Source organism: Lycorma delicatula, chromosome 4 (genome assembly GCF_047948215.1).
Source record: "Lycorma delicatula isolate Av1 chromosome 4, ASM4794821v1, whole genome shotgun sequence".
Lineage (NCBI taxonomy): Eukaryota > Metazoa > Arthropoda > Insecta > Hemiptera > Fulgoridae > Lycorma > Lycorma delicatula.
In genome coordinates, this window is record NC_134458.1 from 38,270,566 (window position 1) to 38,392,461 (window position 121,896).

Consider the following 121,896-nt stretch of genomic DNA (forward strand, 5'->3'; position numbering starts at 1 on the left):
GAATGTTATTTTACTAAATATTAAAAAAAACTTACTACATCAAGTTTCAGTTAAAGGGTAATGTGCACAGGAATTTGGTAGTGAAATACCATAGTTTATTATGTAGTGAGATTTTAGGTAGTAGATGTGAAATAATTGAACGGGTCGATTATAATATGTATTTGGGTTTCACTGTTGATGCAAATTTATTTTGGGAAAATCATATAAATAATCTTAAAAAAGAAATGTATAATAATGTTAGAAAATTCTATTACATGAAGGATTATTGAACTACCTAAGTTTTGAAAATGTTATTCTTAGTATTGACTGAGACCAGATTGAGATATTGACAATTGGAAAGGAGTTTATTTGAATAAAATTCATCTTATTATCACCAGTCAAAAACATTGGATTAATTGAGCATACACTTTAACATACATACATTTTAATATTTTTGGAATTTTAAGATTGCTGCTAGAATTTATTTTTTCTCACTTTTTTGTTAATTAAACTGTTGCCATTGTGATAATTTTATAAAGAACTATTTACCTTTTCCCTCAGGAATGTTAAAGAAGAACTCAATTATTCTATTGTACAAGGAGATGCCAGAAATTAAAAATATCTAAACTAAAGAAGGAGTATTTTCATTAGTATTATTTATATACTGCACCAAAGATTTTTAATTGCTTACTAAAAAATATGATAGGGTTATAATAATTTAATTTTGTTTAAAACATTTAAGGGATTGTTTATTTCTGTATAAAGAAGTAAAGAGGTTTTTTGAATGTTGTAGGATTTAGGTTTTGAAATGTGTTATACTCTTACTTGTTTGTTATTCTACAGAGCATAAAGACTCCATTTTGTATTAAATTTTAAGTAAATATTCTTTTTGTTAATACCTCTTTTGTTATTACTGAAATAGTAACAGTTTTTCTTATGTTTTTCTTTTGTATGAAATAGATATTCTGCAAGTGCTTTTTTTTTAATGATACTGTTTTATAATTACTTAGGTTTGTAACATAAATATTATTTACAGCCACAACCAGTAACTTACTATTCTTAATATTAAGATTGTTTTTTTACGCTTATGAAAGTAATCTCAAATACAGGTTCTTCTCAGGGGACTTATATTTTTCAGGATTTTGTTTAATAAATATAAATATTAAGCTTAGTTATAATATTGAATATTTATTATTATATATAAAAATTGTTGATGTTGGAAAATAAATTTATTATCATTATTATTATTTTTTTTTTTTTTTTTTTTTTTTTTTTTAACTGAATTTTTACGGGCATCGACTGCTAAGGTCATTAGCCCTCGTCACATTCTTTAAAAGAAATTATTATCTCCATCAGGATCGTCATATGTAAGGGTGTAAAGGGCCCTTACATTTTATTTAAAAACACAAACTTCACAATAAACATTAAAACATAAAAGACAAGGACAATCACAAACACTTACGGGGTGTAAAGGGCCCCAATATTAAAATTTGAGATAGGTTCTCAAAAGACCATGAAATTAAAATTAAAATTAATCTTATCAATACCATATCTTTCTTCTTTCTTCTACGAAGTCTCATTTATAGTTTGTTTAAGCACCCTCGGGGCGACCAGAACCGCCGTTGAGCAGTATATCAGTCGTGCCAGGGTGCCGTGACAGTTGAATCCTTCTTATATCAGGCCATAGGCATGCACGGCGTACACCCATAGCCTCGCGCCCTCAATCCACCCTTGAGGGTCCCCCATGCCATCATCGGACACACCCCGACTCACTGCTCTTGAATACAGGTGAGCCAAAATAGCCTAGGCAAGAGGGCTACCTCCCGTCACTATACGTGCCACGCTTCGAGACTCCCTTATATGTATATATAAAACTACCGCTTAGAGTATCTTTTACCACAGCTTTAAACTTCCATTTTATAGACTTTTAAGAAGTCCACTGGCGTGTAAAAATGCAACTATATTTTCTTCATTTCCATTATCCAGATCAGCACTAATATTATTTGTAAGACGGAACCTCTTTCTGAGGTCCTCATATATGGTACACTCTTCTATTAGATGCTTGATTGTCAGTGTTTTATTACAAACACCGCACATTGGTCTCACTTCGCCGGTTAACAAATATAAATTTGTTAATCGCGTGTTACCGATTCTAAGTCTGGTCACCGCTACTTGTTCACGGCGAGTCAACTTAAAGTCGCTTTTCCATTTATAAGGAGAAGTTTTAACTGAGTTTAATTTTGTATTTAAACTCCTCCATTCAGCGTTCCACTTGTTTTTTACTATGTTAGTTAGACGGTTTTTAACATCTGCCACTCTTACAGGAAATGCATCCAAATCATCGCAGACTGTTGCCTTTCTGGCAGCTTCGTCTGCGATTTCATTACCTGTAATACCAGCATGCCCCGGAGTCCATACAAAAACGCATCGCTGTCCTTGTTGTTTTAGTACGTATAAAATGGACAGGATGTTTGCAATTAGGACATCCTTAATGTTCTTGTTCCGAATTGCAACGAGTGCACTTAATGAATCGGAACATATTAGCACTCTCTCTTCGCAATAGTGTTCAGTGTAGCGAAGAGCTTGCTGAATTGCAGTGAGTTCTGCCGTGTAGACACTGGCCACATCTGGCAGTCTCCAAAAGTGGGCTTCTTCATTTACATATATCGAGCATCCAACACCATGTTCGGTTTTAGAACCGTCAGTATAAATTCTAATATGTTCTTCGTAACTACTGACGGTTGCTAAAAAGTCCTGCTGGATGATCACTGCTGGTTTCTTTTTTATTTCTCCTTGAGAGAGATCCAAACTTGTATTTACCGCTGGCAAGAGCCATGGCGGTATTTCTCTAGTAGAAATTGCTAGAGTCTCTGGTATAGCAATTTCATATTTTCTTCTTAATTCGTGGTACCTAATTCCGGCTGGTCTGGAATAGGTAGCACGACGTTCGTATAATGCAGCCATGGGATGAATCGTAAACAATTTATTATTTATATGAGCAGGGAAAGCCCATATATTTGCTGCATATCTTAACAAGAGGATCTCTCTTCTATAATGTAGTGGCATTATTCCGGCTTCAGACATCAGACTAGCCGCCGGACTTGTGCGGAAAGCACCTGTTGCATATCTTATTCCGCTATTATGAACTACGTCTAACTTTCTTAAGTGCGACTTTCTAGCGGATGAATATACGATACATCCGTAGTCTAGTTTAGATTGAACCAATGCTTTATATAGTCTCAATAATGTCTCTTTTTCTGAGCCCCAATTTAAGTTCGATAAACATTTTATAATATTTAGGGCTCTTTTGCATCTATCACTCAAGTCCTGTATATGTAATCCCCATGTAAGGGATTTATCCAATACTAGTCCTAAATACTTTACGCTGTCTTTATATTGTATTGGATTATCATCAATTGTCAACGCCGGACTTTGATGAGGAATTCTCTTCCTACAAAAGTGTACACAGCACGTTTTTTCTGGTGATAATTGGAATCCGTTATTCCTTGCAACTTCATTTAGAGCATTGATCGCTCGTTGCAATTTGTACCTCACCATAGCAGTCTTGTTGCTGGCATATACGATTGCCAGATCATCAACATAGACGCTTTTGCTGATTTCTACTGGAATGGCTAATATCAATTTATTAATGGCAATGGTAAACAAGGTACCGCTCAACGGCGAACCTTGCGGTATGCCATTTTCCAATATTCTTTCACATGAATATTCATTTTTGACGCGTACTTGGAAGGTACGGTCATTCATGTAGTTGCTGAGCAGTATAGGCAGATTGCCACGAATGCCCCATTCATGTAACTGGAGCATTATACCATGACGCCAGGTCATATCGAAAGCCTTCTGAAGATCAAAGAAGACTCCGACACAATGTTTCCTTGTAATAAAGCTGTTATATATAATGTCCTCTAAGCTGATCATTTGATCAGTGGTAGAATGGTATTGTCGAAAACCTGCTTGATACGGTGATATCAGGTTTTCTTTTTCCAAAACCCAGACGAGTCGATTATTAATCATTTTTTCCAATATTTTCCCCATAGCACACGTCAAAGAAATAGGACGGTAGCTATTGGGGTCTGTTAAATTTTTATTTTTCTTTGGTACTGGAACAACATGAGCTTTTTTCCACTGCTGCGGGTGCGTTCCATCCCGCCATATTTTATTATAAAGTTCTAATAATCTACACTTTGCAGTGGTATTCAGCTGCCTGATCATATTATAGTGGATTTCATCCGGACCAGCAGCTGTGTTACCTGCTTTTTCCAACGCTTTCGCGAATTCTTCGATTTTAAATGGTACATTATATGAGTAATTATACTCAGTTCTAAAATTTAGTAGACCTTCGAGTTCTTCTTTTTTGGTTCGAAAACCTTCCTCGTAGTTGGCCGTTTTGCTGGCCTTTTCGAAATGATTGGATAACAGCTCTGCAATTTCATATGGAGTATCTTTTATTTCATCTTCATCTTGAAGGCTAGTTATGGGAGCAAAATCATTACGCCCACAAATTGCCTTCACTTTCCTCCAAACATCTGATGCAGTAGTAGTTTTGTCGATGGATGACACGTATTGCTGCCAGGATCGTTTTTTCGAATCTATCATAAGACGTTTTGCATACGCCCTGTATTTCTTAAAGGCAACAAGATTTTCTATGCTAGGACGCTTCTTAAAGGCGTTATACGCCCTTTTCTTTCTTTTTATAGCTTCACTTATTTCATCGTTCCACCATGGAACGGGTTTCTTTGTAAGTTTCCCAGATGTTTTGGGAATATATCTCGATGCCGACTCAATTATTGCATTTGTTATGGCGTCGACATCGTCTCCGATAACTCCAGTTGTTTCCGGGTGTATCGTTCTAGCTGTGAAGCTCGTCCAGTCTGCCTTTTCAAATAACCATCTTTTAGGGATGGGATATATTGTTCTTGTAACATCAGTTACAATTTGCACCGGGAAATGATCGCTTCCATGCAGATCGTCTATAACATGGAAGCTGTACCTCGGTGCTATCGATCCGCTTATAATTGCAAGATCTATACAGGACGTCGATCCATCTCTGGCATTGAAAAAGGTTCCTGATCCGTCGTTTAAAATAATAAGTTCTGAATTCATCAGGAACCCTTCCAGTTCTCTTCCACGGGGATCTACTCGATCCGATCCCCAAAGAGAATTATGAGCGTTAAAGTCACCCACCAGTAAAACAGGTGGGGGAAGCTCGGAAATTAGTCTTTCTATGTCATCCTTATTCCAATCGTAATTCGGTAAGTATATGCTGCAGACAGTGACCTGTAGCGGACGCTTCATTCTAATGGCGACTGCTTGTAGGTTTGTGTTTAGAACAATCGCTTCGGTGGTAGCTCTAGTCGATGTTAATATAGCTACTCCAGCTCTAACTCTTATATTTGGCGGTTGATCTCGCCGAAATATATCGAATCCTTTTAATTTAAAATTTTCATTTCGGCGGAAATGCGTTTCTTGCAGACATATACAAATCGGGTCTACGTCATGTACCAAGCGTTGGAGCTCATGGATGTTTGAAAAACATCCATTGATGTTCCACTGTACTATCGACTCGCTAATTTTTAATTAAATTATTGTCTGGGTTTTCCTTTCGGCCATCATTTTTTTCGTTTCTTCTCCATGTTGCGAACAGCAGCATGCTCGCGGAGAAGGTCGTCGCCTGTAAGGCTTCCGGTCTCCGTGTCGGAGACCACCGAAGCCGCCGACGACGACGGACATGGATCGGCGCCGGTTTCAGGCGCCGATTGAGAGGCGGCAACCTGGCCACTCCCCGACACGGGGATAGCACCGGTCACCGCCTGTGGGAGGGGGGACACTCGCCCCCCCTGTGTGATTTTTTTTGGCCTCTGAGGCTTAGAGGCCACTTCAGTTGCAGGAGGCTTGGGAGCCTCCATAACAGTCTCTGTAGGTATCACCTTTTTCTTTTCATCAAGAATCTCGCTGAGACGGACTTGACATTCTGGTTTGGTATCCGTTTTCTTTTCTGGAGGAGCAACTTTCACTTTTATCGACTTATCTTCAGCAGGCTGTACCACTATCTTTGGCTTAACAAATTCTTTATTGCCAAAAGGTTTCATCTTGTTTTCGATGATCCTCTCAATCATGTTAGCCAAAGTAGGCGCAAGTTTATTTATAATTTGAGCCTCATCTACAGCAATCGGAGCAGGAGCAGGAACAGTAGCCGCAGCCTGGGCATAAGATGTTGTTGCTCTAGGTTTGCGGGCGTTAACAATCTTTTTGGCTTCGATGTAGCTGACTTTCTGCAGGGTTTTAACTTCCTGCACAGCTACTTCTTCTTTGTAGACAGGACAATTCCTGGATCTACATGAATGCTGTCCCTTGCAATTGATGCATGTAGGGGGCTCTTTACACGGCTCTCCCTCATGCACCTCTTCGCCGCACACGCATATTTGCGTTCTCTCACATTTGTTAGCGGTGTGGCCAAAACGTTCGCACTTGAAGCATCGCATAGGTTGCGGGATAAATGCCCGCACATCCAATCGATGTATCCCCGCTCTAATCTTCTCCGGCAAGATAGGCCGGTTAAATGTGAGAACATGAGAGGCTGAAGGTAGGACTTCGCCATTCCTCCTCATGTTCAATCGGCGACACTCAATTACTCCCTGTGATGACAACTCCTCAACAATTTCTTGCTCCGTGCAATTTAGAAGATCCCGACAGACGACCACACCTCTTGAGGTGTTGAGCGTACTGCGGGGATCGACATGTACAGCCAGTTCTCCAATCTTTTTAAGCCCCAAAATCTTTTGAGACTGGACTTCATTTACAGTCTCAACATGAAGTCCCATGAAGGTCTTCCTTATTTCTTTTACAGGTCCACCAGCGCATTTGGTTATCTCCCGAGCGATGAGAAAAGGACTCACCCTCGAGAAATTTCCATCCTCCTTTGTAATGACAAAATATTTTGGTTTCGGTGCATTATTGCTCTTGAAAAAAGCTTTTTGTAAGCTTTTTCTAGCCTCAATCTCAATCCTTTTAGTTTCCGCACTTTTTCTCCGTTTTGCTTCAGGCGAAACGGCCGGTTCTAAACGAGGGTGTTTGCGTGAACCCTCTGCCACGTTTAGTTGTTCAGTTTCCATGAACAAATAATCCCTTCTGTAGTAAGGCTAGCCGCCGGGGTACACCCCCACTCCAGGGCTACCAACCCTGGAGGTCCGTTCCGGTACTCCGGTGGAACCGGCATATGTCCTGGCGGAGAGCGGATGCGCAGTCTCTGCACTGACTCCAGGCCCCTACACACCGAAGCTTTCAGGGCTCCCATGCTCCGAACATGGGCACCTTAACTACATGCTTGACATCGCGGGGGGCATGTGGACGACGAAAGGTCTCCGTTACACCTGCAAATAACTTTGACCGTGGCCGCCACATCGCCAGCTCTAAGTTTGGTATATGTCCACATCCTAATCAACAAATTGTTCATATCCTGCAGGTAGCCGAAAAATCCAATCCATGAGGGGACCTGAAGGTGGAAACAAGTCAAAAGAAAAGCATATCCGAGGAATTTACTCGGAGCCCCGTTAGCCAGCTATATGTATTGTACATAAGTACGGCTGTTACCGCCCTGGACGTGGAACGTAGATGTTGTGTTCCGGACGTGGGGATTACCTACCTCAGGGCATTATTATTATTATTTTTATTATTATTATTATTATTATTATTATTATTATTATTATTATTATTATTATTATTATTATTATTATTATTATTATTATTATTATTATTATTATTATTATTATTATTATTATTATTATTATTATTATTATTAATATTATTATTGCCTGCAGTACTTGTGGTCGCCGGCGTCATACCCATTGCTACTTTAGCAAGGGAGCGCCAGGCGATCTACGGGAGGCGGAGGGCAGGCGGAGACCGGGTGACCATTGCCAACGAGGAATGCACTCGCACATTCTTCGCATGGCAAGAGACCTGGGACCACGAGACCAGAGGACGATGGACCGCAAGGCTTATTCCTCTGGTCAGACCGTGGACGGAGCGACGGCATGGAGAAGTGGAGTACTACATGACCCAATTTTTAACGGGTCACGGGTACTTCCGCGCTTACCTCCATGTCATAGGGAAAGCGCCGTCCCCCGACTGCCTGTATTGTCCCGGTGTACGGGACGACGCTGAGCACACCTTTTTCAAATGTGCTCGGTGGGCGGCAGATCGAGGGACATTAGAGGCGGATCACGGAGCACTGAGTCCCCACAACGTGGTTGCGATGATGCTCCGTGACCTGGGCAGCTGGGAAAGCGTAGCCCGATTCGTCGGCAACATACTCAGGGCCAAAAAGGTTGACCTGGACAGTCCTGAAAATTAGGTAGCACCTAACAGGCTAGTATAGGAGGACTCGACCGGAAGTAATGTGATAAACGGTTCCGGGTCGAGCCCTGGTAGAAAGGGGGGTGGTTTTAGTCGGTAGTCCGCTGATGGTGATTGGATAATACCATCAGCGGGAGCCCGACACTCCGTGCGTAAGTGCATTTCCACCTCCCTCCTCAAAAAAAAAATTATTATTATTATTATTATTATTATTTATGAGCTGAGCGTAATTCTGTGGCAGTTTATAGTGAGCAAATAAAAAACTGTGGAATTTCTATTTATGAGTTGTGATATTCAATGTGATATTTGTTTATTTATTTATATTTATGCATTTTTCTCTTTTTTTTTGCTTTGACAAAACATTATATTAAAAAATAAAATACGATATACCAAATTAAACATTGTTGATCAGCCTGGCTTTTCTGTTACCTATTATATGTTATAACTTAATGTAGACTTTTAAAGTTAGATCTGTAATGATTAAAATAAGGATGTATTAATAATATTTATACCTGGTGTTGTTTATTTTGAGGAGAATTGTCCTTTTCTATCACATTTCTTTTTGTTTTATCTGTTACTTTATTAGGATTAGTGAGTTTCTCAGTAGAAATCTTTCTAATTTTTATGTCAAGGAAATAATATTTTTGGTATTTATTATTATTATGATAAAAATAATAATTATTATCATAAGTACATAATAAGTATTACATACAAATGTGTCTGGGTTGAAATATGATTGTATTGCAGGGTCAATCTTTTGTAGCCCTGATACTAGGCCTGAGATTATGTCCAATTATTTTGATTGCCTGGGTAGTAAATTGATATTAGTGCGTATTATGTTATTATTTTTGGAGACTTCAGTACCCCAAATATTGAGTGGGAAAATAGAAGTGTTAGTAACAGTGCTCACTTTTATTCCAAAAGAGGGAAATTTAGTTTATGGATGACCTAAATTCACATCAGTATAATTCTCATTTACCTTATTGGTGGCTCATCCATTCTAGATCTTGTTTTTCAGTGGTGTTGTTGATGTTAATCTTGTCCTTGTTGAGGCTGACCATCTTGTCCTTCCTGACATGCTGCATGATACACTTTCTATTAATGTCCCTGTCCCTAATGTAGTGTTCTGTAATGTTATTACTGAATTCTTAAATTATAGTAAAGGTAATTTAAGGACTATCTTGGTTTATATCAGTCTATAGATGGGATTGACTGGAAAGATGTTTATCAATCACCTAATGTTGACATGATTGTCTATGTTTTTGACAACATTCTTTCTTCATCTATACATAAGCATATTTCTTTATGTAAACCAAGAGCTAAAACTTTTCTGAGTTGGTTTTCTGCTGGTTTCATTAAGTGTCTGAAGTGAAAGATTACTGTGCACATGATATCTAAGAGGATTGGTTTGACTGTATTTTATGAAGAGTTCACTTTGCTCAGAGGAAGAGTGAAGAGCCTTTTGAGGACAGACAGGTTAAACAGAGCAAAAAGGGTGGATGATGAGCTGGAGTTCAAACCTGGGAATCTGTTTAAGTACATAAATTCCTTTATGATGGAATCTAAGGGAGTTCATCCTATTAATATCCAGAACCGAATTGTTACGGATCCATCAGAACTGACTGAGGTCTTTGGATACTATTTTCAAGGTGTTTATCAACCATCAATAAACAACAGGCAAAATATTATCGATAATAATGATAATTATGTCATGGACGTGATAGATGCTCTGGTTGTGAAGGTGAACAATGTTCTGAGAGTCATCCGTGATCTGAGACCCCATACAGCTGCTGAAATTGATGATATTCCGCCATTTTTTATTTAGGATGTGGCAGAATTGGTTGCTCTGGTCCTCACATGGTTGTATAATTTTAGCTTAAAAACTGCTGTTTCCTGGTAAATTGGAAATGGGCTGTGGTATGGCCAATTCCAAAGAGACCTTCAGGAAATTGCCAATTACAGACCTGTCTGTATAATAAATGTGGTGGCAAAAATTGTTGAAAAGGTTAATCAGCATTTGTATTCCTCTTTGAGCAAATATATTGATTCTAGGCAGTACAGGTTTATGACCAAAAGATCCACAGTCACTAACCTTGTTGATATGATGAACATTTTAGCACCTGATATTGAAAGTAGGAAGCAGGTTGACATGATCTACTTTGATTTTAGTAAGGTGTTTGATTCAGTGCCACATAATGTCATTCTTAGTAAGATTAAACATTATAGAGTAACAGGTAATATGTTGAAATGGCTGTAATCCTATTTGACAGATAAGACCTTTCAAGTTTAAGTGTCAGGTGTTTTGTCCAGTCAATATAAAGTAACTTCTGGTGTTCCTCAAGGTTCCAACTTGCGACCATTGGTGTTTATATTGTTTATCAGTGATATTGGCAAGAGTATAAGGTACAAATTGATAGCGTTTGCTGATGATGTCAAGCTGTGAGCAAAAGTGAATTGCTTTGATGATTATTTGACACTTCAGTGAGATATTGATGAAGTACAGAAATGGACAACAGACAATAGAATGAAATGGTTGTTGTGACATTTTCTAGAAAAAAACTATGATTGTGAAATACAACTATACAATATATGATAAGGTGATTGGTCGTGCTGGTAGTGCTTGTGATCTGGGTATTATCCAACTTGATTTGGGTGTTCAACTCGAAGTTATATTTCTCAAAACACAGGGATAACATCACTTCTAAGGCTCAAAGGAATCTAGGATTACTTCTCTGGATGGCTAGAACTTCAAGTGAGTGTTAAGACCATATTGCCTCTATGTAAAGCACTGGTTAGACCAATTTTGCAGTATTGCTTGGTGGTGTGGAATAGCGATAAGGACCATTTGTGTAAACAGGTAGAGACTGTAAAAAAAGATTCCTATTTAATTTGCATTTCCGTGGACAAGCCTTGCATCATGACTCATATGTTGATGATTGTAGGCATCTTGAGATTGTGTCTTTGAACAAGAGAAGGAAGATTCAGGACATTGAGTTCTTGTTTAAGGCAATCAGTGGTTATGTAGAGGTGGATTTGATTCTGCTGAATTACAGAGTACCGTACGTTGCCAGTAGACAACATAACCTATTGAAACATACACTATGTTGCAGTTTTCGCTGTCACCAATATAAAGTTGTTTAGATGACCTTAATTTATATAATGAGAGGTCTGAAGTAAATGTTTTTAGTGGGAAGTTACATGCTTTCAAGAATTTTTTTCTGTTCATTCTTAAATGAATAGAGTGTGTTGGGTTTAACTGCTGTATGTGGGGGACAGCTGTGTTCTGGCTGGCCATTGAACTGAGTAGGTGGTTAGTATAGGAGCGATAGAATCCCCTGTGCTGGCGGGTTTTAAGTTAAATATGTCGATAGCATGTAGTAAGATACTTCATGACCTTCTGGTTATGTCGACGTTGTTTTAAAAGTATATGTAAGCAATTAACTCTTACAACTAAACATATACTTACAGCTAAAGAGTATGGTTGGATGGTGGATGTGTTTCATGTTAAATCAATAGGTTCAATCAATGTAGGATTTTGCAGTTTCTTTATCCATTGCAATTATCACCTGTCTGGCCTAAACTGTACAAGTGTAATTATTTTTAAGAAATAAAAATTGCTTCATAATATTACTTTGTTTACAGAATACTCAAAGTAATAAAAATAGTATGTACTCAACTAAAACCAATTTTTATTGAAAATAAGTTTATTATTTTATTATATTTTTTGGTGTAAAAAATGCATAAGAGAGCAGAAAAATGTTTTTATTTATAATAAAAAAAAATTAAATTATTAAACTTTCAGATATTTCTTTCAAACATAAGAAGTGCAAGAAAGATTCAGTTTTCAAAAATTATGAGATGAGTGTTTTTACATTCAAATAGAAACATGTTTCATCACGTAGACCTATAATTATATTTATATATCATACACTTATAAACGTATGATTTCTTATTTATTTATTTATTTATTGAACCCATAAAATATATGTGTTTACAACACATTACAAAAGAAAAAACATATATGTATGCAAAACAATAGAAATAAATAAATATATATTTTTCGACAGGAGTTTTGTCACACACTTTTTGAAATTAACAATATTTAGTGATTTAATGCTTTTAGGGAGTTTTCTGTACTATTGTATAGCCATTGAAGTAATTTTTTTCTGCCGATGTTCTTTGGACTAGGCAAAATATAAAGGTAATATCACAGTTTCGTTTCATTGCAATATCAGCATCTATTAGATTATTCAGAATTTTGTGAATTAATCTTACACTGTCCAATCTATATATATATCATATATCTATATATATCATATATATATCATGGATTGACAGGAACTTAAGCTCTCTATAAAGTTTATGAGTCCCATAAAGTTTGCGTTTATAAACTAACATCTTTAGCAGTCTGTTCTCTGTCACTTCATATCATTAATGTTCTTCATAGAAGTTTATCCCCAAAAGGCTGCAAGATAATTCAACACAGAGTGAATATAAGCGTAATAAATCTTGACTTCGGTTTCTCTATTCAGTAGATGTGAGGCATGATACAAGGGTTGATTAAATTTGTTAATTTTGCTGCATATGGCTTCTATGTGTTTATCAAATTTCAAGCCTCTACACAGTGTCATTCCCAGTAGCCTTATTAACTTTTTTAATAGTAGTCTTGTTAATATGAAAGCTGTGAGCTGTATTGAATTTTTTGTTAAATATTATGTAGTTCCATTTATCTTTGTTAAGCCTAATGTTGCTATCTTTGGTCCATTCAACTATAATATACAGATCCAGTGGAGCATCTGTATAGATAGTATCAATTGATCTAAAATAAAAGATAACAATGTCATCAGCAAAAAGGATCAAATTTCCATATTATCTCATTGCTGTTTGCTGGTTAATATATATTAAAAATAAAATAGAGCCCAGAACAATACTCTCTGAGATGCCACTAATTGTCACTCCATGACCATTTATAGTATTTTTACTACCACAGATTGAGTTCTGAGATTTAGGTAATTTTTAGTAAGATCTAGTGGTATACCAATAATACCAATACCACTCAGTCTTTCAATCAATATTCCATGATCAACACATCAAAAACTTTCTGAATATCCAAAAAACAGGCAATAACTGAGTTTCCACTGTCAACCTCTCTGTAAATAAATTCCATAAGAGTCAACAGTAGTTTTTATATTTCTCCTGTTTAAAAAAAAAAAATTGTCTTGTGTTTAAGAACTGAATATCCCCTAAATTAAACAAAGTAATCTCGTCTTTATAACCATTTCAAATATATTAATCAGATTCTATTATCAATAGAACTGATATTGGTCTATAGTTACTGGCTTTAAGTCTTGAAGCAGATTTGTAAATGACAGAAACTTTGGCATTCTTTAAACAATTTGGAAATGTGCCCTCCTGAAACATTTATTTATTAAATTTGAAATAATGTGTACAATTATGTTGTTAATTTTCTTCATAACGATTGGGTCATCATCTCCAGCAGAACTATTGTTTTTTTATTTATTTATAATTTTATTAATTTCACTGGTGTTGTTTTTGGCAGATACAAAGATGTTGAGCAGGAGTTTATAAGACCAGAGCTAGAATTAATTTGAACACATTTTAGGATTTTGAAATATTAACAAAATAACTTTAAAATTTTCTGCAATATTCCTATTATCAGTTAATTCCTAGTTACTGTCTGCATAAATTTTTTTAATTATTTGCCTATTTTCTTTTGATAGAGTAAAACTAATATGAAATTGTCAATTGTCCATTAATAGTAAAAGTTCACTAATATTTTAGATAAAATTTTTATGATAATAAATAAATAATAAATTAAATTCAGTTATCATCATCTGATTGCAAGAAATCCATAGTGCTGTCAGCGTTAACAGATGTAACGAGAGACCCAATTTTGTTTTATATTATGATATCCAATTCCCAATAATTTGTTTCAGTAGTATCCGTTACATGTTTTATATATTTTTTCCTTTCCTGCTTGCCCATTTTATCAATGGTTTTTAAGTATAAATTTTTAACATTAGATATTAAAGTAGTAATTTCTGACGCTACACAACTTGATTTGTCCCCAAATTAACTGAATTGGATTGAGTTCACTACGATAGGGAGGTATTCAAAGCATGGGCTTATCACTGGATATTGCTAAATCATCAATTTTATACACATTAAAATTACTTTTAATACGCGAAAACCATTGCGATGATTGGACCTTAAGTTCATCCTCTTCAAAAATCACTCCTTTTAAACTAGGCTACATTTTGATATTCTTTTCCAAGACACGGCTGGAATTTTTTCCTATTTACATGAATGATAAGGGGCGTTGTCTAAGACAATAAATGAATTATCTTCCAGAAGAAGTAACATGTCGCTAAGAGGGGCATGTTGCGACTGTGTGCAGGAGACTACCATCTCATTATGATAGTCTCCTCTAGATTTAGATTCAAAATCCCAGAGACTACCTTATTGACAAACACACTATCACTGCCGATTTGTGTAATTATGAGACGCTACCTTTGCCCAATGGAGGGTACTTATTACCAGTTGATAAGCCACACAGAAATGCTTCTTTGATGAATTCACAGCTTTATCTTTCCAAACGAAACATTTGTGTGGCCTTTGTTGACCCAAGTTTCATCCATACAATACATTTTATCGCCTTCTTTTCTCATTTTCTTTATTTCTGTGAAGTAATGTCTTCATCATATAATGATATCATCCCCATCAATTAAAGAAATTTCCTGGTCCCAGTTTTCGTATTTAAAATTCATATTTTTTAAGATTTATAAAACGTGTTGAGCTGCCAGTTGTAAGATAAGATTAATCTGTTTCCAGCTTTCATATCAAAAAAACTTACTTACAAGAATTTCTCATAAGTCTTTTCACAGTATTGATATTGAAAAACCAAGCTAAGTTTCTGTCTACATTGTGACAGAACATTCAGGTGGATGTTTGGTAAAAAATGCAAGTTTTGTTTTCTTTATGAAAATTGAGCATGCAGGCAAAAAGTTCTTTCTGCATCATTTTGTAAATTTACTTGATGAAAACTGTGTTTAGCTATATTTAAGAGACCGTATCAGTTAAACCTTTTTTACATTACGATTAAAATACTCATTGAATCAGGAGTCTTCTGAATCTATGGGATTTTCAGTCTTCTTTTATCATGTGCTGTCACTAAACATCACAGAATGGTATATTTTGAATGTATATTCAGTCATTGATAATAGTGTACAAGTCAACAAGGAGAAGTTCATATTTGTGGAAGACCGCAGCACTGTTGTTTTGTTTGGCTGTAGACATAGATGGATGTATAACACAACAGTACAGTCTGAGCTAGTCCTACTGAACAAAGTGATATGCTTGTCAATCCATTCTAAACAAGAAATGTTGTCCATCTAAAATAGGTTACTGTATTTTTTAGAACCTGTCATTTCTTTCTGATTACGGTAATAACACAATTAAAAATATAATTTACGTTACTGTATTCATAAATGAAATAAATTTAACCTGCAATTTATTACAATAATTTAATTAAGTAATTGTTTTCACTTAAAACATTTAATTAAAACGGTATCATAGTTCACAGCATTATATTCAAAGCTGTCATAGGGCAGCAATGAAGGTCATACAAGTGAGAATATGGGTAGGCTGGGTTTACTGTAGGATGCAGATTAGACCTGACACACATTGTTTTAGGTGCTGGGAGAGCAGACATACCTCCTCCCAGTGCAACGGACCGGATAGAAATGGCAAGTGTTATAATTGTGGTAGTTTGGGCCACAAAAAGAGGAGAAGCAGCAGGAGGCATACCGTACTGCAAGGAACGCACTTAAATCTGCGATCAAGGCTGCTCAGGCCAAGGCTTGGGATGAGTTAATTTCTGGTCTGGACGACGACCCATTGGGGGGGGGGGGTGCGTATAAAATAGTGATGGATAGGTTCGGACGACCAGTTTTCCCGTCTCCAGCGAGGATGCGCTACGAGCAGTTACAGAATTATTTTCGTTAACTGAAACTGACTGGCATGAGATTCAGATAGAGATTCAGACAATACAAGGTTTTCGATTGACGAACTTATGAGTGCCATTACTAGGCTGCATCCCGATAAAAGCCTAGGCCCGGATCAGGTTCCTGGTGCGATAGTAAGGATGCTGGTGGCTAGGCAACCATAAATAGTAATGGATGCATTTAATCAGGCTCTGGAGGGCTTGAGATTTCCAGATTGCTGGAAGGAGTCAAGGATAGTTCTCATCCCTAAAAAGAGTGAAATTCAGCAGGACAGAGTCGCTTACCAGTCTGTCTATCTCCTTAACACGGTAAGAAAGCTATTTGAGAGATTGCCTGCAGACAGATTATGGGAAGAAATAGAGATGAAGGGTGGACTCTCCCCCAAACAATATGGATTCGTGAGGGGGAGATCCACTGTCGACGCCCTGAGACATGTCCTCGACTGGGCTGGAGATAGAGCCGGTGGATCCTGGCGTCAAGGGAGGACCCCACTTACGGTTCTCTTAGACGACAGGGACGCTTTTGGAAGTGTTTCTTGGTCAACGATCAACGAGGTGCTTTCTAGAAGAATGTTAGCGGCTACCTGAGGGGTATTGTGAATGACTATCTGCACAGGAGGAGGGCCAGTATACGAACCGAGGATGGAGATATCGAGATAGACATATTCGGAGGGGTTCCACAGGGATCGGTTCTAGGACCACTCCTGTGGAACCTAGCATTCAACGGTATGCTAAGGCTAGAATTTGTGGGCGACGTCGAATTAGTAACTTATGCTGATAATCTGGCTCTCCTTGTCGCCGGTAAAACAGAACACGATGTTGATAAAATGGCTGCCGCGGCGATCGACGAAATACAGGGTTGGATGGAGGATAGAGGCTTGTATCTGGTGCCTAACAAGACGACTGAAATCACTCTCACTGGAAGAAGGCGAATCAGAGATATCAAATTTCGCATAGATGATAACAACATCCCCACCTCTAGGTATGTAAAATACCTCGGCGTGTGGTTAGAGACCAGTAGAAGGTTTAATGTAGGGGCAGGAATGGGAAGGGTAGCTCATCTTGGGAGTGGCTATGGCTATGCGGCATCCAGAAGCGGAGGTCGTGTAGCTTCAATGAGCCAGCTGAGACCCCGACGGGAAAATCCAGTGGATGGAAATGCTGCAGGGTGGTGGATAGTCATCGCCGCCTCACATCAGGTCAATCGAGGCAACGTTTATCGGCGGTTACTGGTTGCCCTGGTGTGGTTAAAAAAGGATAGAAAAAAAAGAAGGTTTAATGTACATTTTAACAAAGTCAGTGATCGAGCGGAAGTTACGATGAACAGGCTAGGTAGGTTAATGAGTAATCATAGAGGGCCGCGCTCATCAAGAAGAAGGCTTATACTATCGGTTGTAACATCCATCATATATTATGTGGTATCAGCGTGAGCAGAGGTCTTTGAAACAAAGAGGAACGAGGCCAGGGTCTCGGCGTTACAACGAAGAGCCGCTATCAGTATAGTATCATCTTGCAAAACGGTTTCAAGAAACGCAATAGAGGTTATATCAGGCGTGCCTCCTGTCAATCTCCGGGCACAAATGTTGAAGAGGATTTATAATGGAATGCTCAAGAACGAGGCTAGAAGACTTTTAATAGCTGATTGGCAAACCTCGTGGGAGACCTCAAGAACAGGCAGTTGGACAAGGAGAATTATACCGGATGATAGCGTATGGGTGCGGAGGGGATTTGACGTGTAGACTTCTATCTTTCCCAGCTGTTGACGGGGCAAGAAGGGTTCGAGGCCTACCTACACCGGTTTGGTAAACGTGAATCCCCAACATGCAGATATTGCAAGGCGTTTGATTCGGTTGAACGTACGATTTAATCATGTAATACATGGGACAAAGTCAGACAAAATCTGGGCCTAGCTAGGCTAACTCCGAAAGAGACGGTAAGGTCATGATGACAAGGAGGCGTAATTGAGAATTAGTGGTAAACATGGTAACTAAAATGATCGCTACTAAAGAAAGGGAGACCAGAGAATAGGACGGTGAGTAGGAATTGTTAGGTAGGGATTTCCGAGGGAAGCCCTGGTCAGGAGATTGCGGCTCGCGGAGGTGGGCCGCTTTTGATGAATGACCAGGGACTCCTCATTCTCGGGGAAAACAAAAAACCATGTTTCGGCCGGAGCTCAACCTCACGGTAGGGTAATGGGTAGTGGCCTGGAAACAACAAAGGACCGAGTCCCGGCTGACCGGGGGATCTCCGTGGGGCACGGCATAGCCGGATCCTGTGGAGTCACCGGGAGGCTTGAGGCAAGGCACCCGCTGAGGTTGTGCAATCCTAGAAAGCAGGACCAACCTCAGCGGTAAGGGGTGGTGAGACAAGAGTTTTAATCGGTAGGGTGCGGGCAGACATAGGCTCTTAACAACATCTAGCCGAACCCGTACGAGTCCGACACTCCCCCACTTGTGGTGGGTGTGTAAATGGTATTTCTCCGACTCATCGAGAACAAAAACAAAAATTATATTCAAAGCTGATAGTAATACTCTGGATATATAGGCCTACAAAATCACAACAAGTTGGATGTAACTATGGAATAAGAAATAAAATAAATTTTTATATTAATTTACTAAATTACAAACGATCAATACTATCTTAATACAGTCCTTAACCGGTTTCGTCAGCAGTTTCCGTAGAATATCATCTGTGAACAACCCTCGATATCTGAGCTTGATTCAGTTTCACTCTACCGGAATAAATTTTCAATTCGTCTTCACTACCTGATTTCTCATCATCGACTATTTATATGAATAATTATCTATGTTTATAATTATGCTTTCAATGGCATCTTCCATTAACGCATCTGTTTTCCAGTAAGAATCCATTATCTCCTGAACTTTCAAAACTAATTTTTTCCAGTCTTCTACAGTAATTGACGAAATTGCATCTAATGTAACGGTTCTCAGTTCTGTTAATAACATGTGGGACATACTGTGGTCTCGAATTTTTTTTTCAAACTAGATTCCAAATAAATTCAATTGGGTTGAAGTTTGGGTGGTAAAGCATTGTAATTCTTTTGTTATTTAGTATTTCGTCTAATTCATATTGTGGTTCTGGGCAGTGAAGTTTGACAATTTCTAAAAGTTTTTTTTTTGTTAGATCTGAGTCGTAGTTAATTTTATTTCTTTGTAGCCATTCTTGAATATCTTTTTTCAATGAATTTGATGACGGAGGTTTATTTTTTGTTTATTATGATAAGGTGCGTTATTTATGACTAAAGTACAATTTGTCGGTAGCCCTGGGATAACTTGATTTTCAATATATTTCAAAAAATTCTCATTGCTCATCTCTTTATGATAATCTTCTGTTTTACTCTTGGAATCGTACATTAAAAAAACCCCATTTATGAATCCTATGTCCCCACCCACATGTGCCGCAATTAAACGGTCACTGGCACTACTATTAAAAAAAAAACACCAGGTAATTAAAATACCTCGTACATCGTCACTTTGCCAGCACGTTTTTACCATATAATGTGTGTGCACCCAAGTTCCATCTAAGTATACAACCGGTCTCTTTTGTTCAGAAGTTGTATTTTTCTCAGATACCTAAGAATTTGAAATGCACATTTCGCGATTACATCATCTCGTTCCCCCAAAATCAGTCTATTATTTTTACACTTCCTAAATTAAAAACCCATAGATTTTATGATTTTTCTCAGTGTTTCCCTACTAGCTGTAAAATTCAGTTCCTCGCGATAAAAATTGGTAATTTTCGTATAGTAGGTATTTCTTTATAGAAGTCGAAATATTTAAGAAATTCTCTTCTAATAACACACCTGTCGAAATCATCTATTTCATAATTATTGTGAGGCGTAATTTTTTTTTTCTTTGCCGTTTGAATTTGAGAAACACCAGCCTCTGCTTCGTATCCGATTTTCCTGTTGTCAATTACTGTAATCAGATTAAGTTTAGCATTCTACAAGCACATTCCGTAGATTTTACAAGAGGCACCAATAATCTATTTTTTTCTTTGTCTATGAACTTAACGTTAAACGCAAGACGACGCGCTTGACTGCGGAGAGGTTTCCCGCGTTCACTTGACATCTTAACACGATTACTTTTAAATATGTTTCAATATCCCGTGCAAAGAATAGAGAACGTTTGTTTTTATTAGTAATAACACGTCTACAAATTACGTAATACTTATAAGTACACGTCTATTTTCAGCTTTTAACCCATAATTCTATGACTCACGCGTCTTTGTTCGTCATAATATCATTAATTAAACCAAAACAATTGATGTAAGAAATTTATACTATATTTACTTTTATATACATTTTTTAGTACGATGTATTTTCAAATTGCTTCTGTTTTAAAGTACATTGACTAGGAAAACAATTGTTTTTTTACAAAATAACAGGTCAAAAGATAAAATTCATTATTTATACAAAAATTACCGTAACTAAACAGAAGACTTACTTTTATTTACAACATTGAAATTAAAATTACATCAATTAATTCATTAATATGAAGTTAATATAAATAAGCCTAATAAATAATATAAAGTTATATAGCATTATATTATTAACACTATCATGATGTGCGTCTGAGTCCGTACATACGAACAATACTTACGAACAATACGTAATGTTTAAAACAGAAATCTAATCTCATGGCAGAAGTCGCAATTACTTCATTAGTACGTCTGGAACGTGACTGTGCACAGCAGTAGTTAGTAAACTCAACGAATATGCACCTCGGCTTTTCGACTCGTATACTGTTTTTATCAAGCTGTTTGGTGAGTTTTTTAAACAGTAATTATTTTCTCAGCAGTATCTGTCAGTCACAATTCTCATCCTTCAAATGCGTTTAGCTGAGTCAGTTAAAGTTTTGATGTCATGTAAATAATAATTATCAACAAAACTCAACTTATTTCTTCAATTTATGTTTCTAATTTTCATTACCGGAAACGTGAGTGAGCTGTAACTTATCTTATAATGAAAGCTTGGTGGTCATAAATCAAACAATAATCTGAGGACATAAATTTGTAGGGATTTTTTTAATTTAGTCAATACAGTGAGCAAGAATTGTTATCTTAAAATTTTACTCCATACAAGAAAATATGATAAAATGCAGGGAGGAATACATCATATAAGTAGAAAAGTATTCCTTTCAGCCAAACATATTTAAACAGTTTTGTATTGAAATGCTGCATACATAAGTCATCTGGATTAAAATTAAAATTAGAGTTAACTTACTCACAAATTGTATTGACTAAGGTTGTTTTGTTGATAAGGAAGCAGTGCAAACCAGAATAATATTAACCCAAAGTGTATATACAAAACAATTATTTTCTATACAACCAAAAATTTCTTAATAAGTTTGATGTGTTTAAGAATGCAGGTGAAGCCATCAGAATGATAACTTGACTCCCACTTTCAAATAAAAAAATAAATAGATTTAGTTCTCTATCACTATTTTTATCAACACTACATCATATTATTTTATAAGGCAAATTTGGTTCACAGACTGTATATATATTTCTCTACCGCTTATTATTAGGTTTTGATAATATTCATGTTTTAGTTACACACGTTCTCAGTAATTCATTTAACCATTGTTTATTCTTTTAAATTTACTATTGTTATCAAGGAGAATGATATAAACAATTTTAGAATTTTAGCCAAAGAAACATGATTGGAGGTAAATCTAGAAACATTTGTAATATCAAGACACATTTTTAAATAAAATCTATCACTACTGTAACATATGTTTTTTATTGAAAAGGGTACCCTTAAGTAGCAATTATAAAAGTAAATCAATGAGCTGGATTAGCAGGGGTGTAATAATTTTTTGCAAAAGTTAAAGACAAAAGAAACACAAAATTTTTTTTAAAAATCTTACTGTATATTATGGTAGAAATTACTAATGTAATATATGAGACTAAAAGAATGTATGATAATTTCCTCATAAATAAAACCATCTCATATTTATGAAGGTATCAGAATATTCATCCATAATGGAAATAATAAATCCAAAGAGTAGATGAGAAAGATAGACGATTAATTAAAGAATTTTTACTAAATTAGAAAACAACTATGAGAATAAAGGATGCATAAACTCAGTGGTTTGACTAAGGAATTGGAAGGTAAGGATGCTGCCTGCCACCAAACACGTTTAATATGTATGTTTAAAGGTGTGATCAAAATGCCCTAGAAGAAAATGAAGGACTTAACATAGGAGAACAAAATATAAATTGTACAATATGTGATGTCTTTAGGAAATGAAGCACAAGATTTTCAACTAATGATTTGAAAGAAAGAAATCATTATGACAGAATTCAACATGAAATTATTAGGAAAAGAGCAGAGAGGATAGGAGACAATAATCTGATGAATTACTATTAAAAAGAAGTAAAGATTGAACGACGCTACATGTGTCAGGTCTATGTTAACAGAAGAAATTAAATAAAAGCCAGAATAGTGTTGGCTAAAGAAACAGTTTTGCAGTAAGATGTAAGACTTGAAGTGTCATCTGAATAAGTATGTTTAGAGGGTGCACGAATGTGAAATATGGACAAATAGAAAAAAGGGAAGAAGAAAAGCTGGAGGAATCTGAAGTGTAAGCACAGAGGAGTAAGGAGAAGGTTAAATGGACAGAAGAAATATAAAGAATTACAGCAATCAAGAATAAAAGCTTAATCAGAGCAATTCACAAAAGGTAACAATCTGGAATTTATCATTAGAGAAGAAACATAGAGTGAAACAGTGTATTAGAAGGATTAGTAAAAGGTGCAAAAAAGAGAGGCCTAAAAAGAAAAATATAATTATAGACTATCTAAATGGAAAGTTTCAATTTAGTGGAGCTAAATGGAAAGGAAATTATCAGGAAATTTCAGAAGAAAACTAGGAGAATGGAGACAGATGTGGTACAGGGGATCTGCCTCAGGACAGATAAGTCCTGATTTAGTTCTGATAGTTTGAGATGAATAAAGTTAACAATAGATGAAAGTAATTCCTTAATGTCGCTCAAGTTGGATAATAGGTAAGTATTGTCCATTGATTATGGTAAATCAAAATTATCTGCTATTGGCATTACTGAACCACAGAAGAGACTAAAATTTATTATCCTGTTTGAATATGGCTAAACCTGAAAAATAACAACAACAAAAAATTAAAATTAGCTTTTTGAAATACTTTTATAAATTATTTTAGGGTAAGTATACTAGGATGATTTTAAAATCATGACTTTTTAAAAAGAAAAAGAATGTAAAAGTAAAAGAATGACTTTTTAAAAGTTATAAGAATCAAAAAAGAAGAAAGAAAAATTATAAATTTTAAATAATTTATTTATAAATAAATTACTTCAACTTTGAAGTACTGGCTCATCCTTTGTATGGTCCTGATCTTGCCTCTTCTGACTACCACTTGTTTGGTCCACTCAAAGAGGCATTAAGATTCAATTTACCTCGGACGAAACAGTGAAATAAACTGTGCATTCCTGGCTCGCAGCACAACCGAAAACCTTCTTTTATAAAGGCATCAGGATGCTTGTGGAATGATGGACCAGGTGCGTTGAAATGCAAGGGGACTATGTTAAAAAATGATGTACATGTAAGTTTCCTATTTGTATTGCAATAAAATTATAACTAGATTGTGGATAATAATTGACTTACCCTCGTATGTATATGTATATACATTTTCTGCACCTGTTTTGTTACTTCATTCATCATAATTATTGCCACTCCATTTTATCTTTCTCTCTTCAAGATTAGAATAAGGTAAGTTTTCCACTCTTCATTTCACTCAGTCCTTCCCACCTTACTTCACTCAGTCCTAATACATCCATTTTATTCATCTTTATTTCCTTTTTTAGATTCTCTAATTTTTCACTCTGAAACAGAGTCCTGACATTCCAAGTTTCTACATGAAACTGGTCCATTAACTTCTTTTGTTGCTTCTCCAGAGATCCAGATAAGCTATTTTAACTCTGGAACATTTAACAGAAGAAGGCAATATTATAGTACAGTGCAAGGATTTATCAATAGGATATTTAATACAGTGGTTTTCCATTGCCTTTTATATTCTAATACTGTAGAATTCCTTAAGAAATTCCTGTGCTTTTGAGGGCAGTTTCCCATCCCCCAGGGCAATAGAGTACTCTGTACCCCCCACTGCTCATCTATCCTCTGAGGAGGCCAATGGCACTTGTAATGGGGGAACTCCTTATACCAGGAGTAACTCGGTGCTTTCATTTGTTAGCCACTTCTTTATACTAGCAATTGTTAATATATGCAGTTGTCAATTCTCTACTATGGGGAGGTGAATATCATTTTTCCTTCACCTAATCTCAGACCTTAAAAGCATTTCCTAGATTTGCTTGTACTTTTAGAGAAAAATAAACTTCACTTTTTTAGCTTTTTCCTGTGTGGCAAGGCTAAAATTATCTTGTATAAAAGATGTTTGGTTCATGTTTATTACAGAACTAACACTAGAACAATTTTTTTTGGAAGTAAACAAATGCAGTAAAGCCAATCTGTTACTTGTTGCACCACTTGATGAACGTTTTATGAACTCTTGTTCATTCTCATTTTCAAAACTGAAGGATGGAAGTAATGATTGTCTGACATAATTTTTGAGATATGTGATATGTGTTCTTTAGATCTTCCTCTTCAGCACCTCACTTGGTCAGATTACTATATATTAAACTGGCTATCATCTCTGAAAGCCTAGTCTTCCTTCTGATATTAAACTGAAGCTCACTTCTTGTATTCCATCAACAGTAAGGAATTTCTTACAATTTTGAATGCACTCTTCACTCTACTAGTATTGTTTATACCAGCCGTGAAAATAGCATAACCCAATTCAGCTCGTAGACTTCATGCTTTCACTCACCGATATACATTTAATTACCATTTAAAATAATTTTTTTATGTTTTTTCTTAAAATTTAAGCTTTCAGACTTAAACAAGATATTACATGATCAGTTAAGTTTTAGCTTTGACTGCTGGAATAATTTCACTTAGGTTGTTAAGAATGAGGTACGATTAGGTCATTATTACTTTTTACATGTATAAAATTAGATCTATAAATCATTATAAAATGTAATCCTAGTAGGTTATTTAAATCTTTAGTTGCAAAGATGTCCTTATTTGATTGTATCTCATTAAATTTACCTGTAATTTACAATTGGATAAATTTTCCATGAGCAGACATTTAAGTACTTATCAATATTATTTCTTAGAATTGTTACATAACTCCAGCCACAAGTACAATATACTCAAGAGTATTATGTGGTCGATATTGTTCCTGTTGTAAGATGGATGATTTGAAATCAAGAATTTTGATAACAAATAAGATGAAATGTTGTTAACTAACTCGTCAGTATGTACTCTATTACAACCGGTAAGAAAGTACAATGATAAAATTTGTTTTGATTACTGTAATATACCACTAGTCTCCACTGCTTAACTGAATCAATCAAAGATTCATTAAAATCATTTATTTGTAATAAAAAAAAGAAATCAAATTATATTGCACTGGTTTAGGACATTCTAACTTCCTGATGTAAATTTTCACATCTTTGGATAAATTGTGAAAATTAATTAGTAAATTATCTGCAATGTTGGAAAGTTTTCAACAACTCCTTGTGAATAACATGTTAAAATCAACAAAAATATGTCACTATCCTAAACTGAGCAGTTAATTTCAGTGATGACTAATTAATTATTTAATGTATTTATATTTATAATATGGCAATATCATTATCAGACGGATATTGTCTTACTTTGTAAGGATACGATCTATTACTAGCGCTTTTGTTAAAATCTTTAATATGCAGCTTAAAATGATTAAAAGAATGGAAAAGAGCGTGGAAAAAAAACAAAAATATTAAAATCTCAAAAACTTTACAGAATCAAATTAAAAACATAAACGATTCCAAAATTAAGAATCAAAATTTTTATAGAATCATTTTTTTTTTTTTGGAATCATATAAAATTAAAAATCTTATTGTTTTAAAGTTATTTATTTATGAAGAATTCCAAACAGGTATAAAATAAATATATTCTGTATTTTAAATGGACTCAGAAGATCGCGGGTTCTAATCCCAGTCAGGCACGGCATTTTTTCATACACTACAAAATGTTCACTCCATATTCTCACGCCCAAGCTTCGATCATATCCGGTGAATTAATCACCGACCAAATAAATAAATGAAATGAACCTGAAAATCATATCCTAAAAGAAAAGGAAATGATTAGACATAATGAAATGGTTTTAGCTATTAAAGCCTTGGACCATCGTGAAGCTTCTGTATCACGGGAAAGAAGTCGAAGAAATTTCTAATTCTGTAAAAAATGGTTATTTACTTTTAAGAATTAAAAAATTTTGATTAAAGCATGTATTGTTTTTAAATCAAGTTTAAATTCCAGTTTTATTTATTTTCCTTTTACATAATTTGAAGATAAAGCATATTCAAATTCACTAAAACTAATTTGATTATAGGTTTGAAAGTAAATCATATTATATATTGCAAGTTCATAAAAAAATAGATTATGAATAATAATACAAAAGATGAGCTAAAAAATTTACGAAGGATATTTTCTTAAAACAACTGATGTTTTAAACACTTAATTTGACAGACTTTGTGAAGCTCAAACTATAATCAACATTGCTCAATAAAATTAGTGATTTCTCTCCTCCCGTATCAAATAATTATTACCACTCAAAGAAAATAGCAGCAGATAAATATGACAACTACTCTTCTATCGGTCCAATGCGTCGATCATTGAGAATACTCGCTACAATAGGATAGTTTACAGATAAACAGAATGTGTGGTGAAAAGGTGTACTGGATGATGACCGATTTAGTTTCAGGAAGTGAGAATCTGACCCTCAGAAGAATAAAGCGACTCAGTTGGCATTTGTAGATCTGGAGAAGCATTTGATAATGTAGTGCAGAATAAATTTTATTATTTTAAGAAAAGTTGTACTTAAATATAGGGGGGGAGCTTTCTTTGAAATTATTACAAGAATCAGGTGGAATAAGAGGTGGAATCAGAGTTAAAGGTGAAGAAATGCAAGTGCAGATTTCGGAGAGGAACTCGCCGGGTTGGTCTAGCGGTGAACTAGTCTTCCCAAACCAGCTGATTTGGAAGTCGAGAGTTCCAGCGTTCAAATCCCAACAAAGTCAGTTATTTTTAGACGGATTTGAATACTAGATCGTGGATACCGGTGTTTTTTGGCGGTTGGGTTCCAATTAACCACACATCTCAGGAACGGTCGAACTGAGACTGTACCAAGACTACACTTCATTTACAATCATACATACCATCCTCATTCATCCTCTATCTGAAAGGTAATTAGCGAAGGTTATACAAGAAAAAAGAAAAGAAAGATTTCAGAGAGGACCGAACAAATATGTAATCTGTTCCCATTGCTTTTGAACTTTTACATAGAACAAGAAATATACGAATCGAATAAAAAAAAATTGAGAGCGATGTAACTATCCAAGGAGAAAAAAAGATATTAGGATTCACCGATGACATCGTTGTTTTGACAGAGACTCAAAACTAATAGATTCAGTATTGAATGGAATGAATTTATTGCTAGGAGAAAAATTCAGTTTGAGTATAAATAAGACTGAAAAAAGAAGTAACGAAATGCGACAGAAAGGAGGATAATCAGGAATGAAATATTAAAATAGAGGAACATAATATACCAAAAGTAGGAAAATTTTCTTGTTTACGTAGTAAAATTACAAAGGTCGGGTGCATTATGCATTTATCAAAAGTTAACCGGAACAAATAAGAGCTTCCGTAATAGTAGAGGTCTGTTGTAGTCAAATGTTGATCTAAGAAATAGTTGTTTGAAGTGTAGTGCTTTACAGTAATGAGATATGTAATAATAGAAACAAAAAAGGAAAAATATAGAGGTCATCGTAAAACGGTATTACAAGAGGATGCCGAGGATTTGGTGGTTGATGAAGTTCAAAATTAAGCAGTCTTTAAACAGATATAAGAGGAAAGAATTTTACGGCACAACCTTGCAAAAAGATGAACTAGGTCGGAGAATCTAGGTCAGATATCTGAGATTACTTAATTTTAATATAGAGAGTTGTTAGAGGCTCAGACTGTAGAGTATATGAGATGATATCTTCTGAGAGTAGCGGTCGCAGTAATTACGGTAAGGTTAAAACATCGGCGAGAACAAAAAGGAACGGAGACTAGGATGAAACTATTCAAATAACCGTTACAAAAATACACACATATATTATTTTTTAAATACATTATTATGATTATTATTTGCATAGATTATATTACATGGACGAACAGTGAAAAAGCGAATGAAACCCCTCTTAGGGTCTGGTTTAAGTACTGAAAAATACCTGTCATAATTACTTTACTTTTGACTAGTAATAAGAACACCTAGAGAGGAGATATCCGAAACCGACTTTATGCAACGACACAGACACGAGTATGTAAATAAAATTTGTAGCCTTAAGCAGAATGAAGATGTACACGATCCCTAATAAATATTGAAGAACATTAAAATTAATATTTAAATTGAAGAACGTTTAAACGGAAGTCGTTTTTTTAAAATAGCTCCGTCAAACATCGATGTGAATACAAAAACTTAAAAGAAAAAATAAAAGATTGCGAAGATGAAAAATCACTAAGACATATTTAATTAATAATGCACATTAATCAACTGATACAGCCCTTTCCTCATAAAATAAAGCTTACTGTATTAGATTACATTAATTAGTAATGTATTATATGATGGCTGCAATAGAAGGACTGATCGTGTAACTACATTTTTGTAGCGATGTATATTTATTGTAGTAGGATTATTCGCAGAAATTTAATTTTTTTACCGCTTATTATTTTTTTCTTTTCTTCTTTATTTGGTTCTTTTACAGAGATCTCAGCTTCATCAGAATGCATGTGTATGCATGGAAATTTAAGATTAAAACATTCAGAATGTGTAGACTGAACGGTATGTTTACCGTTTTGGTCTTTTATATATTAGCGACTTAGTGTAATATATGATTAACAGAGGCATTAACTACATAGAAAATAATGTCGAGTTAAATAAAAAATTTAATTTAATAAAATATACAGCATCTGAAAAAAGTTACCGTATAATATAAAATGTATTAATCGAAAAATAAATCTAAATGTAAGTCAATAATAAAAATAAGTAAATTTACGACATTAAGAGACATAAATATCCCATTTTATTATAATATAAACACTACAAAAATGTTTAAAAGAAACCATTTAAGAGTAAAATTCGTTGTAAAATAAACAATAAAAAGGTTAGGTATAACAGATCAGGGGTAGTTGTAAAATAGAATGTGGAGAGCAAGTTATACAAAATTTTGCACAGGAATGACAAAAAATAAAATGAAAAAAGACCGCTTTCAGCAGAATTTACAAGCATATAAACATAAAAAAAAAAAACAGAAATCTAATTATGCTGATCACATTAGATACAAACATATATTTTTAAGTACAGACGACAATCAAATATTTCAAATAAATAACAATTAACGTAAATGTGTTACTCTTAAGAAAATACGACAAAAAACAGCACCGAAGACATAATTAATGAATGATTAAAGTCTGGGCACGATGATCGTATAGAGAAATAGTACATTTAATTTAAATTATTAAATTTAGATTTAAAAATGTATATATTCAAATTACGGTACCGATAATTATTAGTTTTACTATTATCGCCTTAGACTATATTAGCAACAGAAGGGTAAACGCATTTCTCTTATATTTTTAGCGTTTTAATTATGTTTTTCAACTAAATTTTAATATATACTTTCTTACGAAACAGAGATCTCTGTTTTAAAAGAAAAACATGAGAATAAGCGAAAAATGTAATTTTTATAAATAATTTTATTCTGTTGCTGCTAGGGTATAATTTGCTATATTGTTTATTAATATAGTAATTACGAACGATAGCTGTGAGCTTTGTAGACTCTTTCGATGCATCTTGATGCCCGTAGGATTTGCTTTACATAAAAACTTATCGCGGCTTAGGTTCGTTAAAACCAAGACACGGATTTATTTTATTAGAACGCGCTTCATTCAAGACTCTCCCGCTTACTTCGTATAAACAAAAGGCTAGAATAAAATCTCTGACTACGAATGGATTTACGTCATACGGACACGATTCAAATCGAAGTACAGGATAGTATTCTTAATTTGTACTTCATCGACTTTCTCTGAATCGGTCTGTAGAGACTTATCGTTATCAAACGTTTGTGTCTTTGGAAGCTTTACAGAAAATTATCCTTTCTTTAGCAAACTTTTTAAATATCAGTGGTTGCTAATCGCGTTCAAAATTTAAAAACCGCTTACTTGGATAGCCTTTAACGATCACTGCTGTTCTTTTTACGTGATTTTTTATGTGATTCCGGCAAAAATTGCAATCTCCGACAACCATTGCCATTGGGATTTTCAAAGAGAAACCTATAACGCCACCGGATCGCCGGCTATCGGATAACGGCTAAAACTGTTTTAATGTAAGAGCTCTACTAAAGTTAACGATTTGATTAGGTTCATCTTTAAGTGTCATTTTGTGCTACTGCTGCTTACCGGTGCCCTTGCTGTAAGCACTGGCCCTTCCCTTTACACTGCGAGGAAGAACCCGTAAAATTACTTAGCGAATGATTTTTCCAAAATGTTACTGTTTTTGCGACTTAAGGAGTTTTTCAAAATGTTGGAAATCGTACTTTTGTGTCGGGCCAAGCGTTGACCATCGTTGATAATGAAATGTTTCAAATGAGTTTACAAAGTTTTTATTTATAATTTTTTTCATTAAAATTAAATGAAAAATAAACGATAAATTAAGAACGTAAATAAATAAAATTCTAAATCTTGGACCGCTGAAATTTTAATTCTATATTTTAAATATTGTGAAATATTAAGCGTTAAAATATAAATGTTTCGGTGGATCTTTGCGTCGGAAATTTTGTTGTACAAGTAAAAGAAAAAATAATGAATAATGTCATATAGCAAGAAAGTAAGGCTTGAAATACGAGTACAATCTATTTGTAAATTACCTGAATTTTAACGGTGCAGTATCCATTATAACAGGTTACAGTTAATTAGAGAGAAAAAACGATAAATAAAGCTGTGAATTATAACACACCAAGTTAAACCGAAAAATAATAATTAAAACAAGGCTAGTCGCCAGCAAAATTGTACGGAACATTATTCTTACACTAACGAGAGGGAATCGAGAAGGGCTGCCGTTTCACATCGTTTCCACCGATGACTGAAGGCAGTTAATTAATCTAGTTGGATTTATCGCGGCTAAAATAAAGAAAACATATCGTGCGGTAAAGTATTTCCGACATACTTATTAATATAGAATTAATCTACTTAAGGATTACAAGAAAATCTGAGATGAAAGTGCAATAAAATTTATTACGAAGTTAAATATTTCTAATAAAATAAACTTGAACATAAGTAACTGAGAACTAACATACGATAACATGTAACATATACGATATCCATTGTATTTTTTTATATAGATTTAAAAATTTTTTAAATACAGTCGATCAAAGATTACAAGATAAAAATTAGATTTGGGTATGGAAAATCTATTCTGTCACAAACTTTTCTCAGTATCTATAAAAACATTAATGACTCTATCGGGATTAATGATTTCTTTTCTTGCATACAGAATTACTAAATCCAGTTAAATATTATCTCTGTCAATTTTTCACAACAAAACACTAATAAAATCGAAAGAAACTTTCTTTATACTACTTTTACGAAACGAAACGAAAATACTATTTTTACAGAGAGCCAAATAAAAAGACTTTATTACAGTTTTATAACAACTAGACCTACTTTAAGGTCGATAAAATTATGTTTATTATTTTTGTGGAGGGCGACTTATTTTATCGGAATTAGATTATTTTTTTATTAGTTTATTAGCGTTTAAATACTTTACAATGCTATATAAAATAATTTGTAACAACTTTCAATTTTACATTTTTATACAATGCGTGAAACTGGTGTATATGCGCTCGCGCTTTTGCGTACTCCCAATTTTTACAAATAATCTGAAATTTTTGAGTAAAATATGCCTAAAGTCTTATTTCTGAATAAAGGCAAATAACGAATGCAGAGTTAAAAAAGATTCTGTTTCGATCAGCATTATGTGTAAGCAGAGACAAATAAACCAGAAATAATTTTATATGGTATCTTAATTTTCTCTCTCTAAAACCTAATATTTTTCATCGAACAGCATAACAAAGCGTGTTATCACTTAAAAAATACTAAATATTAAACAAAAATATCTTATCAAATAACAGAATTGATTCGTGCGGTCGTCTACTTAATAAAAAAGGTTTTTTTTAAATTCATTATATAAAATTTCCTTTTGTTGAGAAATGGAAAGTGAGATCTTTGTTTTTATATGCTATATGTAAAATTTGCATATTTTTGGTTAATAACTTCGTATTTCTATGATGAAAATTGCAAAAGTTGTGTGTATGTATTTCTATTGTGTGTATTACTTGCGTCTGTGGGTGAAGAGTTTTTAAATAATTTCAAAAATGAAAATAAATACCCCGTTATGCGAATCTCCCTCGTTTAGTTAAACCCCCCCCCCCCCCCAAGAACAAATTAAATTCAATGCTTTCCTGAAAACCAACTGCCTCTAGAATATTATAAGTTTTTTCAGCGTCACTTTTCCTTTTCATTGGATTATTTTTTAAATATAGTTTTTATGTACTGTTATGCTAATATAAGTATTATCCTTTATATTTCTAATAAATCATTACTTTTCTGACACGATATTGAAACCGGTTTAATAGTGACTTCACATTTTAAAAGCTATATATAAATTGTCACAGAGTGATGTTTTGAACAGTTCTACAAATATTCTGTTTAATTTATTTTTCAGTTTTTTTTTTCTGAATCGAAAACTACAGGATTTTCTTCTGTGTTTTTTCTTTTATGTCATCTAAACAATAACTTCCTAAAAAAACTAAAGAATTATCCATCAAAATTAGATTAAACCTACCTTCTTAATTCTGTTATTATTAGGAAGTAAGTTTTCCAGTCACGACCACAGGAGTGGCTGCTTATGAACTTGGAATCACCGATAATGTTCAATTAAAGAAATACATAAATAGAGAAAAGAACAATTTAAGGTGATCCGAAACCTACCTTGGATACTTTACGGACAATCCGATTGTGTGTCTGCACCTATTAAAGCAATAATTGCTTTTGATTGATTTTTATTTCGTTTTTGTTTTCTTTAAATGTTTTATTTAAATAAATTGATAGAATACTAAATCTATCTGACTAGTATTTTGTTGAAATGGCAGCCGGTTACAGGCAAAAATACATTTTAAAAATATTTAGCGAAAATAGTCTGCATGTGCTTAAAAAAATGCTGTAAAACTGTAATATTTCGCGTAAAAATAAACAAAAATTTTATCGAAATAAGCCATTTTTTAAAATTAATTGTAATTTTTTAAGAAATTAAAAAATAAATATTGAAAGTATATTACAATAATTTATTTTTAATCGCTTGTAGGAGTTAAATTTATGTGCAAGATTATTTTATTATACGTAAAAAAACCTCAAACAAATTTCATTAAGATCGTTCCAAATTCTTTTAAAAGCTTAGCTTTGAAACTTTAAAAACATTTGTATCACTATGTATGTGGGTTTTGTAGGTAATTTCATAAACCGTAACACGCATATCCAATTAAAAGTTTAATCGTTAAATTTTAAAGGAAAATTTGAGGACTGTTAATAAATAAAAGCCAACGTTGAGAAGGAATTCTATCGTTTGAAATAAAATAAAATGTTGAAGATATTTAGGGTAAATGATGTGAAAGAATTAACATATGTGGAATAACATTAAAAAATAAGGGAATCCAAATCGCAATAGAAAATGAATGAGAAAAATTAATAATCTATTCCGATTGTTTTTCTACAAATTGCTAGAAGGTAGATCGTAAAAGAGAGATCAGATTTGAAGATATGTAGGAGAAAAAGAAATGAAATGTGATAAAAAAGAAAACAATAACAATTTTAAAGAAAAGAATAAGTGTTTAGATCAGTGATTCTCAACTTTTTAGCTCCACGAACCCGAAACAGTAAAAAAAATATATATAATGAATATTTCGCCATCTCCCAACCCCAACTCAGTGAAACCTACTTAAAACTATTTAGCTGCATTGACGGCGCCGAGTGTGAACATGCATGTATGAAGTGTACAAACATGGGAAATTTACAGGTTCCGACTTGATGTGTAAGTGTTTCTTATAATTTGGTCTACTTGCCACAGATTCACTGTAAAAGCGTCATGTTCGAACATACACGTGATACTTACGTTTGCATAAGTCGTACTCTCAGCTGTTTAAAAGAGGCGTAAGAGATTGCAGAAAAGTCAGTTTAGTTTCGAATGCGAAGCGTGAGTCTGGTTCCTTAATTTAAGTTTTTAAGAACGTAGTTTCAGTGAAATAATAATAATTAAGTTTTCAGTTTTTTAGTGTGCAGTCAAACGGTGTAACTGATTTTTTTTTCAGTTAGATTCTTATGCAGAATTGACAAATTTGTGAGAAAATGAAATAAGCCATCTACATCCAGTGAATCGATTAGTAAAAAGAAAAGATTGTACAATGACAGTCACTTAAATTATGGTTTTACCTCGTTGGATGGAAAGCCATAATCCGTTGTTGGCTTTCAAATTCTCTTCGAAGACAGCATGAAGCCATCAAAATTAATTCCGACACTTGGAAATTTAACTTCCGGATCATAAAAGCAAACCGTTGGAATTTTTCGAAAGAAAATGACACTTTGAGAAATCAACGAGTCTATTTGTAAATCAAGCCGTACTGATAAAATTACACTTGAAGCATCTTATCTCGTAGGATTAAGAGTAACTGAGATGTCCAAACCTCGTACAACCATAGAAAATCTTATGTTGACTGCTGCAATTTACATGGCACTGATTTAATAGGCGTGGAAGAAGCAAAAAGATTGGAAAATATTCCGCTTTCTAACGACACAGTAACAAGGGGAATCGACGACATGGCTGCCAGTGTTTGCGATCAGATAATTCAGCAAGTGAGTTCAAATAAGCGTTTTAGTATTCAATTTGACGAATCGACAAATGTGGCAAATATTTCTCAGTTTTTATGTCTGTGAGATATGAATGCGATAGGGACAGATCGATCAAACAAAATATTCTGTTTTGCAATTCAATACTAGTCTTGCAACAGGACAATGTCTTTTTGATGTTTTTTTATGAAGTTACTAAAAACTACAAAGATTTACAAAAGATTGGACAAAATGTATCGCAGTATGTAGTGCTGGTGCAAAGGCGATAACGGAAAGAACAATGGATTTCTGAAAAATATCTAAAGATCGTCTTTTATCGAGGGCGGAATTGACGCACTGCTTCCTTCACAGACATGCTCTTGCCACAAAAAATACGCCGGAAAATCTCAAACAAATTCTTTGTAAAGCTACAAAAATGGTTAGTTTTATTAAAAGTCGACTGTTACAGAATATGCTGTTTGCAAAATTATGCGATGAAACGGGAAGAAAAAATTTCTTCTTTACCATACAGAAATCAGATGGTTGTCGCGGGGTAAGTGTTAACTCGGTTATTGAAATCACGAGATGAATTTATAATATTTTTCCATAATAAATGTTTTTGTGTTAAAAAAAAAATAAAGTGTTGTTTGTTTTTATAGAATAATGAGTATATGATGTGTTGGCTTACTTAGGTGATGTATTTTCGTATTTATACGACTTGAATGTGAATTTATAAGGACGTGATAAAACATTTTATTAATGACAGACAAAGTTCGCACTTTCATTAGGATGCTTGATATCTTAATTATTTACCTTCAAAGCAAACGTTTAGATATGTTTCCGCTCACTTCAGATTATAATGAGAAAAATTTGGATGAAGAAGACACCATTATTACCACAGTTTGCATAGCATGAAGGTGCATTTGCGTGAGTTAAAAATTCAGTCGGCGGAGTATTTCCCGGAAGATAAAAATAATTTTTCGAAGAGTGACGAGTAGTGAATCTACTTGTTACAGCGTGTAAACGTTGTTACAGCTGCTAAGTTACCGGTTGAGATTCACGACCGGTTCATCGAAATACGTTACAACTGCAATTCACATCTGAAGATTTAGATACGTTTTGGCTCGCTCGTCGAAGTGAATACGGAAATTTAGTCGCAGAAGCATTGAAACTATTAATCTCTTTCGCCACGTCTTACCTCTGCAAAAAGGGGTTTTCGTCTACGGTTGCGCTAAAACTAAATATAGAAACCGTCTATTATCGCTTGAAAACGATTTGCTTTTGTATGTTTCTAACATAGATCAACGTATGGAGAAACGTTTAAATGAAAACAAACGCAACATCTCATTAATTTATTTTCTTTACATGTGTGTTTATAACTGTAAGTAAAATGTTTATAATAAATGATTTTTTTCTCATAAAATGATTTTATTATTGTTTACGTGTAAAGTTGTAGGCTGATATCGTGACCCCAGTTTGAGAAACGTTGGTTTAGATAGAGAAACAAAGAATGCGAGAAGTCAACGAATTTTACAAGTATGACTTCAAAAACGGCTCGTACTAGTAAAGAGAGCTTTCGTGCAGAAATCAACTAGACGGATATCAAATGTAGATTAAGGAAATTCTTCAAAATATACTAACAGAGAGTTGTGTACACTTGAATGAAATGAAGAGAATTCAGGTTTTTAAAAATCTTTTAATTAGTATTATTTAAAATTTCATCGACAGAATAATATTCTTTCTGTAAAAGAAAATCTTTAAATTTTAAACAAACCGCAGGAAAAACTTTTTAAACGGCTTGATAATTTATGAAAAATGATAATAATAAAGTGATTTGTGTTTTATTTTCTATACCGGAAGAATTAACTGATGGGACTTTATGGTGCAATAATTAATTAAAAAAAAAAAAAAAAAATTAAATCTATCATTAGAATAGCTGTAAAAGAATAAACGATGGTATAACGGATTAACTAAAAGTTTTTTTTTATCTTTAAATGCAATTAGTAAAAATGTAGTTTTTGTGTCTAAAATCTAATTTTTTTCGTTTATATAAAAAATAAAATAAAATAAAATATAAAAAATAAAATTGCATTATTTCATAGCAAGTGAAAGAGCAAATTGTAAAAATTACGTGGAAAGAGAACATGGGCGGTTGAAAATGTACAAGATGTGATTCTTAATTTATGTTAAAATTAAGAAATTACCAAAGATGAAGTAATTTAAAAAAAAATTAAAACCATTTTTTTTTTAATTGAAAAAATATTTTGTTAAATTGTTTACTACAAGAACCTGACGTTTGTGCTTGGAATACGGTATTGGAAATTTAAAGCGTGAGACGGATTCGAAGTCAGAACATTTCGGAAAAAAGGCAGAAAAAAGATATCACTCGGTTTTACAAAGAAGTGTTGTCATATTTTCATTATTTTATTAAAAATTAACTTTGTATGATAAATTTCTACTAGTACTTATAGAATCATTTCTCGTAAAGAAAACTTTTATATAAAATGATTGAATCATTTTTAAAGTATATTTATTAGTATATTTCTAAAACAAATAAGACTGATATTTTTTATACATTTGCAATTTTTTTGATGGTAGTCACAACGATTATTTTTACATAATTTATTAGGCTAATAATTAAATTCTGTTTATCTGAAATTTCATATACTTATCGACATAATAGAAACCTTTTAGTCTTTACAGTAGTTGAGAAATGAGCTAGCCGTCCGTCCGTATGATGTTTTATTTTAAACGAGTAACATATTGTGTAGTTAACGAAAAATTATTACTCAGATTTATGAAAAAAAAATTAATTATTAAGTTTAACAATATATCGTGAGAAACGCATCAGTGTTTAAATTTAAAATAAAATTACTGTCTATTTTAATTATATTCAAATTATTTATTATTATTATTATTATTTATTATAGCGAATATATTTTAACATTGTTGTATCTTTTCACTTTTAATATTTTAAATAAATTTAAATATTAGTTATATTTGACATATTCTTTCCTCCAGTAAAATTATGTATAAAATGTAAGATTATTTAAAGTTATGTACCTTACACGTTAAGTAGAGATATAGCATACGGAGTGTTTAAGTTTGCGGACATTGAATGAATTTGTTTTTCCATGATTCTTAACAAACTATAAACAGAATTGTCTTTGTCGGAAGTATAATCGGTTATATCATCGTCTTATAAAAGATATTTACTTAAACCTAGCTTATTCCATAATAATTTGTATCATCAATTAAAAATTTTAGAAAATAAACTGAAAAAATGAAATATATATACACACACACACGCGCGCGCGAACTATTTATATATATATGCATTTAAAAACAATCGGCCGTAATCGCTCTTTTTATTTCTTATAAAGTTTTATCCAAATTTTCAAAATTAAACTTGATATTGAATGCGTACTACTTACGTACATGTATATATATATATATATATATATGTTTTTTACGACTGTCGGAAGATAAAAATATTAAAATTAACAACGAAATTTTAGATATAAATTAATTTAAAACTATAATACTTAGAGTAGATATACGTCGTACACGGTATAAAAGACCAGAACCCGTTTCGGACGAGCGGTAAAATATTTTGGGGGTCATTAAAGACACGCCCGTAAGGGGGAGAAAGACCAATCGAATATCAGTATTATGGAGCATGCGCATAGCGGAAAACCTACTCCGACTCCATTCAAAAGACGACCGAAGCTAAAAAAAGTTTTTTAAACTTTTCACACCTTGTAGACCAGCAGCTTCGTCTCGGTGACAGACCGATAGTAGTGATAAGTGAACAACGTGAGGTGTGAAAAACCCTGACTGATTTCTGTTCATCTCAACCGCTTTGTGTGAGTGCCTGTTTGTGTTAATGTGTACACGTGGGACGGTTTTTATCCATTATATGTTTTACACAAGAGTACTAAAACTGTAATGTCTTTTCACTTTTCACCTTCGTAGAAAATAGTAATAACATAATTATTTTAAATCGTTTTTATATCGTCTATATCTTACATATTATGTACAGTCGAATGTAGGACTTTTATTTATAGTTAAAACACACACACATATATAAATATTACATGTGTGTGTGTGTATATATATATATATATATATATATATATATATATCAGTTAAATAGCTTTAAATGTATTTTAAAGAAAAAATATATAGGTAAATTTAAATAAAGACAGAATTTAAAAAAATAGATAATTAAGTAAACTAAACTTGTAATTTAACTAAAAAAATTACGATGTCACATTTAAAAATTATCAGGTAAAAATAGTAACAAAATCGCGTAGAAGTTAAAAAAAAATTACCGCTAAATTAAATCGAAGTATTTAAATATTAAGAATAAACTTAAACTTCTGAAACGTAAATATTTTCAACATCGAACGTTTCTATTACATTATTATATATTTATAATAATATGATAATGTATGTATTATATAATATATGTATTATTATATATTATAATTATATTATTGAAATAATTGTAATTAATCAATAAAATTATGATTAATGTGATTGTACATTTAAATTTATGTTAGGTACAGATAATAATAATAATAATAATAATAATAAAAATAAAAATAATAATAATGGTAATGATAATTTATATATTATATAATATATGCAGTATTATATAGTTATAATTATATTATTGCAATAATTGTAATTAATCAATAAAATTATGATTAATGTGATTGTAAATTTAAATTTATGTTAGGTACACATAATAATAATAGTTGTAATTTTGATAAATTTCGAACTATTTAACGCAGGTATTTAAAAAAAAAAATGAATATATTTGTATTTGTATGATTATAAGGAAGTAATTCCTCGTATATTTAAAATAAAGAATGAGGAATAAAAATTGAATTAATCTGCACGTACGATTGAGTTCATAGATTTTCTGGGTAAATTTTATTAATATAATACATATTTTCTATTAAATACTCTTAATTTAGTATTATAAAAAACGCTTTGTATCTATTTTATTTGAAAAATTCAAGAACCGCAGGATCGATTTTAGTAGGCCTATATTTCATCAAATATTTCATAATTCTTTTTATTTTGACCCTGTTCTAGGTAAATATGCTTAAGAATAGTTCTGAAACCAAAAAATCAAATAAACACAGAAAAGTCTAAAGCTTTTGAAAAAATTAATTTAATTACACATTTTTAGCGATGACGTCATCATACAAAAATTTACAGAAATTATTTAAAATACCGTTTGAATTAATTTTCCAGATTTTTTGAGTGACCTTTCATGATTGTAACAGATTTTTCGAGTTTCATATTCAACTTAGTGATAATCAACTATTAACTGAAAAAGTAAACAAAATTTTATATTTTTAATGAATTAACATAATATTTTAAACTCTCTCAACCTTAGTCTTCTGATCGATTAAGTTATTATTTCGGTATAGAATTATTTACTTGTCCTGATCCGCCCCGTTATTTGTACGTTTGAAAATACAACAATTTTTTAAGCGATTTTTATAAAGTTGACAAATAATTTATTGGAATGCAAGTTTATAAATTTATATCATTTCATAAGTAATTTTGTTTCAAAAGAATAAAACTGAAAAATATCAAACGAAATAAATCATTAGTAAAATATTTCCTTCGTAATTATATTATTTTTTTCCGCTTTCAAATATTGGTTATACATGTTATTTATACGGTGTAGCTGTATAAAATTCCAATAGCCGACCTAAATTTTGGTGTTATCTGGACGGCAGTCCTACAACAATGTATTGTGCGGTTTTAAGTTTAGATGCGAAATGTATGAGATAGAAATCCCCGTAAAATAATTTTCAACATAAAAAGTGAATTTATTTACGTTGCTCTTTTTATGATAAATTTTAGATACGGAATCGCTGTAGTGATAGTTTCTATCGATGATTTTACGGTACTATTTAATTTCTAAATCAACAATATAAATGAATATCTTTACTGGATGATTTTTGCTGAAAATCAACTTGAACGTTTAATTTAAAGAACTATAAACATATTTTCTTATGAGGAATACATTTTTTGATATTAAGATATCACGCGAGATACTGTCAGTCGTTAGAGTTGTGGCGTAGGAAATATTTATCATTATCTAAACATAACTTTGACAGAACGCTATTTCTATATATGACGGTACAAATTTTAGCGTAAATTTTATATTCAAAAAACAAAAAAAACGAAAACTACTCCTCGGTGTTATTATCGTCCACTCGTATATTCTGATGAAACAAAACAAACAGCGTAAATAAGCAACCAAATATGAAAACAATTGAATTTTTATTTTAATCCGTTCCATAAAGATAAAAATAAATGATGCAACCAAAAATAAAAAAATAAGAAAATCAGACTTTTTTAGCATATTATTGCAGAATATTTTTATTTTAATAAATTTTAAGATTTTCAGTGATTATAATATAGTTTAATTTCAGATTTTAACCTCGTATAATCTCAAAATCAATTTTTATTTATATCTGAAATTACTCTTAATTGTAAAGGATTTAAAACTCATAATCCGGTAGACCAGAGTTCTACTTCGGTTAACAACATAACCAGATTGTTATAAAATTAAAGAATTTTCAACTGAATATTTCGATATTTTGAAAAAATCTATAAATGAATATATTAAAAGACAGTTCATCAGAAAAGTTCTAATCTAGCTAGTTTTTAATTTTAGCTTATTAAAAAACATCCTTATTTACTATTACGTTTTATTTTAAATACTGAAAAATAAAAGATCAAATTTAATTGAATAAAAAAAATATTGATACTAGATTAAATTAATATTACGTATTAAATTGATTGATACTAGATGCAAAAAAAAAAGAATAGTTAATGTTTCATCTGCAGCTTTTGGCTGTCGAGTAGATAAATCAAAATTAATAAAAGGAAAAGCAGAGAAAAAATTAAACGGGTGTAAAAAAGTCGATTCTTTTTAATTTTTTTTTTTAATGGAAAGCAAAAAACTGCATTCCAGGATTTATTATTTTTGAAAACAATTTTTAAAAAAGACAGCAAAATCTTTTAATAGAATGAAAGATTAGAAGAGGTTTTTTTTACATAAAACAGTTGCTTTTAAACAACTCTCTTTAGTGAATATCTATTAAATGCGATCTTAAAGAATTTACAATTTTTTAAAACCCTATTTTGAGAAAAAGTATTTTTTGTTTTCGAATTCATTCGGATCAAAACCGTGTACGTGAAAGATTAATACTTTGTTTTATAACGGAAAGTGCCTTTTTTGACGAAAACCAAGGTCAACGAAACGAGAAATTTTATTAGGCGTAACATAACTTAAATTTCTGGTACGTTTTAAAAATAAAATACAAGCATTAAATCCGTTGGATATTAAAACGTAATTTATACGCGCAAAATAGCTGTGTTACAACATATAATTAGCGCGTAATACAGATTCATCCATTCATTACTCGTTTTATTGTTTAAATAAATCCAAACCCCCCTAAATCAATTTTAATGAAAGATAATAATACAAAATCTTGTTATTACTCAATTTAAATAGAGTTCTATTCCCCTGGGGCATCCAATAGAGGATTACGACCTAAACCGATTTTCATTATTTGGCCTAAAAACTATTAGACTCAATATCCTGAGTAACAAAGGTTGTAAGATTATTAAAAAAATAGTAAATTATTAAATAATATCAGGAGGAGGTTATGCGTTGCTTTCTAGTAATATGTTGTACACCTACAGCACAACCGACTTTCATAAAATATGAATTACGGAAAATGATGAAGTACCTGAAAAGTGGATTTTAAAAATCGATACTTATTTCTCTAAAATTTGAACCCCGAATAGAATATATTATAGAGCTCCTTAATATTATTATTAATATTATTAATAATAATAATAATAATAACGTTGTGCTTTGAGAACAGCCTTTTTTATTACAAGAAAAATTAAAATAACAAAAAATTAAATATTTAAAAACCATTTAATGAACTAATAAAATTGAGATTATTATGATTAGAGAATCAAAAACGAATCGGTGTGAATTCTTTAGGAAAATAGTTCGCATTTGATAAAAGAATATTTACAAATAAAAAGACCACATTAAAAAACATTAAATTAGTAATCTTAAGACACGTTTCCAGGCAAGAAAATCCCATTATAATAAAAAATTATATGGTTTTCTTCCTCACTTTTTTCTATATAGTTAAAATTATTTATTCTTACGGTAAAAGGGAAAAGTCTGTGTGGTTTTTTTTTTTACCTTACTCGTTAAGTAACTTTTTGATACTTCCCAAAACTTAGGTCTAATGCGATCGTAATAATAATAATAATAGTTTCGTATACTCATGTTAACTTATAGAAATTTCTTTTCTGCATCGTATGAAAATCGATACAAATAAACTTATATATTGATCTTGTTGCGACGAACGAAACAGTTATATTGAAGCTACTCAAAATTATTATCTGTAAGAAATAATTTCTTTGAAACTAATATTAAAAATGTGAACGAAAAATTCAACAAAATCTCTGATGGACGTTGAATTAACCGATTTATTCAAAACAGAAACTTTCTAAACCGCTAATCCCATCTCGGGTTATAATGAAATTCACTGTTCTACCTTTTACCGACTAAGAAATGTTCTGCCGATAAATAAATAATAAATAATTTAATCGCCCAGAATATAGCTATATATTAATACTCGTACATAGATCACAAAAGAAATAGCTGGTAAGAATGTTGCTCCAAACAAGAACTGCTTTGAGATTTCCCTGGAATGATGATGAAGGAAACGGTGGGAAACCTTGATAAGAGCGTCAGGTATGACAAAGAAAAAGAAGAAGAAAAACTAAAAACAGAAAGTGTTTATAGTCGGCATCGATATGTAAAAAATAATTATATAGAATAATAGCGTTGAAAATTATTAAAGATAACAAATAATTAAAATCAGTATGAATAAAATAACAGTTTTGACAGTGTTAATTGATAAATGTTTTAGTACGTATTTAAATACGCACGTGCGCGCGCGCGTGTGTGTGTGTGTATATATATATATATATATATATATATATATATATATATATATATACACACACACGAGTATAGAATATAGGAGTATATTCATCTCGCTCATCGAAAGAGTGAGAAAGTAAAATTTGTAAAAGGAAAGAAAGTTTTATATTTAAATACGAAATTTTGACTAATATACTATAAGATCACTTATGTTACCCGCTCGTATAAAATAACATAAAGATAAAATAATTAATGCTTTCTTAAACGTTGACATCTCATAACGATTTCGTAAACTTTTTTCGAACGGATTACATGGACTTTGTTCAAAATAATGTTTATTAAAAAAAATATTCTTAAAAAAACAGAACCGGGCTTCAAATAAATTTTAAAAAATTAAATTAAATTTAAACATTTCTTCGCTATTAATATGTTTTTTTTACAATTTTCAAATTAGCTCAAAACAACAAATCTATTTAAAGTTTTCCCCGAAACAAAAAGTGCACAAAATCAAATCAAATGATCGTTTTCTTTTATTTCCTTGAAAATTGATTATATTTACTGATAGGATTTGAATCCGGTTCTATTATACAATTAAATTATCATTTCCTACCTTTGACAGCGGGATAACAAATAAATTAACACATTTTAAGATATTTAATATTTTTAGATACTTAACACATTTAACATTTCAAGATAACGAGTAAAAATAAATTTTTTTTATTGAGTACTTTTATCTATTTTTCTTAACTTCGTCTTACTAAATTACAGGTTGACATGTTTCGGATGTATTCCATATAAAATTATGACAATCTTAGCAGAAAATACGTATATTTTAATAAGTAGAGGAACTAGTAGTAAAAATAGCAAAAAAATGACAAAAATTTAGTGAGACGATTAATTCAGTAAGGTAACTTTTTCCAGTGACGTTACAAGTCAAATTTTGTCGCTAAAAAACAGGGAATTATAATTTATATATATATATATGTATATGTGTGTGTGTGTGTGTGTTATGTTAACGTGAGGAGGGCCTTGTTTCCTGGCCACCACGGTGGCTCAAACCGACCTCTTTCCGGCCTTCTCTGGAAGTAATAATATTTTATTTAATAACAATAGTTTGCTCATCTCCATGGTAGAATATTTTCTCTGGCTTTCATCAGCAGGGTTCTGGGTTCGAATTCCAGTCGGGATTGGCATTTTTCACACGCGACAGAATTCATCTCATCTATCCTAAAAAAAATATATGGCTACATAAAATGTAATCGAGCGTGAACCACAAGAAAATAAATAATCTTTAGGTAAAATAACACTTTATTTGAATAAAATATTTCAACAAAAAAAATTAATTATATTTTTACAATTTGAATTTTCATTCCTTCCGTCCATTTATTCTTTTCTCTCTTGCGTTGGGTCTGTACCTCTGAAAAAATCGAATGTAAAGTTTCAGTCTGTTTTAGAACAAACAGAATAGCGTAATAAAGATATTTCATGGTTTTCTAAGCAAGCGATGAAAAATTTATCTACTAGGTGTCAAATTTAATTTTTTCATTGAAATATCTGTTAACTTGAAACTGTTTTGTTCGATTCTATGATTCACAAACTAGAAAAAATTAGAAATTTCATTAATGTAGTTTATATTTATCTTTTACCGAATATTCCTTTGTTAAATTATTTAAAATAGCACGCGATAAAAACAATCTTTTATTTAAATTGAGGTTTTTGTAACAATTATACGACAAAATAATTTTAAAAATTTGTTAGGTTAAGTAAAATAAATTTAAAAAGCATTATGATTATTACAGGTCAAATGAGTAAGAATACGAAATGATAAATACAATTTAAAGGAAGAAGGAATTCTTTCTTTTTATTTTCTAATAGCTTAGCATCAGGATTTCTAATTAATATTTTATTTTGTTATATTTTTACAATTAAAAAAAAATTCAAGAATAGTATTTTGAATTTCATATTATGATCTGACGCTCATAAGTATGAAATTACGCACGATTTCTATGTTATTGCATCAGAAAATACTTTATTTCTTACTAATGCCTATATTAATAATAGAACTGGAAAGTTGATAGAAAGAATTCATGCTGATTTAAGAAAGTCATTGCCTCTTGTTAAGAACTATTCTTTGCGTTTTTTAATAGAATTACAATATTAAATCGTAATATATAGTACAAATATAATGTAATATCGTAGAAATGTAGATTAAAACGTAATTTATTTCAATTTATTTATTCCTTTAATATGATTCTATCACGTGTTGAGATTAACATTGACACTCTCGTAATTTTTTCTTGTAAATTGCTCTCGTTTTATAAACTGCTAAAAGTCTTTAAATTCTTCCGAATGTTTTAAATCATCTTGCAGCATTTGCAAATAAAAACGCAATTCAAGCACAACAAAACCAAATATATAAGCAGTCGTCTTATTAATGAATTCAGAAATAGAAAATCAATAGAATCACATAAATAAATGCAAATTTAATAAATAATAAATAAAATAATACACATAAAAAAAAATGTAACAAAAAGTAAAAGCCGGATGAAATCTACCAAGTAATGAAAAATTCTGAAACTACATTAAGAGTACTTTTCACCACATCTCTATCTACAGGTAAGAAAAGCCTTCTATTCTTAGGGCTACCGAAAATAAAACGTCATTGAAAATAGTAAATTAAAAAAGTAAAAATAATAATACATAAAATAATAAAGTTAATGGTGATCCGGAATCTCTTTCCGCAACTCTTTGGATTCAACACGCATATAGCAGCAATCTTTTCGTAGATTTTGATTTGTTTTTCGATTTGAAAAGATTAAAATTTTTTCAATCTGATTGTCCCTGAATTCTACCGAGCATGAATTTTTATTTACTACTTGGAAGGAAACCGTCGGTTAAAATTCGGAAATAACTTCAGGAATTATTTAAATATTATTTGCCCTAGTGCCTGTCCGCTGAAAGCTTTTGTTGAAATGCAATATAAATGTTTATATTATTATAATTTTATATATATATATAAAAGTGTTTCCCGTGCCGAAGGAATAGAATTAAAAAAATTATTTTCCTTCAAGGACAGAACGGATCCCCGTTTGGATAGTTTAATTTAAGAAAGCTTAAATTTATTTCAGGGATAATGTAGGATCATCCATAAAGCTTCATTAAAATTGTTCGATTATTTGTGCCGGGTGCCTGTACCTACAGATAAACAGACTAAAACCGTTTTAAGACATCGGGAATAAGTTATTCTAAGAGATGATAATTTTTAGATTTTATCAACAAAAAATTCTTGCAGGTATACATTTATTCTCGTATTTTTAAAATTTGAAGGTAAATTAGAAATAAAATTCTAAACTTGTAAAATTCCAAATTCGTTTATATTTGCAGCACCGATGTGTATTTTTCCACGATATAATCGAGTAAGGAATTTTATTTTAAAAAAATATTTAGAGAACATAGAATACAGATTTAAAATAATATAATATTCCTTAACATTAACCTTATTTCTTGTTGAAATGTTTTCATATTTAATAAATATAATTACGATATTGTAATAAACCGTTTTATTGAAATGTTGTCTCGAGGAAAACTAGGTGTTTGAGTAAAGTCTATTAAAAAGTTTAGCAAGAATGCATTTAATTTTTCAACGGATGAAAATCATAATTATTATAATCATAAAAATACAAAAATCACTTAATTATATTCGAAATCGATAAAAAAAGTTTGATGAAATAAAAGTTAATAATTTAATTTTAACTAAGAATATTAATTTTCTGTTTATTCATTTAGGAGTCGTTAAAATATTGAGTCGTGCAGGACTGTAAAACAACATTCGGTGATAACTGTGTGCATCGGCTTTAAAATGGACGAAATAATTTTTTTAATAAGTCGATAAGACATTTGTTTATCCGAAATAAAATGCGTCTAAAAACTGTGAGAAAAACAAAGAAAATTGTTTTACAATAATCGGCAAAAACACTACTCGTTTCTTCATATAGGATTAAAATATTTAAAGAAATCGCCTGGCTTCAGAAGTGATCATCTCAAACTGGACAAAGGAAGGATATGGAGGGTAAGTTTTACGCATACGTATGTAAAGTACATATAAATATTTATAGATGTATCAATCATTATCTAATTTTTTAACAAACAGTAATATAGGAGGTGCGGTAAGATAGACGTCTAAAGGATTCACAAATTATTTTTCTTCAGTAGAACTGCTTTAATTTGTGGAAATTATGTGAAACGCTAAAATATTTGGTAAATAAGATACAATGCAATCGGAGTCGATGAAAACAATTTCCCATTGTAAAAACTTAAGAGACGAAAGTAAAACCCCTAAAATTCACATCTTTCACTCGGCAAAATATTATCGCATAGTTTTTGATTAATTTTTGAAACGAAATATAAAAAACCCACAAATTATTTTAGAGGGCCAACTTAAAAAAAAATAATTAAACGTATTTTTTTAATTTAGTTAACGAAGGTATCATTCACTCTGATATAACTAAATGATCTTATAAGCAGTTATTGTTAATTATTCATCTATTTTTGTTGTACTTTTTCTGCTTACAAAAGTTTTTGTGATTATTTTTGTGTTCATAAAAATAGATAAGTTTTACGATAGCATTAGCCTGTAAAACTTCATCTCCCATTATACAAATTTTTTCTGTATATATCAAATCTTTTCTCTAACACTGTGATGTTCAGGGAAAAAACCTCTTTTTAAACGGTGAAGTTTAAACGTAATAAAGTAAGACTTATTTTAAATAAGAGAATTAATTGGAAGTGTTCTTAATCGGAAGTAATCAGCGCAAAGTACGGACAAAGTTGTAATAATCTATCTGTTGCGCTTATCGATATTCGACTAGATAACATACGGTACTGATGGTTTGATGTAATTTTCTGTTGGAAATTTTAACAAATAAGTTGCACAAAACGAATTTAAAAATATAATCTTGATTCTACCCTTACTGCAAATAATTTATAAATTTCTCTTTTGTTTGGCGGTATAAATTGTTTCCCGACAGAAAGCGGTACATTTTTTGTTGTACACTACCTGCTTCGCTCTTTTATATGATTGTGATGCTTGTAGAGTATCTGAACCGCTATCGGTCAGGACTGATTTCTCTGAGTATAATAGTTTCACCGTACTGCCGTACTGATTTTAAACAGACTGAAGAGGTCGCTCTTAGTGTTGAATATCATATGCCTTTCAAGATGTCCGGCATGATACGCGGCTGTATATTCGGTTCGATGAAGAAAGCAACGCGACACCGGTTCGCTTCTTACTTATCACGATAAGCCGCGAAGGGGACGCTTGTTATTCTTGAACAGCTATGCGGTTTTCTGCAGCAACAGGTTTTAAATTATATTTTTCGACGCTAAGAATTTACATCGTAATGGCCTTCGAAACATATCGATTTAATCTGCTTTATAAACATAGAGACATAGTCTACAGTATGTCCTACTTTATAAATAAATCGTGAAAATATTTCTCACACAGTAAACTACCTTTTCCTGGGGTTTCAAGTTATCTTACCCTCTTATACGTAAGAAATATTTTTTTCATACTGATTTTGTGCACGGCACTAGCTTTTAGGCGGTCTAATTTTTCTTCGATTTCAAGAGACTTTTTCACACGATAAACATAAAAAAATTTGTTTTCCTAAACTTCGTTCACAAAACATCACATACATATGAATTTTAAGAAGTTTGCTGTTTCGAGTATTTTTCCCTATTTTAGAGCATAGAAGAATCAAATTTAGAAGCGTTCGATAATAGTATTATTTTTTTTATAACCGATATCGTGTAAATTTCCCGATGTGATACGTTTTTACTAGAGAACAATCGATTTTACATTACCGAATCGATTATCTCAGTTTTCGTTTCAATAATCTATATAAATAAAAATGTAAATGTTCGTTTGTTCAAAATCTTAAATCTCCGATACTTCTTCACCGATTGCTTTGAAACTTTGACATAATGTTGCATTCGAACACGCGTGTTTTTATATACCTACTATTTATATACTTAAGATGTCAAAACATGCTTTTTTTGAAAGCAGGTGTTTTTTTATGACAAAACAGGTGCTTTTGATTTAAAACAGCGCTATATGTTGGATGTAAAAGCAACCCACGCTATACTAAATATTTTACGATTCCATTTCAACGTTTCCGATATGTATGTCCGCTATAGACTAAAAAATTGCTGGACCGATTTACGCGCAGGGAGAAAGGGAAAATCGGAAAAGGTAAAAGGAAAGAAGGGGAAAAGGGAAAAAACGGGAAAAGTAAATGGGTAGGGAAAAGATAACAGGGAGAATGAAAGGGTAGGGAGGAGTAAATAGGGGAAATGGGGAAAGGGGAAATGAAAATGGAGGAAATGAATATGTCAAAATGAAAATGGGGAAAGGTAATGGGAAATGGGGAAAGGAAATGAGGAAAAGGAAAGGGAGAAAGGGTAAAAGGGAAAGGTTAAATATTGTGAAGTTCCGTAGTGTTCATTTTGTTAATGTTTTATCAATCTTTCAATTTTGTTCATTTAATGTATATATATACTCAAATCTAGCAATTGGGAAGCACTGCCGGGTCCGCTAGTAACAAAATAAAACACAACTCATCGTACTGTTTGTGTTTTCTTTAGTAGTCCGTAAGCGTAACGAAATTATTAAGATATAAATGACGATGACATCAAAGTGAAAAAAAAGTCTGCAATAATTTTCACAGCAATTTAATGAGATATTGTTGTTTATTTTCGTAATGTAAGGATATTATACAGTTCGTTACTTTATACGAGAAGTTATCTCTAAAGTAAAGACAGTTTCATTGTAAAAAACTTTATTCTGAAAACTTTATAAATATTTTTTTATTTCTCTTAGACTATATAGACATATATCGTAAACTATATAAGGCATTTATCGTAGCGATACTCCAGCTTCAACATACCCTCGTTGTATTCTTCTACCGCCAGTCCTTTTAGCCACTGATTAACAGCATTTTTAAGTTCGTCGTCAACCGCGAAGCGCTTACCACTCAAAAATTCTTGCAATTTCCCAAACGAATGGTAATCAGAAGGAGCTAAGTCCGGACTATATGGTGGGTGATCGTAAATTTACCATCCAAATGTTCTTAGTAAATGATGTGTCGGACCCCCAACTTGTGACGTGCATTATCGTCTAGCAGGACGACGCCGTCGGTCAGCCGCCACGTCACCGATTTTGAATGGAACGCCGTAACTTACGTAAAGTTTCGCAGTAGGCTTCTGTATTTATAGTCATTCCACGTGGCATGAAATCAATCACCAGTATCCGAAACCGATCCCAAAAGACTGTGGCCATCAGTTTGCATCCAAATGACTGTGGCTTGACCTTTGTCGGTCTGGTTGGTGATTGAGGATGACGCCATTCACTTGACTGCCGTTTTCTTTCTGGCGTGTAATACGAAATCCACGTTTCATCGCCGGTAACAGTTGAATTAAGGGAGTCATCACGTTCTTCTGTGTAGCGCATCGAAAATTCCAAAGCAGAGATCCCATTCGGATTTTTTGTGAAGTTCCGTTAAGACGTGCGGCACCCAACGAGCACAAACCTTTCTGAAGCCTAAATTTTCATGAACAATGCGACCGATAACAGCTCTTGAAACATCAGGAAAAAGAAGGGCCAGGTCGGAAATCGTTGAGCGACGATCTTTTCTGATTTCATCATCGACGCGTTTCAACAAGTCCTCGGTGATTATCGAGGACCTCCCCGAACGTTCTTCATCGGGCACATTAATTCTGTTATTTCTAGACCTTTCACACCATTTTCGGACGTTTCTTTCATTCATTACATTATCACTGTACACAGCAACCAACTGCCTATGAATTTCAGCCGGCTTAACGTTTTGATGGTTTAAAAAACGTGTGACTCCACGTATTTCACAGTCGGCGGCAACATCGATTTTCCTATTCATTTTATAACGTAATAACTCACATGTATGCAAAGGTACTACAACGCGACAACTTACAGACAACAATGCAGCGTGTACGTTACTAGTGTGGTCATGAACGACACAGGTTCGCCAACCTTAAGGAAAGAAATTTCCCAGCGGTCTTTACTTTAGAGATATCCCTCGTAAATTCAAACCATAATTTTTTTACATTTTTACTCGGAAAGGCTTTTTTTTGTAATAAAAAATATTATAAGGTTCTTTTTATCGACCGTCCGATTAATGAAATCCCACAATCGTTATTGTTTTTATTGTATGTTATTCGACAATTATAGAAAGTTTAATAATTATAAAATTACATATAAATCTTTTTTTAATTTTCAAAATTAACCTATCGGTACTACTTTCTAACCGATTGGTAGTTTAACTTCTTATTTATATAGGAATCGATTAAATTTTTTATTTAACTTTATTCTTTTATACAATAAGATTAACAATCATATTCACGGTTGTCTAACGATAAAAAATTGTCGGCTGATTTTTCGGCTGTTTTCAGTGTTAGCGATTCTGTTCCAGGTAATGTATGTAGCGATACATTAATATCATTTAAGTATTATATAAAAACATTATTTTAGAAATTAACTCCGGTTTAATCGAGTAAGTTTGTATAAATCTGACTTTTACTTTTATAATGAAAAAATGCACAGAAACGTACACTATTGTAAATAGATATTACTCGAAACAAATTTCAAAAAAATAAAAATATTACCTAATTTATGAATTCAGAAAAAATGTATTTAAAATGCTTAATCTAAACAAAGATTATTGTTGTTTATTTTAAATACTACTCTCTTTAAATTAGAAAGATTTGTTAAATGGTTTTGTCCTCTTGCCGCAACAGTAGAATAATTCTGCTAAGTTTTTCTTTGTTTTTGAGGCGATGACTTTTTATGTTTAATTTTATTCCTTTCGTTATCATTATCAATTTACTTAATCCGTTCATATTGCGTATGGATTGTTTTATAACGTTTATAAATTATTTTTTTACTAATCTATTTATTAAGATTGTAATCTATTTATTACATTCTCGACTTGTAAATACAGAGGGAAATTATTGCTAACTTGGAAAACTTGAAATATTTTGTTGAAAAATGAAGTTAAAAGTTCTGCATCCGTGCATGTGTAGGCATATGTGGGCTTCTATTGGGCCTAGAACACGATTTTTTTTCACTACTGTGTGTGTGTGTGTCTTTTTTTAACTTAAATTAAAGTCCAAATGTTTCTGTGTTGTTTTAGCGTACTTAACTTCAGTGGTAGATTTAAGTGAAAAAAAAAATAAAACAATAAATACGAGAGTACTCATATATATATATATATATATATATATATATATATATATATATATATATATATATATATATACAGTAAATATCGTTTATAGTCATCTCCAAGGAACCGACGACGATTTTAGGTCATTATAACCGATAGTCGCAATACCCGAAGTTTAGGTAGCTTAGTGGTAATATTTTAATATGCTATCTACACGGGTATTGCAATACAATAAAATAATTTATTTCCGTAAAAAATAATATAAAAAAACAAAAACATACTATAATAAATAACAAACACAATAGAGTAAAAGAAGATAGAGAAAAATTGTAAAAATTACTTTTTCTACAAAAAGTCGGTTATTTTGCTTTGTTTGCTTTGTTTTTGAAAGTTCTTTTGTAAATCAAAACAAACACTCTTTGATTCTCCATTAGCAATTTCTGTAAAACTGAAAAACCGACAAACGGTTTTTATTGCCGCTAAAACTTCTGGAAGATTTGGCGGGTTGATGTCTTCATCGTTACCTTCGTTGTCATTATCTACGTCCCCATCTATTTCTGCTAGTACCGAAGCCGCTACATCATCATCTGCTACAGTTTCACGCGTTTCTAAATCTTTCTCAACCTCTTGATAACCTTCAAACAATGCATTTGACATCGATTGGTTTTGCAGACTATTGCCCCATTCAGTTAAAGATTCTTCTTCGCATGAGACGTCAGTAATTTCGCCAGCCTGTAGTAAAAATTCTGCATGTCGAAAGCGATTTTTTACAGTCAGTGGAGAAACTCATTTCATGATCTTTCTAATATATTTAATGCATCCAGAATAGTTATTTGTTTCCTTTTTTTGATCAAATCTTGTATCGTTTGTAAAATTAGGTGTTTTTTGTAGTGAACTTTTACCGACTTGATTTAAGGGCTGTAAGACTGCTGTTGTTTTGGTGGTAGGAACAATAACTTTATACTCCAAAGATTTTCACGTGTGGATGAGCCCGACAGTTGTCATTGAGCAGCAATATTTTGTCATTTTCAATCTTTAATTCACGGTCCCATTTTCGTAGCCAAGACGTAAAGATATCACTTGTCATCCAAGCTTTCTTGTTACTTTCGTACCTAACAGGAAGCGATTTCAAATTTTTAAAACGTCGGGGTTTAGCACTTTTCCCTATAACCAGAAGTTTTTTTGTCAGTTCCAGTCATATTTGTAGCAATTAGTACTGTTAGTCTTTCTTTTGATAATTTTTCCTCCGAACACGTTTCACCTTTAAACCGAAAGGTTCTTTGTGGCGTCAGCTTAAAAAAGGATCGGATTTATCAGAATTATAGATTTTTTGCGTCCGAATAGCCCTCTTTTAATTTTGGCCAAATGGTTTCTGCCATTTTTCTGACACACCGGTTGGAGCTGCTGCGACCTCGCCGCTTATTCTTCCAGACACAATATCGTGACGCTGACGGAGCCGTTGTATCCAAGCTGAAGTTATTTCCCGTGGTTTACCGAATTTTTTAGAAAAATCGTTCGCCTTAATTTGCAATATAGGGCCGCTATTAGGGATATCACTAGCCCTCTCGTATTTAAACCATTTTAACAGCGCTTGTTCTACATTATTATGTTGATTAGACCGTAATTTTTTCAATTTTTTTCTTAATTTTTTCACGGTTCTTCCTTATCACCGATGTTGTCCAATGACCTACGCAAAATTCTTGGGCGATGTCCTTATTAGTTTCAACAATCTCTAACCACCAGATAATGTGCTCATTTTCCTCTATGGTGAATGTTTTTCGCGAAGTCATAGTTAAAACACTATTAAATGAATTACACAGGATACGCAAAATAGAATACTGTACCGGCACGATATAATACGCTCACAGCAAAAGATTCATAACAACTGAATGTGACTGCTTTAGTTTGCAATAATCTGGTACATGAGGAAGATAATAAAAACAAGAACTATAGTACATATGCAGGTAAAAGGGAAAAGGTTACTCATTTTAACCGTCAAAATATTTCTGTAGCTATAATGTAGATATACTTCGTTACTGACGAGTCACTTCCGTCCATCATTATAAGCGATAAAATGTTGCATTGCAGTAGAAAAAATAAGTCATAATAACCGATAACCGATAACCGATGTAATTATAAACAATATGCGTATTGTATTTATGTACTAACAGCATACCGAACCAACCAAGAGACAAATATTTTGTCACTATATCCGATATGTCGTTATATCCCATGTCACTTATTAATCATATTCTTGTATATGATTTCTAAACTCGAAGATTAAACAAAGTTATTGATGCAACGAAATGTATATATAAATATATTCCCTTTTTATTTTTCCTATGTTAATACGAGAAATTTGTATTGTTTTACTTCTTTTTTTTGTAACTATTCGTGAAAAAATATTTGATTAATGTTCTATAAACCTGCGTTTAGAGCTATCATTTAAATTTAATTAATTTTTTAAGAATAACTTTATTTCACTGTTTTATTTATATATTTTTTTTTTTCAAGTTTAATCTTATTTGTAAATACACTTATTGAGTCGCTACAGATTAAGAACATTTCATGTCGAAACATAAGCTTAGCCTATGCGGCATAATTACTTCATGTAAACGCATTGTGAAATATTACAAGTAAACGAAATGTAGGCACCATTTCTTACAAAAAAGGGGGCAATAATTTGTGATTATACATTTTCTGTCCCGGTCTTCTATATAGCTGTAAACGATGAAAACACCCCTGAGGTACAAGAAGAACCAGTCAAAGTTACATTTCTGAAAGTAACCGCTTGTGCCGGTCGCGGCTTTTGACTTTACCCTATTTCGATTGTCTTGTGATTTCATTACCTTCGTAACAAAATTTTGTGACTTCTTGTTTATTATGTTCATCTATCTTAATGTTTAGTACCCGATTATCTTTCTTTTTCTCTCATTTCATTATCTTTGTTTTACAATGATTTTCACTCCGCTCTCAAATTCATTCTTCAGTTAGCTTCTTCTACATGCTGCTTTGAATGTGGCGAGGACAGTTTACATCCTTGTCTCACTCCCTGACTCAGCCATTGCCGTAATTCATTTCCTAGTATTGTAACCGCTACAAGATTCCCGATCAGATTATACGAGTTATATATTGGTTAACTGGCATTTCTCCCGCCACCACCCCATTAGGTCGCCCTAGAGCATAGACCAAATGTCAGTGCCAAGATACGGCTACTGTGCCTCTAAAACATTGTAGCGACCTCGTTCCTAAAAGCTCCTAGTGAGCTACCTATCAGCGTGAGCGGATTAAGCAGGGTGCTATTCACCACCCACTTATGTGTCCCAACCGCTCACTTGTCAAACTAATCTAAATCGGGGAGGCGCACCCCTTGTTACTAATTACTAAGTCAAATAAACTAAAATAAAAGTTAATAAAAGACAACAATTTAAGCTGTCAAGCCTTGGTCGCTGTATGCCAGCTAGTGCCTGTCCACCATTTAAAGCGCTTGGAGCTTGTATCTGGCTGGTGGCCAGCCATCATCTCAGAAAAAACTTTTCGCAGCGGCGCTGTAGGAATCAGTAATAACCCAGATTGATTAAAAAAAAACTCTAGTGATGACGGTTGAACATCGCAACCTCATCGAGGAACTCCCACACGATCCGACAATGCGGCTCTCGCCACACTGACGCCGTTTATGAGCGGCCAGTTTTCCCCCAATCTTCCCTTAGTCGTGGTGTGCCATTCAAGCTGCCATGCCTCCATCGCGAGTCTCCATAGCCTCTTCCGCAGGCGGGAAATGGGCAACTGAACGAAATTTAGATCCGGTGCATTGTGATTGCCGTTCCGCTCTGGTTCTAGCCCGGCTCGAAACCGCATCCCAAATGCCTCGGCTTCCCGACCTCTTCGCAGCTTCCATATGGCTGCCCGAACTTTCACCACTAAATCGATTGGGAGAGCCTTTCCCAATACGGTGGTAGCCTCGTAGAAGGTTGTTTTAAAAACACCAGTGCATACTATCAAGGCTCTGCGCTGGGCACTCCTTAAATTTTGAAGCAGTGATCTATTTCTATCCAACCTATGCGCCCAAATTGGCGCCGCGTATGCGATCATGCTCTCGAAGACACCTCGGTACACCAAGTCCATTTGACGGCCCGGCAGTCCGTAATCCTTCCGAGCATCCTTCTAAGTTTGTGCATCACAGAGACGGCGTCCGCCGCAACTTGCTTAATGTGGTTACTAAAAAGCAACTTGTCATGAAACAAAATACCTAGGTACTTATGAACCCTTACTCGACTGATTACACAGCCTTTATACTTAATGTGAGGGTTACGACTTCTTGATAATTTGTCTGTACCCTTCAGAAGCACAAACTTCGTCTTGGGCACAGAAATCTTTAAATTTTGCATGTCCATCCAGCCCTCGGCGGTTGATAAAGCAGCCTGCGCCCTATTCACTAGCTGCGGTCGTGAATTACCACGAACTAAAAGGAGACAGTCATCGGCGAAAGCCTAGGCCGTGACCCCTTCTGGGAATGTCAAGCCCGGAAATCCATCAAACACCAGGTTCCACAGCAGGGGACCGAGAACGGAACCCTGAGGGCTTCCCCTGGTGACAGATTTTTCCACAACTACGTGCACATCCTTAAACAGAGCCGTGCGGTTAGACAAATAGTCTCTTACCACGGCCTGCAGGGCTTCGGGAGCATTGCGGCGTTCCAATTCATAGAGAACAGAACTCCAACACAAGGAAGGAATTGCTGCCCCTATGTCAATAAATATTGCCAAAATGTATTTGCAGTCGGCGCTTTCCACCTCAGCAAGAGCATTTAAGATGCATTCCTCGGTGCCAACTCCTTTCATGAAGCCATATTGGCCTCGATTTAGAAAACAGTTCATATCGATGTTTTCCCAGAGCCGTTCCACAACCAGCCTTTCCAGCAACTTTCCGAGGACCGGCAAGAGGCTGATGGGCCGATAACTGCTGACCTCACCAGGATCCTTTCCAGGTTTTAAGAGCAGCCTCACCAAAGCCACCTTCCAGCAAGCTGGAAAGCAGCCCCAGCTAAGTCACCCCGAGAACAGTCTGCCAAGCGGCTCTCTTATGACAGGCAGCAGATGGTAAAAAATATCCGGGTCAAGTTGGTCAATCCCCGGTGCTTTCTTCAATGTCATTTGAGAAACCACTCGGTCTATATCTTCGGGTTCCACGGCCCGAACGCCAGGGAATGGTGTTTCGCCCGCCCTAACGCCGATTTCCGCTTCACCCTCCGGAGTATCTGGAAACAGAGTATCCAGGAACGCCTGGTAGGTCGCCACAGATGTTAATGTATGGTCACGACCACAAAACCCGCACCGAACACTGGATAACACGTGCAATGGCTTCGGCTTGTAACAAGTCTTTGCGAGCTGCCAGGGATCGCGTTGCAACTCGCGCATGGAGTCTTTCTAAAACTTGAGTTTGGCTTCCTTGATGGCGTGAACGTATTCATCACGGGCACGCCGGTAGATCTGAAGCACGTGGTTGACGATGGTCCCCGTTAGGGGGCAGCGCTGGTACCTTATCCTCGCGGACCTCACTCTTGCGCGCAGCACGCTAAGGTCAGAGGACCACTATTTCTTACCGGGCCTCCGTCTGCGTTCCACAGACGCCTCCCCGGAAGAAGGGGTCATGACGGCTCCAGGCACGCTAAGATCAGCGGACTGGCTGTTTATGATGGGTCCATCCATTGGCTTAGGCCGCCGTAGGACCACATCACAGCTAGTCTTGATGACCCGGCCGATTTGCTCCGCCATTAATTCCACCTCCTCACTACTCTCCATGCGCCACTGCAATCCCTGTAAGGCAGCATCGCATACACTCCTCAGCCTGTGTCGGTCCAGGCCCCTTAGGTTATAGCGACCTGAATCTGGTGCTCTTAGACCGCCTCCGTAAGCAATATCATAGGTTATAAGCCTATGATCGCTCATGATACGAGTTATATAAGCATTCTTTCCCTAAATTACGGTCTAATAAAAATATTCGATGGTAAACAAATTTTTAATTTGAAAAACAATGTTATTCCATGCCGCATTATCTAATGTTTTTTTCAGACCTACGAATGTCATGTAAGAGGCTTTAATCTTCTTCAAGCTACCTTCCAAAATTAACCCTGGTGGTCAGGAATGGCCTTTCTTATAACCGTGACATTCCAAAACCGAACCGGTCCACCACGGATTCTACTCCCTTAGTAAATTATAGTAGCGTGTACGTTCGATTCACGCGTTAGTATCGCACTTATCTGCTCTTAATTTTATTTTTAAGGTAAAAATTACACTTTCCTTTAATCTGTTAGTATCTCTTTAAAGTAGGATTTATTTGCCCAAAGTTTTCCCTGCTTTACGATAAACTATCTTTCCAGTAATCGTACTTTTCTCTACGTATCGAAAAAATGTTTCTGTTAAAAAACTACGACCGAATTACCTACTTCGGATTCATAGTGACGACTGCAGTTATATTTATTAAATCTTGCAGCGTTATCGACTAGGACAGTGATTCCCAAACTGTCCTCTTCACAGGGGCGCCGCGAAATATTATAAGAGCTTCATAATTAATTGAACCAACACATTTATAATTATTAATTTAATGTTAATAAAGTAAAAAAAAAATTAAGATACATGAGTTTTATTTATTTTTATCTCTTACTTACGACTAGTCATACTTTTACTTAGGGTAGGGCGCCAAGGAAAAAATTTAAATTGAAAAAGGGAGCCTCAACTCGGAAAGGGCGCCGCGACTTGGAAAAATTTGGGAACCACTGGATTAGGGCATTAATATTTACATTACCGGTAATGAACTAAAAATAATGATATCCTTATTTTCTTTTACTTCTAATTTTTATAAAACTTATTTACGAAGCTGATCTCTAGAAATCGGAGAATTCAGATTGAATTTAATATTCTCATCTACATAAATTCAGTATTTCTAGACTTATATTTTTTTTATGAATTTAAAAGCACACGCGCGCTCGCCCAAAAAAAAATATATATATATAAATGTAAATGTTCGTTTGTTCAAAATCTTGAATCACCGAAAGTTCTTCACCGATTTCTTTGAAATTGACACAACGTTGCATTCGAATACGCGCAAGTTTTTATATACCTAAGATGTCACACCTGTGACAGGTAAAAACATACAGTTTTTGAAAAGCAGCATCTGTTGGACGTAAAAGCAACACACGACATAGTAAATATTTTACGATTCCATTTCAGGGTTTCCGATATGTGTATCCGCTACAGAATAAAAAACTGCTGGACCGATTTAAACGCGGGGGGAGGGGGAAAGGAGAGCGGGAAAAATCGGAAAGGGGAAAAATTGAAAAAGATAAAAGGTAAGAAGGGGAAAATGAAAAAACTAATAAAGAGAAAAGAGAAAAACGGGGAAAAGGAAATATGAAGGGAAAGGAGAAAGAAGAAAAGGGGAAATGAGAAAAGAGGGGGAAATGGAGTAGGGGAAAGATAATGGGGAATGAAAGGGAAGGGGGAAATGGAGAAAGGGAAAGGGTGTGGTGAAAATGAACATGGGGAAAAGGAAAGAGGGAAATAGAAAAGGGGAAAGGGAGAAAGGGTAAAAGGGAAAGGTTAAATGTTCATTTTTTAATGTTTTATAAAACTTTCAATTGTGTTCATTTAATCCATATACAGAGTGTCCCATATAAAACGCAACCCAACCATATATTGGTAGATATTAAAATAATAAAAAGGCATGTGTAAATGTAAATGTAATTTTTATTATTACCATCCATACCTTACATTTAGAGTAAATGTTGGAAGTGGCCGCCATCTTCTTGAATACAAGCTTTACTTCTTATTACAGTGTTTCTTGCAACTTTTTTCAAAGTTTGTGGCTGGATATTTAATACAGCTTATTCAATATTGACTTTCAATCTTCAAGTGTTCGTGGTTTGTTGCTGTAGGCTTTTTCTTTCAGGTTAACCCCGTAGAAAAATATCCGCCGCAGTCAAATCTGTAGATCTTGGTGGCCACAAGCTTCGACCGATAACACGATTACCAAAGAATTCCTCAACGAAATCAGAAGTCGAACCTGCGTAGTGCGATGTCGCACTGTCATGTTGTAGCCAGCAGTGTCTGTCTTCCTCTTCCAAGAGCGCGATGAACTGAAATAAAATATCCTGATATCGTTCTGCATTAATGGTGTACTCGAAATAAATAGGACCGATTATTTTCTTCCACGATATCGCGCACCACACGCCCGACTTCTGCGGGTGTAATTGTTTTTCGTGATAAACGTGGGGATTTTCAGCACTCCAAATTCTACTGATTTGGCTGTTTACGTAGCCATCCAAATGAAACCGCGCTTCATCTGTGAAAAATAACGAATCCATAATATTAATTCCCTCACGCAGAAATCGACGGAACCGTTGACAATATTGTAGCCGTTTTTCTTTCTCGGGCTCAAGAAGTTGATGAATCGTTTGAATGCGATAAGGTCGTAATTGTAATTGTTTGTTCGCCCGATGAACAGTCGATTTAGACAAATTAATTTCAGCACACAAACGTCTGATCGATTTATTTGGCGAGGCGAGTAATCGGTCTTTAATTTCAGTGACTGTACCTGTATTCAACACTGACGCAAATCTTTTGTGTTCCTTGTTATTAACAGAACCGGTCTCTCAAAATTTTTCAACTAACCTTAATACTGATGTTTTGTTAGGAGCCGGTTTATCTGGGTACTTATGGCGAAACAAATCTTGCACTGCAACCACTGATTTCGTACCGAAGTACGACTCAACAATGAAAACACGTTTATCTAGCGAAAACACCATCTTGTCTCTAGCAATACACTGAACGTTATGATTGCATTGTTGTTACTATCGGTAGTGTTCTACTGCGTCGCCGCGATGTCCAGATGTTGGACTAGTCCATTTCAGTAACGAGTAATGGAGTAAGCCTGACTTTTGAAATTTCATGGATGAGTGATTGATGGGTTGCGTTTTATATGGGACACTCTGTATATATATATATATATATATATACTCAATTCTAGTAATAGCGAAGCATTGCCGGGTCTGCTATTTATATATATATATATATATATATATATATATATATATATATACACACAATGTTTGTTCCATAGTACTAATTATTTAATTAAATGTGTAATCGATGTTTCACCAGTTATTCTCAATTAATAAATAACTTCTTTTATTAAATCGATTAATCATAAAGCTTGTTCAAATAGTAATTTTTAAAGTAAAAATTTATTTAAAAAATTACCTTAAAATTGTATCATTTTTTTTAACCGGATCTATTTCAATCTACTGCGCAAATTTTTAATTACTTAAGTTTTATGTTTACACAAATTACATGTTTTTTTTGTCTCTAAGTATCAAATATTAGTTAAAAGCCGATCGATTTGTCTTTCAGCCGTTAAAAACAAATAAAATGTTAATATGTGTTGGAAAACACGGCAAGCACGAACACTGTTCATGGTATTCTGGGTTTTTAAAAGTAGGTAAATTTACACATTTATTTAGTAAAAGACAATCGTTTATAGTAGATGTTGAAATCGATTATAGGAAACGATATTAACACAGCAGGTAGTGTACAAAATCGATCATAATTTTAATATATATACGTACATATTTCAGAAGTTCGCGTCTGAAATAGATCCGTCGACTTGGAGTAAGTGTTAGGCAGTATGAAATTATATTGTTAAAAGTATAAATAATCTACATTTGTACATTATTTATAATTTTAAACAAACAAATACATTAATATTTGAACAGTTCTAATGTTCGAGTACGCTGATTAAAAACGATTCATTAGGGCGGACCTGACCTCACCGGTGAGAAATAGAGAGGTTTCAAAGATTTAACGTTAGAAATCTGAACACGATCTTATTACGAGTATCTGTATGTGTAGACATAGCACATTTCACAGCCAATTTTATGCATTTGTTGAAATCGAGTCACGAATCTAGAAGAGTTTGAAATAAAAATTTAATGAGGTCCATGGAATATTCTCCCTGTACGATTCAAGTTAAGCGATTGGTTTTCACCATTTTGATTTATTTCTTTTTTAAAACGATCGTACCAAACTTAAATTTATAAAAAACGGTTTCAAGGAATCGTTTGAAATTTTAATCGACGATTACCATGGGAAATGTTACAGCATTTTTTATATTCTAAGCGACTACTTGCAATTTTTATCTATTAAAAATTTACTACAAATTCTAGTAAAATCGAGGTGGTGGTCCTTTTTGATTTTATTCTCTTAGAGAGATATTTTTTCTCTGCGGTGTAAAAATTTTGTATTAAGTAATGTCGCTAGAATTAAAGATTGTTTAGTTTATCTTAAAAAAATAATCGTTAAAAATCGATCGAATAATTTTGTTAAACGATCAAATGTAATTATTTTTATCGATCGAGTTTTATCATTTAAAGCCGTTGAAATAGCATTTAATTTCTCGGAAACGCTCCCGCCGATTAAAATAAAATCTTTATCGTCATAGAAAATACTAAAGTTTGTCGTCTGTTTTAAACGTCTTTAGACGATCTTAAGAAAATTATTGCGAAAAAAGGCTCTTTTCTGTGTTAAGCACCCCCCATTGCCGCTGTCATTTTGAAAGTATTCCAGTGACCGGGAGTGTTGCATAAATCGAGGATTTCAAGTTTGTATTATTAAAGTAAGTTATAAAATTTTATGAAAACCGATTTAACAGAAGTCGGTCTATCGAATACTCCAAGAGTAAAATACTAATACTCATTCGTAAAACGTACAAAGAGTACGTTTTCAATCGATTTTAAAAACGCTTTCAGTAATATTCATTAAAAGATCTTATTTCGCTTATAAAATTATAATGAACTATTTTATTTAGGTTAAAATCTCTATACAAGTTTTAATAAATCAACGAGAAATTTTAAAAACTCTTTTGCTTTTAACGCTTTTTAAATTTATCGCATACGAACTGCTGATGGCTCGCGATATTATTTTTGAACAGTAAGTATTTTCGACGAACTATTTGTCTATTAAGAAGCAATATTTCAAGATATCAGTCGGCGAACCCGAATAATCTTTGTTTCACTCCGTTATAATTTATGCTATTTTAAAAAGACGGCAATTATCTTTTTATAATAACATTAATTATTATTTTTCTGTTTGAGTATATTACTCGCATATACAGTGATACCGAGATTTTTTCAATAATTTTTATATATTTTTTTTCACTTTTTCTTTAACATATCGTTTATTTTAGCGGGCTTAATTGCAAATAGAGTGAAAAAAGAACGCACGCAGTTCATAATGAATATTTAATAATCAGAACAGTAATCGTGTTTAAACGTTAACGTGTAAGCTGCGGTGGCAGTGCTTAGTCTTAACCGTATAAGTATGTACCGTATATTACAGTGTTTACTAACACGTGTAGACTTCTCGCAGTTTTACGGTTTTCTCTAATACCGTAGACCCTGTTATCCTGTTATTACCCGCCTAATTTTCTCTATGGGATTTAAGATCGGATTCGGCGATAAAAAAGTAAAATCGTACAACCTGCACAAGGAACCGCATAAAATTCATTTAAACGTACGATAAAAAAAAATTCACCGCAACCGAAATCGTTCAAATTACTTTCACTCACCTCTAACTTACATCCTTTAATTTTTTTTATTGTGTTTTGTAAAAGGTTTTATAGGTTTGTTTACTTTTCACCGAAAAATTACAAATTGTTTCTGTTTATTTTTGTCTTATTAGAGGTTAGGTTATTGCGTATAAATAGTTATTTTAGCTTTTTCCTAGACACGAATACAATTTTAACACAGCTGATTTACTTTCTGATGAAAATTTTAATATCATATTAGCAAACCTAAGTCGAATAAAATAGCATTATAGGTAGATCTACGGTTTTACAAAATTTCGCAGTAACCTTTCTCAAAAACGGTTCGTACGTTCGCGATAATTTAGTATATTAATCTATAGAAACCGTATCAAATTTTATAGTAGAGATGTACACGATACATTATTTTTGTACATAATTTTTAGCATCTGGGAAAAATTTTCGCAAGATTATTTAAAAAGTTTATTTCTTAATTTTGCCTTTTAAGACAGCTAAATCTCATAACTGGACTTTTGTAAAAAAAAAAATAAAATTTAATGCAATCCAAAAACCCGTTTATTTTCGCTCAAAATATTGTATTTTTGCACAGATTTTAAATGCCTGCTTGCGATTTTCATAATTTTTTTTTTTATAAAAATCGCATATAACCTGAAAAACGCACCGTATTTTTTCAAAATCGTTTTTGTATAAATTTGAATACACACAAAGTGGTATATTTACATATTTCAGAATTTTAAGACGCTAATAAATAAAAGTTTTGTGTTCGCTTGTTTTCAGAAAGGTTTTTTTTTTAATGAATAAAACAAATAAACCCTGACATTGAAAAATAGTTGAATTTTAGATTATAATGGTACAATAATCCGATGAATTTTCAACTTTTTATGATTAGTAATTTCTTGAGTTATATTGTTTTATCTTAATATATATATATATATATATATGTGTGCATAGTTCGAAAATTAATAAATTAAATTTTATCTACGTTGTATTTCTGATTTTATCAAAAACGATCTTGGTCAGAGAGTTTGTAATTCTATTTTATATAAACTATTATATACTATTATAACTTTTATATAAAATAATTTTATATAATGATATATGTCTATTGTTATATAAACTACAAAAGTTTTACAAACTTTTTTAGCTTCTTTAACCAATTTTTAAAAAAATATAGAAAATTAAGACTTTTTCAGTGTAAAGCGGCTGTGGTTTTTAATAAAATTTAGGAAACCAAAATTGATAGTTTTATTTTTATGAATTATCGGGAATAATCCCGATAAGAGAGATTTTATGAAGAAAATAAATTATTTAGGTAAATTTTATTTTAAAATACTCTCAAAATCAAATATAGATTTTAAAGTTAGAATGAATTTTTTTAATTTATAGACTGCGTAGTGTTACGTAATCAGAAAACAAAAACGGAAAAACGATAGAGATCGAAACCGAATAACAGGAGGATGAAAGTCTTTTGACATATCTACAGAAGGGAGAATTTCGCTGCTATCAAATGTTTCAAGAAAAACTAGGTCGAACGGCCAAATTTTGAAATCCATAAAACATTACTGAGCTTTTTTGAATTTTTCATTCGTATTGAAAGGAAGCGTACAAGGTAAAAATTGTAAGAAAAGACATATATACTCGCATTAAAATATAATAGATTAAAGGACGTAGCTGATGTTTAATTAGAATCGATTATAACAGAGAAAAAACGATTGGAGTAGACCATCAAACCAGATTACAGAAATCAACCGACGGATTAGCAATGGGCACCCATTATGTAGCTTCTACGACTACGTAAAAAATGAATTTAAGTTTCCATTTGTAATAAAGTAGTTGTTGATCACTTTTCCTGGCAAAAGAATTTTCTAAACTGTGATTTCAGAAGCGGGAGAAATAAGTTATACTAGTACATGAATAATAGTTTTAATTATTCTTATATACAACGTAAGTGGAATACTACAAATTTAAAAGTTTTTGTATTTTTTAACATTTTTTTCGTTTTAATAAATAATTTTTTTTTTGGAGTAGATTAATAAGTTTTTAGGCAACTATTAAATACAAATAAGATAAGTGCTTATAATTTTGAGATCATCAAAAATTGAACTTACTTGAAAATAATCAGAAAAAAGAACGTCGAGTGATAAAGATTCTACAAACAGTTTTCGGCGTGTGACAATTTACATGTGTAACACGATGTATATCCGCTGGTGAACTGATAACTTTTGGCAGGTTTGAACATTGTTTTTTGGATTGCTGTAATAAAAATTCAAAATTACGTCACTAATGTAAAGAACTTTAAAAAGAGAAAATAATATTACTTTTAAACTTAAAGAAACCCTCAAAAGCACTCATATCACGTGGAAAAATTGTTTATAAAAGTTTAGAATTTTAATAAAAATTGACAACTGATTTTTTGGATTATTGATTTTGATATTTAGCATTTTTACGAAGTATATTGAAAATCTGTAGCATTCGAATTCAAATTTTGAATGGACTTTTTTCCGAGAATTGTATATTGCGTAAATATGACATTTCTCCGACCAGTATTTACATAATTGTAGGCGATAATTTAAAGAGGTTTCACCAGAAAATTGTGAAATTTTCAATAATTTTTTCTAAAACTGCGTGGTTATGGAACGTCAAAAGTGTACTATCTGAAAAACAGCGTGCGTTTTTAATTCTTTAAACTTTAAAAAATCAGTAATACAGAATAGAAAAAGGTAATGAAAACAAAAAAAAGATTTAAAAAATATGCTAAATGAACACATGAAATGAAGAAATTACGATTTAAAACTTAATATTTTCATCAAATTTACAAATAATTATTTTATGATTTAATTGTAGTTAAGAATTGTTAGTGTTTGAGAGAAATCGAGAGTCTGGCCTGAGGTAGTGATTTGAAAAGAAATTAAAAAAACACTAGACTCTGTTAAATTAAATTAAAACTCAGTTATTAGGTTACGTAGTCAAATGTAGACAAAAAGAAAAATTATTTAATATATATATGTTAGATAACAATATAAATTCAATGAAAGCAATTACAAAAAAATATATACACTTGAAAAGAGCTAAAGTCATTTTGAAAACGCAAAAAAATATAAGTCTTGAATTAAGTTCTTTTTACTAATAACCAAATAAACAAAACTGAGAATGTGTCCATGTTTCACAACACTTCTTTTTTTTTACTTGAAAGTAGACGATAAAGAATGTCTTCAAACGTGACTAAATATCGTTGTTGTAGAAATTTGTTTAATATATGTGAACATTTCATATTTCATACTTAAAGCAGAAACTACTATTTTACACATGACTGAGATCAGGTGAGAGTTAATTTACATGCAGTTACGACATGAGTTACCGAGTGGTTTACATGAAACAATATTTGTATTTTAGAACACTATTAAATTAAAGATGGCTGCGACCCCGACCAAAAACCGAACAGTTAGTTATTCCATTATTAAATTACCATTAATTTAAACTATTCTAATTAGATTTTAAACGGATTTTCACCTAATATAAAAACGATTGTTTATCGAAAGAATTTTCAAGAATTCGATTGTACCTATAATTCTAAACGGCTGGAAATTACCGTTCCTAACTGAAACGATTAATTAATTTACTAATGATTTTAAAAAATGGAATTTTTGTACGTTTTACTGGAGAAAATATAGCTGAAAAAATGTTCAGATATTTTCTCCTTTTAATTTTAAATAAAAATAAATAACTGAACATTTCCTTCTCTAATTAAATGTTTTATTAGCTTTAATTTTGAAGCACTTTTTTAACAAATAAATAAATAATTACGATGACAGTGTTTTACGTAAAAAAATTATAGAAATATTTTTTGAAATTTTGCCAGGACTTCTTTCATCGGTTTCTTCCATTTGTATCTTTTTAAATAGCCAGAGCTAAAATAACAATTCTTCGTAGTTAATTGTGTATTCTTTTCTAATCTAGTCTATCTTATTTTCTGTTCTTACAGCTAGCATTATCGATAAGAATTTTATTTAAAAGAGAAAAGGAAAAACCTTAATCGAATTTCTACAGGCTATTTGATATTAATAAATATTCTTTTAAAATGTCCAACTTTAGCTGTACGATACGGTAAACCAGATTTAAGGCGACCGGATCACGTTTAATAGATACGAACAGTTGTTTAAGTTTTCGGTAGAATTTCGAATGCGTTTCCTCGGGGTAAGACTATTTTTAATTTAATACAAACATTATTGTTCGTACCCTGTAAGGGTTAAAGATATACAGCAGTATATTTTATTATATAATGTATATTTAAGATTTGTAATTTTATATTAATAAAAAAAATACCTTCCCAAAATGCCGTCGTATGAATTCGTTGATGCACATTAAAATGACGCATTTCGATACATACCATTGGATTATCATGGAGGCTTTTAAATATATTAACAATATGTAATTTTACATTAAAAAGCACATAAACCTTAGGTTTTTTCTTAAACACGGTTACAGAACTTTGTTATTTTTTTAAATCATTAGATACTATTTTAAGAAAATTAAGAATGATAAATATGTTATTGTTTGGAAAAATATGCCAAGGAATTTTTGAAAAACAATTAATGAAAAATAATCTGCTATTTTATCTTAAATCCCTTGATGTTTCTTAAAACGTCTATTTCATAGGAAGAAAAATTTAAACGCAAGACATAATTCGTTCGTTAATTTTAATACACTGTATAACCAACCTATTTAAAAACAAAAATTTAATAGATGTTTAACTTATATCGATTATTTAATATACAAATTTTGAAATGTGTTACAATTTAGTCTTAATGAATCGGGTCAAATCCGAGATCCATAACCTTTAAAACTTATCGAACCCCACGATGACATTCAAAACCTATTCAACCTAAGATATACGTTAGGGAGAAAGAGTAGTGAGGCTGGAAGGATGGAAAAGGAGGTAAAGAGCTCTATTCAAGAATAATTTTGGTAAACCAAAATATCTGGTCGTTAGTAGAGAGGATGGGAATTTTTCGAGGATAAGTCTATTCCTTATCGCTCGAGAGATAAATAATTGTGCTGGAGGCCCAGAAAAGGAAATCCCTAAAACATACAACGGACTTTACATATAGACGACAAATTACAACCAGTCGCAGAAGACTCTTGGACTAATGAAGATAGGTGAGTTTGCTGTACGAGTTGATCCACACAGCACCCTCAATACCTCAAAGGGTGTTGGGGTGTACGGAGCCGGAGATTGTAGAAGAGTTGACACCTCAGGAAGTTATTGAATGCCAAAGGCTGAACATGAGGAGGAACGGCAAAGTTCTTCCATCTGCATCTCATGTCCGTACTTTCAATAAACCAAGCCTCCCGGAGAAAGTGCGGGCAGGAATACACCGTCAGGACGTGCGGGCTTTTGTGCCGCAACCCATGAGATGTTTCAGGTGTCAACGTTTTGGCCACACCGTTGTTTGGTGTGAAAGGCCACAAATATGCATGTGTGGTGAGGAAATTCACGAAGGAGAACCATGCAAGGATCCTCCTTCAGATGTAAACTGCAAAGGACAGCATTCCTGTAGATCAAGAAACTGTCCTATTTACAAAGACGAGGTGGCTATGCAGGAAGTCGAAACCCTGCAGAAGGTCAGCTACTTCGAAGCAAAGAAGATTGTAAGCGCACGCAAGCCTAGAGAAACAACAACTTATGTCCAGGCTGCGGCTGCGGTTCCTGCTCCAACTGATGTTGATACAGACCAGCTTCTCGGCAAACTTGGCCCCACGTTGGCTACCATGATTGAGAGAATAGTAGATAATAGAATGAAATCTCTCACTCACAAGGAATTTAAAAAGCCTTTGATAAAAGTACAGCCTCCACAGGCTACGTCGACTATGAATAAAAGCGAATCTGACAAGACACCTACTAAACCAGAGGTAAAAGTAAGTTTGCGTGACATATTGGATGATGGTGCAAGGAGAGTGACTGCTTCGCAGACTTCTACGGAGGCTCCCAAGCCTCCTACAACCGAGATGGACTCTAAACCACGGAGGCCACAAAAACTACACAGGGGAAACCTGTTTCCTCCCTGATTGAGGCAGTGACTAGTGCAACTCCTAATGCGGGGGTCTCTGAGGTTGCCGCCTCTCAATCGGCGCCTGAACTAGGCGCCGATCCATGTTCATCGTCGTCCGCGGCTTCGATGGTGTCCGATTCGGAGGGCGGGAGCTATGCCAGCGATGACTTCCTTATCGAACACGAAGCTGTTTGACAAATGGAAAAGAAGAGGAAGAAAGGATAGCCGAAAGGTAAACCAGGAAATTAATAATTTAAAAAATTAGCGAGTCGATAATTCAATGGAACATTAATGAATGTTTGTCAAACATCCATGAGCTCCAACGCTTGGTGTATGATATAGACCCATTTGTGTATGCCTGCAAGAAACACATTTCTGCCGAAATAAAAATTTCCAATTAAGAAGATACAATATATTTAGGCGAGATCAAACGCCAAATATAAGAGTTAGAGGTCGAGTAGCCATATTAACATCGACTAGAGCTACCACTGAAGCTGTTGATCTAAACGCAAATCTACAAGCGTCCGCTTCAGATCACTATCTGTTGCATATACTTGCCGAATTTTGATTGGAAGGAGGATGATATAGCACGATTAATTGCTTAGCTTCCGCCCCCCATATTAATGGTTGGTGACTTCAATGCACATAATTCTCTTTGGGGGTCCGATCGAGTAGATCCCTAGATCCCCCTGGAAGAGAATTGGAAAAGTTCCAGCCGAATTCTGATTTCATTATCTTAGATGGTTCAGGAACGTTTTTTAATGCCAGAAATGGATCGACGTTCTGTAAAGATCTAGCACTTATAAGTGGATTGATAGCACCGAGTTACACTTTCCATGTTTTAGAGAATCTACATGGAAGCGATAATTTTCCGGTGCAAATTGTAACTGACGTTACAAGAAAAATATATCCCATCTCTAAAAGAGGGCTGTTTGATAAGGCAGATTGGACGAGCTTCACAGCTAGGACGATACTCCCGGAAACAACTAGAGTTATTGAAGCCGATGTCGACGCTATAACTAATACCATACTTGACTCAGCATAAAGATATATTCCCAGAACATCTGGGAAACTCAAGAAGCGACGCGTTCCGTGGTGGAACAATGAAATAAGTGAAGCTATTAAAAGAAAGAAAAAAGTGTATAACGCTTTTAAGAAACGTCCAACATTAGAAAACCTAATTGCCTTTAAAAAATACAGGGCGTATGCAAAAATACGTATGACAAATGCTAAACAACGATCCTGGCAGCAATACGTGTCATCCATTAACAGAAATACGACTGCATCAGACGTTTGGAAGAAAGTGAGAACTATTTGTGGGCGTACAAACTTTACTCCCTTAACTTGCCTTCAATATGAGGTTAGAGATACTCCAAACGAAATTGCAGAGTTACTAGCCAATCGTTTTAAACAAGCAAGCAAAACGGCTAATTACGATGAATATTTCAGAACACAAAAAACAGAACTTGAAGGTCTGCTAAATTTTACAAATGAAATCAATTATTCATATAATGTACCATTCAAAATAGAAGAATTTATGAAAGCGTTGCAGAAAGCCGGCAACACAGCTGCTGGTCCGGATGAAATAAATTATGTCATGATCAGACAGCTGAATACCACTGCAAAACGTTGATTGTTAGAACTATATAATCAGATATGGCGGGATGGAATGTACCCGCAGCAGTGGAAAAAAGCACATATTATTCTAGTTCCAAAGAAAGATAAAAATCTAACAGATCCCAATAGTTGCCGTCCTATTTCTTTGACGTGCGCTATGAGAAAAGGTTTTGAAAAAATGGTAAATAATCGACTCGTTTGGATTTTAGAAAAAGAAAATCTGTTATCCTCACATCAAGCAGGTATCAGACAATACCACTCAACTAGTGATCAAATGATTAACTTAGAGAACAAAATATAATACAGGTTTATCACAAGAAAACATTGTGTCCGAGTCTTCTTTGATCTTCAGAAGGCATTCGATATGACCTGGCGACATGGAATAATGCTTCAAATACATGAATGGAGCATTCGTGGTAATATGCCAGTTTTACTCAGCAACTATATGAACGACCGTACTTTCCAAGTACTCGTCAACAACGAATATTCATCAGAAAAAAGATTGGAAAATGGCATACCACAAGGCCCGCCGTTGAGCGGTACCTTGTTCACGATCGCCATCAATAAACTAATATTAGCCATTCCAGCAGAAATCAGCAAAAGTGTTTATGTCGATGAACTGGCAATTGTGTATGCCTGTATGCATGCAAAACTACAACTTTGGTGAAGTACAAATTGCAACGAGTGATAAACGCCCTCAACGAAGTTGCGAGGAATAATGATTTCAAATTTTCACCAGAGAAAATTTTCTCTGATGAGAAAGAAGTGGTGGTAAGAAGTGTCTACACTTCTATAGGAAGAGAATTCCTCACCGAAGTCCTGTTTTGACCATCGACGACTAGCGGCCTTGTCAACGGCGGAGGGCTGGATGGACATTCAAAATTTAAAGATTTCTGTGCCCAAGACGAATTTTATGCTTCTCTAGGGTGCAAACAAATTATCGTACAGTCGAAACCCCCACATTAAGTATAAAGGCTGTGTAATAAGCCGAGTGAGAGTTCATAAGTTTTGTTTGATGAGAAGTTGCTGTTTAGCAACTATATTAGCCAAGTAGCGGCGGACGCCGTCTCAGTGATGCACAAACTTAGGAGGATTGCTCGGAAGGACTATGGATTGTCTGTCCGTCAAATGTACTTGGTTTACCGAGGTGTCTTCGAAAGATCTCTTACGCGGCGCCCGTTTGGGCACATAGGATAGATATGAATAGAACACTTGTTCAAAATTTAAGGAGTTCCCAGCGCAGAGCCTTAATTGTACGCACTGGTGTTTTTAAAACAACCTCCTACGAGGCTACCACAGTATTGGGAAAGGCTCTCCCAATCGATTTAGTGGTGAAAGTTCGGGCAGCCTTGTGGAGATTGCGAAGAGATAGGGAGGCCGAGATATTTGGGATGCGGTTTCGGGCCGGGCCAGTACCGGAACGGAACGGTGTTCACAATGCACCGGATCTAAATTTCATTCAGTCGCCCATCTCCCGCCTGCGGAAGAGGCTGCAGAGTCTCGCAATGGAAGCACGGCAGCTGGAATGGGACACTACGACTAAGAGAATATTCCTGTTCAAGTTTATACGGGATCTGGGGAGATGATATGCCTCGAGTTCGTTTTTAAGGGCAACGAGTGCCCAGGTGCTCACCAATCATGTTAATTTGAACCAATATCTGTTTCGGTTCCTTCTGGCAGCTGATGAGCTGTGCCTCTGCGAGGAGGTCCAATCAAATGAACACCTGATGTTGGACTGCTCTGCTCTTGGTGGGGGGGGGGGCAGAGACCGGGCCACCCTAGAACTTAGAGTCAAGGGGAAAATTGGCAACTCACAAGCGGCGAGTCAATGTGGCGAGAGCCGCATTGTCGGACCGTGTGGGAGTTCCTTGATGCGGTTGCTATGTTCAACCGACATCAGTAGGTTACTTAAGGGAAAGACTCCTAACGCACTGCTGTGGGAAGCTAACCTTTAGATATATGGCTGACCACCAGCCAATTAGGGCTCCAAGCGCTTTAATATGGTGGACAGGTACTTGCTGGTATCCAGCGACCTAGGCGTGGTAGCGAATTGCTGTCTAGACAAAGTAAATTTTAATTTACGGATGTCATAAATATTTTTAGTAGTTGACGGGGTGCGCCTACCCATCTTAGTTAATATAAGACAAGTGAGCAGTTGGGACACGTAAGCCGGTGGTGTATGGCACCGCGATTAGTCCGCTCACGCTGTTGGGTAAGCTCTAGGAGCTATTTAGGACACTGGTCGCTAAACTGTTTCGTGGCTCAGTAGCCATTTGTGGCACAGACATTCGGTCTTATGCTTTAGGGCGACCGAATGAGGCTGTGGCGGAAAAATGCCAAGCAAAATGCATATAACCATCGATAGTCGTCGATGGTTATATGACCACCGACGACTATCCAATAAAATACAATTGCGAGTTTTAGGTCTGTTACTGGATAAATCCCTTACATATATAGGACTTGATTGATAGGTGCAAAACAGCCATAAAAATTATTAAATCTTTATCCAACATCAATTGGGGCTTAGATAAAGATAAGATAGAGTTTGACCACGGATGTATTGCATATTCATCCGCTAGAAAGTCGCATTTACGAAAGTTAGACGTAATTCATAATAGCGGAATAAGATATGCCACAGACGCATTCCGAACAAGTCCGGCGAGTAGTCAAATGTCGGAAACCGGAATAATGCCACTATATTATAGAAGAGACATCTTATTGCCAAGATATGCGACAAATATATGGGACTTTCCTACCCATATAAATAATAAAACTTTCAACAATCATCCTTTGGTTGCATTATATGAACATCGTGCTACCTATTCCAGACCAGCCGGAATAAGGTATCACGAATTGACAAGAAAATATGAAATTGCTTTACCAGAGACATTAGCAATTTTTACAGGAGAAATACCGCCATGATTTTTGCCATGGCGGTATTTCATGGCGGTAGCCTTGTATTTACCACTGGTAAAAACCAGTGGTAAATACAAGACTAGATCTCTCTCGTAGAAAAAACAAAAGAGAAGCGAGCAGTAATCATCCAACAGGAATTTTTGTCAACTGTCAGTAATTATGAAGAATACATTAAAATTTATACTGACGGTTCTAAAACCGAATATGGTATTGGATGCTCCATATAATGGAAAAGCCCATTTTTTAAAATTGTCAGATATGGCAACTATTTATACGGCAGAACTTATTGCTATACAGCAATCTACTCGCTACTCGGAACACTTCTGCGAAGAGAGAGTGCTAATTTGTTCCGACTCTATAAATGTACTTACTGCAATTCGGAACAAGAACATTAAGGATGTTCTTATTGAAAACATTTTGTTTATTTTGTCCGTTTTAAATAAACGAGGACTGCGATGTGTATTTGTATGGACTCCAGGGCATGCTACTATTGCAGGGAATAAAAATGCAGACGAAGCTGCCAGAAAGGCGACAGTCTGTGATAACCTGGATATAATTCCTGTTCAAGTGGTAAATGTTAAAAATTGTCTAACCAATTCAATAAGAAACCGGTTAAGTAATGATTAGAAAAGATTAAATACAATGCTACACTCAGTTAAAACTTATCCATATAAATGGAAGAGCGACGTGAAGCTCTTGTTCTCACCGAGAACAAGTGGTGGTGACCAGACTTAAAATCGGTCACACGCGAATAACAAATTCATATTTGTTAACCGGCGAAGAAAGACCAATCTGCGGTGTTTGTAATAAAGCACTTACAGGAAGCATCTAATGGAAGAGTGTACCACATATGAGGACCTCAGAAAGAGGTTCGGTCAAAGAAATCGTATTGCTACTGATTTGAGAAATGGAAATGAAGAAAATATAGTTGCGGATCTGCACGCCAGTGGACTATTAACAAATCTATAAGGAAAGTCAACCTGTGTTAAGAAATCTCTAAACGAAGTAATTTAATTTTATATGTATGTATTTTAATTTTTATATGTATAAAAAAAATGGGGAGTCTTGAAGCGTGGCAGTTATATGCCGGGAGGTAGCCCTCTTGCCTAGGGCGCCCGGGCTCGCCTTCACGCAAGAGTGGGGGAGTCAGGGCGTATCCGATGATGGCATGGGAAACCTTCGAGGGTGGACAGATGGCGTGGGGCAAAGGGTATGCGCAAGGCATGCATGGAGCTAGCTAGGTCAGGACCGGGAAGGGCAGCCTCCCCGCCAGGGGTTCTTTGGCCCTCTTGAATAGGTGGTCGAAATGCTCCTATGACGCGAGGGTGACCCTGATGGGTAACGTCCTACGGGACAATTTATAGGGGGGAGTCAACTGCCACGGCATCCTAGGGCGACTGATGTGCTGCTTAATGGCGGTTCCGGTTGCCCCGGAGGTGCTTAAATAAAACAAGGGATATAAAAATGAAATGTTGGTATTGACAAGCCGTTCTTTTTCATTTATATCTTCGTGTTTTATTTATTATTTTTAATTTTAATATCGGGGCCCTTTACACCCTTAAGTGTTTTTAGTGTTTGTTTAAATGTTCTGTCTTGTCTATTTTGGTGTTTTTTAAATAAAATGTAAGGGCCCTTTACACCCTTACATATGACGAATCTGATTGCGATTTATACCCTATTTTAAAGAATGTGATGAGGGCTAATGACCGGTGAAGTCGATGCCCATATAACAAAAAAAAAAAATAATAATAATAATGAAATATGTCAGAAAATAACAAAAACCTGTAACCAAACAGTCGATGGAGAGATTTGCTTTGTAAGTCTGCTTGGAATTGGTTGAAAAGTTCCTTAACATTTGTGTCTGCATCCGTAAAGCATCACTTTACTAAACTTATTCTTCTTTCAACGAAGTAACAATATGCACTGAACCCATTTAAGTTTTTTATCGTTAATGTTAGGTTGGATAATTTATTGTAACTATGATATTCCGGTTTTGAAAACATTAGAAAGATTGCTGTCGGACAGATTTACCCATACACATATTAATTGTTTTATATGTAACGTATTCCGTTTTAAATACATATAAAACGAGTGATAAATTGTTCGAAAAAGAATTTAAAATTGAATATTGTTTAAACGCGTGCAATAAATGAAGGTTAGGAATTTTTAAAGTTTATCTTAAAATAACTCGGACGATTTATTTTTTAGTACATCGATGAAATTTACACTGCTGTACGACAGTAAAAATCTCCCGTAAATAAGTAGTTAAATTTTCACGAATTACGCCATCCACCGGTCAAACCGAATTATTTGCACTGTTCAATCGTATTTTAAAAAAATGTAGAAACTATTTCTTGATCTTTTCAGTTTTACTTTATATAAGCCGACTTTCAACTTATAAAAATATGAAATAGAGTATTCGCGGCCTGTATGCAGAATTAGTTTTTCAGTTCCGCTTAAAAATTGTTTAATATTTCTATATGTTCCCATTCGGCTCAAAATAACGGTTATGAAAATGTATTTAGCACGTTTTCTAGTACATTTTTTAAACGTAATCTTTTTTCATTCTGTAAATTATTTTTTTGACAAGAAATTTGTATATGATGAAAAGGTTCAGCGAAACTTTTAAATAATTTTTAGGCGAGTGGTGGATGCAAAAACGACAAATAATTCATAATTTTCCCATCGATTAAGTAATCGTAGAAAAACATTATAGATAAAGGGTGTGATTATTTCAACATTTTTTTAGATCTAATGCCGGAGAAAAAATTATACAATACGCGAGATCAACCGTAAAGGGTTTTGGATGGATCAAAAACAAAACATGTGTGTTAATAACAAATTTCTACCCCCTTCCTTTTTTAATTATTATTTTATTTTATTAATGAGAGGAAGCGGAAGGGGCCTATTTTTACAATTTTGGGTTACCATGTGGAAGACTTACGAAGGAACTAAGTTTTTTAATGAATTTTTGGTTTTATGATCCGAAAATTGCAAATAGATGTTTGACGTGTGATTTATTAATATTAACGTAAACTAAGATCCTTCATTTAATAGCGATTTAAATCTAAAAACACATATCTGTTCAGAAAACATCTAAATTGTTCATAGGTTTTGAAAACGTGAAATTTTTAAGTTGCAATTCCTTTTATGTACACGTAAAGTAGTCGGACTTACAAATCAGACTTCAGACTTTTAGGTTCTGCGTTTCTGCTAAAATTTCTGCTGACATTCTATGCGGGTTATTCCAATTTTCTCTGTAAGGGTTTCAATAAATCCTAAAAAATATACTTTATACCATTCTCTAGAAAGAAAATTAAATAATTAAACTACAATTAAAAATAGGTAAGTTTTCTCAGTAATTTTTCTGAAATATCACTAACTAGTAAATAGAAAATAATAAAAACATTTATCTTTTTATTTTTTTTAACCGTACATAAATATAAAACACAAAAAAGCCATTAAAAAAGACGTTGAAAATCTGGGGTTTTATTTTAATTGTGATTAAACATTTTAGGGTATATTATAAGACTTACGAAAATCCTTTATTCCTTGTTAAATTGTCTTACTTAAGATGATTTAAAAAATTTTAAGACGGTCTTTACTACCGTAAATTATTCGTAATACGATCCAGATAAAACCATTTTGAAGCCAAAGGTTATAAAAAGATCTAAAATCAGTGACTAATTGAGCTAAGGGTCAACAGATTTGATCCCTAATAACAAAAGCGCTTCTCTCGACCGTTCTTTTCTTTCCTGTCAACACTGCAAATAAGATATATCGATCTATATTTATCAAAACTACGTTAGAAAAATCTAGCTATACACGTCAGCAATATTTTACTGATGAATAGGGAATAAAAAATTATAACTACCGTGCGAAATTTCTCAATTATTTTTTATTGTTGTAAAGATTTTTTTATAATTCTCGGAACATTTTTTCAGCACTTTCTACTAAAATAATCCACCCAGATAAAATATTCTGATTATCAAAATCTTAGAAACTGTATTTCTAAAAGAAATAATTTATTATATTAAAATTTTAATTTTCTCGCATTAGAGATACATTTTTTAATAGCGTTAAAGATTCTAATCCAATTTTCGTTTTCAGTTAAAGATTTAATCCAAATTTCGTAGTTCGTCAGATGCAGATATCGTTATACGAACTAGGGTGCGTGTACAGCTATTTTTCAAGATGGATTTTAACCGATTCGGGGATCATAAAAACGTAAGATCACAGAAAATCGATGTCGATCTTTTCCCTGATTTTTCATTTTCGTTAGATTCCCTTATCGGAAATTAAAATAATTACTTTTCTTATATTGAGAAATATAAACCCCTCTACTATAAGATTACTTCAAAAATGGTTATGTTAACTTATTAGAGGCTTATTTTCAAAAAAAAAAAAAGTATTACGTCAATTTTTAAAATAATCATCTATTACCTTTGAACGCGTTAAATATTTCCCAAGTTGTACAATGTTTTAGTTATCTATAAGACCCAAATTCGAGTAGTTGAAGTAGTTGAAACTATAAAAAATATCTTAGCATGTTTTAATTAACGGCCTAAACATTTTTAGAAAGTCTAAAATCAGATCTATTTCTACTTTGAAAGTCCTAAATCTTTAATTTTATTTTATTTCGTTATTTAAAAAAATTCTTTGTTGATATATTATAAATAATGCATCTCGAAATCGGATCAAATTGATTCTATTAGTCAATTAAAAATACTTATAAAGCAAATAATAAAATAAAATAGTAATAAAACTTCTTTTTATAAAGCTCGTACGAACTTTATTTCATTTAATTTGTTTTAATTAATTTTTTTTTACTTTATCGTCGGGAAAACTACTGTGGCATAATTCTTTCTTTTATTTCGACTTTCTTTAAAGCTGTTTTTCCGTTGATTATTTAACTATAAATATAGTGAAAGAGATAATTAGTGTCTGTACTCCATTAAAAAGGTAAATCTTCTTCTTTATGAATTCAAGGAAATACAATACCGTGGTATCGAAAACGTTAAAATTATTTGTATTTATTTTTTTGTATAAATTATTGTATTATTTGGTACGAATATAACTGTGTATATAATATAATCTTACCAGAAAAACATGTACTCTTCTACAGAGAATTAAAAAATAATTTACAGCATTTATTTATAGTTTTTATATTCTATAACAGTTTTCATTTAGATAATCACAGAGTTAAGAATAATGAAAAAAGACTAACAATAAAATAAAAAAATGATGCCAAACATTAATTTTAAAATTAATAACAATATAAAAATATTCTGTGCATCATAAAAATTTTTAAATAATATTTTACGATTTAATTTGATGGGGCTAAACTATTCTGATCGATTTTATCAGTAGAACAGAATAAACTGCAGTTTTTAACAATTAAGTGACTTAAACTACGGTCTATGGCCCCCTAACTTCTGTGAACATTGCGGTACATTGTGACTTTGTCCGGATGTATGAATAATTTTGGTAGAAAGGTTTTAAATAACACAGTTTAACGCGACAAAAGCGCAGGGAGCCCTTTTATAAATTGAAATTATCTTTCACTTTCATAATGTTTACCGTGAACTAAGATAAATCGCTAAAAACTGTAATCGGTAAAAGAGAAAGGCCAAGATTTTTTGGTACGTATGTTAACTTCTCCACCAAAAACTTCCTTTCTTCTGAGATTGAAGAAAAAATTTTAACATTCTCCTTAAGTCAGTTCTTATGATAAAATGGAATCATCGGAAAGAAACGAACCGAAATACATAGATGTCTAAAATGATAGAGACTGAATATAAATTGAGTAGATTGAATACTATTAGAAGTGATGTAATTATATATTACATTGGAAATACGAAAATAGTAATTTATGTTTATTATTATCTGATTTATTTTTTCTTTGTTAGTCATTTCAGCGGTTATATGCACTTTTACTTGTTTTTGTTCTGCACCGATCTCTAAATCCGTATTTGTTACATTCTATCTGTTTTACGAGTGGGTTTATATTCTAATCTTCGATTACCGTTACAATCTCTAACCCTGGATATCTTTATCTTTAAATACGGCCCACCGACTTGTTTAGTCAATTTTTTTTTTCATTTTTGATTAATTAAAAAAATCTCTTTATCTGTTTCCAACATTCTCTTGTGCAACAGCGTATTTTAAAAATTTCTTTCTGGTTTTCTTACGTCGTTTATTATTATAAAAAACTATACATAAGTACATCTCACCGTACGGAGATATACTATGCGATTTGGTTTTTGTTCAGACAAAATCCTTTAAATAATTCCTAATTCTGTGTTTAAAAATAGTAGATGATTTCTGCAAAAAAGCTCGGCAGTCTTGTGCAAGTACGTCTCCTGTTTCTCCTGTTTGTGCTTCTAACTACCCTCCTTACTTTATACGTTCTTCGCAGTCTTCAAAGTTGCATATAAGCGATAAGTCCCGTCGACCACCGACGTATTTTATTCTGTTAACTTTAATGTTTAATTCATTAGCTTCCTTTCTGTCGCATTTATTATTATTTTTATTCTTATAATGACAACGTATAAACCGGTTTGAAAATTACGAACAAGATTATTCTATGCGATTACTAAAATTTATTAACCGGTGTATTCAAATAAAAATAATTTTTTTATGTTACAGGAGGTGACAACAACCTACAATCCTGCGGTGAAACATCGGTTAGTATCAGTTATTCTCCGGAGCATCAACACCCAGTATTAACTAATGCCAACGCGACACTAGAAATGAAACAGTTATGGGAAAAGTTCAACGAGTTGGGCACGGAAATGATAGTTACAAAAGCCGGAAGGTAAAATTAAAAAAATATATAATTGTTTATTTTAGCATACGATTTTTAAGTTCTGAAGTTACAGAAACGAGTCGCCCGATTACTGTTTAGTATCGGTGAACACGAATACGTGCATAAACAATTAATAAACTGGAAATCCTCAAATTTACGTTTTATTTATAAATTCGGCGTATTTAAAAAAAAAAAATTAAAAAGTAACAATTTTCATTACTGTCGAACCAAACGACCGAACTATTTTCCAGTTACACAGCATGTTAAATTCGACCTAGATCAAATTATTCTTTCGTTGCAAACTCTTGTTAAGTATCCAGACCGCTTAAGAGATTTACAAAAAACAAAAAAAAATTATTTAAAATTTAATTTAAGGATTTCCTTTCTGTAAAAACAATATTACTTTTAATCGGTGATTTTTAAATAGAAATAGTTAACTATACCTGAATTTACTGCATTTACTTTAATTTGTAGTGTTTTCGTTTAACAGCGAACTGTTTTAAAAATTGTTGTTTTATTTTTCGGATTTTATTTATTTAATACCTTCATAAATTTGCTTTTGTATTATTATTATATATAATTGTTAATTTTAAGTAATAATATGGGTTATAACCGCTTTTCTTATTATTAACGAATTTTATGTTTTTCGATGGTGCTGTAATAGAAATTTTTGGTGGTTTTCCTCTCTTGATCCGGGCAAACGGACAGTTACAATTTGCTACAATCCTTTGCTATAGTTTAGAGTAGCAAAGAATTTTGATCACGGACATAGTTCATCCGATCGAATAACATTTTGAAATTTCTGAAGGTTATTCTACGTGTTCGTTTAAAATTAGGAAAGCATACATTTTTTTTCATAAATACAAAATATCAACAAAAATTCGCTATCGGAAGCAGGCATGAGAAGCTTACTTTCATTTAAATGTTTTTACTTTCATTTAAATGTCCTTCTACAAAGTCACTGTATTTTGCATTGTAAGTTTATTTTTGTTTGTACGCAATACATTTTAAATGTTTCAGGAGGATGTTTCCAACATTCCAAGTTCGATTATCCGGCCTAGATCCCAACGCTGAATATATGTTAATGATGGATTTTGTCCCAGTAGATGAGAAACGTTACCGATATGCGTTCCACAGGTAATATAAATTACGGTCTCAGTCCTTTTCTCATGATTTTTATGTTTGTTTATCTATGTATATTTATGATGTATATTTTTAACTATTGGTGTCTATTAACTTATTTCTTATTTAGTAATCGGTGATTGTTAATACATAAAAATAAAATTATTTAACAACACATTTTAAGTGCTAAACTAGTGAAATTCGCTTATTTTAAATTAAAAATTAGTATTTTGAGTTTGCTTTCACAAAATAATAATTTTATTTCTCTTATCAGTTGTACGCCCTTATAGTTGTACCCTTATTAGTTGTTTGTCTAGGTAGTGTTGTGTAATTTTCAGGGTTATATTTTTGATTAAATTTTTTAATTTCCTTTTTGAAGATTTGTAGGTATATTCCAAAGAAATTTTAGCGACCTGCAGGAGAGACAGAGCTTAATAAACAGTAACGTCGATGTTTTTTTTCGGGAAATTTTAACCATTTAAATGGCGAATACATAATCGCGTTGCAAAATAAAATGGATGCTCAAAATCTTGTGAAATAGATAAACATAATCAGACAAAATTATTTTTATTGATCTGAAAATTCCAATATAGATAACAAATAAACGATAATGATGGTCTACCTTCTACCAGTTGTATTAAGAAAAAAATTAAGAGTGTTTCTTATTAAGGGACACGAATAGTTTGATCGATTGATTTTTATGATACTTCAATGTCTTCAGTTATTTGATACAAATTTGCTGAACTTGAATCGGGATCGTGGGCAGCTGTGTTCCTTGTTCGAGTAGTCGGTATACTTGTAGATTATTGCTCGCCAATCTAGGTTAATCAGAACCTGATAGTAGAATAGCGATCGGATAATATTATCGATAGCGCTAAAGTAGCTGAAAACTTGATGATCTGGCCTCGAACGGTTAATCTTCCTCGAGGGGAAGCAAGCAATCTATACACTGATTATTTTCAAACACACCGGTTAATTTCTTCGAAGGAAACACAGAATAGAATGATTGAAAAATGAAAAAAATCGATGATATCTATACACTGATTATTTTCAAACACACCGGTTAATTTCTTCGAAGGAAACACAGAATAGAATGATTGAAAAATGAAAAAAATCGATGATATTTACACACTATACAAGAATGAATTTAAATAAAACTGAAATTTTAAGGGCTTTCATTTTATAAGGTACCCAAGAAATCTATTATTGATTCGATCACAGTTTTGTTGTTTTTCAGAAAGCAATTTTTTTTTTGAGATTGCAAACAAATAATTTTTATAGCGATATATATTTCTATATATATAAAACTAAAATTTTTCTTCAGTCAGGAACATAAAAATCTCCATGGTTAACTGAAATAAGCCCGATCGACAATAAAACCTTCCCGAAACGAATCCTGGAATCAAAATCTATATTTTATGGGTTTTTGTGACTTGAATACAATTCAATTATTTAAATCGACTTTTTGAAGTCGGTGGTAAATTAACATAAATAATCGATCTTCAAAGAACTATTCAGATGAGTTTAAAAAGTCGAAATTTTTTTTTTTTTTTTTGTCTTCAGTCCTTTGACTGGTTTGATGCAGCTCTCCAAGATTCCCTATCTAGTGCTAGTCGTTTCATTTCAGTATACCCTCTACATCCTACATCCCTAACAATTTGTTTTACATATTCCAAACGTGGCCTGCCTACACAATTTTTCCCTTCTACCTGTCCTTCCAAAATTAAAGCGACTATTCCAGGATGCCTTAGTATGTGGCCTATAAGTCTGTCTCTTCTTTTAACTATATTTTTCAAAATGCTTGTTTCTTCATCTATTTGCCGCAATACCTCCTCATTTGTCACTTTATCCACCCATCTGATTTTCAACATTCTCCTATAGCACCATATTTCAAAAGCTTCTAACCTTTTCTTCTCAGATACTCCGATTGTCCAAGTTTCACTTCCATATAAAGCGACACTCCAAACATACACTTTCAAAAATCTTTTCCTGACATTTAAATTAATTTTTGATGTAAACAACTTATATTTCTTACTGAAGGCTCGTTTAGCTTGTGCTATTCGGCATTTTATATCGCTCCTGCTTCGTCCATCTTTAGTAATTCTACTTCCCAAATAACAAAATTCTTGTCGAAATTCTAAGTCGAAATTTATAGAATTCAATCATATTAATCGTTACTCTTTAGTAAGTTTCTTAAGGTGAGTTTTTCAAGTTTACTTTACTTTTATTTTTTTAGTATTATCGCTATTTAAATTATATTTAATTTAGGTACATTAACAAAAATAAAAAGATAAGGTCCCATGAATTAAGCTGTTCTGATGGAAGGCAAAAGACAAGTAGTATCTTGAAAATCAGTATAGATAATAAAAAAGGGCTTTTCTCGATAAGAAAACCAGCGCAGAGAAAATCTCTGCGTGAACTTATAAACTACGCTTCGCGTAAGTTACTACTACCGAGCGTGAGCAGTCTGGAATGCAGTTTTTCGCAACCGCTACAGTAATAATTAAAAATTACGTTCAATTAATTAATTAAAATATATTATATTAAGAATAGTAATTCAGTGTTTTATACATCGCAAATAACCTTTTTGAGAAAATACTAAAAATATCATAAGTTATAAAACAACTTATACAATTAAAAAATTTAATATATTACTTATTTAATTTTTCTTTTTTCCTACCGTTGCAATTTAGAAATGTTATCCGATATATCCTACGCCGATTATAATAAATTGGTATAAGTAATTTTTTTTTAACAATGTTATTTTATTTGTAAATAATTTAGCATTACAAATCTAACAAAGCCTGTGCATTATCTATAATTATTAATTTTACTTTTATTTGTTTAATTTGATACTTTTGGGAGAGAACAGCACGTAGATGAAGCAGCGAAAAAGTTAGGAAATAATTCGAGAATGTAGTAACAATCCGCGGAGAAAAATAATTGCGTTCAAGATATTCTGTTAGTTATAAGCGAACTAAAAACGAATCGTATCGAACAGTGTGTATTTTATCGACGGAAAAAAGTTCAATTTAAATATCTACAAGAGTAAAACAAAGATAACGAGACGCGGAAAGGGAGAATATAACGATTAGATAAACGCTAAGTTATGCGACTAGCAAAAGAGTTGTAAAATGCTCACGCAAGCTATCCCGAGGCATCAAGGCCTAGTGAGTTAATTAATAGAACGGATCGTAAGGATAAATTTTAGAGAAAAATAAAATATTAGAATACACGAACTACGATATTCAAGGGTATGAAACCAGATATTCGAGAGTACCAAGATATTCGAGGTGTGTAGGCAGGCGATGTAAAAAAATACTCGCTAAAAATAGATTTATATAGTTAATCGGTCTAGTGACTTTCCACAAAAAATAAAACTGCAATAATTACGTCATATTTTCTTCGACAAACTCCCGCAAAGGATCCACGGTATAAAAATTGCCACACGGAACAAACCGCTTACCTTTTACAGCAAAAATCCTCGCTTTTCAAGCATACGGTAAGCGACTTGCATTTCAATTTTTAATTTGGGAGAACTTACACGAACGTCAGAACAAAAAAAAAATTTCCGCCCTGTAAATTTTGTTGCGAATTGATTTTACTGATAATTAAACATAACTTTACTTTCTTAAAATTCTTTAAGTAATTTCTATTGTAAATGTTTAACAGTTCTAGTTGGGTTATAGCTGGAAAAGCCGATCCTATATCGCCTCCAAGAGTCCACGTTCATCCCGATTCACCGGCGTCTGGAGCTCAATGGATGAAACAAATAGTCTCCTTCGATAAATTAAAGTTAACTAATAATCAGCTGGACGACAATGGACACGCAAGTATTTCCTGTATTATCAGTAAAATTAGTGGCTAAAAAAAAAGTATAAAAATAGTTGGTTAAATTAATCATTTGATGCTAATTACTTTAAGATGAATATATTAAAATTTTTTCAGGTTAAATATTCGGAACAGGTTTTTTTGGATAATACGGTAAGCTATATCTCCTCACGAGGATAATTATTTCACAACACTTGGAAATTATTAGCGAGTATCATCAATGAAAATTGAAAAGTATAAAATAAGGATAAATAAATCGTATTTAATTTACCGGTTCTTGTAGATAACTCGCTACACCCGGCGGTAAGACGCATAATGTGAGAGTTTGTCATTATCCTTATTATTAGCGTATGGCCGATGACTGTATAATAGTCGATACCGTGAAAAATATTTCCCGATCGTGGTAGACAAGGTGAGATTGCGCTTCAATTGACACGGTCGGGGGTCGTGTTTTACTCTTATCGGAAACACGATGGAAGTGATTTCAGTACAATGTTCTTTCTATCCTTTATATTAGCGCATATGATTGATAGATCAATAGTGTGAATACGGTAATTTAATACTGTCCGTTGTGTAAGATAGCTTATTACTTACCTTCGACTTATCGAACCTTCTGATATTAAATCTTATTCAATTAAATGTTTTATCGGTATCGTTTCGGTTAGTTTTTACGTTTTTAACTTATGTATTTTGTAATATAGAAGGAAGCAGACCGGAGACCGTTTGTAAGATGAGTATTATAACTCGTATAATTCTGCGTTTAGAATCATCCTCCAACAGCTTCATTTGTAATAATTAATAATAATTATAATAATAAATATATTGTGGAATTACTTTTTTAAGAAGGGAAAAATAAAATAGGAGAGATAAGAAAAGAAGAAATAGTTGAGTTATCCTTATCTATCAATAAGTATGGATTATACGAATTACTAAGCTGCAAATGTAGCGGTTGTGGTACCGTCAAATTAAACAATACTTTACTTTCAATATTTACAAATTTTATAAATGTTTTCACGTGTTCTTAAATACACAAACACACACGCACATAAAAAACCTTCGCTAAGCAGATTATGAAAAAAACGTTTAATATCATTTTTTGGTAACCTACAGTAATTTTTCAGTTACTTCGTTAATGCGATTTACTTGCAGAAGTAAAACTGATATCTAAATTTATCTGGATTTTTTTAAAACTATTTCTTTGCCGATTTTAATATAGTAGTTCCCCGTACTTTTAAAATGTTATAAAGGACTAGATATCGTTATGCAGCATTTAATGAAACAAAATAATGGGTGACCGATCAACTTTCAGACAGTTTTAATTTGTTTAAATATATTTTTCATGTTGTAGAAATACACAAGTTAAGGTTGTCTGATTATTAAGTTCTCACCAGGTCTTACATCGATAAGAAAATTTTGTCCGTCAACGAAAATATTTAAATGTAGTCTGAGGGCTCTGAATATTAATTATTCTATATTAAAGAGCTCCAAGTAGTAATTATTTTATATTAAAGAGCTACCGACTGCATTTATTCATTTTTTGGCAGTCGTGTTTTTTAATTTTTATAATTATTTTTATTATTTAATACTTTTTTAGTGATCATCGTGAGAAATTCACGATTCGAAAACTTATGTCTATAACGTATTTAACGTACTGAGCCAAGTGAGGAAACTGTAAACATTTCTATTTATTTATTTAATTGGCTTATACCAATCTAAACATACAAATTTCTCATGCGATTGAGTCTCTCGAGAGACTTTTTATCGTGCGTATTATACAGCAATTTTCTGGGATCCAAACAACTAATAACTAAACTCTCCAATTGTCTAACGCGACTCAGTGCTACTTAGGCCTGGCCCTTGGCGAACATGCAAGTGGTCAGATCTACGACAGCTCTATCTAGGGTAGTCCCTTGTATGCACAGTCACAGCCCAAAACAATATTAGCGGCAGCATACGCCGATCCTCTTTTCCCTGTTCCCCTAAAGCATCAAATTCGACTATAGTGGACTCGATCCTCAATCCGATGCCGACAGCGTTACCTCTAATCGTACTGTCATCAAACTCTACAAAGACCTTTTGTGGGAGCTCGCTGTGCTCAAGCTGGTCTCGGCGTAGCGCGCGCACACACTCACACTCACACACACATATTATATATATATATATATATATATATATATATATACAAGTGACACTCCCGGCAACGTAAAAATTCCAACGCGGGGTCATACATCTAAATCGGTTCGGCCGTTGAGCTGCTACGGTGGAACAAACAAACATATACATACATACCCCCTAAATACATTACGCTCATTTTTGGGCCGTGCCGTAATAAAAATCGTCTAAACACATTTATCAGACGATTTACTACCCGTAGGCTACTTAAAGACCGATTCAGACGGAATGAATGAAACGAAAAACTAAAAATATTTTTGTAGGCTTACGTTAGTAATATGTACTGGTACATATTACTAACGTAGGCCTTTGCGCATCAATAATGATAGAAATCGAGCGATATAATACAAAATTTTAAAAATTAAATTAATTTAGTAATTATAAAAGAAACATATTAACGTTCCAAGCCCCAAATCGAATGATCGTTGAACCTTTAAATTCTATCTCGCAGAAAACAAATCTATTTCAGATATAAAGGTGTTAAACACCACCATGGCCGTGCGTGAAAACTTTAAGAATCTTTATCGTGACTTTCCATAAAAGAGTTATGTCGGCTGCGATATTTATGCAGAACAGCAACAGATCGGTGTCGGTGCTTGTCACCCGTGCTATCTTTGCTATTATAAATGTGACGCTCGTAACATTTTTACACAACATCAATGTCAGTAAGACTCCTGGGTGGTCTGATTTAAAAAAAAACTGCAAAATTGAAGCTTGGCACCTTTATGCAGTAAACAGTCGGTGGATATATATTTTTTCCTTTTTTTATAAAATGTTTCTCAAAACTGCCGCGCATACTCCGTATGCGTTATTCAGACCCGATTTCAGTCTTATTATTTTAATTTTATTAATATTAGTTTCATTTTCTAAGTTTTTTACTTTTCAAAATCGGTTTTATTTTTGGCATTTTGTTTTCTTTTATACACGTCTTTATACTGCAGTAAACATTTATTACGCAAAAGTGAAATTTGAAAAACAGTTTCTTAAGATTTATTTTTCTATTATTTCAAGTAGGATTTTCACTTCCTCTTAAAAATAGCCGAATTTCTTTTTCTTATTCGTTGAGAATGTTTTAACGTCAAATTACAATAATAACAAATAAAAATAAAGCGACAGAAGTTTTAAAGATGTAATTCTTTTTTAACGTCTGTGCAGGATCTTTTATCTTCCTTTGACGATTGTTTTTTTTTACCTCGATTGTTGTTATATTTATTTATTTATTATTGTATTTTTTTGACGATTGTTTTTTTTACTTTTATTTCAGCAAGAGGGGAATGCTTATCGCAATTCTAGCCGGGGTTTCCCTTCCAGGTAATAAACGTTAATCTCTACGGACGTTTACCGTACCTTCATCAAATTTCAGCGCATTTTGGTGATTATTTTGGCGATAGCTAGCTTTAAAAAAATATTATTTTATTATATCCAATGATCGTTTCGAATTCAAAAAATTGTAATCTATAAATTAGAATCATATTATCACGAATCCCAAAAAGGTATTTTAAAATTTGCGTTTAGATTAGATTCTTACGACCGAGTGAGCCGAGTACATTCCTCCAGAGCGAATCAAACGGTTCAACTGCGACCGCTTGAACTAAACAATAGTATTATAAACGTCAACGATCGTAACGCAATAAACACATCGTTTGGAAAACGAGTACTTAACTTGTAGGAATGTAATACCTTAATTTCTCACTCGATACCCTACAGAAAAATTAAGACTGTATTTGCATGCAGTAATAATATAACTTTTTACATTAATTATTTATAATAATTAAATAATATAATTTATAACTTATTTAATATTATATTAATAATATTTAATATATTATAATTTATAATATAATTTATTGTTTATTTATAATTTTTGATATCAGAAATTACATTTATTGTATAGCTAATTGCTGTAGGAAATTTACTCAGGTGGTAAAACTATGTTTCGGGGCAACGTAAAATCATAACATAAATGCTTATAATATGTTGTGTAGAATTATGTTCTTTAAATTAAATTTGTTTTGACTCCGAGGATCATCGATAAATAAAGTGAATATTACCTGTTTTTACGACTTGACGTTGTTATTTCAACGACGCGTCTACGATTCTTTATATAAAATAAACATTTATTTACGACTAGCAGTGTTTGATAAAATGGGATTCAGTTTTTAACCGTTTTAGACGGATAAGGTTTTCTGCAAAAGTAAACGACCCGTTTCTTGCTGTTTAAAGAGTTCTTTAAAAAATAATATAACAGAACAGGATTTAATTCGGTATATATTATATTTTTTCTAATTGTTATTTACAAAATAACACCTCAAACTCAGGCGCCTTATTTCATTAATCAGACTATAATTACAGTCTAGTTAATTTACGCAACGGTTTCGATAAAATTTTTTTCTAATCAATTAGGGTGAAACGTAGACACCTTAATCATAACAATAATAGTAATAAATAACAAATACCTTTAAGTAAAGTTAATTCATCGTCTGTATAAAGTATAATTTTATTCTAAACCAGATACTTTATAAACCGATATAAACTGGAGTAACATATTGATTTCTACATATACAAACGTATACAAATATATATATGGATATAAAAATGTTATAGACTATACTTATTTATATACATAGACAAATGCTTTGAACCGAGCTAACCGTTAAAACATGACAGGACGTAATTAATAATTGACATATAGAAGCATAGGAAGTGCATTTGGTCGGGGAGAAGCTGTTTAAGATAAATAAACAAAATGAGTTGTGGCAATCTGTGTTTATATTTGATATGGTTTGCTTTCCCTCATAAATATAAAACAACCGCGCTGTTAAATCGTTAAAGTTTTATCATCATAGTGTAAACGTTAAAATAATGCGCACATCTTTTAGCCTTTTATGTGTTTTAACGTAACATCTTATTTCTGACAGCCGATTCGTTAAAGCAACATAAGTGCGGAATACAATGTATATTGTTTTACGAATAGTTAGAAATATTATTGGTTTTTTTATACGCTAAATTATTACTTTTTGAAAATGTTAAGTACAGTATATTTTAGCTGCATATTACCCGTTACAAATCACTGGTATTCTAACATAAACAATTTGTAGCAATCTTAATTGAATATACAACGATTTTATTTTAGGCGCGTATTCTCATTCATTTTTCAGTCTTCCAAACTTGTTCTTGGAAACGATTGTGATTTCGTGTGAGTTGTAAACAAATTTATACCAGACTTAAAAATTTGAAACATTTGTAAGGTAAATTAAGTCATTTACTACACAAATGAACGTCTTAATCTTTTTTCTTAAGGGATGTATGTACAGCTATGTGTACACCTCCAAGTTCCCCGTTCAGTGACAGTACAGGTAACGGACAGAATATGTACGGTTTTGTAGAGCTCTGTAGTGTTGTGAACCGCCTTATTCACCCTGGTCGTAACACCGTGATCGTCAACTTACTTTAAGTGTGACCCTCTCGCTCTCCGGCAGAATCAAATTTGACCTATGCGGCGTAGTCTTTCACTTTCTTAGGCCGCAGGCTATCCTCCTGCTATTCACAAACAAGATTTATCTCTGTTCATCCACGATTTCCAGCTGCCGATCAAATTCCAGCACGCGATCACTGCGCTATGGTCGCCCGAGTTTCCCGATTTTTTCGAACCGAAAGAGAAGGAATTTTATCGGGGGTGGACCCGGTTCGAAGATCAGCACGATTTCAGGCACCCCCAAATCCTGCTCGGGGGCACTCGTTTCTAATCTAGCTATCTCGATGCATAAAACGGGGCCGCTCTGCCCAAGAAGGACTGACTACAGCGACCTGACCCTTTCCTGAGGCCACGTTTACACGGCACGGTGCCTGTATCTGTCCCGTAGAGGTCCGAGGGAGAAGCCGTCGTCCGTAAAACAAGAACAAGACACGAGTAGATCCGGATGCTCTGAGTTACAGAGCAAAATACCAAACGTCTCGGCTACCTTAAGTGATAAGACCCACCGATACCTCTATGTATCCGGCATCAGTAGGCTACCGCAGTGAACGCTTCAACAATATCTCTACATCACCGGCGGTAAATAGTCACGTGCTAGAAACTCCGTCGGTTTTCGTATATGGGTCACAAGCCGGGCCGCGTGCTCCTGGAATTTAACCCCCTGCACAGGACAAGACTCCGGGTAGGTCCAGTTATATAGCCTACATACAATAGGAAAAATTTAGGTCGACCGATGGATGATGTAACACTAAAACTTTTTAACTTCGTAGTTTTGAAAGTTTTTATTTTTACAGACAGTGTAAATTTAATATTGAAAAATCGGTAACTATACTAAAAGATTTCATCGACTGATGAAACGAGTGATATATGACACGTTTCAATAGGTCAGTTTTTTGTCTTGCAGCAACAACAGAATCGTGGCGGGATTTTATCGATCGAGTTTATTTGAGATAACACATTTTAGTCATCACATCAGTAGTCGAGACCGGAATGCTAACTATGTACGGCTACATTTCTCTACGTTGGTTTAAGTTTTAATAAACCGGTTAAAATAAATTAACATATTTACACCGAAACCGATGAAAATACAAAAGTAGCTACAATTTGTATAAATATATTCCGTAATCGAAATATGACTTTGAAAACACTTAATTAATCGATGACTTCGAGACGAGATCGACGGACTGCTTGAGTAGTTCTTTTCAGCGTGCCCTTTTTCGTTACCAGAAGATACGTTCCAGTCGTAAAATGAATATTTTTTCGCCGGCAATGTAGTATGAAATAATACATTACAACCGTTTGCAGTCTAGATAAAGTAAATCTCGGACTATTCATTGCAGGCCGTAAGTTTTTCTTCTAGAAAATCGAATGATATCATTTTTTTAATATGTGAGCAAAACAATGCAACAAAATAACAAGACAGTCATAGGTATTTATTGTGCTATTGGTATATCATTTTTATTATTTAAAAAACATTAAATTAAATTACGATTTGAAATTAATTAATTCGTAATATATGAAGATGCGGTCGTGTCGATGATACAACAGATTTTTATTCGCTTTTTTTGTCAGAATGCAATAAAATTCATACAATATTACCGAATCTGAAAATTTAAAGAAATTGATGTAGTTTTACAGAGGTATTTTCCACGTTGACGGTGGTACAACCGGCTTATCTAGTTAATAAAACGGTTATACTAATTTTCGTTAATAAAAAGGTTATAAAGAAGTACTTTAATCTTTATTAGGAAAATGAAAGATGCAACATAATAGAAACGATAGTGAAAAGAGTTTTCCGTAATCGATGAGAATTATAGATTAACTTTAATTATAACCACAAGATTAAAAAAAAAACTGAAGATAACTAAAATAACTTTTTTATTCATTTTTAACCTAACTAGATTTTACACCCTTGCAAAATAGGCAAAATATTTATAAAAATTGTCGTATTAGTTGAACAGTATCTTTTACATTGCCCTCGTCGGATTTGGAGATTTTTGAACCGACGGATTTTCAGTTTTCGGCCACTTTGCAAGTGAGTAGTAGCTACTTCAGTTAGGAATGATTATTTTTTTAAATGAGAAAGATAAACTGCTATAACCGTTTTGATAACCTGAACTTAAAATATGTATGAAGCAATAAAAATGGGTCTTTTTAGAATGTCCCCTTAACCTTTAAAACTATTACTAATCCCTTAATGAAATATATCACTCGTTTATTAGAAGTGATATGCGCCACTATGTTTTGTAGTATTCTCTCGTGCAGATACGGGCTCTCCATGTAAATTCGCATAAATAGGAATCTATCATCGTCCTGTTTGTTCTACATTCTGATAACCTGAACTTAAAATATGTATGAAGCAATAAAAATGGGTCTTTTTAGAATGTCCCCTTAACCTTTAAAACTATTACTAATCCCTTAATGAAATATATCACTCGTTTATTAGAAGTGATATGCGCCACTATGTTTTGTAGTATTCTTTCGTGCAGATACGGGCTCTCCATGTAAATTCGCATAAATAGGAATCTATCATCGTCCTGTTTGTTCTACATTCTCAATTATTTCTACGTTTTGCAGCAGCCCAAAGCGACTCAATCATTTGAATACTCTTAATAAGATGTACGAAATTCTCTATACTATTGACACAGTAGTGTTCGTATACCGCTTTTCAGAGGTATTTCGTATTCCCTCGTACCCCCTACATTTGTCAGACGTAACAATTGTTCCGGGTAGAATTCCGGCTGTGATCGCCTCTGTGTTTCCGCAGACCGATTTGGGACAGGATACAAAAAATACTCATTCGTTTCTCTGCCGACATCTTCGAACACCTTTTTTTTTTCTTTTTCCTGTTTAGCCTCCGGGAATTACCGTTCAGGTATTACTTAAGAGGATGAATGAGGATGATATGTATGAGTGTAAATGAAGTGTAGTCAAGCACAGTCTCAGTTCGACCGTTCCTGAGATGTGTGGTTAATTGAAACCCAACCACCAAAGAACACCGGTATCCACGATCTAGTATTCAAATTCGTAATTTTCGAACACCTACGGAGTAGGATACATTACGGATAAGTTATCCGGTCTATATTAAATTTCCGTTTAAAGAACCACAATTCAACGATTTCTACTGTGTGTTCAGACCACCGTTTGTGAACGGTTTAATAACTGAAAAATGAGAATGACCCTTCCACAGATAGCACTTCCAGTCGGTGATGGCTTTCGTTCCCGTGCCGAGTTCATCAGCGTAAAATTCGATAAGGCCTATTCCATAAACCGGCAAGAAAATAAATTATGGATCTTACCGTACGGTAACTTACAATTCTGTAGTCACGTTTCTCTTACGTAGAGACCTATTTTCATTCTGTACGTTGTTCTATTTCATCACCGACGATAGGACCATGCGCTTAACGACATAATCTTTTGTTGGCGGTTTGAACATACTCTTTCTCGATGTAGAATTCCGCATCAGTGAAAGTACCGTATCGCATTCTCTTTCAATTTAACTTTCTCGGCAAGTTCGAACAAGGACGTTCTAATTCTACCGCCTTCTACAATAGTTAAACGCGAATAAAACGAAGTTACGTATTAGCTACTAAAAAAAAAAATAATCAGAAACGATTGCATTTGATACGAAAGATAACATTTTAATATCCTCGATAACAGAAGAGCATTTGTTTCAATAAGAACGCAATCGCATAACTACGATCTTAAGTACGACAAGATAAAATTTATAAGTACGAGTTGCGCGAATATTCCAAAAGAGACCCGTAAAAAGTAATCGACGATACGACAGAGGTGATATAATATCTGAAAAAAAACTTTTAAAATAAGTTATATAACTGTTATATTAGTTACTACAGAAAGGAAAATACTGTAACGACCACATTATACACAGTTTTGGTGATAATCATAAAACAAGGTACGAGTTGTTCTTTTTGATAAAAGTTATTGTGCGTCGCTCTTTAGGGTGAGAAATAATCGCATTTTTATTTACAAATTTCGCTTTAAACAGGACGTCATAGCGGTTGCCTTTAATAACTGTTCTCGATTCGTGGAAATGAATATACAGATTTTAAAGTATTTTTAAGTAACCGTAACCGACCAAAATAACCGATTCTTTAAAAATAATCGATAACTGAAAAATCGTCGATCTAGAAACACCTGTATCGGATGACGGCAACGAGAAGTTGTTACTAACTACGCAGCCGATACAATATATTTTTAGATTTTTCCATGTTTCGCAAGTGCAGGTTAAGGTTGGACAGATCAAAATAAGGTAATTTTATTTTTATTAATTATTTCTTTGCTGGAAAATTTCAATAATGGATTAAAATTTCCCAGGTTAACAAAAAAGAGAGAAAACAGGTAAAATCAGACTACCGTCGATATTTCACCGTTAATATTACAAAAAAACGTAACATTTTATCAGTACGTTTCATTTTTTGTGAATGCTTTGCATACCTTTCACATTTCTACAAATAAACTCGGGTACTTAGATATGCAACGGTAATCAGTATTTCACTTTCAAGTACCTTGAGGATCATTCGTTTGAAATATTTTTGAATTGTGAATTTTAATAAAAAATCTTGCTATTTTGTCGAATTCCATACGTAAAGATGATTATTAAATTTAATTTTTATACATTAAAGGTTCTGAAGGACTACATTTAGTTATTAAAACTGCTTTAAAAAACTACCTTAAATAAAAACAAACTATTGTACTTCCTACGTAAAAAAAAATAAGAAAAAATATTTTATATTTCTAATGATTAGTATTTTTTAAAATGGAACAAAAAAGGATATTTAATACTTTAAGGAAAATGAAACGAAGTATACAAAATAAAAAAAATCACGCATTTTTTGCAACTGAAGCAGATTCCTTACAAATATTCAGAATAGAAAACGAGAAAAAGAAACCGATGAACAGCAAGAAGCGAGACAAGGATACTGTCTATTTCATTTAATTTTAATTTTTTTATTAAAAAACATTACAGGAAGTAAACAGATTTTCATGAATGATTAATAAAAGTTTTAAGATTCCCTGATGATTTTTATTTCGGCTAAAACTAGGGAGCAGTTACAAGTAATGAACAAAGATTCATCGCCAAATATGGGTAAAATCCAATCCTAAAGCAAATAATAGGAAAACAAAAGAAACGAAACGGTACAGAAAGAAAGATAAACGAAGATTTAAATATTAAGGTATAATATAATTTATCAGACTTGTGTTACTATTTTTATCAGCATTATTTTAGTTTTTAAGCAGTAGAATTACAAAAGACGGATAAGGAAAGAAAATATGGAAAGAAGACCGGCATAAGAAAAGAAGAGAAAATAAATCTGTTCATAATTTAAAAATTAAATAATTTTTTTTTAAACTTTTAATATTTGGCGTTAAAGATGATTTTTTAAATTATGCGTTAGAATGCAAAATGAAGAACTTTTAAGATGAATTAAAGAGATTTGTAGTAGAACCTTGTAACAAGAACGACAGTGGTGGGCATAATATTAAGATCTCTCTTTAGTCAATATGGTCGCAAAAAGGAAGAAAATTATTTAAATCTGTATAAAAAAGAAAATCAAAAATCTATGAGACGTACAGAGGTAAAAGATTAACCCACGATAGAAAGGAAGGTAGAAGAAGTAGGAACTGAAAATAAACACGGGAAAACGGGTTTTCCATTACATCAAATCTACTGCTTGTATCAAATCTACTGCTGTATCGAAGGATGATAAACTTCTGAAGAATTTCAGAACGATCGATTTTTCAAAAGGTTTGGAACTTTAAGCACGAGCAAGAAGATGAAAAAAAATTTGCGTTCGAAAGAATCCTCAGAAAGATCTTCGTCTAATCTTTGAACTGTATCGCCGGAGAAGAATAGAAAATAGGAAGATTTGGAATTTAAGCGAGGTTGTGGCTGAAGCGAAATGTAGAGGTTAATGAAGAGCAGTCCGTGAATCATAAAGAAGTACGAAGAGGGAAATGGGAGGAAAAATACCATAGGAAACTCAAGGGCGGAATAAAGATACGAGACGGAAAAAGGACTAGAAAGAGGAGTACGGTCGATAAAGGAGGACTGAGAAGGCTGGTACTGTCAGTTCCATTTAAAAGAAATGCGCTAATCCTTTAATCGATAGAGTAAAGACGTTTAAAATCCAAGAACCACCCGCCACATTCCGTACGCCCATGTTACTCATCGACCGCTGAACGATTTAATCCATATTTTTGTAACAAATCCCCGCTTCAGTCTATCATTTCATTTTGATCTCAAAAATTCTATATTCAAATTAAATTCAAGTCGTGTTCTGATTCCATTTAAACCAGCCTTAAAGGTGAAAGACCGATTATATTTTGAAATGCGTTTTTTTTACAAAAAACACACCGGCAGCGGCAACTTGAAAAATATTTTGATCCAGTCAGTACTTTTTATTAGATAGACTTCTGTCTGTGCAAAATAAAAGAATAAAATTACATGGGTCGATTATCATTTTTTACTTATTAAGGTGTTGTCCAAAAAACAGTGGTCTTTTTCCTTTCGACGTAGATAAAAAATTAGAGAATTTTTAACTTCCTAAAAGGTTCAGATTTTAAGAAAATAAGCGATGCTATTTTATGCATTTTACAAGCAACAGATTGATGGTTTTTAACCGTATAATTACATATTTGTAATTATTTTTAACGGCGCAATAATAGTTCTTAATTCGTTTTCAGGGTTGTATTATGGGTACTATAATAGACGTTGTTAAAACGACTGACATCGGGTACTAAAAATATGAGAATGACATACCCTTCACTCACAAAAAAAATATCGGCAGATATTACATTTAATGCAATACTTAAATGAACATTTAATTTATTACCACAGTTCCATTTTTACCAGTAATATATTGAACGTATCACTAACAGAAATTTTAATGCCATTTCATACCCCGAAGTACTATGAAACTGCTTCTGACTTTTTAAAACTTAATAATATTAAGAGATAGTTTAAGTAAAATAAATAATAATGAGTTCTGCTATGAACAATGTTTTGTAACAGTATTAAATTCACGGTACACTGTATCGCATGCGACCGGGTGTACGGCGCCAGATAACAAAATAGAGTACACGTATTGTTGTCAACGTCTCTACCTTTGGCTGGACTCCTGTACTGCTCTGTATTCTCTGTCGCCGTGCATCTACTTAGATACAACAACGCCTATTACTCGCAACACGTCTGTGCGTGTGCCGAATAAGGCAGTTCAACAAATAAAAACGTAATTTTCTCAGTCTTATACCGCTAACTTTTAATTAATTAATTTATAGGTACAAAACCTTTTTAATCGGTAAGGTAGCACCCGGATTTCATAACAGAATACCTACCAAGATTTTAATAATGAGAAAATTCTACGCCAAAACGCATACTCGCTCTTAAATTATAAAAGTTTTGAATATTATTTAAAATCGTTCCTATGTACGAAGACGAAGAAGATTGGCTATGGACAGCGAAGATTTTTAAAGAATAAGCCTAGCAGCCGCCCGACGAAAGAGAGAAGAGGCCTGCACTTTCCACCGTGTTGCCCTTTTCCGGGCCACGACACTATTCAAGGTTTATGGTTTGTAAATTATTTACAGCCGGTTTACGGAAAGACACGCTAAAGAAGAAAAGAAGAAGAATGAAAATCGGCCCGCCAAGACGGACTGGAATCCGGCACAACCGAGTCCAGCTCAGATGCAGCAGCGAAGACAGCCCAAGGGAAGAAAGTCTCCTAACTTCACCTCATCAAACACCCATCATCATCCTTTCCTACTATTTATAATAATGTCCCAGCTAACACATGCGACCCCCTCCGGAAAATGGAACGCATTACCTCCTCCAAACACTAGGACCCCCGAGAAGCGTATTCCTGCTAGGACGGAAGACGCTAGCACCGAAAGGATTTCATGAAACGTACTGAAGTGGAATCACGCCTTGAGAACGAAGCTCATGTACGCCTAGTCTTCCACGATCAGCCCCGGTCATCAATTTTTAACCGGTCTACAGGATCGGAATGCAAATACCGATTCCGTCCGTAAACAAAACAGAATAATTATAATCACCGCTAAATAAATAATGACCCGCCGATAAACGAAAGACACAACAAGAAACATTCGTCCAAGTTCTGCGATTAGTAGGAAGATACAAACTCTTCCGTTATCCTTACGTTCCGTTTCAAATCGTATTCAATCAAAATAATAAATTTATTTTAACATTTAACTTGTCGGAATATTCTTGTAAACAGTAATTTAGAACACCGCTATAGCGGTGTAATAATACACTATTAAAGAGCAGCGATTAGTTTTCATGAAAAGTATAAAACATGTTATCGATTCTTATTCTGAATCTGCAGAACTTGTCTGTCGTCAGCGGATTGTCGGTCATACCTGACAATGAGAAATGGTGCCGCTTTATCAATGTAAATAGAAAAACCAACGGTTAAGTGAAAGCACGAAACGCAGCTGGAGTTACAGAACTAAATATTACAAAAAAAATACCACCGATCCTAAAAAGTAATATAATACAACTTAAAATATTGCAGTACACGTTTATAATTTTTTTTTAATATTATTATCAAATCACATTTTCTTTTCCAGATTAATAAATATAGACTTAAAAGAGAAATTTTATTGGATTGTTTTGTTAAAAATTATTTTTGTATCTTTTTCATTAATTTAATTATTATTTATATTATTACAGATAATATTAAATTCAATGCATCGATATCAACCGAGATTTCACGTTCTTTATGCGTCACCTGAAGGAGAACAACCTGGTTCTCCGGTACACAATTTCAAGACTTTTGTTTTCCCAGAAACGATATTCACTGCTGTAACAGCTTACCAGAATCAAAGGGTACTTAATTGTTTTTAGAATTATTTATTTTAGAGAATAATTAAAAATAAAATTAACGTCTTGTTTTTGTTTACACGTATTTAATATTAATGTGATAAACGCTATCTAGGATTAAGGAAAGGATTTTATTAATGTTATACTTTTAACAATCGATGTTAGGTTAACGAACAATAAAATGGGTCTCGATATATCTCGATCGTAGAATGCTGTTATCTGGAAAACTGAACGATACCTAGTCTACGGCATTTAGTTGTGAAAATAGTATTTGTTCTACGCATTCGTGTTTAATATCTACCGTCAACAGAAGAAACAGTTACTAGAATTAATTCTGGTAATTTTCACGTATACAGTCTCACACACGTGATATTATTGTTATGTGATTTTTGTAAAATTCATTTACGCACGAGTCAAGTTCGTATTCCGTGATGTAGAATCACGAAAGAAAATATAATTTCTGGTAATAACTTCAAAATTTTCTTTACGTTAATAAAAATTTTTTAGGTGTTTCCTGAAGATCACATAACCTCAGTAGTGATCATATAATTTTTGTGGCCTGTGACGGAGCGAAACATTACTAGAAAGAGTAGTAGGCTAAAGTTTCGTTACTATAAACTGGGAAATAGAATAAATTACAATTATTAGCGTAGTTTTTACGAAGGTTAAAAATGATAAAAAGGAAATTTGTGTACATGCTTGATGCATAACAGATACCAGATTGTTACCGGTCGGTGCATGGGGGACACACACACACACACATACACACACACACACACACACACACACACACACACACACACAATTAGTAAAAGAATCACAGCTGCATAATTTACTTTATGGTATGATGAATGTACAGTGCAATGAACAGCTTCTGTGCAAAGAAAGCCCTTAACATTAACGTACACATTAGTCTATCCGTCTATCCGAAATAAACAGTAAATTTTTTATTCAGCATCCGATACAATCCACGATAAGAATAAATGACCTGTTATGAAAAAATACATTTCGGTTCGGGACCATGATGTGGGGCTAAAATAAATTTAAGAATAAAATAATATAAATAATAAGAGAGCACATTTTTTCTGGAAATAAATATCACAGGTAACCCCCCAATCATTTTGCTTATTGATTTGCCAAAGATAAAACCTAATGTAGCTTTACGTATGGTGTATAATAATCGAGCCGATTATAGCGTGTGTTATATATAACGGGTTCTATAATCTATTAAGATATGATAACGGTAAAAAGTAAATAGAATTGCCTTTATATGCCTTCCTATAATATCCGGCTAAAATTTTATATCGGCGGAATAGCCATGTGATGAAAGAATAACAATAAAAGGGATTTTATTTCTGCTAATGTACTGGCTTCGCGAACGAATAAATAAGTACAAACAGAAAAACGTTATCTACTCTATTCTCCACTACCTTTCTATTCACACTAATACTTTTCTTTTTCCCTATTTTTCACTTTAACGACATGATCCGCTTGTATCTGACCGGACGGCTTGAACTGTTTTCTCGATACAGAATATTCTATTTTGACCTACGAGAAGGGCCTTATTACGCCTTCGTTTTCGTATTTTATGAATTACCTGACCGTCTAAAAGATTTTCCGATAGATTTACTTAAGATTAAAGTAAAGAAAAATTTAATTCTAGAAAAATAATACGTATTATCCTATCGTTGATATTTTAACTGATGTCGATAAAATACCTGAGTTTTCTGCATCTCCGTTTAAAAATGTTGTTTTATATTGTACTGATAGTATTTATTCAATGCCTTTTAAGTAATTGCGCTCCTGTCGTTTGAAATTATTGTTATATTATCAATATAATAACACAAACACACACACACGTTACCGAGCTTATCTTTCTTGTTTATACCTTTAATTAATGAAAAGACAATCGGATACTATTATTAATGGATTTCTGTTCGATAATGAACTATTTCGTTATAATACATATCATGTTTTAATATTTATGTTTCTGGTTACAGATAACACAGCTTAAAATAGCAAGCAATCCATTCGCTAAGGGATTCAGAGACTGTGAACCCGAAGACTGGTAAATTAATATTTATGTAATTTTAAGTATTTAAAAGGCGATTGTTTTAAGAAAATTATAAATGTAAAAACGTACAATTCTATATTACGTGTAACACTGTTTTGAATTGTAGTCGGATGTAATAAATACTTCTTTTTTTAGGATCATTCAGCCCCTAATGAAGATTTCCGTCTAATCTGTAAAAGATTAATTTGTTCTCTTCCTAATATTTTTAGGAACGTCATATACATTCTCTTACAGCGAAGTATTACTCGTCAAAGTTCAGAAAGCTTGAATACATGTTACCGGTGTCTGAAATAGTGTTAGCGCTGCTAATAGCTCAGAAGGCATTGGTTTCGAAGCTTTTTTTGATAGACGACACATTTCACTGAACGCCCACGATATCGTCACACACTTATTTGTTTTTTAACAATAATAATATGTAGTAACTAATTCTAAGAATCCGACATCCAGTGTATATAGGCCGATGTTAATACGAAATCAGGTGCATTCTTCTAAATACCAGCAGCTCGTTAAGCGGCGTCAGATAAAAATAAAGCTAAGTGCCTGGAATATCGACCAACCTCCAACGGAAGTCCGATTAAAAAATTATATAATGTGGTTTTTAAAACTCACCGCTAAAATTAATGCGAAGTCTGCGCTCGGTGTGTTCCACAGTTTTCAACACGTGGCCTTATGGTTGGACTGGCAACAAGCAAATTATCTTCAAAATGTACCAGTCTGTTCCTGTGTGTAGATTTCACTGTTCTCATTATAGAAAATGCCCGCATAAATCCAAAAGGATTGTTCTGAATTTTTACAGATTTTGTTTTCACGGTAGAATCGCAGGACAAGTCTAAAGACTCATTCTTTTCATTGACAGATCAGTGACATTTTGTAAGCTGATTTCATCAGATGTACCGAAAAAAGAAATTACCCGTTCTAACTCTGAAACGGAAAAGGTAGGGAAATATTTTGTTATTGAATTCTGTAAGCATTAAGGTGTTCTTTTAACTTTTTCAGTCATTCTTTGTTATTTTGCGTAAGCTGACTTTTCAAAACTCAACTAGAGGATAGCAAGATAATTTACATCCTATAATTGAAGATTGCCAAAACGACAAATTTTGCAAAATCCTTCCATTTTGTTTGCGACTAAAACAATATTTCTTTTTTTGTGTTGCACGCTTGCATTCGGAGTTCAATCTGTCAAAAATTTCGGCTAGTCTTATACGTTAGTTTGGCACATCATAAATTATCTTCCAAAAATCCTGCTTGCTCTGCCTTTTCGTCTTCAACAAAAAATAAGAACCTCGTCTTGAAACTCTACAACTCGCATCGATGCTTTACCCCTAAAAAGCCAACTCATTTCCGAATGTAGCAATAAATTGGTACTCTCATAGAGTCGCAAAACTTTTGAAATCGTCTATACTTAACAGATCTTGTTTTTAAATAACTTATCATTTCAATAGTCGTTCTTAACACCCGTTCTAAAATCCGCCTTCATTAGTTCTCATGGTTATTGATTAGTTCTCGCCTCTCTAAGCAAAAAATAATGAGTTGTCACTGTAGTCGGATTCACTTCCAAAATTAAACTTATAAAGCCTTTGATTTTCCTCGTTAATGCTGCTGCTCCGTCAGTACAAAGAAGGATGCATTTTTCCCATGAAATATTATGTTCAACAAATTATTATTAACACAGACATAAATATCTTTGTCTGTTATAGTGGTTTGAATTCTTGGAAAAATAAAAATTGTTCAATTATATCTAAATTATATTCGAACCTAATAAAGCTTATTAATTGGCATTTACCGTTTGCGTCAGTAATTTCGTCCGACTGCAGAGCAAACACAGTATCCCTCATCAATTTATTGTTTACATTAATTTCAATGTCGTGAGATATTTCTTTTATTCTTCGGCTGACGGTATTATTGAATAACGGACTTTTGGATTTTTCTTCTTCCGCACCTTCACCAAACATTATTTTCACAATTTTTATGTTTCTCGCCTATATTATGAAGGTTTTTTTGGGCTATTAACTCAGATACTGCACGTGAAGCATCCAGCGCTTTATCAGAAACGGAAATGCGTTTAATTAACGCACCACAGGTGCGTTAATTAAACATAGGCACCACAGGTTTTATTTTTCAACTTCAAAAGACGTTCAAAATATTCTCTTGGTTTTGAAGCTGCATGAGACTTTCTAAATGTCTTTTAAGTTTATTCGGCGCCATCGACTGATTTGACAAAATACTTCTGCATATAAGGCACCCGGGTGTCTGTTTATGTTCATCTCCACGCCAAGTAAAACCATATCGCTAGTATTCATCACTGTATTTCCGAAGTACAGCTAGTTTTTAGGAATTTTGAAGGGAATCATAATTTCCGCTCACATTAATTAAAATAGCCATGACTGCTATCACTGGTCCCAGAACTTGATTCAGCTAATCTTTATCGAATGAGAAATCTAGCCCGATATAAAAATACTTTTGTAAACCTTTTACCTACCTATCCCAAGTGTAAACTGAAACCGGCCATATGTCCTGAGACTAAAAAACAGTCTCAGTGTTTTTAGTCCCTTAGTGTTACCAGAAAATCCCGCAGTCTTCAAAAATCCCTACGCTGTGGGATAAATCCCTCGATGAGGCGATACTGAACACTCGGTTTATTACCAAGAGTGGGAGAGTAAACTAAGCATTGTTGCTTACTGTTCATCATCACTAGAAATTATGTGCAGAGAGAAAAATTAAACAGCATTGCTGCAGGTGTTGACTGGTACATTCTGTCTCAAAATAAATTTTACCGTATTAAAGGATTCATGGTAAGTATAAATTACGTTATATAGAGACTTTCTGAACGGCATAAAATATTTTTAAATTCTATAATTTCGCGACATAAAGGTTGGGAACCGCTGGTAAAGGAGATAGTGTACCGCGAAAGAACATAGGTAGCAACAAGCTAGTCACGCAAACAGTATTTGTGATTCTTATGTTATTGTTGAATTAATTATTTTATGCAGAAAATGATATGAATATGATACGATTTTCTGTTTATGTGTCAGAGTAAAATTTAAATAAATTCTCATGTACATCCGTGTAAATTAAATTCGTAGAACCACGAAGTCCGATTTACGGCTGTACATTCATACGCGGTAGTACACGCAAACAGTCAAAGAATTCCATTTATAAATTAGTTTTTTTTTTTTTTTAAAGGAATTTAGAACACACGAGGTTATATGTTATAAAATATTTGGCAAACGTTTTTCTCCAAAATTTAATACTTCAAATCGATTATACCGTTTATTACTGTATTTGTACAAAATTGTTACTTTTATTGTCTATTCTAGAAATGCTACTTAAAGAGTAAGGTTTTTAAAAACAAATATAACATTTACTTTTTTATGCAAGTTTGAGAGCTTACGTAATCTTTTCTAATGTATGTTTTAACTCATTTAATGCAAAAGAATTTTTTTTTATTTAATAAAACGCTCGGTTATTTCAGTTTCGTAGTTAAATACATTACATCGTTAATTTTTGTAATAATAGAATGAAAGCATGCAAGTTATTTTTGAGAGTGTAAAATATTATTGTCACAAAATTAACGAGACGTTTGTGTATAAAAATATTATAAACTCCAAACATAATTTAAAATATTTAAAATACTTATGATCAGATAGAATTATTAATCTTTTTTATAGGGTTTTTTTTCTGTTTCAGTAAATAAATAAACATATATATAGTTGAATCCTATATATATATATATATATATATATATATATATATATACATACAGGATTCAACACAGTAGAGTGAGGGTTGCCAGTGGGAGATTTGTAGTGCAGATGCTTGCCATAAGCTGTCACAACTAATAGCATGCATCTGACAACAAGCATCTCCTGGTGCTTTAGCCTCAAAATTTGTCACATATATACGACCATAAATTCCTGAGAATGTATATACAACGTGATGTTGTAAATAATATTAAAATATATATATACAACATTCCACAAGATTCTTGTTCACGTGTACAAACGCATTTAAAAGCAAACGTCGTCGTCGATTTAGATCAGAGCGCTGACAATATTTAGAACAATAAATATATACATACGTGAGTGTGTATTCAAACAGATGTCATTTATCTGAACATTTTTCAACCGATTTCCCTACAAAATAAGTCAATTATTGATTATCTTTTGTAGTTTTTTTTTTTTTTATAATAACAAAATATACCTATATATCTACGTAAAAAACAATTAAAAATTACCTTTATCGTAGATTTCACTGCTTTTTAAAATATTAAAATACGGCAAACATTTCATCGAGTTAATTACTGTAGAAAACCTGCAATCTGCAGTAGTATAGATTAAAAAAATATACAACGTTTTTATTAAGAGCTTAAAAGACAGTTTACTTTTACGTGGAATAGTTTGCGACGAATGTGCTTTAAAAACGCTATTGTACATAAACATAAAAACAGGTTTTTTTACCCTAATTTATTGGTTTTTCGCCCCAAATTTCTCAAAACCTACTGCAGATACGGTTCTAGGACTTATTTTATTCGATTTGTCAGGTCAAAAACCATAAGAAATCACTAATTTTGCCCCTTAATTAACGTCTAAAAATTTCAGTATGACCTCATTTCACCGGGATAGCTGAAATCCGAGCGAAATTTTTCACTAGCCGTAACTCGCAAACGAAGCATTCTAGGACATATGTTTAATCGAAATTTTTTCATTATTTTCACTGGTAGAATAGGTTATGAAGGTCCCGGAAGAACTTCGTGATACACTCTGTATAATACAATGATATTCATATTTTTCTATTGAAATAACTTATTTGGTGTTATTTTTCCGAGGTTTGAGACTGCAAATTTGACGGAAATGTGCGTTCGTTGAATTATTTCCACATGTCTGCTGAAAACAAACTCGAGCAGATTTAGGTATATTTTGATTTTATTATTATTTTCATGATGTCAAAAAATTCCGTCGCAACAATATCTAAAAATAGATTCGGTAAATTTTTTTCATTAGAAAATCTGTTAAGGAGAGATATCGATATTTCTTTTCCACTTTGTTGGACCTCGGCAAAGTTCTTCATTTTCTCCGATTTTTTCTTTCTTATTCTACCGCCATAGTTCTAATTAAAAAATTTAACCTAAAAAAAGTCCAGAAATCCGTCACTCTAACGATATAAAAAAACATTTTTTAATCGGTATATTTATTGCTGTTTTTCTTATTTTACATTATATATTTTTTTTCTTTAAGAAAATATAAACGCAAAGTTAAAAAAGATCAAGAAATATCAATCGCGAAAGATAATCCTTATCTGGATGATAAAAATTCTACTCAGATGCGATGGCAAATTAGTAAACGGTTAAATTACTATACTACTACATAATGAGAATTCTATAGGCTTACTTGTAAAAAGAATTGTTTTGTTTCAGCGGCTCCGAAACACTAAATCAAATGCAAATCGCAAATAGTCATTACCATCAACACTCCCCGGGACATACAAGTGCGCAGGTAAGACGTCCATCACCTTGCAGTCGATTTCCGACCGGTCATGGAGGAAAAGGTAAAATATTATTTTAATAGTAAATAGTCGTATTTTTACTGGATAGATTATCTTAACATAATTAATTAACTTTAAACGCGATTAATAAACTAATTTATAAATGATTTTTATTTATTTATTAAATGATTTCTATTATATAGGTCGAGTCACTCTGTATTTAAGAAATTCCAGTAAAAGCTTTGGATTTAAAAAAAAAACATCTTGATAAGCAATGGATCATTTACTTCAAACAAATTAAATTATATTTAAAGAATTAGTCATATATTATTTTACTTTTTAATAAACTATCTGTTTACGGTATAGTTTGTATTTTAGTGCAGGAATCTGAAAAATTAAATTTCAATTTAAAATCCGGCGATAAGTTTGACCCGGGATTTAAGTCCACACCGGCGTTTTATTCAAATTTCTATTCTAAAATCTCAACTTATTTTACGTTTCATAAGGAATATATATTACGGGATTTACAGTTCTTAGGTAATATTTAGAGACCGAAAAATATTTTTAAGAATTAAGGCGCACTCCGCAAAGTCGACATCTTGAAATTTCGCTAATAAAAAATTTGTTAGTGTTTGGAATCAGTAAAATTTCACTGAGATTGAGTTATCTTACTGTACTTATTGAACTATCTTGTGTTTAGTTTCATTCCTGCTTGTCACTGCTCTTAATTTAGCGATATCCATTTACTTTTAACCTCCCTAGTAATCGTTTTTACCTAAGCTGTGCGCCGATGCAAAGTAAGACGTTTCCGTTTCCGTTTGTAGCGAGCGTATCTTACGTTAAAATCTTCCCGATATGTAATCGTTGAGAAAGAAATTAAACGTGTTAAAATTTTAGCGATATTACAATGATTTCTTTTCCTCTTTTTAAAATTACAATTCGAGTATTGTTATTCTGTAGACATGCTATTAAATAAATCAAGAGTGTTATTTACAATACTTGTATATTTAATGATATGTATATTATATGATAATGATATGTATATTAATTCGATTTACAGTCTCGATTTTAATTCGAGAGTTTAACATATCGAAGTATAATTATTTTATTTTAAGAAATAAACTTTCATTTTTTACCACGTCCAACATATTTATATTTAAATTCTTTATCCGGTTGATTGATTAGCAACAGATTTAATTGCGGTTTTTTCTTTTTTGTTAACAAAAACCACACATTAGTTGTCAAAATAAAAGTGAAATTTAAATAACATAAGTGTTATCAACTCATTAAAATTAATCAAAACAAAATTTGTCTATTACCACAAAAAAAAAGAGTTAGTGTAATAATTAATGTTATACATCCGTCGGATAAGTTATTTATGAACAGAATGAAGTCCGCGACGGTGAATGATAAGTTGAAACGCGTGTTGCTATACTAGTACATATAAATTTGGTTACCGTAATAAATTTGAAGGCCCATTTTTTTAATAAATAGGTATTTTAAAATAGATGCGATTCAAAAATTCGGCATTTGCGCATATGAGTATGTACCACCTTAAAATAATCTATACTATTATATAAAGAGGAAGAGGTTTTTTTTGTTCGGGATAAACAAAAAACTACCCGATCTATCGCTACTAAATTTTTATCCATGTTCCTTGGCATAACAGAAGGTTTTTGGATATGTTTCATCTCGAAAAAATATATATATTTATGTAGTAGTAGAGGTTTGTCGGTTGAAGCAAAAACTTTAACGAATTGAATAATTAACTGTGAACAGGGTTTGAACTGAATAGTTCGAAACAATCGAATGAATAATATTGCATAATAAAAGTATTAAATTTACATTAAATAAAGTAATCTATATCTATATTTATACTATTATATAAAAAGGAAGAGGGTTTTTATTTGTTCGTGATAAACAAAAAACTAACCGATCTATTGCTACTAAATTTTTACCCATGTTTCGTGGCATAATTGAGAAGGTTTTTGGATATATTTCAGCTCAAAAAATCTCTAAAGAATACTCATGTATAATGTTGTACTGTAGAGTTCCCGGTTGAAGCACAAACTTTAATGAGTTGCGAACTGCGAGTGTCTATCACTGTTTTAGCTGGGTTTGAACTGATTATGAACATCTAAAAAAATTTCTAGATTTGTTGAGTTTCATTCCGGGTTTGAACGGTTAAAATTGATTTAAAAATTTTTTTTGGAAACCCTGTTACTTTTTTAATTTCTCGGTAACAAATGATGAAATCAACCTGATTTCTGGTGAATGTAATCTGCATGTCAATAAACCAATATCTAGATTTTTGAAATTCGACCTTGAAAGGGGATGAAGAAAGGTAAAAATATTTTTGAACAATGTTTGTAAATTTTCCCAATCCTGACTATATTAAACGAGATTGAGTTTGCAAATACTCTTCAGATAAATATTTAAAAAACCCTTTGAGGTTTTTTTTTTAATTCCGACTTTATTTCCGAATTTTTTTTCTGAAAGTAATGATGTTTACTAGAAAACCAATTCCTGCGAGGAACAGAATGAAAGTGTAATTTACAAAGTTGAATATCACCTGTATTTCGGTACGCCTGGCGAGTCGCAGTATTCTCATTTTGTACGGCTCAATGAAGAAGGAAATGTTAAAATATTTTAGTACTATTTTTTCCTCGAAAACCTGTCGAGGAATGTTTGCTATATTTTGAGACCGATTATGACATTTTCGGGAATGATTTCTGACTCACACCGGGTCTCCTACGACTGTAAGATTACAGAGTCTATCGTACATATATAGTAACAAAAGTAACTTATTCACAGTATTATTATTTTTAAATTCTCGCATAAGCTCACGTCAGTTATGTCTTTAATTAAATTCATAATTTTTTTTTTTTTTAATAAACTGAAGCAGTAAAACAGAAGAAAAAAATAAGATCATCTACGGACACAATATTACGTCTGGAGGAAAAAACCTACCGAATTCCTCCTTCCTGGGCTCAGAAAAATTGAAAATTGAACGTAAATGATAAAAACTAAGGTTACATCGATAATACCAAGTAATATTGGATTCGGTGACTCACCTAAATGTTAGGACGTTCTTTGCTAAAGTGACATCTTCAGCCATATTAGGCTGCTGAAATTAAAATAAAACTAGGATTAATAAATTAAGCAAATCGAAAAAATTTCCTATTTTTTAAAGTTATTTTAACCAGGCGATTTATCAGAGCCGCGTAATGTAAACAAGGTTACATAGAGAATCTTTGGAAAGGAGCTGACTGCTTTTGTTTCCTTTTATCGTTTCATATATTCTTTTGGTACATCGGATGGAAAAGTGATCTATTGATACCCTTGCGATTCGCAAAGCGACAAATTAATCGGTTCATCTCGAGTATTGGACGGATTTAACTGCCACGAGGCGTCTGAAAGGTACAAAGTTAAATCGTCTTTGAGAATTCGTGTCGCGTCAGATTCCGTAATAGTCGACCTTAAGTTAGAATTCACGATGATCTAGAATTCACGGATATGTTTTAGTATTACAATTATAAACTTACGAGGATCTTTCAAACAAATACTTTTTTGATTGGATACGGGAAAAATAAATACACCTTTTTATTAATTTACCTTTTAGAAAGATAAAAAACAAAAATTCAATCGGTTTAAAATCGATGTATAATCCGAACATTCTAAATCGTTTCGTAATTTGTTTTATATAATGTTGCCTTTAATAATTGATATTATTTTAAATTAAAAAAGTGTAAGTTTCATTGTTTTAAGCGTTAAGCCAGGCGATTATAGTCGAGCGATAGGTAGGGATGAAATAACAAGGTATCACAAGGTATTGTATCTCAGCGGGAAACGAGCCAGAACTTTAGCAGCCGGCTGCCACTGTAGCGGCTATAAATAGTACACGGCACGTCAAGCGAGCAAATCATTTGTGTCTCGAGTAGAAATTGTTTCCGTTTTAGTTCATTAATCTAATCCTGCTATGTCATTAGCATGATGTATTTTCCTCCGTTATTTAAACCTTAATATCGGCGCCGGCGAACGCATCCGAGGTATCCCTCCTCCGATGATCTTTAACAAATCCTTTAAAATAATATTATGAGGGAAGTAACGTGATTTTTTTTAAATCTTAGCCGTACATTTGTAATATTTCACATCTTTACACCCACGCTTAGACAAACAGACCATTAGCCACACTAATTGGATATGTCACCGGTATATAAGATTATTATTCAAAGTGAAAAGCAAAAATACTAACGCTTGAAAAAATGATATAATACCTCGTTAAACGAAAAACGAATGAATTAAATTTGTTTAAAAGAAATAAAGTTCCCTCTTATTAAAAAATTCTACAACCCGATTACTTACGCAACAAAAATTACTATGTAATTTTTCGTTTATAAATTAAATATTTAAATTATTTTAACGAAATAAAATCTATTAAAAATCAAATCGTTAATTTGAAATACATCGTTTATTAAATAACCTAAATTTCATTCTACCGTATTTTTAAAGAAATGTCCTACACAAGTAATTAAATAAGCTCTCATAAATAAAATCTTAACTATTTAATCGGTTTCTATCCGATGGATTTTGCCTGAATCCATTTTGATTAAAACAAACAAGTCGTATAAAAAATGTTTTCTCTTTACATTTCACTCCTTTATTCTCTTATATTATTTGAAGCGAACGATTTCATACTCTTCAGAAGCCCTTTCTTAGACCCTTATTTGTAAAACTATGCCGTAAAACATCGTCGCAGGTAAATAAATTCAACTAACGATATCTCGCAGAAATAAAAATGTTCTGAATATCAAGAATGAAAGAGTTGGTTTCAGATTTTACTATTTAGGAAAAAAATTCCTTAACTGATGGAAAACAAAATCATAGGAAACGAACACTCGAATAGCTTTACATAAAAAATGCCCTACAAGTTTTATATTACATTAACGACTGACGAGAGTAAGGAAAATAATACATCTCTTATTTTCTCCGTACTCACTCCCATCACAGTTGCTAACATTTATTGAGCAGAGGAAAACAAAAATTTAATTATTTTAGAACCCAATCGATTTCTTTCTTACAAGAAAATCTGCGGAAGATGTTAGGCAAGACTGGAAAAAGTCTTGGGTTAAGCGAAGATGAAAAGTTTTACAAATTGCAAAGTTTTCATGTAAGATGTTTCGAATAACTTAGAACTTCTTACTGCGAATATCTATCTCTTTGAATCCCCACACATCCGATCTTGATAATTATTTTCTGAGTTCTGCAAGTAAAAGAGTGAGAATCTCCCACTGCGAAGACTTTCCGATAAGTTCTCTGTTGTGACAGCTAATATTGTAAACACCACTACTCTAAAAAGATTGATCATTTGCTACAATTTTATAAATAATACATATAGATAGTCAAGATGTTTTTATCTCTATAGGTAAGCAGAATTTTTATTTTACTCGTCGACAACACATTTTGGTTTCATCGAAATCAAATAACAAGATTAATTAAAAAAATAATTACGTTTAGGAGTACTGATTTTTAAAAACTGAAAAATAAACGAACAACTGTGTTGTTTGACTGTACAAGAAGAGCACACTGAGTTTGAACTTTTTTGTTTAACTTGATCGGTGAAGTAAATACACAAACGATAATATTGTGCGTAATTATGTGACACTAATGAACACTTCTCCGTACATTTATTTAACTGATTCATCGATATTACATTTCTCAGGCCTTTCCCAGGAAAGAGTAGTCAGACGTTCGTTGTATTCTGTTTAAGAAACCAGAAACTTGTTTTCGTAGCGATTTTCCGAAACTAATGAAACACAACGAACCTCTGTAAACCCTAACTTTTCGAAGATTAGAGCTCGGATAATCAAGTCTTTACTATGCTTAAGCGTAAGTTAGATTTACATATTTATTTTACTTGTTGTATTATATTTGTTAATAAGTAATTTTGCTTATTTTTATGTATTTATTTTATTTTTATTAGATTACTGCCTAAGCAACAGCGGATTACTGGCTGATGGAGGGCGTTACGGACAAGGATTACATGCAGGATCGTCTTATGTTTCTGATTATTCAGCTATTGGAACTCACTTCCATGCTGCAGCACAAGCTCCTCCCCCGCCACCACCGCCGCCACCACCGCAACCACCACCCCCACCTTATACAGGCGGTTATATAACTTTGCCGAGGTAAAATATTTTTTAAATCTATAAAAAACTTTACAAATTGCAAAGTTTTCATGTAAGATGTTTCGAATAACTTAGAACTTCTTACTGCGAATATCCATCTCTTTGAATCCCCACACATCCGATCTTGATAATTATTTTCTGAGTTCTGCAAGTAAAAGAGTGAAAATCTCCCACTGCGAAGACTTTCCGATAAGTTCTCTGTTGTGACAGCTAATATTAAGTGCAATCTTAATACTGATAATTATTTTATTAAAATATTTATATACAAGCTCCGTTACTTTCCTGAGAAATAATAATAGTTAAAACGGGTCTACATTACACGAATACAAATAAAAGTTCGTTTAGATCGGTGGATGTACGCAATAACATTATCAAGAACATCGATGTCAAAGCACTACTCGTATGTAGTTAAATATCTTGTTTTTATAGTAGATTTTTTTTTGTTTTTAAGTCGTTAATGTTTTAAACGATATGTCATAAAATATGCAGAATACGACTTCTCATTGAAGGTAGATTTGTAGATTTAAAAAAAATACATTATCATATGGAAGTTAGATCTAAGTTCGTTATTAGTGAAAAATTATTTGCGAAGATTGTAAACATTACAAAAAGAAATGCCTTTTTCTAGAAAGAGCACATCTAGAAAGCAAACCATTGCTAGAAATATATTAGAAGAAATATATTTTAGTAAAACATTTGCAAAAACGTTTACGACTAAATTTTTTTTGTGTTTTTTTAATCTTTTTCTTAACAAAGTATTTGTTATTCGTATATTAACTAACTAAGCTAGAAACAATGAGACATTTTTAACCGTTAAATATTAACGTTCCAGTGTTTAAGTCGCTCCCAGTCATTTTAATTATATGTTTGCTTTTGAAATCTCAACTTACAAACTGTAATTTGGCGTAAGTAATAGTAACAGGTTGTTCTTGTTCAAATTTAACGAAAAAATCGGCTTTAATAAAGAAAAAAATATCTCGACACTACTTTCATCACTCTGTCTCCTGAAAATTTTTCTCGAGAATCTTGTCCATTCCTTCCTGATAATCTCTTCCTATTAATTGTGTTTTAATGTAGATAAGTTTTCCGACAGACGGCTACAGTTACTAAGCAAATAAAATCTACTGTCTGTCGGCAATCACAGATTAAAAAAAATACACCCTGCAATATATAATTTAGTATCAATAAGTGGTATGTTAAGATATCTTGACGCTTTTGATTTATATGTATAATAAATAGTACAGTATTCTTTACTCTATTTTATTTCCAGCGCTCCAAAGCCAACAGTGCCCGGTACCAGAGATGAAAGTGGCAGTGGAACTCCTGATTACAGTATAACACCTCCGTTTCCGTTACTTTACAACAACGGAAGCCAAGAATCGAATCATCCCCCGCCGGATCCTAATCTTCCGACAATCTATCACGATTATTCTCCAAGATAGAAACAAAACCTACGTTCGATCTATTGAACTCTACAATTAAGAAAAAAATTGTAATTTGTATAATCTAAATTAATATTTTTTATGGGCTGTAAACATTTTTCTGTACATAAAGATGATGATAAACATGTTTTTTTTTTCTTTTTACCGTACACATTATCGTAGATTTATTTTAAAATGTTTATTATTATTGTTAATCGATCAGATCTACGAAAAGATCCGGTTAACGTTTCGTATTTATGGTTTGTTTCACGATAACATATCGAAGGGAAAAGGAAGACCCGAAGACTATATTTTCTTTTTTCAACTAAGGATATATTAAAGCGTTTCAAGGAAAACATTTTTTCACGAAGTTTAAGCTGCACATTTGGAAGTGATAGCCCGTCCATGTAATCTTCAGATAAAATTACTAGAGCCAGCTTTCTAATTCTGTTATAGTCATGGTCAGGTACGACACTTTTCAAAAACTACAAAATTCATCATAGTAATCGTTATAGGACTCACCCTGATTTTGTCGTACGAATAAACTAATGGACCAAAAAAAAAAGATCGAGACCGAAAAATTATTTTTTTAAATAACAAAAGATTAGATAAACAAGCGACAGATATTTTAGAACGAACTGAAAAATAATTCACATTTATTCTCATTTAGCAGTGATAAAAATATTGAAAACTGTGCGCAAATGTCTTTCAGATACATATCCCTACTCTTATTCTTTTAACACTTAATAATCAACATGTTGCCTTATTTATTTATTTTCACTTTCGTGCTCCAGAAACTATGCGATCGTACTGCATAAGTTTTCATAAGTAATGTATAAGTAAAAATAGAAATACAATACAGTTTTAATGCAGTAAACAAATTCACTCAAATAAAACAAAATACACAATTAATAAAAAAATTTATATAATACACACACACACAAAGAGAGAGAGAGAGAGAGAGAGAGTTACACACACATACACATCTAAACATGCATGAAAACACGCATCTTTGTAATGAATGAAAACAATTTGACTTGCAAACATCATACCCGTCAAAATATAAATTTGCATTTCTAAGCAAAGTAATCGGGGAGGGTTTTGTGGGCAGAAGTGGTCACAAAAGGAGCTCTAAACACTTCAATTGATCTACGACCGTCGGAATATTAAAATTCAAGATATCCAGACCACCATTATCAACAACTTTCCTTCACAGCCTCTTCCCCGATAAACATAAGACCGACAGATAAGATTGAGCCTTTTATAAAGGAACTTGAATTCGATAAAAGATAGTAAACTGTCTTAAGATATTTCATAGACGTACCTTGTAATTAGAAATAAAGATAGACGAATTTTTTTCTGTAATTTCAATGAAATTTAAATATTACTAAAAATGAGGGCTCTGAACAGTAGCGCTATGAATTTTAAATGAAGCTTAACTAAGGAGAGCTTCATTAATTTTAAATTTATATTGTTATTCATAATCCTAAATTTTTAAATATATCCCCCATTAGTTTGAAGATACGACAATAAATCGAGTCGGTTTTTAAATGCTACATTGTAGTCGCTAATTTAATATAATCTACCCCCTTTAATAAATATAATTATACTTTATCTTTAATAAATATAATGTTTAATAATAATAATATAATATAATATTAATAATAATATAATATTTAGACTTTATCTTTAATAAATATAATTGTTACCGTTGGAGACAAAATCAAAAATAATAAAATAAATAAAATTAAAATTAAGTAAAATAATAAAGTTTTTTTCTACATCAAAAGTAAGTTTTTTTTTCACTTCATTCAATAAGAAAATCGATCATAAAATAATATACATTATATATTTTATGAAAACACTCTTCCGCTATATTTTTTTTCTCATATTCACTGTTCTTCAGTCACCCATATTTAATTCTAATTGCCGTCAAGAATTTTTTTTTTAATCGATCCAATATTTTTTTTGGAAAAATGTTTTAAATTGAAGCGGATGAATTAAAAAATAGTATTTTTTGAATTGTTTATTTTTACTGGACGACCTACATAATAAGGAAGGAAAAAAATTAGCCGGAATGTTATGTAAAAAAAAATATATCACACAGCATCCCTTCCGACATTATTCTACGGAGCCGAAACATGGACTGCAATCGAAAAGCATAACAGCGATAGAGGTAACATATTTAAAACCGAGAGGGTTAGAGAAAACTACAACGATGTAAACATCAGAAAAGTCAGGAGATTATCAGACCGATTTGGACAAAATATAAGGGTAGATGTTCAGAATAAACTGAGACGTGTTGGAGGCTCACCTCGAGTACACATCTTTTTCCTTCTGGTTGAGATCAGAGGGAAAAATAATATTTAGAAGACCGCAGATAAAATAGGAAGAACGTGTGGGAGGATCGGAAGAAGGAAGGGAAAAGATCGATGATAGTTAAAAGTGCTGTCTCGGATCGGAGTGAACTTTTAAAATTTTGGAAGATGACCGTATGTACATTCTGTTTTGCAGAAGCGTTAGATAAAGAAGAAAAGATGCGGAATTCGTACTATATGTTAACTACAATATAATTTATTATTATTTTTTCTTATTTTATATAAAACTGATTTAAGGTTGTTGAGATCACATAATCACAAAAAAGCGATATAAAAGTATTAGTAACTTAGATTTGAAAACATTTAACGGTTAGTGAAAGGCCGTTTTCAGAATTAAATTGGGAATCTTTTCCAAGATTGTTTCCTCCTAGTTTTTATAATTATAGTCGGATTTTTTTTTTAGCGTGCATGTGAACTAAAAACGAAGAGAGAAAAAATAGAATGATCGAATATAATAATACACGTATGTCTTACTCAAAAGTTCGAGTAAAGATGAAGTATAAAAGTATTATAAATATCACAATCGTGTGTTAAAATAAAATTATTACAGAGAATAATATACGGCGCGTAAAAGAAAATTATTAATTACATTACAGATAAACCAGGGTATAAAGTCGATGAAAAGGAAGTAAATATAATGTCTTATGGTGGTGATATTGTAATTATAAGAGAGTAATAACTACCAAACGCTTATTTGTGAATTTAATAAACGATTATATCTTTAGGGTAGTGTTATAATACTATAAGGATTTCAGTCGATAAAGCTAAATTATATCAATTTATGAAAACGGTGGAATAGTTCAGCAAGTGCGGCAGTTCAACTATTTGGCATTTAATCGCAAGTTTCGGACGAGTATAAAGAGCGATAGAAGAGAAAGTTTACAGAATAGTGGGACTAATAAAGGATATGGTATGGAATAATACATGTCTTGATAAAGATATGAAAGTAAAAATCTAACTATTAAGGGACCGGTTTATGCGATTGAAGCGCGTCTACAAATAGAAAAAACTTTAAAAACTAGTCATTGAAATCTAAGTTTTAAGACGTATAATAGGAAAAGTTGCACTCTTTATACTTGCATTAAATTTTTCTCAAATCTTCCCGACCGGAATACTTTAAGCCACATTTAATGTAACTGTGACCTCAAAAATGTTAAATTAGCTACTAGAAATAAAACTTTACAAAATTTAAAACAACACTTTCAATAGTTTCAATTACAACGAAGTTAATAACAAATACCATTACAGCATAAGTATTCGGTCGATTAAAAAATAATGTAAATTTACAAAAATAGAATTTCTTTTAAAAAAAATCTAATCGATAAAAAAAAGGAAAACAATTCGTTTTAGATTTAAACCTCAAATTTGCAATTTATTTCTATAGTATTACCAGTACTTTTTTTCCATTACTGCTAAAAATATTTTAATTTATCTTTTTTTAGGAATCCATTTTAGAAGCACAGGTCTGAAAAATGTTTTGAATTTTTTTAATTAGATTACTTCTCTCGTTAACTGGCATCTTATTACGATAACCTTAAAAACAGGGCCGTTAATAAAGTCCAATTATCTAAGAAATTTATGAACCCGGCGGTTATAATTTTCAATGCTTTTTTAATAATTAAAATTATAATGCGAAGTTTCATTTAAAACATTTTCCCCGGTTTTTATTTTTACTTTTTTTTTAGTATTTCTTGGAAGCAAGAGTTGCGCGTATTCATTCCACAGCAACCGCCGCTTCACAGCCACCCTTCAAACGTACTCGTACTACAAATTATGTGGCACATTACAAAATACCATGTATGATTTACGGTTCTAAAGCAAAGTCGATACAAATATGTCGTTTTTACACTCGCACTTATAGTTATTAGAAGACAGGTCAGATATATAGACAAAAATATAAAGCGGTTTTTTGACACGTAAAGTGGATGCTGACTTATTAGATAGAATAAAACCTTTCGATCTTGAGAACATTTCGTTCGAGAATTCTCAAACAGCGAGCTCTTCTCACTAGCTGTCTATTACATTAATGTCACCTACTTAAAAATCATTTATATTATGTCGTATGGGTTTAACTTCAGATCAGCCACAGATTAAATAATGCAATTAGCCCTGATTAAATATTTATTATAGTAGTAGTCTTTTTATATTTATTTCATTCAATTTACATTTTTATAGGATCCCCTAAA

At 32.8% G+C, this 121,896-nt stretch overlaps 1 protein-coding gene across 7 annotated transcripts; it reads left to right on the plus strand.

Annotated features, from left to right (window-relative positions):
• Positions 1-21,144: 21,144 nt before the first annotated feature.
• LOC142323287 (T-box transcription factor TBX1-like) lies at positions 21,145-117,471 on the plus strand. Of its 7 annotated transcripts, none has more exons than XM_075362740.1 (10): positions 21,145-21,160; positions 48,252-48,534; positions 82,546-82,714; positions 83,726-83,842; positions 87,500-87,656; positions 102,019-102,174; positions 104,169-104,236; positions 109,656-109,786; positions 115,707-115,911; positions 117,182-117,471. In XM_075362740.1, the coding sequence occupies exons 2-10, from the start codon at positions 48,528-48,530 to the stop codon at positions 117,351-117,353; spliced, it is 1,182 nt and encodes a 393-aa protein (XP_075218855.1). In that variant the 5' UTR covers positions 21,145-21,160; positions 48,252-48,527; the 3' UTR covers positions 117,354-117,471. The 7 variants fall into 7 exon arrangements, with proteins under 7 accessions (XP_075218855.1, XP_075218849.1, XP_075218852.1 ...); XM_075362734.1 differs by lacking the exon at positions 21,145-21,160 and adding an exon at positions 39,192-39,318; XM_075362737.1 differs by lacking the exon at positions 21,145-21,160 and adding an exon at positions 39,202-39,433.
• Positions 117,472-121,896: the final 4,425 nt, after the last annotated feature.

Excerpts from the sequence above, each read along its gene's own strand:
- LOC142323287 (XM_075362740.1), top strand. Across the intron at positions 83,843-87,499 it reads TACCGATATGCGTTCCACAG|TTCTAGTTGGGTTATAGCTG; the intron begins GTAATATAAATT and ends AATGTTTAACAG. Across the intron at positions 104,237-109,655 it reads GACTGTGAACCCGAAGACTG|CGGCTCCGAAACACTAAATC; the intron begins GTAAATTAATAT and ends GTTTTGTTTCAG.